This window comes from Macaca thibetana, chromosome 6 (assembly GCF_024542745.1).
Source record: "Macaca thibetana thibetana isolate TM-01 chromosome 6, ASM2454274v1, whole genome shotgun sequence".
NCBI classification, from domain to species: domain Eukaryota; kingdom Metazoa; phylum Chordata; class Mammalia; order Primates; family Cercopithecidae; genus Macaca; species Macaca thibetana.
This window is the reverse complement of record NC_065583.1, coordinates 175,469,055-175,609,094: the sequence shown is the minus strand read 5'-3', so window position 1 is coordinate 175,609,094 and position 140,040 is coordinate 175,469,055. Positions and strand designations below refer to the sequence as shown.

The following is a 140,040-nucleotide window of genomic DNA, read 5'->3' as shown; positions in this document are numbered from 1 at the left end:
CCCTGCTCCTTAGGAGGCATCCTCTTGCTCAGGGCAGAGCTCTGGGAGGGGCCCGTCCTGGGGTGCCTGGGGGTGCCGTGAGGTCTGGGAGGAGCTGGGAGCACAGCAGAAGAAGCTGACCTGGGTCAGAGCCTCCGTGGCCCTCACCACTGCCGCTGAGGGCTGGGTTCCGTTCCCTCTGTCTCGAGATCACGATGGGTGCTTGAATTATTGTTCAGCAAACACCTGGTCCCTTCCCCCTCCACCCCCGAAGGACACAGGCACGCTCTGCTCTGGATCAATAGTGGATCAATAATGGATTTCTAGCAGGCTGGGCTTGGCCTCTGCTGTCACCATAAGAAACACACCCCAGGTAAGGCTGCCGGACCCTGGAGGGTGAGAGACCTGGGGAGAGGTTCCGGGCCCAACCTCACCCCCGAGCGCAGCCCAGAAAGGCCGATAAGCCTAGACCAGCTGGCTCCGACAGTGAGCAGGGATAAGTAACTGCAGCTCGACTTGTTATGCGGTGTTACCGACAACAGCAGACTGATGCACTTCTCCTGCACGCCCTTGCCGAGGTGAATCCTCCCAGGGCCTCAGCCTCTCACTTCGGAAGTTGGGAGAACAATGGTGCCTCCTCCCTAGGACCGGCTCAAGGATGAGATGACTCACTGCAGGGGAATTCTCTGCAGGACGCCCTGTCCTCCGTGAATGCTGCTCTTGTTCCTGACTTCCAGGACCAGGCGAAGGTGGCCCAGCTCCATCCCCGGAGCCTGTTCCATGGCCCACGGTGCAGGGCGTGAGACTGCTCCCTGGCTCTGTGGGCTGGGACCTCCCTCTGGGCAGGCTCTGTGGTGGGAGAGACAACAGACTTGCTTTGTAACTCCGGCTGCCAGGTGCACACCCACTGTGTCCTCCGGCCCAGGCGCTCCCTGAAACGTCCCCTTGGTGCTCTGCACCTTGTTTGCACGGGCGCCACTTCACCTGCTGAAATAAAGTGTCCCATTCAGCTGTCTACTCCCGCGTGGTCTGTTGGTCCACGATTTGCTCCTTGTGAGCAGCTAGCTCAGTGGCATTTCCTGGAGACGAAGGCCCAGGGTTGAGGGTGCCGTGGAGACAGCGCTACTTATGGAAAGCTGCAGCCGCAGGGCACAGCCCCTTGCCGGGGGAGGCCGCCACAGAGCCGGGCATCTGCTGACCTTCAGCCAGGTCTGGGATCACCCTCACCAGGGCCAGGCCAGTGGGGTCCTGCAGGAGGAGGAGCTGCTCCGGGGCCTCAGCTGTTGCCCATCCATGGAGGTCACGTTTAGGCTAAGTTAGGCAGCCCGGCCTTGTGTTGCTGGCCCCTAGCCAAGGGAGGAGTTATGGGAGGGGTTGGGGTGAGGCTGTGGCTAGGATGTGCAGTCCCCAGAGACGGAGGGTGCTGGACATGTGCCTGGCTACTGAAGAGCAGCCAGGAAGCAAGTCACGACAGAAGCCGAGTGGGAGGCTCCTGCATCCCCACTGTCCAGAAGGCGCATCCAGCCGGGGCGCCCTCACTATGCGGACACGGAGGCTCCCAGCTTTCTGTGCACACAAGCCCACGGCAGGAGCTTCCTGAGGTCCGCAGATGACCCAAAGCAGAGTTCATTTTCTTCCAGTACCCTCCCTGCTTTTAGAATCTTCTTCCAGCCCCATTCCAGGTCCACTCTGGCCGAGACCTCTGCCCACTCACTGGGTGGTGGCCAGCTGCCCACCCCACGTCAGCAAAGCCAGCTGTCTGTGGCCCGGGGATGTGGCCTCGCCGTGTTCCTATGGCCAGTCCTCCTGAGGCGGCCTTGGCCCTGAGGGGTCCCATGACGGGACGGGCAGCTGACCCAGCACTGGCTGGGTGGCCACCCACTGGAACCCTCCCCCAGTCACCCCTGCATTTATCGTGTGCCTCCTGCACCTGAGGACGCCCTTCAAGGCCCTGGGGCTGGGGGTGGGCGTGTCCTCTCTCAGACTAAGGAATCTGTGTCTCAGGTGCGGCTGCCCTTGGGATTTTGCAGGGTGGGTGATGTGCACAGGGTTGGGCCTGGGATAGAATTTGGGCTCTAGGGGACGCTGAGCAGAGCGGAAATGAAACATCCAGACCTTCAGGGGCCCGGCTTTTGGGGTGCAGCCTCCGCCTGGCAGCAGGTCTGTTCAGGGACAGGGGCTGAGAGCTGGGCCTGCCTCAGCCTGGTGAGAATGACAATGAAGGCAACTTCTGCTTTTCTTGAGGAAGAAACTTGGCTTTTGACTGGCCAGATTCGATGACTTTTCTTCCCTCCGAAACATCCCCTCCTGTCACCGGACTCTTTCCTTTTTGACGTCTGTTTATTTCTTTCTTTAACAATGAGCTCAGCACAAGGGGCGTGTTCGCTCCCTGCCAGGAGGCAGCTAAGGGCTTATTGTGAGAACCTCTTTCCTTCCCATGGCAGCCCTGCGGGAGGGGCCATGGCTGTCCCCACTTTATAGACGAGCAAACCAAGCCACAGCCTTCGGCCACCTTGCTAGGAAGAAGGGGAGGGGGGTTGGGGCCAGCGAGCCGGTGAGCAGCTGGAGCTGTGAGCTTGGTGCTGGGCTGGGCCCCAGGGAGGCCCTGAGGGCTGGAGGGGCTCTCGGTGGCCTGAGAGCGTCTCTACAACCTCCGACTCCTGTGCTCTGCAGTGAGCTCTGGGGCTCCCCACTGGGAAGGGGCTGCGCTCCCACCCCTTGGGGATTTCCTGGGGTCAGAGGTCTGAGTCATCTCCAGGGCCTGCCCCTGCAGTGCTCAGTTTAGGTGTGATGCAAGGGCCTGACTAGCCAGCTGTGGGGGCCAGTCATGGGGTGAGGGCTGAGGGAGCAGTAACATTCTGGACACGTTTTTCTGTGGAGCAGGCGAGGCAGTCTGGTCAGGGTGGTGTTCTCCCCTGGGCCATGGCAGGGGTATGGGGACACTCAGCCACAGTCGAGGGGTCCACGGCCCAGTTCCAGTAGCCAATCAGGGGCACATGGTCCTGGTTCTTACCTGGGCTCATCGAGCAGCCGTGCCCAGTGCTATGGGGTCAGGGGTGACATCACAGATGGGCCTCCTGGATTTGGGCTGAAAGATCAGTCTTGGGATACCCCCAGGGTCAGGGTGCCCAGAGACCCCCATGGTGGGCCTGGCCTGCCTCCCCGCTCTGCAGCCCTGCCCGATGCCAAAAGATCACTGTGCCAGTCCTTGCCCACGGGCCCCTCCCCACGGTGAGACCTGCCCCACTTGAACCTTGCAAACATGGAAACTTGGCCACCTGACCCATGGCCTGGCCCAGCGCTGTGACCTGATCCTGCAGCCCTGTGGGCCCCGGGTTCCCCATCAAGGTTGGGTTTCCAGGCTGCCTCAGCCTGTTCCAGTGAGAGGTGCTCGGGGGACGCTGGCCTAAGCCCCGCTGAGGTGGCTCCCAAAGAGAAGCCTGTGGCCCTTGGGTGCAGGGGGTTGCAGATGCCCGTGAGCTCTGTCTCCCTTGTGAGTGGCCTGGGCACTGCTGCACGCAGCTGGTGGGGGCTGCGGCCCACCAAGGATTCAGCCCGGTAAGCGGCAGTGGGCGGGAGGGATGGTGTGGGCTCGCTTGAGGGTCATGGGAGCCCAAAAAACTCGGGGACAGACTCAGGCCCAGGGAGGTCACATCCACGGGGACATCAGGTTCCTCCCTAGGGCCACCAGGACCAGCCACATAGCACCCTGGCCTCTCATCTCACAGTGTGGATCTGTGTACACACAAACATAGACACAGACACACACAGACACACACACACAGACACACAGACACGCACAGGCACACACAGAAACACACAGATGGAAACACACAGATATGGAGACACACACAGAAATACACAGACACAGATACACACAAACACAGACACACAGATATGGAGATGCACACACCGACACACACACAGATACACGCAGATACACACAGACACACACACAGATACACGCAGATACACACCGACACACACACAGATACACGCAGATACACACCGACACACACACAGATACACGCAGATACACACCGACACACACACAGATACACGCAGATACACACCGACACACACACAGATACACGCAGATACACACAGACACACACACAGATACACGCAGATACACACAGACACACACACAGATACACGCAGATACACACAGACACACACACAGATACACGCAGACATACACAGACACACAGATATGGAGATGCACACACCGACACACACACATACAGAAATACAGACACGCACACAGATACACACGGATACACACAGACATACACAGACACACAGATATGGAGACACACACACCGACACACATACATACAGAAATACAGACACGCACACAGATACACACGGATACACACAGGTACACACAGACACACACAGAGCCAGCTGCTCCACCTTTGTGACCTCACCACTTCCTCCAGGGGCCCACCCTGATTGACTGAGAAGGTTTTGTTCCTAATTTGCTGAGATGAAGCCACCAGCGCTGTGGGAGGTGTGGCCATGTGTCCCTTGAGCTCCCCGAACTGGCCTCAGAAACCACATGTTCTGGCTGCACGAAGAGCCAGCACTCGGATAAATCCGTCTCCAGAGGGTACTTTTCGTGCAGAGCCAGTTGACTGGGCTCTTCTTCTCCCTGCAGGGCACCCTGTGTCTCTGTGGGAGGAGGGCAGCGATGCGGAGTGGGGAGTCCTCCTCGATCAGATAACATGTGTCTCCCGGATGAGAGGCCCATGAGGGCCAGGGTGGGCACAGGGCTCTCAGAGGGAGTGTCTGGGGCCAATGCCGCAACCTCTGCTTCGTGCCTTTTCCGGACACAAGCACAGACTCTGAGCAAGGAGGGAGGTTGAGACTCTGGGGGCCCGGGGACTGGCGGGAGCTCTTGTCCACCAGCTGAAGCTGCAGAACCAGGGTGGGGACAAGCCGGGCCCATGGTTTCCAGGGCCTCTGTCCTCCATCCACCTGAGAGCTGTGCCTCGAGACAGGAGGCACTGGGGAGCCAGCACAGCTGCACTCTGAACGTCCACACAGAAGCCTCCGCCCAGGCAGCCCCTCCTCCCAGGCTGGCCACACCATCCCTCTGATTAAGAAAAACCAGATTCAGCCCTCTCCTCTCTTGGGACACACAATAAGGGCCCTGGTGCACCAGAGCAATATCATCCCCCTAGGGTGCAAGGAGATGTTTTCGCCCCTAAGGACACAAAGGGCTGAGTGGGAAGACCAGCCCCTCCTAGGGTGGCGCTTAGAGGCTTATGTAAAAGACCCCACCCAGGGCTGGAACAATGCCGGCCCCAGGCCACGTCCTGGAGACCGAGGCTCTGCCTACTGGGAGTCCTGGAGACTGAGGCTCTGCCTACTGGGAGTCCTGGAGACTGAGGCTCTGCCTACTGGGAGTCCTGGAGACTGAGGCTCTGCCTACTGGGAGACCTGGAGCCTTTGCCTTTGCAGGGAGCTCCTGGGTGGCCCCAGTGAGTAACACCCTGAGAGGTTACACCCGTATCTCTCAGGAGTCAGGCTCCTGCCTCTGTGTGGAGCATAGTTCATGGAGACTGGTGCATAGGACACAGGCCACACAGACACAGTAGGGTAGATCCAGCTCCAGAGCATGAAGAACAAATTCACCTACTCATTCATTCACTCATTCTTTCATTCACTCATGAACCCATCCATCCACCCACCCATCCACCCACCATCCATCCATGTACCCACTCATCTATCCATCCATGCATCCATCCACCCTTCTATCCATCCATCCATCTATCCACCAACTCACCCACCCACTCATCTGTCCATCCATCCATCCTTTCACTCACCCTTCTTTCTATCCATCCATCCATCCATCTGCTCACCCACCCATCCATCATTCATCCATCCATCCATTCACCCACCCACTCATCTGTCCATGCACCCATCCATCCATCCATCCATCCATTCACTCACCCTTCTATCTATCCACTTACCCACCCAACTATCCATCCATCCATCCATCCATCCGTCTATCCATCATTCCATTCATCCCTCCATCCATCCACCTATCCACCCACCCACCTATCTATCCATCCACCCATCTATCCATTATTCCATTCACCCATACATCCATCTACCCACCCACCCACTCATCTGTCCATCCATCCATCCATCCATCCATCCATCCATCCATCCATCCATCGATTCACCCACTCTATATAATCACCCATCCATCCATCCACCTACCCACCTATCTACTCATCCATCCACCCATCCATCTACCCCTCTACCCATCTATCCATCTATTCATCCATCCACCCATTCATCCATCTACCCATCCACCAATCCATCCATTCATGGTACAGGGACGTGCAGAGAATGAGATACCTTATGTGGCTGGTGACACAAAGGGAAACCCCCCAAAGTAGCTGTCCTGAGACACCTACCATCAGGAGGGAAGTGAGAGGCACTGAAGGGGTGTGTGGGGAACCCAGGGAAGGTCAGTTGTGGGGTGGGCAGTACAGGGAGAGGAGGCATGGGGGAAACACCTGCCCATCAAGTTGATGCCAGGTGTTCAGAGCAATTAAGAAGAGCCAGAAGGTGTTCAGGCAGGGGGACCCCCAGGGTGCTGGCATCAGGGAATAAATGACACAGATTTGCAGAGAGAGGCTGTGGTCGGTCCTGCCTCCAGCTTCCTGGCCAGCCCTGCCTGCCCAGACATCTGAGTCAAAGTAGCCTCTGTCTTCTGTTGTTATTTTCAGCATTGTGCCTGCCACTTACGGTCCAGAAGGTGATGATGACAAGAACTGAAATAACCTTCTTGATCCAGGTGCTTCCTTCTTTCTCCACAAAGGCCTCCCTCAACCTAGAAGGCTCCATGGCTCCTTATGGCTAAGCAAAACCCTGAGTGGTCGCAGGGCTCTCGGTAGCGCCTGCCTACTCCACACACACACAATCTTAGTCCCATCCTCCCTGCTACAAATTCCTTCAAGTTTCATGCTCAGGAAATGCAGCTGGGGATGGGCACATCTGGGTACCAGGTGCTTTCAGAAGGGCAGGTGTGGTCAGGGAGCAATTTATGACAAAAACAGAACTTTCGGTCAAAAATGTCCTGTGCATGGTGACTGAGCACCACCTTGGGGACAAACTGCCGGTGAGCTGAGCCCTCCAGCATAGACACTGACAGTGGGGGATGCGGGCTCCACATAGACAGCTGGGTCCACCTGCATCAGCACCACCCCAGAAAGCTCCGTCCTGGCCTTGCGGTCGGCCCTCACCCAGGGGTAATGCTGGCCTGGCCGTCTCTGCCCCAGGCATGCTTTGCCTGCTCCAGAACCCCACAGAACAAGGCCCCCACCTTCCTGTCTCCTGGCCCACCGTGGTCCTGATGTTGTTGTGTCCACAGCTCTGTCCACAGCCCCTGCCCCTGGGGCCGAGCAGCACTCCACGGCACAGACGTGCCACAGCTGCCAGTCATGCTCCTGAGCCTGGACACTGTGTCATCTCCAGTTTGGGGCAATTAAAATATTAAAATACAGCGGCTACAAACCTTCCTGTGCCTCCATCTGTGCAGACGTCTGCGTCCATTTCTCTCCGGTAAGCACCTGGGGGGAGTGGCCGGGTCACAGAGCGAAAGGATGTTGCATTTCCTGAAAAAGCGCCACACACTCTTCCAAATGTCTGTGCCATTTCCCACGTGTGGAGCCCCTGCCCGTTTCGTAAGGCAGATCCGCCTTATGCTGCACCGCCCCCTCCGCATTTTTGGCATTCGGTTGCTGAAATAGAATAACAGCCATCTCTGCTCAGCACTGTCCATTCCAGGAACCTGCAGGCATTTCATATGCATGATGCTATTTTTGCAGAATCCTTAAAAACACAAGTATTACTACAATGGACAGATGAGTAAACTGAGGCATAGGGGAAGAGATAACTTGCACGTTTCCCAGCTTGCTGGTGTTGAACTCAGTTGCCCCTAACCCCCATCAGGCTGGCCCTGACACAGAGGCCTTGGTCTCCCTCAAAAACCATGATTCTCAAGGTCATAAAGATCCCAACACATGCCCCATCACAGGACCCCACTGCACAACTTCCTGAAATGACCACCACCCAGCCACAGCCCAAAGGCCCCGTGTGCAGCCCTGACCACCAGGCCGGACCACTTACAACACGCAGGATCTATTTTCTATTTCTAGGGACCCATGGCCTTAGGCTGTTGTGCCAGCCCAGAGATGGTGCGTGGGGAAGCTCCCAGTGCAATGAGAAATTGTGGTCTTGATTTTTATCTAACTGGACAGTTAATATCTGGGACTGTGCCCTGTGGTATGATGGTTGGTGGCAGGAGCTCTGGAGCCTAGTTGGCTTGAGGCCTAACTGCTGCTCTGGCAACAGGTGCCCAATTTTCCCAAAAGTCTGATCGTCCATAACGACAGCACCAAGGTGGCAGCTGTGAGGTTTTGGTGAGAGTCCCAGCACCTAGAGAGCCCAAACACCCAACAATGACTGCGACTCCTGAGGTCTGCAGGTGCCTGGAACAGACGTGAGGGACACGTGGGCCCTGGACAGAGCTGCCCCCTCCTGCCTATCTTGCCTTGCCACCTCCCCGCACACTGCCAACATCCCCAGCTCCAGGGCCCAGGTGGATCCACGGGTTCTCCACGCGGCCAGCTCTCCAGTGTCCTGCAGTCAGTTCAGTGATGTGAGCATCACTCCGATGGGATCTGTCACGGCTGGAATTTCCAGGAGCGAGCGCGAGATTAGAAATGTGGCTGAGGCCTGTGCTTCGTGGATGAGAGCTGTGGGAATCGCACTGGGGTCTGGGGAGGCCAGGGCGGCCCCTCGTCCCCCGACGTCCAGGGGACCCTCTGGTTCCTGGAGGGGAGCCCACCATGCTCCTACATGACTCTGGAGACCAGCCACGCTGGTGCAGGGGCGGTGCAACTCAGGAGGCGAGAGGCTCCCCAGTGAGGAAAATGTCACCCTAACGAGGAAGGGGCCACGTTCCTGGGGAAGGTGGTGTCTGCTGGAGACTGGAAACTGCACCTCCCAGCCCAGGCCTGCCGAGCATGGGGACTCCTGGGGGAAATGGTAGGGCATCGGCCCCAAACGAGGACGGGACAGTCAGGGTCTGAACACTAAAGGCTACAGCAGGGGAGGAGGGAAGGAGGGCCGGGGGCTGGCCATCATGGGTGTGAGACAAGGCCTTGGTGTCTGTCCCCCACCAACAGACAAAGCCGGGTTGCAGAAGGGCCTCCGTTTCAGGAGAGCCGGCTCAGAAGAACAGAGCACAGAGCCCTTGGTGAGCGAGCAGGGCCTGAGCTGAGGCCGGGCCTCCTGTCCTGGACGTCTTGTGTCCCCTCAGCTCATAGCCCTGTCCACTAAAAAAGGAGTCCAGCTTTTAAACAAGCAAAATTCATCTTATTTGGACGTTTTTCTGAGCACTGCAGCCCGGGGGGGGTCTTTCAGAGGCACATGGTCAGGCTGCTGTGGAACAGTCCCAGCTCCTGGCACAGCTCTGGTGATGCAGCTCGAAACGTGCACAGAAGTCACAGCACAGTCAAGTCACACTGAGCTGCATGTGGGTTACAGAACATCGCGATTATAGGCACAGAAGTCACAGGAGAGCCGAATCACACTAAGCTGTGCGTGGGTTACAGAACGTCTGGATTACAGAGAACGTCTGGATTACAGAGAACATCTTGTTATAGAGAAAGCCTGGATTGTACAGAATGTCTGATTACAGAGAATTTCTGGTTATAGAGAATGTCTGGATTAAAACGAACATCTGGGGCTGGGCGCAGTGGCTCACATCTGTCATCTCAGCACTTTGGGAGGCTAAGGTGGGCGAATCACCTGAGGTCGGGAGTTCAAGAGCAGCCTGACCAACATAAAGAAACCCCGTCTCTACTAAAAACACAAAATTAGCTGGGCGTGGTGGCACACGCCTGTAATCTCACCTACTCGGGAGGCCGAGGCAGGAGACTCGCTTGAACCTGGGAGGTGGAGGTTGCAGGGAGCTGAGATGTCACCATTGCACTCCAGCCTGGGCAACAAGAGTGAAACTCTCAAAAAAAAAAAAAAAAAAAAAAAAAAAAGTCTGGATTATAGAGAACATCCGGTTACAGAGAACACCTGGATTATACAGAACGTCTGATCACAGAGAATGTCTGGTTATAGAGAATGTCTAGTTAAGAGAGAACATCTGGTTGCAGAGAATGTCTGGACTATAGATAAGGTTACAGAGGACAACTGCTTATAAAGTCCAATTACAGAGAACTTCTGTTTACAGAGAACATCTGGATTATAGAGAATGGTTACAGAGAATATCTCGTTACAGATCCCAGAGGCATAATTGCCAACCCTGCCAGACGTCATCTCTTGCAGGACACAGCAAGGACCGGGGTCAGGTACCGTCTTCAAGGAATGGAGTGGCTCAGGCAGGAGTCTGGGTGGCACATGCTCATTCATTGTGTCTTCAGAGCATCTTTCCAGCAAGCGGCAGTCATTACAAGACTCGGGCTGTGAAATGATTCTGCAAGTGGCAGTGGGCACACACGGCTTCTCACGCTGCTTCTTTGCCCCACAGCCCCCTTGTTCTTGGTCCTGCAGCATCTTCCTGCATTGTCCACCCTCCACCCTGCTGTCTGTCCCCATCCTTGGTTCAAGTGGACGCCCAGATCCCACGTGGACGCCCAGATCCCACGTGTCTAAATATTCGTTTATAAATCTCAAGACAAACTGTCACACACAGTCAGGTCTGGGCCACCGTCATGGTAACCCACAAAGCCAGGATCCAGGTAGAATCTTGGTTCCCCACATTCAGCATGGGATCTCTGGCCCTGGCCTCAGGGGAACAAGCTGCCCCCTCCACCCAAGCCCAGAGAGCTCCAGGATGCACCCTCAGTCCTCACACTGTCATGGGTGTGTAACCTGCCTCCGCACTGCCCAGCACAGAGAGACCCACCGGGCTTTGTGGGTGGGAAGTGAGAAGGGGGCCTCCTCTGCCCCTGCCCCATCCGCCAGCAGCCCCGGGGAGATCAGGAACCCGGCGCTGCCCACAGAGCAGCCTTCTGGCCACCGTCCCCTTGTGGCGGGCCACATCTGCCCTGTGGGCTCGTGAGCTCCGACTTGACTATGGGTGGCGTGGGGGTGCCCACAGGGCTGTGCATGGAGGCGTGAGCCGCCTGAGTGACCCCAGCACAGGGGCGGAGCCACCTGGGTGACCTCCAGCACAGGGACAGAGCCGCCTGGGTGACCCCAGCACAGGGACGGAGCCACCTGGGTGATCTCCAGCACAGGGATGGAGCCACCTGGGTGACCCAGTAGGGGGACGGAAGCCAGCAGCATGGCTGGGGTGGGAACACTGACTTGTACCCTGGTTCCCCACCTGGATCTGGGAGCTTGGACTCTCTGGGGAGGCTTCCCTGACCAAGCGCCATGGGATCCTGGGATGGAAGGAGCTTCCGGTCCCCCTATGGCCAGCAGGTCCCAGACTCCTCACAAGCCCTCCCCCGATCAAGGCCCCATTCCCCGGTAGGATCCTGCAGACTGTCCAAGACCCAGCAGAGTCAGTCCAGAGTAGAAATGACCATGTGGGCCTGGTGGGGTGGCTCACGCCTGTAATCCTAGCACCTTGGAAGGCTGAGGTCGGTGGATTGCCTGAGCTTAGGAATTCGAAACGAGCCTCGGCAACACGGTGAAACCCCGTCTCTACCAAAATACAAACAAATTATCTGGGCGTGGCAGCGTGCACCTGTAATCCCACTTACTCTAGAGACTGAGGCAGGAGAATTGCTTGAACCCAGTGGGTCCAGAATTGTTTCCTTCTGGTGGGTTCTTGGTCTCGCTGACTTAAAGAATGCAACCGCAGACCCTCCCCATGAGTGTTACAGTTCTTAAAGATAGTGTGTCTGGAGTTTGTTCCTTCAGATGATCAGATGTGTTGAGAGTTTCTCCCTTCTGGTGGGTTCGTAGTCTCGCTGACTTCAAGAGTGAACCCGCAGACCTTGGCAGTGAGTGTTACAGCTCATAAAGCTAGTGCAAACCCAACGTGCAAAAGAACAAACCCCCCGCAGGCGGAAACCCCAGCAGGTCGCCCCGCTGGCGCAGGTGGCCAGCTTTTATTCCCTTATTTGGCCACACCCATGTCCTGCTGATTGGTCCATTTTACAGAGCGCTGATTGGTCCATTTTACAGAGTGCTGATTGGTCCGTTTTTACAGCATGCTGATTGGTGTGTTTACAAACCTTTAGCTAGACACAGAGCTATGATTGGTGCATTTTTACAGAGTACAGATTGGTGTGTTTACAAACCTTTAGCTAGACAGAAAAGTTCTCCAAGTCCCCACTCGACCCAGGAAGTCTGGCTGGCTTCACCTCTCTCTGGGAGGCAGAGCTTGCAGTGAGCCGAGATCGCACTCCAGCCTGGGCGACAGAGCGAGACTCCATCTCAAAAAAAAAAAAAAAAAAAAAGAACCGTGTGGGGTGGATGGTAGTCGTGGTCTGCACTGCAGAGACCCTGGGAGCTCCTGTGCCTGAGGGCAGAGAGCACCCACAATGGTGAAGGGGCCTGCATCTGGCCTGACCAAGGACCAGGCCAGCTGATCGCTGCTCAGTGGACTTCGGTGTGGACAGAGGGCAGGGAGGCTCCACAGGTCCCAGCCGCAGGCACCTCCGGAAAGCATATCCATATCATTTTCCACCGTGAGGCGGGAGGCAGCCAGAACGCAGTCAGCGTCTTGTATAAAACCCAGCGCTGCGCCTGTGTTGCTGCCCCGTGACCCCAGGGGGAAGAAATCGCTGGGTCTGAGTCCTTGAGGGTGCAATTAAGACTGTCAGGAAGGGAGCGCCCCACCCAGCCCGAGGGGCCTCGTCCCACCCGTGATCATGGACACACATGGACGCAGGTGGGGCTGAGCCGCCGCTGGGGTGCCCTGGGCACTGGGGCACTGCTGGTGCCATCTCCCACCTCAGGCCCCTCAGAGGGGTGTCCCTGGGCCGCTTCCCCTCCCTCTGCTGGGGGGCTGCCCTCTCCCTGGAGCACCCCCAGTCCTTCCCCAGGAGCCTGATGATGAGAGTGAGACAAAGGCTGAAAGGCATTTCCAAAAGGTCCTCGGTGACACTGTAACTGGAGTTCAGTGGTTCTGCTTGTTAAAAATTTCAAACCGGGCTTTCCTGTCCCGGCCTGCGTGGCGTGGGCTTGTGGGTCTTTGAGCCCCGAATATTGAGAGCGTTTTCGCACCCCAGGGGCTGCTCCTGGCGGCCCTGCGGCCGTCACCATGCCACAGAACGAATATATTGAATTACACCGTAAACGCTATGGATACCGTTTGGATTACCATGAGAAAAAGAGAAAGAAGGAAAGTCGAGAGGCTCATGAACGTTCAAAGAAGGCAAAGAAAATGATTGGTCTGAAAGCTAAGCTTTACCATAAACAGCGCCATGCTGAAAAAATACAAATGAAAAAGACTATCAAGATGCATGAAAAGAGAAACACCAAACAAAAGAATGATGAAAAGACTCCACAGGGAGCAGTACCTGCCTATCTGCTGGACAGAGAGGGACAATCTCGAGCTAAAGTACTTTCCAATATGATTAAACAGAAACGAAAAGAGAAGGCGGGAAAATGGGAAGTCCCTCTGCCTAAAGTACGTGCCCAGGGAGAAACAGAAGTATTAAAAGTTGTTCGAACAGGAAAGAGAAAGAAGAAAGCATGGAAGAGGATGGTTACTAAAGTGTGCTTTGTTGGAGATGGCTTTACAAGAAAACCACCTAAATATGAAAGATTTATCAGGCCAATGGGCTTGCGTTTCAAGAAAGCCCATGTAACACATCCTGAACTGAAAGCTACCTTTTGCCTACCGATACTTGGCGTAAAGAAGAATCCCTCATCCCCACTGTATACAACTTTGGGTGTTATTACCAAAGGTACTGTCATTGAGGTAAATGTGAGCGAATTGGGCCTTGTGACGCAAGGAGGCAAAGTTATTTGGGGAAAATATGCCCAGGTTACCAACAATCCTGAAAAATGATGGATGTATAAATGCAGTCTTACTGGTTTGACAGCAATTTCATATATAATTATCGAGGACTACACACCAATTGAGAAAACTGCCATTACTGTGATATTTCTGAATACTACCAAACAGCCATATCTGTCTGCAATGAAGAGATTTATTAAATTGTAAACATTAAAATGAAAAAAAAAAAAAAAAAAAAAAAAAAAAAAAAAAATTTCAAACCGGAACGAGACTTTGGAGCTTATTTTGTCCAAACCTTTTATTTTTCAAAGGGGGCAACTGCACTGAGAGTGTTAGATTTCAGGTGCCTGGCACTGACTCAGGCTCCAGCCCCGCCCCCGCTCCATGCCCGGCACGAAGCATCGGTCCCTAGAAAGTGCCCCCAGGTTCGTGGTCCCATCTTCAACCCCAGGGTTTATTGTCTCTATATTCTCTGCCGTGAAGTCTAAGGGCAGCTGAAATTTCATAAATGGAGAAAGAGCCCTATTTGTGGATTCTCGCCTTCCTTTATCTCCAGGGATCCCGAGACAGCAGGGATTTGTGGAATGACTCACTGTAGCGGGTCTTCCGGCGGTGGACCAGCCCCGGTGCACGATTTTCCCTGTGGGTGCGAGTGCCCTCTGCTGGTCCATCCTGACACTGCTGTCAACAAAGTTTCCTGGGGGACGGTCACCTGGCTCAGCTGGGGGAACTGGACTCCCCATTCCATCCCATTCTCTCCCCCACCTAGAACCTTAAGCTAGACCAAAGCTGATTTTTCTCCCACCCTAAGAATACACACAGAAGGGGCCCGGGGCTGGTATAGGGCACCAGGTGTCAGGAATGCAGGCTCTGTGAGTCTCGCCAAGTCACTGAGTTACCATTGCAGCACAGGCTTCCTCCTGATGGCCCAAGATGGCTGCTCAGGCTCCAGCCCTCACATGTGCCTTCCAGGCAACCGGAAGGAGACATGAGGAGGGGAAGGGCCTGTCCCTTCCTTTAAGAAAACTCCTGGAGGTTGTATTCACACTTTTGCTCACCTGTCATTGACCTGAACATTTTCCTGTGGCCACACCTGGCTCCAGGGAAGCTGGGGAGCCAGTGGGTCCAGGAACAGTGAGGGACGCTCATATCAACAAAAAGCGTACCCACCAGTCACAGAACAGCTCCGCCCTGTCCTACACTCACCCTGTATGCAGTGCCATCGCTTCTCTCAGTGCCAGTGGCTCTAGAGTTTCTAGAGCAGCAGCATGCTTGGAAAGAACATGGACTCAAGGAAAGTGGCACCTGGAGCCTGCAGCCACTGGTGAGATGGGCGGAAGCAGCCCTCAGAGGCCGATCCCTCCCTCACACCATCAGGATAGGCTGTTAGCCTCGCTAGGCCCCAGTAGGCCAATTCCTCTCCTACACCACTGGGATAGGCTGTTAGCTTTGCCGGGCCCCAGGAGGCCAATCCCTCCCTCACACCATCAGGATAGGCTGTTAGCCTCGCTAGGCCCCAGTAGGCCAATTCCTCTCCTACACCACTGGGATAGGCTGTTGGCCTCGCCAGGCCCCAGCTTTCTTGTCCATGGAGTGGGGATACTAACAGTTCACACCTAAGAGGCTGGGATTCATAGAGTCTGGGTTTTAGGGGAGGCAGGGATCAGAGAGGCTGGGATCAGGAGGCTGGGAGTTGGGGGGCTGAGATTAGGAGGCTGGGATTGGTGAAGCTGGAATTAGGAGGCTAGGATGGAGGAGGCTGGGATGGAGGAGGCTGGGATTGAGGGCACCTGGGTTCCGTCTGGTCTCTGCCTTCTCCCTGGCTGCCTGGTTGGTCCCAAGGCCACACTCAGATTTGGAAGGTGATCTGTGTCTCATCCAGGCGTCCAATGTGGCTTCATGTTTCTGTGAGTCATATGCACTAGGCTGCATCTCACATTGTTAAGCAGAGATTTTAACATTCACCCCCTGAACAGAGCATGAAATCAGCATGAGGACTAAACTCAGAAAGAACCTTTCCTGAGGCAAAATCGTGTTTCTAGGGGCCATTTGGTGTGATCTACTTAAACTCTCACTGGAATACATGGTAGACACCAAGGAAGGCCCCGGCCCAAACCTGCTGCTGCTGAGGGAGGGGGCGGGGTGAGGCCTGGAAGGGGGGTGGGAAGCACCTCTGAGTTCTGTACCTGGAGCGCCCACCCTGCATCACCCACCTTCATGCACTGTCTTTGTGGCTGTGGAAAGATCCAGCACAATAAGCACCGGGCGACTGAGTCAGGGCCTTAGAAAGGGCGCGGTCTCTGGACTTAGTCGAAGTGAATGTCTCTGCACCGTTGGGTGTCAGACGCCCCAGTGGCTCTCAGTATCGACTGGAGGCTCGACAGAGAAGCGCAATTGTGTCTGCTCTGCTGGTGACGATGAATTACTGAGAAATGACCGTCTACACCGACTCCCACTCTCAACAGGGCTGAACACCTGCGGCCACTCCGTGGTCCTGTGAAGGTGCTTATGGCCACGCTGGGGCCTGGGCGACTCCTCCTGGGCTCCGGCATCACCGAAATAGTGTCAGGGACCTCGATCTCAGGCCTCCAACCTCCAGAACAGTGGGGAAGCAATGTCAGTCACTCACCTCGGCTGTGGCATTTTGTTACAGCGGCCCAAGCTGACCAATGCACCCCCTCGCCTCGCGGGGGGTAGTAACCGGAATCCGTCGTTCCAGCCAGTCGCCTCGTGGCCAGAGGCTGGAGAGGCCGACTGTGGTCAGAGGGACCCTCTGTGTTCTCTTGGCGGGAGAATCAAGCCTTGAAGAAGCTGCGGGGTTGGGGGGCCCTTTGCACGGGGGTCGCTGAGAGTGAGAGCGAGAGCATTGCTCACCACCACCCCCGGGACCTGTGCAGGAGGAAAGGCCCCTGCCCTGGCTCTGGCCCCAGCGTTGACTGAGAACCATCGCCCTGCACCTGAGGCAGGAGAACAGGGAATGGGGGTCACCGAGAGCTAAGGCAGAAGCAGAAGGGCAGCAGGTGTCGCTGGTTCCTGGCTGGATAGGGCGGCACACAGGCCTCAGCCTCCTTCCTGGGATAACAAGACAGGGGTCTCCACCTTAGCTTCTGATTGGCCGCAGGCCAGTCCTTCATAGGGTGCAGCCAATCGGAGACTTTGAAAGGGCACCTAGGAGTGTTACCAAATTCTTTTAGCCCAGTACAAACCCTAATGGGGGCTCTGGAGCACTTGCTGGAGTTGGCATCCCCCCGGGAGTGTATGTTCGCTGCAAAGAATCTGTGCTTTCATTACTCTGTTATTTGTTGTTTTGTGAGTTTTGTTCAGTTCTTTGTTCACCTCCATGCCAGGAACCTGGACTCACAGTCAGGACCTCCCTTCTGGTAGCACACCCAGTAGGGCCTCCTGCCCACCCACAGCGGGGCTCCCGCCACCCCCCAGGTTGCCCACAGCGGGGCTCCCACCGCCCCCCGGGTTGCCCACAGCAGGGCTCCCACCGCCCCCCAGGTTGCCCACGGCAGGTCTCCCACCACCCCCTGGGCCACCCATGGCAGGGTTCCCACTGCCCACCAGCGCCAAGCCCTTCTGCTCAGGTCGCCTACTCCTGAGTGGGGGGGGACACGGCTCTGGGATCCTATGGCCACAGATCTGTTCCTCACCCCTTTGCTGTAAAATGCGTTTCTTGGTCAGGAACATTGTGTGGGAAATTATAACATCTGAATAAGGCATTCGGAAAGACTGTGGGCGACAGTGCTGAAGACAGCCCTGGAGTAACGGATGGTGACAAGTCCCAGACAAGCACCCACCCCAGGGAGAATAGCTCTGCCCTGCCCGCCAAAGAAGAGCCCAGTTTTGGCCAGGCGCAGTGGCTCATGCCTGTAATCCCAGCACTTTGGGAAGGCCTAGGCAGGCGGATCATGAGGTCAGGAGTTCGAGACAGTCTGACCAACATGGTGAAATCCTGTCTCTACTAAAAATACATATATTAGCCAGGAGTGGTGTCAGGGGCCTGTAATCCCAGCTACTCAGGAGGCTGAGGCAGGAGAATCACTTGAACCCAGGAAGCGGAGGTTGCAGTGAGCCAAGATGGCTCCATTGTACTCCAGCCTGGGAGACAGAGTGAGACTCTGTCTCAAAAAAAAAAAAAAAGAAGAGCCCAGTTTCCATCGGCCGCCCCTATGGCTGGGTCCTGCAGTGACGCTGTGACCAGAGCCGCCTCCATGAGATAAAACGCTTGCTTGCTGGGGAGCCCTCGTGTTCTCCCCAACGCCACTGTGGGCACCTGTCCCCAAGCTCTCGCAGGAAGGACGGGGCAGCTGGGAAGGTGGTGTATTGTCTATTCTGACACAGAGAGCCCCAGTGCCCGGGTGGGTCCTCGGTGAGCGTTCACTGGGCGCGGTGTCCTCTGGCCGTGAGCATTGGAGAGGCTGATGTGCGCCTCTAACCCGACAGCCCTGCCATGCCTTTCCAGGGATGCTCCTCCCTCCTTGATGGTCTCGTCAAACAGCCGTCCACGAGTCAGCGTGCAGCCACGCTCCTGTCCGTCTCTCCTCCAGTGCAGGCAAGCAACCCACTTACGGTGGACATCCTGCCTCCCCGGGCATTCCCTTCCCCAGCACCTTCAGGACCACCTGTGCCTGGCATGTGGGCCCTCAAGCTGCTGCAGCCGTACAAAGGCCACCCAGACACCCAGGGGCAAGTAGCACCAGTGTACTGGCAGCCTGCAGCTCACCTGCTGAGCGGGTTAGGATGTGGCACAGGCCATCACCAGAAGGCAGAGGGGCCCTCCAGCCTTGAGCATCCTTCTCGGTAAGAGGTGCAGGGGCAGCCGTTTCTCTTTCACTTCTCACCGTCTCCAGAATAGGAGAAATATCCGGAACTCAGGCCTATGTGTGTTTGTGAGGCCAGAGGTCAGTGAAGCCTTACAAACTCAGGATGTGCTCCTCCTAACCCTCAGGTCTCCTTCTCCTCCTCGCCCGTCCCCTCCTCATTCCTCCCACTGGGATCTCGGAGTCAGAGAGCTGCAGGGGTGGAAGAGATGTGGGGGTCACACGGGCGTCCGCTCGAGCCCTGCCTGGGCGCTGGAGGAGGGCCTGGCCATACTTTCTTTCCTAGAAACTCTCATTCGATTCTCTGAAGGGAGAGAAGGGACAGGAAGGAACAAAAGCCTTGGGTGTTGGCCTAATTGCGTCCCAGGGCAGCCCTCATCTGGCCAGGCTCCCAGCTCCCACTCGCGCCGTGCTTGGCCAATGTTGAACGCACACAACGTGGTGCTCTCTGCTTCATGCCTGGGGACGGATGTCACTCCTATTCCACGTCTTGTCTTTCCACAGGACTCACATACGGACTCACACGGCTCTGTGTGCGAAAGACGACTACACGGTCGTAAACAGGGCAGCCCACCCCAGCTCTCCCTCAGGTGGGGCTCAGTTGAGGGCAGACCAGGCCAGCCAAGCCTGGTCACTGGAGACATCCGGCCCGCTGGAGCCCTATGCAACCCTGACATGCCCAGGACCCCGCTCACCCCACACCCTCGCCCGGGCACCCACACCCCTGCCTAGAGCGGGGACTTTCCTTGGGGCCTCGGGACCACTGGAGGCAGGCGCGGCCTGTGGGGCCGCGTTTCTTCTCTCCAGAATTCCTGAGTCCAGAGCACACAGGCAGAAGGAGCTGCTCCCCACGTTCCCAGGGCTGCTTCTGCAGGGGCTCAGGAGTAGGGGGCTGGGGGGTTCATCAGAGCGAGTCCCCGGGGGCCAGGCCCAGTCATCTCACTCAAGGCAGCCTGGGCCCGAGGCCCTGACCACTTGCCCTGCACGACACAGGGCCCCCTCCACACCTGGACACAGGGGCCCCACGGGCCATGCCCAAGCTGCCCCCAGCATCGGGAACACAACACTACGCTGGGAAGTGCCAGCGCCTCACACGTAGGATTGGTGTTGCTTCTCTCTTCTCAATATCCACCCCGATATTTTCCACATTTTCTATATTAAACTGTATTATTTTGTAGTTAGAAAAATGTTTTATTTCTAAAGATGGCAGCTTCTGTCTCTGTACCCGTGGAGTTAGAATCAGGAAGAGAATGTGGCTCCCCTCGCGTGGCACCTGTGGTCAGGGTGGGGGCACCCAGCTATAAGCCACATCATTCGTGTTCAGTCCCCGTCAGTTTCATGAGAAGTGGCAGCCGAGAGGGCAGCCCCGGAGGTGCCACCTGAGCTGACGGTGACACCACGGTGATGCCTGGCTGAGCTCAGGGCGGCAGCACACCCCTCCTCGGGACCGCCCGTGTGGGTGTCCCCTGTAAGGTGGCATTGCCTGGGCCCCTGCCAGTCCACAGTTTTCCAAGGACTCCAGGGCTTGCCCGCTGCACCCGGCCGCAGAGTCCTGCTGGGAAAAGAGCTGAGGCCACAGGGAAGAAACACGACCCCGCGGGTCCTGCCGGCCTCTCCAAGGCCCCTACCACGGGACGCAGAGGAAACCGGCCTCACATAAGGGTGAGAGGGATGGAGACGGCCATGGGCAGGGCTGCCCCCAGCAGGGCGCACCCAACACTGGACTGTGGGGTCCCCTCCAGAGCCGCCCATCTGGTCCTGAGACTCAGCCCGAGGCTTTGGGTCCACAGCCTGGCTCTAAGGAGAGCCTGTGCCAGGCCTTGGGGAGCCCATTGCTGAGCACTCATGGAAAGCTCCCAGGGTCCCTGAGGCCCATCTCCGTGAAGCCTGGGGTGGTGGGTGGGGGTGGGGAGCAGGGCCCTTCCCGCTGGAGCCTGGAGCCTGTGCCTCTGGGTCCCCTGTGGGGTGGGGACCTCAGAGCCGTGCATCCAGGTGCCCTGGTTCTTCCCACATGGAGCTTGTCATAGGTACAGCTGGTGTGCCAGAGTCTGAGGCCCTCTGTCCCAAGAGCCCTCGTTCTCCTGGCTCTAGGTACCAGACCTCCATCTGTGACTCCCCCAGGCGCCCACACTTTCCTGGCTCTCCCCCGCTCCCAACCCCACCTGCTGGGGCCCTCACAGCCCCTCCACGTCTGTTCCTCCTTCCTCCTCCCCACAGAAGCCCTAGGGATGGTCCTAAAGCCAGACCAGGTGTGAGACACCGTCTCCAGCTCCTGCGTGCTCAGGGTCCCGGGCGGGCTCAGCAGGGTGTCCAGCTGCTGCCTCTCACCCCTTCCCTCCTTCGAAAACACTGCACTGGGTCTGACATCCACCGTACGGGACAGTGGCTGGGCTTCTCTGGCCAGACCGAGGGGCCGCCCCTGCTGGCACTACGGGAGGTCACCCTGCAGCACCCAGGATGCAGGGAGGATGCCACCCAGAGGATCTCCCTTCTTCTTCTGAGGCTTCCCAGGAGCCTGGGGCTCAGCGCAGCCGTAACCCCTTGGAATCCCCCGCTCCTCGGAGCCCGCGCTGCCTCCCCGGGCTTTTCCTGAACACTGTGCCTGCTCATGGTGGGCTCTGGGGCCTTCTGGAAAAGAGGGAGCCCTTGTCTTTTCAGCGCTTCAGAGGCTGTGCTAATTCTTTGCCAACACCCGGGGAGGAGAAGTCGCGTGGCGTCCGAGGGCTGGAGAAGCCGAGCCCCTCCCCGGCCCTGGCCTTGAAGGCGGCTCTGTTCCCGAGCTGGGCACAGAAGCTGTGGTGACTCAGGGTCCACTGTGGGGCCGAGCCTCACCCTGGGCCCAGGTGAGCCATAAGGGACAGCGCTTTGAGGGCTGACCCCACGCAGGTCCTGGGGCCAGGGAGAGGCCACACCTGCACCTGGGTGGGGGAGGGGGAGGGAGGAGCGGCTGCCCCCACTCTGAGCAGACCCTGAAGGAGGATCAGGACAGGCTCTAAGGCACTGTTTCTCCCCCACCCCCATGGCCTTGGGAGAGGGTCCACCCCACTCCCTCCTCTCTCCCGCGACCTCTGACCCTCAGCCCCTCCTTCCTCTGGGCCATGCCGGCTGGTAGGCTCCTCACATACCCACAGCGGCAGCTCCACTCTGCCCCTGGGACTTCCCCAGCAGTGACCCTGACCGCTGGACCTTGGCCACCCATCCCAGGCCACACCCCAACCTGGTCCCTCCGAGTGTCCACCAAACCCTGGAAGGGAAACCCTGCTCGCCTGTGCCCGGGGGGCCAGGGTCTGCCCAGAATGCCTTCTCTTTCTCGCTTCTTTCACTAAATGATGTTTTATTTTATTTATATATTTTATTTATTTATTTGTTTGTTTATTTGAGACGGAGTCTCACTCTGTCGCCAGGCTGGAATGCAGTGGCGCCATCTCAGCTCACTGCGACCTCCACCTCCTGGGTTCAAGTGATTCTCCTGTCTCAGCCTACCAAGTAGTTGGGACTACAGGCGCCCATCACCACGCCTGGCTAATTTTTGTATTTTCAGTAGAGACAGGGTTTCACCATGTTGGCCAGGATGGCCTTGATCTCTTGACCTCATGATCTGCCCGTCTTGGCCTCCCAAAGTGCTAGGATTACAGGTGTGAGTCGCCGCTCCTGGCCTGAATGATTTTTTCAGGACCACTCAGGCTTCCAGCCCCAGGCGCCCACGAGGCTTGCCTGTTTCCCACCCAGGAGCCCCCACCCTGCGTGTCCTCTGACAGCCATGGCGACCTCACCCCAATTGGGCTTCGGCGCTGTGTGCAGAGGTGAGATCTGACCTCAGCCTCCCTCCCGGCCCATCCATCTCAGGTCCCCTCAGCACCCTGGCAGATGTGCCTGAGAACCTTGCTGAAGGGGTGCCAGGGCGGGGGACTCGACTCACGGCCAGACGAGCTCTCCCCGCCCCCCGCTGCCCCGAGGAAGGGTGTCTGAGCCCTGCCTCTCCCTGGTCCACCCCTCAGGGCAGCAGCTCGGAATGGGACGTCCGGGAAGGCGCTGTGCTCTCGATGAGCTTATCAACACCCCCAGTTCACCTTTGCTCCTCTGCCTGCTGGTGGTTGAGGAAAAGCAAGGAGGAGTTACATTTTAACGTTTGTGATAGCGCAGCAAGCAGCTCCTGCAGACAGCTGATGGGGGGAGGGTGACCAGGGAGTCCAGGCTGGCTTGGATAAACCCGGCTCCCGGAGAGCTGTGTCCTGTCGCTAGGCCTGCTCGCCCCAGGGAGGCTGTGGGGCACAGTGAGAAACGTCTCTGGCGTGATTGCTATTGGTGAACTGTGAGTTTCATTCACCTAATAAAAATGTTCCCCGAAACAATGTTTCCTTGGAAGCACTTCCATTTCAAAATACACCTGCAAAGTGCATTGCTTGGCCCATGAAGGTCAATGAGCCTGCAGAAGGGGCAGAGACGAAAGTGTTTTTAATAACGCTCCTTGCTGCCGGCAGCAGCACAGGCTCTGTAAACAAGTCAGGCTTTGTTCCTGGGCGTCCGCTGTCATTACATGGGGCAGCTGCGTAAAGACACCAAGGCCAGCTCCCAGGCCAGGCTGCGGACCCCAGATGCACAGACGCTAGGTGGGGGATGCCCCTCACCTGGATAGGAGGACAAAATCCACAGGAGACCTGGACAGGAGTGAGGCAGGAATGGAGTAAACCACATGCAGCACCCGGCACCCAGCACCCGGCTCCCGGCACCCGGTACCTGGCACCCAGAACCCAGCACCCAGCACTGTGCTCAGTGAGCCCTGGAGGACACCCAGGCTGGCCCCAGGGAAGAAGGGGAGAGCAGGTGGCTCTGTGGTCAGGGCTGGGCAGAGGCAGGAAGGGACAGGGCCAGTGGCCTTTGGGTAACAGCGAAGCTCCTCCTTGCTTGGTTTTCAAGCTCTGAGATCCCTCAGGGGCTGCTTCAGGGGTGAGGGAGGGGCAAAGGGGCATGAGGGGGAAACAGGAGATATAAGGGGAGCTCACTGCTCCCCCAACCCTTTCCAGGGCAGCAGATCCCTTCTGACCAGCTGTGTGTGCTCCACCTCCACCTGAGGCTTCCAGTCTGGGCTATTAAATGGGGAGCCCCTGTCCCCACCCCGGCTGCAGCCCCAGGCTCCCGATAGGCTGGGGAGGCTGGAGAGCCATGGGCAGGCCCACCAAGGGTTCTGCACATCAGGGCGTGGAGATGATGAAGGGCTGGGCGCACGTGGCCCTGGGGTGGGGCAGGAGGAGCACCCAGGGTGCTGAGTGAAGGGGCCTGGATGGGTGGGACACGGGCATCCCAGCCACGGGCAGAAACCTGGAGGCCACAGAGAGAAGACTCACCTGGGGACGAGAGCCGCCTGAGGACCCCGCACGGGCGCAGGTGCCAGGCAGGCAGAGCTCCTGGAATGTTCCACAGAGGTCGACCCCGCTCTGCCCAGGTTCTCTTCACAGATGCTTGGCAGGGTCACAGCTGCTTCTTGGAAAACCACAGGCCACTGAGAAGACACCTCCTCAGTTGATGGTTAGTCACAAACCGTTGCTCAGAAACCATTTTACAAGATTCTAGAGGTGCTTGGAGAAGGAGCGCAGGGACATCCCAGGTGCTGCAGGGTCAGGCTGTGGCCTCGGATGCCCCTTCTTTCCCGTCCACAAACTCAACTTGGCGCCTCCTGGGGCTGGGACTGGCTCCTGAGCCTCCCCTGCACTGGAGGCCCTTGTACACCCTGGGGTCAGGTGGACGGAGCTGAGGACCACCCGTGCCCTGGGGTCAGGTGGACGGAGCTGAGGACCACCCATGCCCTGGGGTCAGGTGGACGGAGCTGAGGACTGCTCATGCTCTGGGGGTCAGGTAGATGGAGGTGAGGACCACTCCCCCTCACCGGGACCCCTGGACGCTGTGCCCACATCCCAGGACCTTTCTTCTGGGCCATGGAGGCCAGGGGTGGCTGAGCTGCTAGTTTGAGGATCTGGGTTCATTTGCTGACCAGGCCCTGGGTGGACGCTTGGGCCCTCAGCTGGAAGATGGGGCAGGTCCTGCCTGGGGAGGCTCCCAGGGAGGCTCCCCTCTCCCCTGGGAGAGGCTGTTGGGAGGGCCTTATCCTGGATGGGGCTGTGAGGTGAGCAGGGCCATGGGGCTGGGCTGGGTTGTGGGAAGGAGACCTGGGTTCTGATGCCCCCTTGGCCTCCAGCCTGAGAGGTCTTTTTGTCCCGTTACCTCATCTGTAGAATGAGGGCTGACCCAGCCCGCCCTTTGTCACCAGGTACCTGGAGTGCCTGGAGGATCTGTGGGAGGGGTTCCGTCCCCAACTCCCATGAGGGAGTATTGGCACATACATGTGATGTGTGTGTGCATATGTACACGTGTCAGGATGGAGTTGGCACGTACATGTAATATGCATGTGCATCTGCACACATGCATCAGGATGGAATTTGCACATATGTGTGATGTGTGTGCATCTGAACACATGTTGGGATGGAATTGGCACATATGTGTGATATGCGTGTGCATCTGCACACATGTCGGGATGGAATTGGCACATACGTGTGATATGCATGTGCACCTGCACACATGTCGGGATGGAATTGGCACATACGTGTGATATCCGTGTGCATCTGCACATGTCGGGATGGAATTGGCACACATGTCGGGATGGAATTGGCACACATGTCGGGATGGAATTGGCACACATGTCGGGATGGAATTGGCACACATGTCGGGATGGAATTGGCACATACGTGTGATATCCGTGTGCATCTGCCGCATGCGTCAGAATGGAAAATGCTGAATTGGCTGTTTCTTGCCCCCACGGATGGTGAAATGAAGACGTTTCTCCTCTCCCTGTGTTTGTTCTGCATCTTCCAAACATGTCACTAAACATGTCACTAAACATGTCACTAAACATGTCACTAAACATGTCACTAAACATGTCACTAAACATGTCACTAAACATGTCACTAAACTGTTACTAAACATGTCACTAAACATGTCACTAAACATGTCACTAAACATGTCACTAAACATGTCACTAAACATGTCACTAAACTGTTACTAAACATGTCACTAAACATGTCACTGTCACTAAACATGTCACTAAACATGTCACTAAACATGTCACTAAACATGTCACTAAACTGTTACTAAACATGTCACTAAACATGTCACTAAACATGTCACTAAACATGTCACTAAACATGTCACTAAACATGTCACTAAACATGTCACTAAACATGTCACTAAACATGTCACTAAACATGTCACTAAACTGTTACTAAACATGTCACTAAACATGTCACTAAACATGTCACTAAACTGTCACTAAACTGTCACTAAACATGTCACTAAACATGTCACTAAACATGTCACTAAACATGTCACTAAACATGTCACTAAACATGTCACTAAACATGTCACTAAACATGTCACTAAACATGTCACTAAACTGTCACTAAACATGTCACTAAACATGTCACTAAACATGTCACTAAACATGTCACTAAACTGTCACTAAACATGTCACTAAACATGTCACTAAACATGTCACAAAACATGTCACTAAACATGTCACTAAACATGTCACTAAACATGTCACTAAACATGTCACTAAACATGTTACTAAACATGTCACTAAACATGTCACTAAACATGTCACTAAACATGTCACTAAACATGTCACTAAACATGTCACTAAACATGTCACTAACTGTTACTAAACATGTCACTAAACATGTCACTAAACATGTCACTAAACATGTCACTAAACATGTCACTAAACTGTTACTAAACATGTCACTAAACATGTCACTAAACATGTCACTAAACATGTCACTAAACATGTCACTAAACATGTCACTAAACTGTCACTAAACATGTCACCAAACATGTCACTAAACATGTCACTAAACATGTCACTAAACTGTCACTAAACATGTCACTAAACATGTCACTAAACATGTCACTAAACTGTTACTAAACATGTCACTAAACATGTCACTAAACATGTCACTAAACATGTCACTAAACATGTCACTAAACATGTCACTAAACATGTCACTAAACATGTCACTAAACATGTCACTAAACATGTCACTAAACTGTTACTAAACATGTCACTAAACATGTCACTAAACATGTCACTAAACATGTCACTAAACTGTTACTAAACATGTCACTAAACATGTCACTAAACATGTCACCAAACATGTCACTAAACATGTCACTAAACATGTCACTAAACTGTCACTAAACATGTCACTAAACATGTCACTAAACATGTCACTAAACATGTCACTAAACATGTCACTAAACTGTTACTAAACATGTCACTAAACATGTCACTAAACATGTCACTAAACATGTCACTAAACTGTTACTAAACATGTCACTAAACATGTCACTAAACATGTCACTAAAACATGTCACTAAACTGTCACTAAACATGTCACTAAACATGTCACTAAACATGTCACTAAACACTAAACATGTCACTAAACATGTCACTAAACATGTCACTAAACATGTCACTAAACATGTCACTAAACATGTCACTAAACATGTCACTAAACATGTCACTAAACATGTCACTAAAACATGTCACTAAACATGTCACTAAACATGTCACTAAACATGTCACTAAACATGTCACTAAACATGTCACTAAACATGTCACTAAACACTAAACATGTCACTAAACTGTTACTAAACATGTCACTAAACATGTCACTAAACATGTCACTAAACATGTCACTAAACTGTTACTAAACATGTCACTAAACATGTCACTAAACATGTCACTAAACATGTCACTAAACATGTCACTAAACTGTTACTAAACATGTCACTAAACATGTCACTAAACATGTCACTAAACATGTCACTAAACATGTCACTAAACTGTTACTAAACATGTCACTAAACATGTCACTAAACATGTCACTAAACATGTCACTAAACATGTCACTAAACTGTTACTAAACATGTCACTAAACATGTCACTAAACATGTCACTAAACATGTCACTAAACTGTTACTAAACATGTCACTAAACATGTCACTAAACATGTCACTAAACATGTCACTAAACATGTCACTAAACTGTTACTAAACATGTCACTAAACATGTCACTAAACATGTCACTAAACTGTTACTAAACATGTCACTAAACATGTCACTAAACATGTCACTAAACATGTCACTAAACATGTCACTAAACTGTTACTAAACATGTCACTAAACATGTCACTAAACATGTCACTAAACATGTCACTAAACTGTTACTAAACATGTCACTAAACATGTCACTAAACATGTCACTAAACATGTCACTAAACATGTCACTAAACTGTTACTAAACATGTCACTAAACATGTCACTAAACATGTCACTAAACATGTCACTAAACATGTCACTAAACTGTTACTAAACATGTCACTAAACATGTCACTAAACATGTCACTAAACATGTCACTAAACATGTCACTAAACTGTGTCACTTTTATAATCACGAAGTTACAAAAACACACATTTACACGACCGTTATTTCCCTGACAATAACTAGGGGTGTCCCTCGCTTTTCCCAGCTGTGCACCGCAGAGCAGAAGGGTTCCACGGATGGGACCGGGGCTTCCAGGCAGGGCTCTGGCTCCCAGGCCTCCAGCCACAAGCTTCAAGCCGGCTGCTTCCAGGCCCAGGGCTTCTGGCCGGGCAGCCTCCCTGGATGTTGTCTCCTCAGGGCAGCCAGGGCCTCATCAGACACACGAGGTCACAGCCCTTCTCTGTGCTTCCGCTGCCACCCGCTGATCTCAGCTGTTATCTTGACACAGAAGAAAGTCAAACTGCAGCCTGTCCCAGCTTATCTCTGGGTTATTTCCGCAAAGATCCACGCTTGGGCAAGCACTGGCTCTCCCGATAACCCAGCAGGAAACACAGCCAGGAATGTGATGCCCGTGGGGGAGGGACAGTGCCGGTGCAAGGCCAGCGTCCCCTGGCAGGCAGGTGCCCAGAGCGCCACACGCACAGGTGTCCTGGGAATTCCCACCCAGGGGCAAGAGGGTCTGGGGCGCGGCCCCTCCTGGGAATGCAGTGGCCCCAGCATGGAGCACCCATGAGTGCCATGGGTGCCAGGGATGGGAGTGTGGGCAGTGGCCCCCTCTCTCCCCTTCTGTCCTCTCTCCTCTCCTCTTCCCTCCTTCTCTGTCTCTCTCTCGCAATCTCTCTCTGCCTCTCTGTCTCTGTTTCTCTCTGTCTCTCCATCTGTCTTCCTGTCTCTCTGTCTCTGTCTTGCTATCTGTTTCCCCTGCCCCGGGCCTGCTGCCCTGGTGGGTGAGCAGTCTGCCTCCGCTTCCCTGGAAAGCAAAGGCAGAGGCAAGGGCACCGGTGAAGGTGACCAGGATGAATGTTGGAGATGGAGCTGACCCTGTGGATTTAGCTCCAGGCCTGGGGGAGGTGGGAGGCCTCAGGGTCTCGTGACATAGGAAGCTGCTGCTCAATAACTTGGGCCTTATAAACTCCGCTCCTCCGTGAAAACAAACCACCCCGTTCAGAACAAAGGTTACTGATCCACGATCACGAGGCTCCCCATGGCCGCCCTCTTGGCTGCTGCCTGACGCCAGGTGCTGAGGGACATGAGAGGCACCACCAATGAGCCATCAGCATCCCTGGCACCTTTCCCTGGCTGGGCGTGGGGGGCGTCCGTGCTTTCAGGAGGTCTCTGCCCTGTCCTGGTGGCTGCCCCAGGACGTGGGCACCCCCACCCCCTCCTGCTTTTCTCTCCTGGGCCCAGCCTAGCCTCACACTCATCTTGCTGCACCTGGAAGTTTCCAGAAGAGTTGGAATCAGGGCTTTGGGCCTCCTCAGGGGAGACCTGTGCTTCTCTGTGATGGCTCCAGCCACAACTCGGGTTTGACCAACATGCTCCAGCTGGCAGCTCCTCCAGGGCAGATGCAGGAGCCCTGTGGCCCCACTGGGGTGACGTGAGCCTTGGGGAGGAGCCTCCACTGATAATTCTCAGGCAGGGACAGGTGGGAGGGCTGTGGAGTCCAGGACGCAGCAGGTCCAGTCCTTGTCGGGGCGCTTGACCCTGTGCTGGGGACAGCAGCCCCGCCTTGGCTGGCTGTGAGCAGACAGTGGGAGCGGCACAGGAGGACCAAGCCTGGCTTCCTGCTGCTTCCATCTCCTGAAAAGGCCCAGAGGCTCTGAAAGGGCAGTGCCTCCGGGGCGGGCCCCCTCTCCGCCTCCCTACCCAATGGGAGGTCATTCTTCTTCCCTGCAGAGGAGCGAGGACCTGAGCAATGATTCCAATGATTCCCATGTGTGTGTCTCTGCTGGGCTTGGTTCCTGTGAGATGCCCCGGGGCTCCGAAAAGCCAAGGCCAGGGCACGCTGGGACCCCTGTGGGCCTGGTGGCTTCCAGATGCTGCCCCTCAGTGAGGGCCTGGCTGAGCAGCCAGGTCATTACCAGGCTGCTGTGCCTGATGAGTCCTCTGCAGACCTGAGGGTCCACCCACCACTCTGGGCTGAAGGCACAGCCGGAGGCCTCTGTTGCTCAGCACTGAGAGGTCCTGGCTGGGAGCTGAGGCCTCTGCCAGCAGGCTGAGTGGGAGCTGGGGGTGGCACAGTGGTGGGAGGAGGTGCCCGTCCCCCAGGAGAGGAAGAAGCCAGAGAGTGTGTCCCAATGCAGTGCTGGGCCGGTGTGGGGCTGGGGGGGCTGTGACCCATCCTTGGTGTGCCTGGCCCCTGGCTGTCCATCCTGGCCATGTGGGTGCCTCTGACCATGCCTTCAGGCTCTCCTCCTCCAGCCTTGAGGGTGCTGTGCCTCCTTGTCCCCTTGAAGGAGCAGGTGCTTGGATGCTGGAATGGCTTTGGCCAGCACACTGTGGGCAGGGATGGTCCATACCGGGTCCCCAGCTCTCCCCTGCCAGCCTCAGCAGCTGTGGACTCTGCAGGTGCTCTGGAGGTGCAGCTGCCTGGAGGGTCTCCGGCCCGTAGGACATTATCTTGGTCAGTTTGGGGATGTTTGTTCCTGCAGCATAGCCTCTCTTGTACTGGCTAAAATGTTGTCTCTTCCAGATGACTTGAAAGATGGAGCATCTTATGTGGGAAACAACTAACACTGACAGGGTGCCCCATTTCAATACAATCCGGGAAGGGTGCCCCATTTCAATACAATCCAGGAAGGGTGCCCCATTTCAGTACAATCCGGGAAGGGTGCCCCATGTCAATACAATCCAGGAAGGGTGCCCCATTTCAATACAATCTGAGAGGCACAAACACTACATTGATTAAGGGTCAAATCCCCTTTACAAAGGATTCCAGAAGCTCTTTGGTATATTTCAGCTGTATGTTGTTAAGCTTATGAAATTAGTGAAGGTTTTAAATAAATAATATTACCTACCGCGAGTGAAAGTTCAGTGAATAGAAGATCCCTAATTCCTGCTGGCGGGAGCGTAACTCAGTTTTTTATAGAGAATTCTGTGACGTACGTGTCTACCCTGAAGATAAGGGCAGCCTGTGACCTCATAATTCCCGTCGCAGCAATCAACCCCAAGGACACTGTCGGAAATGTGGATTAAGTCTTATGGTCAAGGAACATAGATTATAAAACCCCAAGTTTATTTGTGGTGAACTGAAGCCAGTGTTGTAAAAATTATGCACGATGGACAAGTTCGGATTATTCCAGGATGGTAAAATTGGTTTAATATTTAACAAACAGTGTGCGGTGGCTTGTGCCTGTAATCCCAGCCCTTTGGGAGACCAAGACGGTGGGTCACCTGAATTCAGGATTTCGAGACCAGCCTGACCAACATGGTGAAACCCTGTCTCTACTAACAATACAAAATTAGCCGGGTGTGGCGGTGGGCGCCCATGATCCCAGCTACTCAGGAGGCTGAGACAGGAGAATCACTTGAACCCAGGAGGTGGAGGTTAGAGTGAGCCAAGATCGCGCCACTGGACCCCAGCCTGGGCAACAGAGGGAGACTCCATCTCAAAAAACCAACCAACCAACAAATAAAAAATCTGTGTAATCACCTCATGAAGATAATGAAGAATGAAGAAGAACAATGTTCAGTTACCTCAAAAATGTCAGAAAGGATTTTATGAAGTTTATCACCATTCATGATAAAAAGCGGAACATCAAGGAGGGTTGAGGGCAATGGGAATTTCTTTTTCAGTGATGAACACATTCCAGGGTTGATCACAGTGACAGTCGCAGGACGACTGAGTTCCCTGAGAGCCCCTGCATCATGGGCTTGAAGTGAGTAGATTCTACGGTGTGAGAATCAATAAAGCTTGTGAAGAAATTAAAAGAAACTCTTAGTAAACTGAGAACAGAAGGAGGAGACTTGAATCTAAAACGAGCTTGTATGACAGTCTCCCCGGAGGTGGCTCCAGGGGTGACCTGCTGACGGCTTCCCACAGACAGGGGCGAGGCCAGGAGGCTGCCGCGGGGACCCCACCCAGCACTGTGCTGGAAACAAGGTGGCAAGACAAGAAAAACAGAAAAAGCAAAGATGACAGAGTGGGAGAGAAGAAATAAAGCTGGCACCTGCAGTTGGCATAATTTTGTATTAAGATATCTTTAAAGGGCTGGGCACGGTGGCTCACGCCTGTAATCCCAGCACTTTGGGAGGCCGAGGTGGGCAGATCATGAGGTCAGGAGATCGAGACCATCCTGGCTAACATAGTGAAATCCCGTCTTTACTAAAAATACAAAAAATTAGCCAGGCGTGGTGGCGGCGCCTGTAGTCCCAGCTACTCGGGAGGCTGCGGCAGGAGAATCGCTTGAATCCGGGAGGCGGAGGTTGCAGTGAGCCGAGATCGTGCCACTGCACTCCAGCCTGGGCGACAGAGTGAGACTCCGTCTCAAAAAAAAAAAAAAAAAAAAGAGGCCGGGCGTGGTGGCTCAAGTCTGTAATCCCAGCACTTTGGGAGGCGGAGATGGGCGGATCACGAGGTCAGGAGATCGAGACCATCCTGGCTAACATGGTGAAACCCCGTCTCTACTAAAAAATACAAAAAACTAGCCGGGCGAGGTGGCGGCGACTGTAGTCCCAGCTACTCGGGAGGCTGAGGCAGGAGAATGGCGTGAACCCGGGAGGCGGAGCTTGCAGTGAGCTGAGATCCGGCCACTGCACTCCAGCCTGGGTGACAGAGAGAGACTCCGTCTCAGAAAAAAAAAGAAAAGAAAGAAACGATTTGCTTGGGAACAGGCGTTGTGAGGGGAGTAGGCAGACGCGGTTGGGGGGCTTTAAAGGGAAAATGAGGAGGGTCGCACATGTTGTCGTGGAACAATTCTCCTTGGCGACAGCATCAGCAATGAGGGTGGCATCAGTCCAAGGTTGGACAGGCAGTAAGCGGGCCGATGTCCGCAAAGAAGCATTTTGTGCAAGGTTGTGGGTTTCGCAGTCTTTTCTGTGATTCCTGTTGTCAGGCATTCGGGCGGGAGACCCCTCCCTTCACGGCCTTCTCAGGCTCCGGTTTCAGTGGGTTCAATCCACAGGACCGTGTTTCAAATCTGAGAGCTCTCACATGACGTCCACCAGCCAGGCAGGTTAGGAGACGGACATTTTAAAACAACACTGTTCACAACAGCGTCAAAAGATAAACAACTGGGAATAGATCTAATGAAAGATCTTCAGGACTTCCACACAAAAACTATGAAACATTACCAAAGAAAGAAAGCCTAAATTAATGGAGACATAGACGGTGTTCCTGGTTTGAAAACCTTAGCACTGTAAAGATTTCCACTTACATTGATTTATAGATCTACAGATTCAATTAAATGCATTTCCATTAAAATCCCAGGAGGCTTTTCTCTTTGGAAAGTTACAAGATTGTTACAAAATGTCTGTTCCTGAGAAAAATAAAGTGGAAGGACTTGACCACCAGACACCAAGGCTTATTGGAAGACTACAGGGAATAGGACGGTGTGTTATTGGTGCAAAGTAGACAAGAAGATCAATGAACAAAATAGGAAGTGGAAAAGCCGATGGAACAGGCCTGGACATGGGTGGGAGGCAGGGGCAGCCTGCAGAGGCAGGGGGTGGAAGAGGAAGCTCCAGGACCTGAAGGCGGGCAGAGGTGCTCATGAAGAGCAGATGATTGGTCCTGCTTATACTTGACAGCTTCTGTTCATCAAAAGGGAGGAAAGGCTGAGGAGTGGGGGAGATGTCATGGGGGGAGGAAAGGCTGAGGAGTGGGGGATATGTCATGGGGGAGGAAAGGCTGTGGGGTTGGGGGAGATGTCATGGGGGGAGGAAAGGCTGAGGAGTGGGGGAGAGGTCATGGGGGGAGGAAAGGCTGAGGAGTGGGGGGAGATGTCATGGGGGGAGGAAAGGCTGAGGAGTGGGGGGAGATGTCATGGGAGGAGGAAAGGCTGAGGAGTGGGGGAGACGTCATGGGGGGAGGAAAGGCTGAGGAGTGGGGGGAGATGTCATGGGAGGAGGAAAGGCTGAGGAGTGGGGGAGACGTCATGAGGGGAGGAAAGGCTGAGGAGTGGGGGGAGACGTCATGGGGGGGGAGGAAAGGCTGAGGAGTGGGGGGAGATGTCATGGGAGGAGGAAAGGCTGAGGAGTGGGGGAGACGTCATGGGGGGAGGAAAGGCTGAGGAGTGGGGGGAGATGTCATGGGAGGAGGAAAGGCTGAGGAGTGGGGGAGACGTCATGAGGGGAGGAAAGGCTGAGGAGTGGGGGGAGACGTCATGGGGGGGAGGAAAGGCTGAGGAGTGGGGGGAGATGTCATGGGGGGAGGAAAGGCTGAGGAGTGGGGGGAGATGTCATGGGAGGAGGAAAGGCTGAGGAGTGGGGGAGACGTCATGGGGGGAGGAAAGGCTGAGGAGTGGGGGGAGATGTCATGGGGGGAGGAAAGGCTGAGGAGTGGGGGGAGATGTCATGGAAGGAGGAAAGGCTGAGGAGTGGGGGAGACGTCATGAGGGGAGGAAAGGCTGAGGAGTGGGGGGAGACGTCATGGGGGGGAGGAAAGGCTGAGGAGTGGGGGGAGATGTCATGGGGGGAGGAAAGGCTGAGGAGTGGGGGATATGTCATGGGGGAGGAAAGGCTGAGGAGTCGGGGGAGATGTCATGGGGGGAGGAAAGGCTGTGGGGTTGGGGGAGATGTCATGGGGGGAGGAAAGGCTGAGGAGTGGGGGGAGATGTCATGGGGGAGGGAAAGGCTGAGGAGTGGGGGGAGATGTCATGGGAGGAGGAAAGGCTGAGGAGTGGGGGGAGATGTCATGGGGGGAGGAAAGGCTGAGGAGTGGGGGATATGTCATGGGGGGAGGAAAGGCTGAGGAGTGGGGGATATGTCATGGGGGAGGAAAGGCTGAGGAGTGGGGGAGACATCATGAGGGGAGGAAAGGCTGAGGAGTGGGGGGAGATGTCATGGGAGGAGAAAGGCTGAGGAGTGGGGGAGACGTCATGGGGGAGGAAAGGCTGAGGAGTGGGGGGAGACGTCATGGGAGGAGGAAAGGCTGAGGAGTGGGGGAGACGTCATGGGAGGAGGAAAGGCTGAGGAGTGGGGGAGACGTCATGGGAGGAGGAAAGGCTGAGGAGTGGGGGAGACGTCATGGGAGGAGGAAAGGCTGAGGAGTGGGTGAGACGTCATGAGGGGAGGAAAGGCTGAGGAGTGGGGGGAGACGTCATGGGGGGGAGGAAAGGCTGAGGAGTGGGGGAGACGTCATGAGGGGAGGAAAGGCTGAGGAGTGGGGGAGACGTCATGAGGGGAGGAAAGGCTGAGGAGTGGGGGGAGATGTCATGGGGGAGGAAAGGCTGAGGAGTCGGGGGAGATGTCATGGGGGGAGGAAAGGCTGTGGGGTTGGGGGAGATGTCATGGGGGGAGGAAAGGCTGTGGGGTTGGGGGAGATGTCATGGGGGGAGGAAAGGCTGTGGGGTTGGGGGAGATGTCATGGGGGGAGGAAAGGCTGTGGGGTTGGGGGAGATGTCATGGGGGGAGGAAAGGCTGAGGAGTGGGGGATATGTCATGGGGGAGGAAAGGCTGTGGAGTTGGGGGAGATGTCATGGGGGGAGGAAAGGCTGTGGGGTTGGGGGAGATGTCATGGGGGGAGGAAAGGCTGTGGGGTTGGGGGAGATGTCATGGGGGGAGGAAAGGCTGAGGAGTGGGGCATATGTCATGGGGGAGGAAAGGCTGTGGGGTTGGGGGAGATGTCATGGGGGGAGGAAAGGCTGTGGGGTTGGGGGAGATGTCATGGGGGGAGGAAAGGCTGTGGGGTTGGGGGAGATGTCATGGGGGGAGGAAAGGCTGAGGAGTGGGCCTGTGCTGACCAAGCCAACACCCTGGGAAGCAGCTCCCAGCCGGCAGCAGGTCAGGCCAGGCCTGCGGGAGGACCCTGCAGGGTCAGAGGCCACGCGCAGGGCAGGTAGGGCGCTGCTGGCCCTCAGGGATCATGGCCTTTGCTCTAATGAACACTGAAGGGTTCTGAGCAAGAGGGACTTGGCCACCGCCTGGGGAGTGCAGAGGCCCTGAGAGCTGCTTCCCTGGCCCCTGCCCCACCCTGGAGCCCAGAAGAGGACAGTCCGTCTTTCCCTGCCTCTGAGGAATGAAGATCACGGACAGTCACCTCCCACCTCCTGGGCACGCAGTCGACGGCCTCTGAGACCACACCGGCGTCACGGAGGCCCCGTGCGGGTGACCCAGTCTCGGACTCTGCGCAGGAAGCGAGGTCCATGGTCCTTGGCTTGCCTGGTCCCTCCTCTCAGCCGGCAATGGGCAGGGCAGGCCAGCGCTGTGGGGGCTTCGGGAAGCTCAGGCGGTGGTGGTGCCGAGCCCCTCCCAAGGGCTCCCCGTTCCTCAGAGGCAGGGACAGATGAGATGCTCTTCGGCGGGAAGAAAGCTCCCGTGCAGGATCAGAACCAAAGCGGCCCCCCAGGCCCTGTGGTGGGAGCCGCTGCAGGCATCAGGCACTGGTCTTCCATCAGTCATAGCTGTTTCTAGATATTTTCTCAGGGAACAAGCATGGAGTACTTACCTAGGTACAAGGCAGTTGGGTACCGTGGGGGTTGAGTACTGTGGCAGTTAGGTACGTTGGGAGATAGATAGGTACTTTGGGAGCTGGGTACTGTGAGAGTTGAGTACTATGGGAGTTAGGTACAAGGGAGTTAGGCATTGTGAGGGTTAAGCATTGTGTGAGTCGGGTACTGTGGGGGTTTGGTACTATTGTAGTTGGGTACTGTGGGAGTTGGGTGCTGTGGGGGTTGGGTACCATTGTATTTGGGTACTGCGGGATTTGGGTACTGTGGGATTTGAGTACTGTAGTAGTTTGGTATCGAAGGAGTTGTGTACTGTGGGAGTTGGGTATTGTGGGAGCTGGGTACTGTGGAAGTTGGGTACTGCAGGAGTTGGGTACTGTGCAAGTTGGGTACTGAGGCAATTGGGTACTATGGGAGTTGGGTACTGCAGGAGCTGGGTACTGTGGGAGCTGGGTACTGTGGGAGTTGGGTACTACAGGAGTTGGTTACTGCAGGAGTTGGGTACTGTGGGGGTTGGGTACTACAGGAGTTGGTTACTGCAGGAGTTGGGTACTGTAGGGGTTGGGTACTATTGTAGTTGGGTCCTGTGGGGGTTGGGTTCTGTGGGAGTTGGATACTATTGTAGTTGAGTACTGTGGGGGTTGGGTACTGTAGGGGTTGGGTACTATTGTAGTTGGGTCCTGTGGGAGTTGGGTACTGTGGGAGTTGGATACTATTGTAGTTGAGTACTGTGGCAGTTAGGTACTGTGGGAGTTGGATACTATTGTAGTTGAGTACTGTGGCAGTTAGGTACTGTGGGAGTTGGATACTATTGTAGTTGAGTACTGTGGCAGTTAGGTCCTGTGGGAGTTGCATAATGTGGGCGTTTGGTTCTGTGGCAGTTGTGTAGTTGGGATTTGGGTTCTGTAGCATTTGTATACTGTGGGAGTTGGGTACTGTGGGGGTAGGGTACTGTGGAGGTTGTATACTGTGGGGGTAGGGTTCTGTGGCATTTGTATACTGTGGGAGTTGGGTACCGTGGGGGTAGGGTACTGTGGAGGTTGTATACTGTGGGAGTTGGGTACTGTGGAGGTTGTATACTGTGGGAGTTGGGTACTGTGGGAGTTGGGTACTGTGGAGGTTGTATACTGTGGGAGTTGGGTACTGTGGGGGTAGGGTACTGTGGAGGTTGTATACTGTGGGAGTTGGGTTCTGTGGAGGTTGTATACTGTGGGAGTTGGGTACTGTGGGGGGTTTGTGGAGGGTTCTGTGGAGGTTGTATACTGTGGGAGTTGGGTACTGTGGGGGTAGGGTACTGTGGAGGTTGTATACTGTGGGAGTTGGTTTCTGTGGAGGTTGTATACTGTGGGAGTTGGGTACTGTGGGGGTAGGGTACTGTGGAGGTTGTATACTGTGGGAGTTGGGTACTGTGGGGGTAGGGTACTGTGGAGGTTGTATACTGTGGGAGTTGGGTTCTGTGGAGGTTGTATACTGTGGGAGTTGGGTACTGTGGGGGTAGGGTACTGTGGAGGTTGTATACTGTGGGAGTTGGGTACTGTGGGGGTAGGGTACTGTGGAGGTTGTATACTGTGGGAGTTGGGTACTGTGGGGGTAGGGGTACTGTGGAGGTTGTATACTGTGGGAGTTGGGTTCTGTGGAGGTTGTATACTGTGGGAGTTGGGTACTGTGGGGGTAGGGTACTGTGGAGGTTGTATACTGTGGGAGTTGGGTACTGTGGGGGTAGGGTACTGTGGAGGTTGTATACTGTGGGAGTTGGGTTCTGTGGAGGTTGTATACTGTGGGAGTTGGGTACTGTGGGGGTAGGGTACTGTGGAGGTTGTATACTGTGGGAGTTTGGTACTGTGGGGGTAGGGTTCTGTGGAGGTTGTATACTGTGGGAGTCGGGTACTGTGGGGGTAGGGTACTGTGGAGGTTGTATACTGTGGGGTTTGGTACTGTGGGGGTAGGGTTCTGTGGAGGTTGTATACTGTGGGAGTGGTACTGTGGGGGTAGGGTACTGTGGAGGTTGTATACTGTGGGAGTTTGGTACTGTGGGGGTAGGGTTCTGTGGAGGTTGTATACTGTGGGAGTTGGGTACTGTGGGGGTAGGGTACTGTGGAGGTTGTATACTGTGGGAGTTGGGTACTGTGGGCGTAGGGTACTGTGGGGGTAGGGTACTGTGGGAGTTGGGTACTGTGGGGGTAGGGTACTGTGGAGGTTGTATACTGTGGGAGTTGGGTTCTGTGGGAGTTGTATACTGTGGGAGTTGGGTTCTGTGAAGGTTGTATACTCTGGGAGTTGGGTTCTGTGGAGGTTGTATACTGTGGGAGTTGGGTTCTGTGGGGGTAGGGTACTGTGGAGGTTGTATACTGTGGGAGTTGGGTTCTGTGGAGGTTGTATACTGTGGGAGTTGGGTACTGTGGGGGTAGGGTACTGTGGAGGTTGTATACTGTGGGAGTTGGGTACTGTGGGGGTAGGGTACTGTGGAGGTTGTATACTGTGGGAGTTGGGTACTGTGGGGGTAGGGTACTGTGGAGGTTGTATACTGTGGGAGTTGGGTTCTGTGGAGGTTGTATACTGTGGGAGTTGGGTACTGTGGGGGTAGGGTACTGTGGAGGTTGTATACTGTGGGAGTTGGGTACTGTGGGGGTAGGGTACTGTGGAGGTTGTATACTGTGGGAGTTGGGTTCTGTGGAGGTTGTATACTGTGGGAGTTGGGTACTGTGGGGTGTAGGGTACTGTGGAGGTTGTATACTGTGGGAGTTTGGTACTGTGGGGGTAGGGTTCTGTGGAGGTTGTATACTGTGGGAGTCGGGTACTGGTACTGTGGGGGTAGGGTACTGTGGAGGTTGTATACTGTGGGAGTTTGGTACTGTGGGGGTAGGGTTCTGTGGAGGTTGTATACTGTGGGAGTCGGGTACTGTGGGGGTAGGGTACTGTGGAGGTTGTATACTGTGGGAGTTTGGTACTGTGGGGGTAGGGTTCTGTGGAGGTTGTATACTGTGGGAGTCGGGTACTGTGGGGGTAGGGTACTGTGGAGGTTGTATACTGTGGGAGTTTGGTACTGTGGGGGTAGGGTTTCTGTGGAGGTTGTATACTGTGGGAGTTGGGTACTGTGGGGGTAGGGTACTGTGGAGGTTGTATACTGTGGGAGTTGGGTACTGTGGGGGTAGGGTACTGTGGGGGTAGGGTACTGTGGGAGTTGGGTACTGTGGGGGTAGGGTACTGTGGAGGTTGTATACTGTGGGAGTTGGGTTCTGTGGGAGTTGTATACTGTGGGAGTTGGGTTCTGTGAAGGTTGTATACTCTGGGAGTTGGGTTCTGTGGAGGTTGTATACTGTGGGAGTTGGGTTCTGTGGGGGTAGGGTACTGTGGAGGTTGTATACTGTGGGAGTTGGGTTCTGTGGAGGTTGTATACTGTGGGAGTTGGGTACTGTGGGGGTAGGGTACTGTGGAGGTTGTATACTGTGGGAGTTGGATTCTGTGGAGGTTGTATACTGTGGGAGTTGGGTTCTGTGGGAGTTGTGTACTGTGGGAGTTGGGTGCTCTGAGAACTGGGTACTATGCCTTGTTTTACATATCCGAATGCTGGGCCTGAGGGCACCAAGAATGGTGGGACCAGTGACCCAGCAAATGTGGGTCCAAGTTGGTTTTGGTTGCTACCTAGCAACCTGGTTGCCTCTGCAGAAGTTTCTAGAGGCACTGGGGAGAGGTGGAAGCCCCAAGGCCACTGGCTCCAGGCACCCTTTAAGTTGGGCCCCAAGGCCCCTGGTGAAACTCAGGTGTGTCCGGTGGGGCCCTCCACACACATCTGGGCTCATGCCTCCAATCATCTGTGGTGTGGAGTCTCCCACAAAGCTCGTTCAGAAGACCTGCCCTCAGCCATCCCATGCTCATTCTCCCTTGCTGGTCCTTGGGGTCCAGGAAACACGTCCTCCCCATCTGCAGGCTGTTCTGTCCCCTTCGCCATTCCTGAGTCCCCACTCCAGGCCTGGGCCAGCCACTGACTGTCTCTCTCTGTTTCTGTCTCTGTCTCTTTGTGTCACTGTGTCTCTGTCTTCCCCTCTCTCTCTGTCTCTGTGTGTGTGTTTCTCTCTGTGTGTCTCTGTGTGTGTGTTTCTCTCTGTGTGTCTCTGTGTGTGTGTTTCTCTCTGTGTGTCTCTCTGTGTCTCTGTTTCTCTCTGTGTGTCTCTCTGTGTCTCTGTTTCTCTCTGTGTGTCTCTGTGTGTGTGTTTCTCTCTGTGTGTCTCTGTGTGTGTGTTTCTCTCTGTGTGTCTCTGTGTGTGTGTTTCTCTCTGTGTGTCTCTGTGTGTGTGTTTCTCTCTGTGTGTCTCTGTGTGTGTGTTTCTCTCTGTGTGTCTCTCTGTGTCTCTGTTTCTCTCTGTGTGTCTCTGTGTGTGTGTTTCTCTCTGTGTGTCTCTGTGTGTGTGTGTTCTCTCTGTGTGTCTCTGTGTGTGTGTGTTTCTCTCTGTGTGTCTCTGTGTGTGTGTTTCTCTCTGTGTGTCTCTCTGTGTGTGTTTCTCTCTGTGTGTCTCTCTGTGTGTGTTTCTCTCTCTGTGTCTTTCTCTCTCCCTGTGTCTCTGTTTCTCTCTGTGTGTCTCTGTGTCTCTCTCTGTTTCTCTCTCTGTGTCTCTCTGTGTGTGTGTTCTCTCTCTGTGTCTCTCTCTGTCTGTCTCGCTCTGTCTGTGTCTTTCTCTCTCCCTGTCTTTCTCTGGTTTTCTCTCTGTCTCTCCCTGTCTCTCTCTCTGTCTGTTCCTCTCTATCTCTGTCTCTCTGTCTGTCTCTTTCTTCCTCTCTGTCTCTCCCTATCTCTTTTTCTCTGTCTCTGTCTCTCCCTGTCTCTCTTTCTCTGTGTCTTTCTCTCTCTTTTTGTCTGTCTCTGTCTCTTTCTCTATCTCTGTCTCTCTCTGTCTCTCTGTCTTTCTCTGTGTGTCTCTCTGACTCTATCTCTATGTCTCTCTGTCTCTGTCTCTCCCTGTCTCTGTCTCTCCCTGTGTCTCTTTCTCTGTGTCTGTCTTTCTCTTTTTCTGTCTCTGTCTCTCCGTTCTGTCTCTCCCTATCTCTCTCTCTGTCTCTCCCTGTCTCTCTCTCTCTGTCTCTCTGTCTCTCTCTCTCTGTCTCTCCCTGTCTCCCTCTCTCTGTCTCTCCCTGTCTCTCTCTGTGTCTTTCTCTCTCTCTTTTTTCGCTGTCTCTCCCCGTCTCTCTTTCTCTGTCTTTCCCTCTCTCTGTCTCTGTTCCTGTCTCGCTTTCTCTGTCTCTGTCTCTCCTTGTCTCTCCCTGTCTCTCTCTCTCTGTCTCTCCCTGTCTCCCTCTCTCTGTCTCTCCCTGTCTCTCTCTCTCTGTCTCTCCCTGTCTCTCTCTCTCTGTCTCTCCCTGTCTCTCTCTCTCTGTCTTTGTCCCTGTCTCTCTCTCTCTGTCTCTCCCTGTCTCTCTCTCTCTGTCTCTCCCTGTCTCTCTCTCTCTCTGTCTCTCCCTGTCTCTCTCTCTCTGTCTCTCCCTGTCTCTCTCTCTCTGTCTCTCCCTGTCTCTCTCTCTCTGTCTCTCCCTGTCTCTCTCTCTCTGTCTCTCCCTGTCTCTCTTTCTCTGTCTCTCTGTCCCTGTCTCTCTCTCTCTCTGTCTCTCCCTGTCTCTCTCTCTCTGTCTCTCCCTGTCTCTCTCTCTCTGTCTCTCCCTGTCTCTCTCTCTCTGTCTCTCCCTGTCTCCCTCTCTCTGTCTCTCCCTGTCTCTCTCTCTCTGTCTCTCCCTGTCTCTCTCTCTCTGTCTCTCCCTGTCTCTCTCTCTCTGTCTCTCCCTGTCTCTCTCTCTCTGTCTCTCCCTGTCTCTCTCTCTCTGTCTCTCCCTGTCTCTCTCTCTCTGTCTCTCCCTGTCTCTCTCTCTCTCTCCCTGTCTCTCTCTCTGTCTCTCCCTGTCTCTCTCTCTCTGTCTCTCCCTGTCTCTCTCTCTCTGTCTCTCCCTGTCTCTCTCTCTCTGTCTCTCCCTGTCTCTCTCTCTCTGTCTCTCCCTCTCTCTCTCTCTCTGTCTCTCCCTGTCTCTCTCTCTCTGTCTCTCCCTGTCTCTCTCTCTCTGTCTCTCCCTGTCTCTCTCTCTCTGTCTCTCCCTGTCTCTCTCTCTCTGTCTCTCCCTGTCTCTCTCTCTCTGTCTCTCCCTGTCTCTCTCTCTCTGTCTCTCCCTGTCTCTCTCTCTCTGTCTTTGTCCCTGTCTCTCTCTCTCTGTCTCTCCCTGTCTCTCTCTCTCTGTCTCTCCCTGTCTCTCTCTCTCTGTCTCTCCCTGTCTCTCTCTCTCTGTCTCTCTGTCCCTGTCTCTCTCTCTCTGTCTCTCCCTGTCTCTCTCTCTCTGTCTCTCCCTGTCTCTCTTTCTCTGTCTCTGTCTTTCTCTCTCTCTTCCCAGGTCCCCACCCTTCCCTCCAACCTGCACTGTGCTCGGAAGCCAGACGTCCTTAAATGCAAGCGTGATCTCTTCCTTCTGGCCTCCTGCGTCCTAGGGGCAAAGGTCAGGCGCCTAAACGTGCTCATCTCTGAGTGACGGCCCAGCGCCTTCATCTCCATTACTCAGCGAATGTCCAGTGTCGGTGAGCCCGTGGGGGGCGGGGGTGGGGGCGGCCCTGGGCCCTTATCGCCCAGCAGTGCGACTGAGATAAAGGAACCAGGAGGCTAGTGAGAGGGTCCCGTGCCCACCTGCCTGCCGGGAAGGCCCCGGCTGTGGAGGGAGCCGTGTGGGCAGTGGGGGCAGAGGGCCAGCGAGGGCCCCAGGGAGCTGACCCCAGAGGCTGAACGGAGGCGACAGGAGGAAGGCCTGGGGAGGGCAGGGTGTGGCCCCGTCCCTGGCCCCAGGAAGGCCAGTCGGTCGGGGGATTCCAGAGCTTGAGGTCTCCTGGATGGGAGAGACTCGAGGGGAGGCCAAGCTGGGACCCAAATGGGCAGCGCCTGACACAGGAGGGGTCCCCCGACTCCCTGTGTGGAAAACCAGGAGAGAACCCCGCTCTGGCTTTGGAGACACAACCCCCGGGGTAGGAGCCTCTCCTGAACTCCCCGCAACGTTCCTCCAGCCTCTCCTGGACCCCGTGGTCAGCCCTGTGGCTTCCCTGCATGACCTCTCTGCTGGGGGGCAGGGATGCCATCTCCCCTCACTGTCCCGTGCCTGGCACAGGACTGCCCCCCACGAAGTGCTCCACAGAAGGACAGAAACCCTGCAGTCCCCGAGAAGGCGGGGATCTGGGGTGGCTGCAGTTTCCATGACGCGGGACACTGCGTCCCCGGTGACTCCAGAGGGCCCATGGGGACGAGGCTGCCCCAGAGGGTGGCTCTGGGTCCTGAACCTATGGCTGGGAGCTGGACTTCTCCTGCTCGATGTTCTCCAGCTCAGCCAGGTATGGGATCCGGGCGTCCAGGCTGGGGTTGGGCAGCGTAAGCTATTCATGACGAAGTTCATTACGAACCCCAGAATGAAACTGTGGCCCCGGAGACACAGCCATGGGAACCCCACTCTCAGGTTGATTCAGGCCACAGCCCAAGCAGCCGTGGTTCTGTGGGTACCGGTGAGAAACCAGGCCCCGTTTAGTGCCCAGAGCCCCGAGGGGCCCAGGGTCTCACTGCCTGGTGTGAGCAGACCAAGTGCTGCCCCGGGGCCCCTGCTCCTGCCGAGTTCCCTGGACTGGGGTGGGGGCCGGGGATGCCTGTGCTCCAGGGAGCGGTGGAGAGGCCCACCTGGCTTCGTGCAGGTGGGGGTGTGCGGCAGCCAGGGGGTCTGACACTGTGGGGCAGAGCCAGCGTCCTGTGTCCTGTTTGTTTGCCTCAGTTCTTCCTCCCTGGGGGCACCGGCTCACCTGTGTGCGTTTGTGCAGGGGGAGGGGTGGCCAGCGCCACGGAGCAGCCTCCGGTTGCCCGACGGCAGTGGGTGGCTCTGCTGGCCCCAGGGCTGGGCGTCTCTGCAGATAAGGCATTAACAGTCCCTCCGCGGACGCACCCTGCAGATCTGCTGACGACTGGCTCCGTTCTGCCCAGGTGCGTGGGGCGAGGTGCCAAAGGTTCTCTATAAAGTGCCCGGCTCCCAGCCCACGGCCACTTGCCCTCCAGCTTCTGCCCTGCCTGCTGTGTGCAGAGCCGTCCAGCGACCACCATGGTGAGGCTCACGCTGCCCAACCCCGGCCTGGACGCCCGGATCCCGTCCCTGGCTGAGCTGGAGACCATCGAGCAGGAGGAGTCCAGCTCCCGGCCCAAGTGGGACAACAAGGCACAGTACATGCTCACCTGCGTGGGCTTCTGCGTGGGCCTGGGCAACGTGTGGCGCTTCCCCTACCTGTGCCAGAGCCACGGAGGAGGTAGGCTGGCCGGGCGGGGCTGTGGGCCAGGCCGTGGCCAGGGAAACTCAGACACACGCAGAGACCCTGGGCGGACGTCCTCCCCAGACCCTTGGCTCCCCAAGCACAGAGGCGAGAGGAGAAGCCGCAGGGCGTGGGGGAGCTGGGGCCCCCACCTGCCCTTGTGCCCAGTTCCTAGGCTGCTGGTGAGGAGATGGGCCTGGCCGGCACGGCCCCAGGGCTTCGTGTGAGGCTCCAAGGAGGACCCCGAGTTCCAGACTGGCAGTCCTGGAAGGTTCTGGCCCGAGGGTGGGGCCGGGGAAAGGTTGCTTCTCCCGGTACAGCCCCTCCTCGGAGGACGCAGGGCCGAGCCCTCCTGGGCATCACCTCTCGTCCCAGCCCCACAGGCGGGCACCTGCCAGTGCAGGGGGCAGAGGAGGTAGCTGGGTTGGGGGCAGGTGACCCTACAGCAGCAGACTGGTGGCCAGAGCCTGTGGACTTGGGCCTGGAGGCCAGGGAGCCGCTGTGCCCCTCCGACACACAAGCCTGGTGCTCCTCGTTCCTCTGGCTCCTGGGGCCGAGGTGTGCATGGCCGCTGCTAGCATGGAGGTGACATTTGTGCTCCTGCTCAGTGGCCCTGAGCATCTGAGAAGTGGCTCCCAGGCCCGGCAGGGGGCTGCACGTAAGACCCCACACTTGGGCTCGGCCTTGGGCTTGGCGAACCCCGAAGCTGCTGCCCCCATAAACCTGCTGCTTTCTCGGTGGAAGGTCCAGAAGGGCCGGGCTCCCTCAGGAAACAGGCTTCCTGCTGCCCTGGGGCCGTTTGTGGTGGGCCGTGGGGGTCTCAGCCTCCGTTCAGAGCCCGGCCTCGGCGCGCCCTGTTTTTTCTCACCGTGGAGAGCGTGGGGGTCTCAGCCTCCGTTCAGAGCCCGGCCTCGGCGCGCCCTGTTTTTTCTCACCGTGGAGAGCTGCTGTCTCTCACACGGGCTTTGTGATGGGAAGGTTTTTAAAGAAAAACAGAGACAGGCTTTTCCTGAATCCGTTTTGCCTCCAGCGTTGTCGAGGAGTTGATCATGGCCTTGGGGGGCGGGCGCTTCACGAGCCTCCGGTCCAGCCGGCACTTCCCACTGGAGGCAGGGCGGGGTCCTCGGCCACTGCAATGCTATAGTCCCTGACAGTCCCCAAGTCTCAGCTCACCAAAGCCTCAGGGACTTCCTGGCCACTGTCCTCACTCCCTCCCCCAGGGCCCTGTCCTGTGGGGAGGATCCGTGCTCTGACCCACACCCCAAGTTTGTTTAGCTTGGAGGAGAAACTGAGCCACAGGCACTGGGGACGGAGGAGCAGACGTATGCCTCCTGGGAAGGGGAGGGGGTGGGACTGCCCGAGCCTGCCTGGGAAGTTACTTGTCTTTGCACAGACGGGCAAGTTCTAAGATGTAGGTTTGGGTGGGAATCTGATGGGGCTCCCAGCACCTCAGATAGTCCCCACTCTGACACTGAGAGACCAGCCGCTGTGCACGGTGGAGCCTGGGAGTGAGCAGCTTTCAAGCAGCGGATGCTGGCGCCACACCCTGGGCCAAGCTGGGGTGGGCAGGTGCGGGCAGCAGGCAGCGGGCTCCAGGCAGGCAGGCCCAGGTGAGGAGGGCCGAGCTGCTGGGGTGGGCAGGTGTGGGCAGCGGGCTCCAGGCAGGCAGGCCCAGGTGAGGAGGGCCGAGCCGGGCTCTGGGATGTGCTGGGTCTCAGACGGTCCTGTTCCTGGGGTGGACACCAGCAGGCCCTTCTCCCCAGACCCCAGACAAGCTGCCACTGACTTGGCCTTTCTGCTGGGCCACCAAGTCACCTGCTAGACTCTGAGGGCCACTGTCATCTGGGCCCCCATCAGCTGCAACATCACAGGTGGCTCCACAGGGTTCTGGCAGTGCCCCCGGCCTGGAGGAACCCTGTGCCTTTTGGTCACGCTGTGGGGGCCGACCAGGACCCCACACACCAGACCACCGGCCTAAAAGAGCTGAAGCCTGCGTTGCAGCCGGAGGGACTCAGGCCAGCAGGGCAGGGCCCTGAGAATGGGAGACGGCTCTGCAGGCCACTGGGTTTCCCACCAGGGCACTCGTCTCCTGGTGAATCTAATCGGGGCTGCAGCTCGGCCGCCAGGAAGCTTTCAGGGAGGCAGCTGACAGGACCCGGGGACACAGGGTCCCTGCCTCCGGCTCCGGGGGCCTCGTGGGCGCCAAAACAGTGGAGCAGGCAGCATCCCTGGGAGGCCGCATCCACAGACAGCGCGCCCTCTCTCTGTGCATCTCAGTGAGGGCTCCAGCATGCACGCCGTGTCAGACACCAGATTTCCTAATTTATGCGGGTCATCGAGACCAAATCGAGGGGAAGCAGGCAGCCAGGTCCTCCTGGCTTCCCTCCTGGAAGCCTCCTGAGTGTTTGGGATTGTCCTTCGAGGTTGAAAACCATTACGCCTCCGAGTCTCCTGTGTCTTAACAGATTTTGCCGTCCTTGGAGAGCCTGTGCCAGTTGGGCAGGCTCAAGGGACCCTTTCCCGAGGAAGGGCATTTCCAAACGCAGCCACCACTCACCTGAGCCAGCTCAAGGGCACGCTGTGCCTGGGCGTTCTCACCTGGGAAACGGGTGTGATGGCAGAGCCCCCCTAGGGCGGTGTTCAGGTGGGGGGCGGGTGTGCAGGAACAGCAACCGAAAGCCGTGAGACGTGGTCAGCCAGGGCTCACCCCACTCACCCCCACCTGGGAGCACCACGTCCCCACGGTGGGGCCCCACAGTGCCAGCGGCCCAGGCGGAGATGCATTCACGCCCCCCTGAGTCTGTCCAGGCCTCGGCTGCCCCGTGTGTCCCCGTCAGTGGCTGCTGACAGAGCCCACCCCACAGCTGGGGTGGACAGCCCTCAGGGGCTGCCCCCCAGCTCTTCCACACACGGCAGTGACCAGTGACGATGCCCGTGAGAGAGGCGGGAGCCTGAGGAGCCGCCCCTTCCAGGACCGTGTGGCCCCAGCACAGCTGTTTCCGGCTGTTTCTTCTTTGCTGCTCAGCACCTGGCCCCGGGGTCAGCTTTTCCCTGAGTCGGTCTACAGCTATTTCTTAGCAAAAATCCAGGCAGCATTTACTTGGTGCCACAAACACCACCTGCTGGAGAGAGAAAAAAGGGGAAGCTTAGTGCCTGCGTGAGAACTGCAGCTCGCTCCTCCCCGCTCCTCCCTCTCCTGGTTTCCCACTCAGGACAGACAGGAGGAACTGTGTGTCTGTCTGTGCTCAGTGTCTCTTTCCCTCTGGCTGCTTTCCATCTGGCCACGTCCCCCTTCCCCACCCCATTCTCTCCATTACCTGCTTCCACCTGAGTGAGCCAACGTCTGCAGCGCAGCAGACAGGCCTGGTTTCCAGGGACCTTTGCAACCACATCCAGGAGCCCTGCACTGCCCCATGAGGTGAAGCCACACGGTGTTGTCTGGGCGCCAGCAGCCCTCTCTCCTTCGCTCCTTCCTCTGCGCCTCACCCCACACTAGGAAGAAGTCGCTGGGTTTAAAAGACAAATGTTCATATTCTGGTGGCTTTAATTGTCGAGAATGCTTGGCTTTCCTTCAGTTTCTTGGGGCAGGACGGCCCCCTTCATTGGGAGCAAGGGAGGCCCTGGCTGCCTCCGGGCTGCGTTTGGGGTAGAGTGGGTGTGTGCCCCCCAGTCCTCTCTGTTCACTGCTCCATGCTGAGCCTGAACCCCAGGGGTCGGGGGTTTGAGGGTCTCCTGCCCCAAGGAACTTTCAGAAAGGAGAGCCACCAGGAGCAAGGGCAACAACTGAGACTCTCAGAAGAGGGGACACCCTGGTGGGGTTTTCAAGGCTGAGTAGGAGTTTTCTCAATGGAGATGGAGTGGTAGGAAGACCCAAGCATTTAGGGTTAGGGCATAGTGGAGGGAAGGGAGGAGATGGAGGACGTTTGGGATCATGCACTTGCTTTTTCCCTGGTAATTTTGTCTGGAAGAGTTTCAAATCAAGCTCTTGGGAAAAAAAATTGGAGGAGCGAATCTTTTCTTATTTTAACCCAATGAGCAGGCCCTGCTGAGGTCTTGGGTGTCCCTGCAGGTGAGCCTGCAGCCCCCACCCCCTCCCATAGAGAACCCGCTGGTGGGCATCTCCTACACCTGGCTACCATTCCCCTCTGCCTTTCATCTCACGATGAATCCAGCATCCCGGCAGCCCACCCTACACACCTGGCTCTCCTGGAATTCCCCACCTACAGCTCCTGCTTCTGAAGGAACCTGTCCCTGGAGCCCCAGCTCAGAGAGAGGGACCTGTGCACAGGCCAGGACCTGTGTGGGGATAGAGGCCTCAGGCTCCAGAGGGCCCTGTTCCACCCAACGGGCAGGCACCAGGTGGACAGAGGGAGGAGGAGAGAGAAGAGGCTTGTGTTAAACTGGGAGAGGGAGGAGTGAGAAAGGCTGGCAGGGGGCAAGTAGGGAAGTCACGGCTGCCAGTACCTGGCTCCTCCCTCCCGCCTCTACCCACCCCTCCCTTCTCTACCCACCCCTCCCTCCTCTCTCTCTCTCTGTCTCTCCATCGCCCTGTCTCTATTTCTCTCCTTCTCTGTCTCTTTCTGTTTCTGTCTGTGTGTGTGTCTCTCTGTCTCTTTCTCCGTGTCTCTGTCTTCCTCTCTGTGACTCTGTGTCTGTATGTCTGTGTGTGTCTCTGCCTCTCTCCCTGCTTCCCTCTCTGTCTCTGTCTCTCTGTGTCTCTGTCTGTGCGTGTGTCTCTGTCTGTGCGTGTGTCTCTGTGCGTGTGTCTCTGTGCGTGTGTCTCTCTGTCTCTGTGCGTGTCTCTGTCTGTGCGTGTGTCTCTGTGTGCGTGTGTCTCTGTCTGTGTCTGTGTCTGTGTGTGTCTCTGTGCGTGTGTCTCTGTCTGTGCGTGTGTCTCTGTCTGTGCATGTGTCTCTGTGCGTGTGTCTCTGTCTGTGTGCGTGTGTCTCTGTCTGTGCGTGTGTCTCTGTGCGTGTGTCTCTGTCTGTGCGTGTGTCTCTGTCTGTGCGTGTGTCTCTGTGCGTGTGTCTCTGTCTGTGCGTGTGTCTCTGTGCGTGTGTCTCTGTGCGTGTGTCTCTGTCTGTGCGTGTGTCTCTGTCTGTGCGTGTGTCTCTGTGCGTGTGTCTCTGTCTGTGCGTGTGTCTCTGTGCGTGTGTCTCTGTCTGTGCGTGTGTCTCTGTCTGTGCGTGTGTCTCTGTCTGTGCGTGTGTCTCTGTCTGTGCGTGTGTCTCTGTGCGTGTGTCTCTGTGCGTGTGTCTCTGTCTGTGCGTGTGTCTCTGTGTGCGTGTGTCTCTGTCTGTGCGTGTGTGTCTCTGTCTGTGCGTGTGTCTCTGTGCGTGTGTCTCTGTGCGTGTGTCTCTGTGCGTGTGTCTCTGTCTGTGCGTGTGTCTCTGTCTGTGCGTGTGTCTCTGTCTGTGCGTGTGTCTCTGTCTGTGCATGTGTCTCTGTGTGTGTGTCTCTGTCTGTGCGTGTGTCTCTGTCTGTGCGTGTGTCTCTGTGCGTGTGTCTCTGTCTGTGCGTGTGTCTCTGTCTGTGCGTGTGTCTCTGTGCTGTGCGTGTGTCTCTGTCTGTGCGTGTGTCTCTGTGCGTGTGTCTCTGTCTGTGCGTGTGTCTCTGTCTGTGCGTGTGTCTCTGTCTGTGCGTGTGTCTCTGTGTGCGTGTGTCTCTGTGCGTGTGTCTCTGTGCGTGTGTCTCTGTGCGTGTGTCTCTGTGTGTGTCTGTCTCTGTGCGTGTGTCTCTGTCTGTGCGTGTGTCTCTGTGCGTGTGTCTCTGTCTGTGCGTGTGTCTCTGTCTGTGCGTGTGTCTCTGTGCGTGTGTCTCTGTCTGTGCGTGTGTCTCTGTCTGTGCGTGTGTCTCTGTGCGTGTGTCTCTGTCTGTGCGTGTGTCTCTGTGCGTGTGTCTCTGTCTGTGCGTGTGTCTCTGTCTGTGCGTGTGTCTCTGTGCGTGTGTCTCTGTCTGTGCGTGTGTCTCTGTGCGTGTGTCTCTGTCTGTGCGTGTGTCTCTGTGCGTGTGTCTCTGTCTGTGCGTGTGTCTCTGTGCGTGTGTCTCTGTCTGTGCGTGTGTCTCTGTGCGTGTGTCTCTGTCTGTGCGTGTGTCTCTGTCTGTGCGTGTGTCTCTGTGCGTGTGTCTCTGTCTGTGCGTGTGTCTCTGTGCGTGTGTCTCTGTGCGTGTGTCTCTGTCTGTGCGTGTGTCTCTGTGCGTGTGTCTCTGTCTGTGCGTGTGTCTCTGTGCGTGTGTCTCTGTCTGTGCGTGTGTCTCTGTCTGTGCGTGTGTCTCTGTGCGTGTGTCTCTGTCTGTGCGTGTGTCTCTGTGCGTGTGTCTCTGTGCGTGTGTCTCTGTCTGTGCGTGTGTCTCTGTCTGTGCGTGTGTCTCTGTCTCTCACACACGTGCAGTGCCATCCCCTGAGGATGGTAGTTTGGGGTCTGACATGGCCCTGCTGGCTGGGGAGACAGTGGCTGAGTCGGGGAAGGGAGGCAATGGGGAGGGAATGGGGGGAGCTCAGGGTTTAAGAGATTTGGTGGGAGAAGAACAAATGGAACACGTGTGTGGGGAAGGAGAGTGAGGGAGCCCGGCCTGGGGACGGGAGGCTGATGGGGGCTTGGTTCTGCTGGTGGGGCGGGTGCAGGCGGGCGGGTCACACATCCCGTCTGAGAGGCCCCAGGGACACGCAGCGTGAGGAGGGGCTGTTGCTGGGACCCCAGTGTCATGTGAGCAGCCCCACAGCCCTCCCTCTCAGGGTCAGTCACCACGGGACGGAAAGGTGGCCCAGGAGACAGGACCCAGGTTGGGATCAGGCTCATGGGGGTTTAGGACCTGCACACCCCCAGGCCCTTCAGCCACAGCTGTGTTTGGAATTCTTGCGCTGTTGCAGCTGCTGACCCAGGTCCCAAAGGCTGTCGGCTTCGCTGTGCTCACCCCGGCTGCAGCGCGGGCCTTCCGTCCAGCCTGGGGCAGGTGCGACGGGAGCTGCTTCCGCGTCCCCATAGCAGGGTGCTCGGGTTCAGGTAGGAGACGCACTGCGTGGTGTCAGGCCAGCCTCGGAAGTCGGGCCCCGTGGCCTGCACTCCTCTCTCCTGTTCCCTGACCCTCGTCCTTTTCCACCTTTGGGCGAAGGACCCACCGGTGTCCACGCTGCCCTGGCTGGATGGGAGTCCTGCCAAGGTCGTGTCTCTCCTCGCCCTCTGCCAAGCACCTTGGGCACTGTCACGACGCCCAGGAGTGGCTGCAGCTCATCCTGTGTGTGTAGCCTTGGGGCCTTGTGGCTGAGCTGGGAGGCTGTGCGTCCACCCACAGAGGGAGCGGTCAGGGCCGCCTGCTTGGCCGGGCGAGTGGAATTCGTGGGCACGGCCAGGCCCCTTCTCCGGGTGCTGAGCTCTGAGAGGAAGCCAACCTATGCTTTTCAGCTTTGGTTTTTCAAAAGAGACAGAATTTAAAGACATGAGGAAACGTGAGTGTGAAATCCTTCTAAGCATCTGCGATTTTTCCTGAATCTCTTCTCCCGGTCCCAGGCTGACTCTGAGCCTCTGCATCTGCGATTTTTCCTGAATCTCTTCTCCCAGTCCCAGGCTGACTCTGAGCCTCTACGCCTGATGACCGCAGGAGCCACGTGGCTTCCTCTCAGGATCAGCACATCCCTATCTTTTATCCAGTTCAAACCAATGTTCAAACAAACAACTCTCCAGCCAGTTGAAACACTAAAAGTGGCCCTCGGTTTAGACCATGAGTGATCGCTCTCAGTGCCTGGACAGTCCCACTTTCCTGCTACAGTTCTAGCCCAGACTGAATGGCTACAATTTCACAAAGATTAAATAGCATCATATGTCAAAGGTGGTTTTTCACTGTTCCAAATTAGAGAATTAGCCCCAGAATGATGGCTGAAGCTGTCCTTTTAGGGCAAAGAGGCAGCAGAGCGGAGGTGGGTAGATCCACCATAAGACAAAACTGTTGTCACAGCAGAAGCAGAAATGTCTCAATGTAGTTCTTTTTGCAATTTTTTATTGTTACTGAATACATATATGTAAAATTTGCCATTTTAATCATTTGTACACGTACAGTTCAGTGGTATTAAAGACACTCACAATGCCATGTAACTAGCACCTGGACCCAGGTCCATCTTTAGAACTCTGTCTTAAGACCCAGAACGGTCCCCACTAAACCCTAACACCCCACTGAGGCCACACATGGTTGCCAGAAAACAGTCCCTCCCCACAGGCATGCCAAATCCACAGAACGTTCATTAAGCCAAAGAAGGACGTGGCAGGTGCAGCCGGCACAGGTGGGGCAGGGGCGGGCACGCTGCTGTTGGAAGCCCGTGGCTGGACAGGCAAAAGCAGCTCCTCCGTGGGACTCCTGGACTGCCAGGGGGTGGGCAGGGAGGTCGACTCACAGGCAGTAGCTGTGGTTGCAGGTTGGTCAGTGCACATGGGGGCATGGACCACACCTCGCTTAACGACCACAACGTCCCGAGGTCCCACAGGTGGCCTCAGCCTGTGTGATGGTCAGGAAAGGCCAGCTGCCCAGCAGTGCTTCCAGAATGTGGAGTCAGCTCTGGCCCTGATCCCATGGACTGGCTGCTCCATCTCAGCTCTGTTACCCCCGGTGGGCCAGCCACAGGGGCTGCAGGGTGCTGTGAATGGCTGCTCCTGAGGGAGGCCTTCCTGCTGCCTGGGGCCAGCTCTCAGGCATGGCGGACTTCTCCCGTTGCAGGAGCCTTCATGATCCCGTTCCTCATCCTGTTGGTCCTGGAGGGCATCCCCCTGCTGCACCTGGAGTTCGCCATCGGGCAACGGCTGCGGCGGGGCAGCCTGGGCGTGTGGAGCTCCATCCACCCCGCCCTGAAGGGCGTAGGTGAGTGCCTCGGAGCCGCTCCACCCGGGCCCAGGGGTCCCCTCTGCCGTGGAGCCATTCCACCTGGGCCCAGGGTTCGCCTTGCCGGTCTTAGCGCCCCTGCTCCGCCTTCCCTGTCTGTGTCTGGTGAAACAAAGGTCCCAGGTTCATCTCCTCTTGGAGGCCTTTGGAAACTCCAGGCCACTCCTGGTCACCAGGAACCAGACAGGCCAGCAGAGGCTGCCCGAGTCCCTGGGAGCCCAGGGCCCAGGAGGGTCCAGACTCTGGACAGCAGAGTGACCCCTCAAGCCCTGCCCAGGGTGGCGCTCAGTGAGAGCCCAGGGCCCAGGAGGGGGCGCCAGCCACTGCCCTCCCAGCCTCCTGTGTCCACTCCCCCACATCTAGTGAGGAGGTCCCCAGCACCGACACCCCCAGACATAGTCATTCATTTATAAGCTCTGGGGCCCAGGAGCAGACCCAGTGCAGCCTCACCAAGAGGTCACGGCTCATTAAGGCCTCAGAATATGGGCAGGCGGTGAAAGACGGAGGAGGAAAGGGCAGGGTCCACTCCAGAAAGGGGTTTGAGTCCAGGAAGCACCTGCCCTTCAGAAGCCTGCAGGCCTGAAGCAGAGCCCACACCCTCATGCCGGCCTCTCCCTCAGTCTCCAAGGCCTCCCTCCAGGCCCAGGGCAGTGCCCACGCCCTCTCCTGAGTCTCCAGGACCTCCCTCCTCTCTCTCTCTTCCTCTCTCTCTGTCTCTGTCGCTCTCTCTTTCCCCTCCTATTCTCTCTCTTCCCCCCGCTTCCTCCCCCCACTCTCTCTCCCGCTCTCATTCCCCTCTCTGTCTTTTTTTCTTCCCCCCTCCTATTCTCTCTGTCTCTTCCCTGCTGTGTCTCTCTCTCTTCCCCATCTGTGTCTCTCCCTCCGTCTCTCTTACCCATCTCACACTCACATATTCTCAACACACACTTGGTTTTGAGTTTGAAACTTCGATAAAGCCTGTAGTACACAGCACACTCTCCATCCTGCCTAGTTGTCCCCAAATAATTGAGAAGATTCCCCTCTGCAGTTCCTGCTGTCTCCCCTCTCAGGAGTCCTCCACAGGGAAGGTTTTCTTGAAGCCCACCCACCTGTCCTGGGCACGGGGGCTTCCTGGTTTGGGGCAGGGCCAAGTGGGCAGTCCCCTCAGCCTGTAGGCAGCAACCAGGCTACTGGTACATCAAAAGTTCTCTGCCAAGGCCGTGGCCTGGAGGCACCTGCTGGAGGCTGCACTGGGCAGGTGAGACCCATGCTTGGGGCCAGCCAAGCAGGCATGTGCCAGGAAGGTGTGAGCCGGGAAGGCGTGTACGGGCTGCACCACGGCATCAGCTGCACAATCCCGGCCCGCACTGGGTCTGCCCCTCAGATTCTGGGGCAGCCCATCCCGGCCGCACCCTGTGCCAGCCCTGGGACCTCCTGCTCAGAGTGGGGACGGGTGGCCAGAGGAGGGCGTGCCTCGGCCCCAAGCCTCAGCAGTAGCCTCCCTGCAGGCCTGGCCTCCATGCTCGTGTCCTTCATGGTGGGCCTGTACTACAACACCATCATCTCGTGGATCATGTGGTACTTCTTCAACTCCTTCCAGGAGCCTCTGCCCTGGAGCGAGTGCCCGCTCAACGAGAACCAGACAGGTGAGCCCCTGCAAGCAGCCCTGTCCGCCTCACCTGTGGGCTGCCATGCCTCTCCTCGCAGGCACATGACCTCACGAAACTCAGGTCAGGCGTGGCAGAAACCAGAGCCCCAAGGCAACAGGGCATCAGAAAATGGCAGCGTGAGAGAAAAGGCCTTCAAAGTGGTGGCTCTTTTGTCGGGGGTGTGGTGGAGGCTGAGGCCCTTGGAGGAAAGTGTGGGAGCCCAGCGGGGGCTGTGCCCACTCTGAGGGCCCGTGGTCACCAGCCTGGAGTCCGGGGCTGCTGGGAGGCTGCTCCCTATTCTCCAGGAAGGGACGTGGTGTCAGGACTGCCGCCTCCCGCCCCATGCATCCCTGCGTTGCTCTGCACAGGTGGGTCTGTCCTGCCCATGTGGGCCCTGCACTGCCCTCTCACCCCGGCCCTTCCAGAACCCTCTTGCCCAGGGAGGGAGCGTAGGGGACAGACCCTCTACGTGTGACATGCAGTCAGCTCACGGCGATTCACAAGTGGCCCCGGGGCCTGAATGGCTTGGTCAGCACCGGCTTCTGGTCTGACCAGCACCCCGGGGCCAGCGGGACTTCCCTGCATGCTGCTGTTCTGTTGAGGCCAGCAAGACGGCCCCTCAGGTCGGAATAAGACAAGTCCTCTCACGTGCAACCCTCACTGCACTCCGGGACTGTCGGGGCCCTTTCCTGCCTCTGGGGGTGTGGGGTCCTCTGGAATTAGACCACTTCCTCCTTAGAAGGGTCTCAGGGTGGTTCCACAAGCCCAGAGAGGCCCACGGTGGTGACAGTGTGTGGAGTGGGCAGTTGCAGGCGAGGGCCCCAGCCCAGGAGCACACACGCTCTGAGGCCGCCAGACTTGCACAGAGAAGAGGGAGCAGCGTGAGGCCCAGGGTGCACCTGAACGTTGGGCCTGGAGCCTTCTAACCAGTGCACCTGTGTAGGCATGTGTGCTCGTGTGCTCACAAAGGCGTGTGCGTACGTGGGGTGTGCAGGTGTGTGTAGATGAGTATGCAAGGGTGCAGCTGTGCATGTGTGCTGTGTGTGCACATATGCCTGTGTGTGCAATGTGTGTGCACACATGTGTGTGCACATGAGCATGTGTGCTGTGTGCATGTGCATGTGTGGGGTATAGAGGTACATGTACCGGATGTGCACGTGAGGATAGTCACGCTTGTGTGCTGTATGTGTACATGCATGTGTATGCATTGAGCAAGTGTGCCTGTGTGCATGTGTGTGCTGTGTGCATGTGTGTGCTTTGTGTGTCCATGCATGTGCGTGCATGTGAGCACGTGTGTCTGTGTGCACGTGCATGTGTGGGGTGTGGAGGTACATGTACCAGATGTGCACGCGAGGGGGCAGCTGTGCGTGTGTGCTGTGTGCGTGTGTGCTTGTGCATGCACGTGAGCATGTGTGCCTGTGTTCATGTGCACATGTGGGTGTGTCACTGGTGTCAAGGCCTCTGGAGCAGCTGGCATTTCTTCCAGCTCAGGGCCTTCCATTCTTCTCCCTTGGGGGACCTGCACCCTGAGGTATATGAATGGCCCTCTCCCCAGGGTACGTGGACGAGTGTGCCAGGAGCTCCCCTGTGGACTACTTCTGGTATCGAGTGACGCTCAACATCTCCACGTCCATCAGCGACTCGGGCTCCATCCAGTGGTGGACACTGCTGTGCCTGGCCAGTGCATGGAGTGTCCTGTACATGTGCACCATCCGCGGCATCGAGACCACCGGGAAGGTACTGCGTGGGCCCGGCGAGGCTGCAGGTGCTCCAGAGGGCAGGTGTGGGCAGCCCTGCATCCGGCTGGCTGCACTCTAAAACCCAGCTCTGGGGGTCCCGGGCTCCGCCTTTCCCCAGACCCCACCAAGAGAGCTGCCTTTGCCCTTTGGCTCACTGGCCTGCGCGGGAGGGGCCCTGCCTGCCCTGGGTTTCCCGAAATGACCAGACTTGGGGCCCCAGCAACTTGGCGTTGGCCCACACGACACTTAGCGTTGTGTAGGAGTAATACAAACTACTGGAAAGAGACGACGACGACAATGATGATGATAAAGTAGGAAGGTGGAAATGGAAGAGTGAGGCTCCATCTTCCCTACATGGGAATCTTTGGTGCGAGGTCCAGAGCAGCCAGCCCGTTCTCCTGGTGGGCCAGCAGCCTGTGAGGCCCTGACCCCCTCCCAGCTCATCCCATATGCCCCGCCCCCTCAGGCCCGGACCGCTCCCTCCCCAACCCCCATCCCACATGCCCACGGCCTGCAGGCCCTGCCCCCCATCCCCACCCATTCCACATACCCGGCTCCCCGCAGGCCCTGCCCACCAACCCCCACCGGTCCCTCATGCCCCACCCCCCACAGTCCTGGGCCCCCTTCCCCACATGCCTCAACCCCCACAGGCCCGGCCCCCCTAGCACCATTCCACATACCGGACTCTGCAGGCCAGGACCCCATCCCCACCCATTCCACATCCTCGGCCCCCTACAGGCCCTGCCCCCCACAGCCCCTGCCCCCATCCCCACCTGTCCCACATGCCCTGCCCCCCCACAGGCCTGGCCCCCTCCCCACCCTTCCCACATGCCCCGCCCACCATCCACCTGGCCCCCTTCCCCACATGCCCCGCTCCCCCATGCCCGGCCCCCTCCCTGCCCATCCCACATGCCCCGCCCCCCCGCAGGCCGTGTACATCACCTCCACGCTGCCCTATGTCGTCCTGACCATCTTCCTCATCCGAGGCCTGACGCTGAAGGGCGCTACCAATGGCATCGTCTTCCTCTTCACCCCCAACGTGAGTCTGCAAGGCTGCCTTGGGCCCAGACCCCCGGAGAGGCCTGGCTGCCCTGTGCCCCCGCCAGCCTCAATACCAGCTCTCTCACCCATGGGGACAGGCAGGCTGCTGCCCGACCAGTCCCAGGCCTGAGGAGGTCCACAGGGCCAGCGAGGGCAAGGCCTGTCCCTGGGGCCCAGGGCAGCTCCTGGGGGCGTGGCTTTGGCCCTGTGAGCTGACGGAGTCCCCACAGGGAAGGAACTAGCTGCCACCCCAGGGGGACCGTGGCCTGTCCTGACCACCCCGATAGCCTTGACCCTCCCCAGCCTCCCTGGGACCACACCCTCCCAGGTCCCCATGGCCCCACCCACACCGCGAGTGGCTGAGGGTCTCCATGTGGTGCAGGTCACGGAGCTGGCCAACCCGGTCACCTGGCTGGACGCGGGTGCACAGGTCTTCTACTCCTTCTCCCTGGCCTTCGGGGGCCTCATCTCCTTCTCCAGCTACAACTCCGTGCAGTGAGTGCGGGCATGGCGGGCCTCAGTTTCCCTCTCAGTCCTGGGAGGATCTTGCTGGGAGGATAAAAGACAAGGTGGAAAGTGCTCTGTGGCTGTGTGGCCGGGGCCTCCGAGCCCCGATGGGCCCGTTCCCTCATGCTTAGGGACCATGTGAGCTGAGTCTAGAGTACAGCGTGTGGAGGAGGGGCAGGTCTCCTTTCGAGGATGGCCAGGAACCCGCGGCCTGCAGCTTTCCCCACACCCGTCCCTCCGCAAGCCTGGTGCGGGCCTCTCCTATGCTCTCCCCAGTTCCCTCCTTCATGCCCATATCGCTCCCAGCCCACCCCTGAGCATCCCAGGCCTCCAGACATGTGGCGCCCCCAACGACCTCCACGTCCCTGACCGGTCTGATCTTCCACTGCCCCTTCCCCACATAGCCACTGTGCATACCCTGGAGTCCCCAGCAGCGTCTGGGAGGAGCACAGCTGGTGTCAGTTCATTTCCACTTGCATTTATGAAGCACCTACTGTGTGCCCAACCGGGTGCATCAGGGCCCGCCCTCAGTGACCTGCGGCTCTGCAGGTTGACAAGCAAGCGCAGAAATTGTCCTGTGTGCAGTGACCAGAATTTCAGAGCAGAAGGGGCTGGGGGTGAGGGAAGGACTCCTAGGGGTCAGGGTGGCCCTCCAGGCTGGGAAGGTGCGATTGGAGTCAGACACAGGGGACACTCAGTGCAAGGGGGCAGGGCCTGGGCGGGGGGGTGGGGCCTGGGTGTGAGGGGCGGGGCTGGGCAGGGAGGGCATAGCTGGAGCGTGGCTGGGGCTTGGCAGGTGTAGAGCCCAGGCAGGGAGGGCTGGGGTGCAGAGAGAGGTGCACTTGGAGGCACGTGCAGGATGGGGTTGGGGGCAGAGAGGATGTTGGAGGGACAGGAAGGACCCTGGAGTCATTGTGCGAGCACTGGGTGGAGCGGCTGAGGTGGAACTGAGGGTTTTTTGTGGAGTGGCTGAGGTGGAACTGAGGGTGAATTATTTTTATAACAGCTTTATTCAGAAAACTTGTATACCACACAATTCCCCCATCTGGAGTGCCCAGTTCAATGGTCTTAAGTACATTCACAGAGCTGTGAAGCCAGTCATCACCACTGTCCAGTTCTAGAACATTCCAATCAGCAAAAGCCCCACATATGTGAGCAGCTGCTCCCCAGTGCCCTGTCCTCCTGCCCTGGGTGAGCACTGATGCGCTGTCTGCCTCTGTGGCTGTGCCTGGTCTGGACATTTCCTGCGAATGGCGTGGCCACATTGCCACAGCCTTATGTCTGATCCTTGCATGGGGCACGACATCCTCAAGGCTCGTCCCATCACAGTTGGCGTCAGAGCGCCATTATTGTTTAGGGCTCAGCAATATTTCATGGTGTGCGTGGACTACGGTTTGTGCGTCATCCATCTGTGGACATTTTCCACATTTTGGCTATCGTGAGTGATGCTGCTATGAGCCCGTGTACGCATTTTTGTGGATGCACTTTCATTCTCCTGGGTGTGCACCTAGGAGTGTAGTTGCCGCGTCATATGGGCCTCTGTGTGCAGTCCTTGGAGGAGCTGTCAGGCTGTTTTCCACAGTGGCTGCTCCACTCACATTCCCACCAGTGTGTAGGAAGCTCCAGTTTCCCTATATCTTCACCAACACTTGTTATCATCTGACTTTTGTTTCTGGCCATCCCAGCAGGGATGTGGTGAGGTCTCACTGCAGTTTGATTGGCATTTCCCTGAGGCTAACACATTCAGCTTTTGATGGAAGCATCTGGAAGGATGGTGTCAGCATCAGCCAAAACAGGAAGGGTGGAGTGAACTGGCTGGGTTGGGTCAGAGAGGTTGGGGCTTGAGTTCAGCACACACTGAGCACAGGGTGCCTTTAGGAAATGGTGAGGTCTCAGCGGCCGAGCAACTGGACAGGACGCCTAGGGTGGGGGCTGGGGAGAGCGGGTGTGATGTCTTTGGCCTGGAGCTGTCCCTAGAGGCCTGATGGAAGTTACCGCAGGCATGAGACGGGGAGGGAAGAGACCTGAGCTCTATAACCAGAGTGGTTTGGGGAGTCAGGAGCAGTCAGAGCCCCGGGCAGCCCCTAAGCTGAGACCAGGTCAGCAGGACCAGGCACTGCCCTGGGGCCACCTCTGCATCCCCCGAGCCTGCTCAGAGTGGAGCAGGGGCTCCAGCTGCCTTCCTGTGTCACTCAGTGGCTCAGCCTCTCGCTCCTGGGGCTGGCGCTCTGGGCGGGACGCGGGTGCTGCCCTGTGCTGTGTCCTGACCCGGGGCCTCATCGCCAGCCGCCATGACACTGGTCTTGTCTGCAGCAACAACTGCGAGAGGGACTCGGTGATCGTGTCCATCATCAACGGCTTCACGTCGGTGTATGCGGCCATTGTGGTCTACTCCATCATCGGGTTCCGCGCCACACAGCGCTATGACGACTGCTTCAGCACGTGAGTGGCCGTCCCACCACCCAGGTGCCTTGGGATGCGCCTCCAGGAAGCCTCCCGGCCTCCCTGGCCCCAGCAGGCCATCAGCCTCGATCTGACCCACAGGAACATCCTGACCCTCATCAACGGGTTCGACCTGCCTGAAGGCAACGTGACCCAGGAGAACTTTGCGGAGATGCAACGGCAGTGCAACGCCTCCAACCCCGCAGCCTACGCGCAGCTGGCGTTCCAGACCTGCGACATCAACTCCTTCCTCTCGGAGGTAGGCCCGTTCCGGAGCTCGAGGCAGGGAGGGGACACCCCTCGCTGGCACCTCAGAGTCCGGCCACCCCTGGGCCCCTGGCCTGTGGAGGACACAGATGCTGGGAGGCCCAGCTCCCACTGTCTGTTCTGCCTGGTGTCCAGGGCTCTTCCGTCTGGGGTGCTGGTGTCTGCCAGGCCATGAGATTTCACTTCTGAGGCTCCTGTTACACTCAGAGGCAGAGGCTCAGAGGCAGGAGCCAGGGAACACCATGGGCTGCCCCTGCATTCTTTCCCATCAAACACACAAAACACTCCCTGGGACCATCTGTAATGTAACAACTTCTATCAACACTGAAAGAGTTTGTGTAGCTGTTTTTGAACTTGTGAGGCCACCAGGACAGGTTTTATTTTGGACCGGCTGGCACGTCTCAGTCACGCTGATACTGAGGATACTCCATGTGACGAGTGCTTTCGAATAATCTTTCCATAGTTAATGAAGTTTAGATGCTGCTACAATTAAAGGTCGACATTTGCTGATTTTAATTATGCAGTTTTCTTTTGGGGAGCCACCCCATATTTTGCGGGCATTAGGCACTTCAGGACCCAGCGCTGCTACTCCAGTGGCCGTGGGGAGAAAGCTGGGCAGAGCGAGCCATTTCCGTGCCAGCTGGAGCCAGGCAGAGGGCTCCGCGGCCTCTCTCAACCCTGTTTCACCAACTGCAGGAGGCCTCCAAGTGCAGGATGTGCAGGCAGGAGGGACCCAGCAGGGCCGTCCTGGTCTAAATGTCTTTTTTAAAAGCAACTTTAACGAGGTATAATTACGCACCATGAAATTCACCCATTTGCAGTGCCTTGCACAGCCATGTGCAGCACCCCGTCCGTGCCCGCAAGGTTTCCGTTTGCTGTTGCTCCCCACTCCTGGCAGCCCCAGGCACCCCCTCTGCTGCTCTGCCCACCTGCCTTTTCTAGAAACGCCACAGAAAGAAACCCCGTGGTGCACGATCTTCTGGCAGGGCTGCCCTCGGCAGTGCCATTCTGAGAAGCACCAGAGTTGCTACAGGTCGGCGCCTCCATCCTGGCACCTCCTCCCACCTCCTCCCACCTCCCACCCTGCACTGAAGAGCAGCGTGCCTTGTATGCACGTGCTGCCGCCTGCTTCTGACAATTTCCTTTAAACTCTTCAGAGCCCTCCACAAGCCATGTCCTGCTGTGTAAGGGGTTACTCTTGTCCCTGGAGCTCACATAGATGTGTTAAGCGGCCATGAAGGACCCTGTCTTCGGGTGGGTCCTTGAGTCCTCCCACCTCCAATCCCTGAGCCAGTACCCTGCAGGGCGCCCCACTGAGCTGGGCAGGTCTCTCAGCCTCATGGGTGGAGGTTTGCCTCCCGAGATTCCACAGCCAGGACCGCTGATCACCAGGACCGTGATGGGCCGGGGCCTGGTTCTCGGTGATGGTCTGGGACCAGACACAGGAGCAGAAGGTCAGCCATGGGGCCTCCGGGTGGCTGCACCTTGGTGGTTCTTATCCAAGAGCCTGTCTGTGGTCACAGCCTGCTCTAACTCGGCCGTCGGCCACTTGACTTCCAAGCACGTCCAGGGCATGCATTTATTAACAGGCGACTCATGTAACACCTCGTGTACACGGCTCAGCCGCGCTGGATCAGGGCTGTGTGGGCTGTGAGGTCTCAGAAGCTCCCTGTGTTGGGAGAGCCCGTCTGTGGGCGGAACGGGGCTCTGAGTGCCGCTTGGTGATGGGATCCACTTGCTGGTCGTGATGCATAGTTCAGCTTTTGAAAATACACTTTGGGCCTGAAAGATAAGATCTAGCTATTTCATGACAACTCAGACCTGCCCGCCCCGTGCTGCGTGGCTTGGCGATGCACAAAACCTCGGGCAGGGAGGAGAGGGAGTCCATGGGGGGCAGAGGCCCTGGTGACTGTGTGTCATCCGTGCAGGGTGTGGAGGGCACAGGCCTGGCCTTCATCGTCTTCACCGAGGCCATCACCAAGATGCCAGTGTCCCCACTGTGGTCCGTGCTCTTCTTCACTATGCTCTTCTGCCTGGGGCTGTCATCTATGTTTGGGAACATGGAGGGCGTCATTGTGCCCCTGCAGGACCTCAGAGTCATCCCCCCGAAGTGGCCCAAGGAGGTGCTCACAGGTGCGTGTGCAGTCGGGTGGGGTCCCCATGGCAATGGTGCCACCTGTGGGGTGGCAGCCCCTGGGGTGTGAACAGCTCTGTCCCCTGGCCGTGTGTGCAGCCCCTGGGTATGTGGGCAGCTCAGTCCCCTGGCCGTGTGTGCAGCCCCTGGGTGTGTGGGCAGCTCTGTTCCCCGGCCGTGTGTGCAGCCCTGGGGGTGTGGGCAGCTCTGTTCCCGGCTGTGTGTGCAGACCCCAGGTGTGTGGGCAGCTCTGTCCCCTGGCCGTGTGTGCAGCCCTGGGGGTGTCAGCATCTCTGTCCACCCGGCCTGCAGGCATCATCTGCCTGGGAACATTCCTCATTGGCTTCATCTTCACACTGAACTCCGGCCAGTACTGGCTCTCCCTGCTGGACAGCTACGCCGGCTCCATTCCCCTGCTCACCATTGCCTTCTGCGAGATGTTCGCTGTGGTCTACGTGTACGGTGTGGACAGGTAGGGGCCACAGTGGGGACCGGTGCCTCTAATGCAGAAAAGCCAGGTCACAGGGCATTCCTGTGAGGAGGACCCGGGCCGTGTTCAGGGTACAGAGGGAGAGTCTATGACCTGGGGCCTCGGCTGGCCACAGAGGCTGGTGTACACCTCTCCTGGCGGGAGCAGAGGGCATCAGCAGGGCCCTGGCCCGCCGATAATGGGAGCTCCGTGTTGCTGGAAGCCAGGAAGCCCGGTGGAGCCCAGACCTTGGCGGTGCCCATGCAGAGAGCCAGAGCTGCATGCTCAAGGCCGCTGCAGGGCCCATGGCCAGAGATGCTCCTTGTGTGTGCTGGGGGGTGGGGAGTGCCTTATGTCCCCGGCGCTCCAGGCCTTTCTAGGGACACAGAGGCTCCAGTAGTGTGGTAGAGCCTCAGACAGGGACTCTTGGTCGGAGCCACCACAACTTTAGAAATAATCGGACAAGGCCGGGCACGGTGGCTCACGCCTGTCATCCCAGCATTTTGGGAGGCCAAGGTGGGCAAATCACTTGAGGTCAGCAGTTTGAGACGAGCCTGGCCAACACAGTGAAACCCCATCTCTACCAATAATACAAAAATTAGCCAGGCATGGTGATGCATGCCTGTAATCCCAGCTACTCGGGGGACTGAGGCAGGAGAATGGCTTGAATCCAGGAGGTGTTGAGGGGAGATCCCACCACTGCACTCCAGCCTGGGTGACAAAGTGAGGCTCCATCTCAAAAAAAATAAATAAAAGGAGAAGGAGAAGAAGAAGGAGAAGGAGGAGGAGGAGGAGGAGGAGAAGAAGAACAAGAGGAAGAAGAAGAGGAAGAAGAAGAAGAAGATGAAGAAGAAGAAGAAGAAGAAGAAGAAGAAGAAGAAGAAGAAGAAGAAGAAGGAGGAGGAAGAAGAAGAGGAATAACAAGAGGAAGAAGAAGAAGAGGAAGAAGAAGAAGGAAGAAGAAGAAAAAGAAGAAGGAGGAGGAGGAGGAAGAGGAGGAGGAGGAGAAGAAGAGGAAGAAGAAATAATTGGACAGACTCAGTTAACATTGATCAGGCACAGCCCTGCAGGCTCCTGGCTTGGGAAACCTGTCCTGCGTCCCTGGCAGTGGGGTTTGCAGGACACAAGGGCAGTAAGCTCTTCAGCACTGGATGAGTGAGGACAGAGCTCGCACCAGCCCCGGGGAGCCATGGAGAAGGCTGAGGGACACGGCACGCTGGCCATGCTATTCTAACATCACACAGGTATTGTCAAAGAATGTTTAGGCCTGACGTGTGGGTTAGCTGCAGGCTGGTGCTGCCGGGTGTGAGGTGCATAACCGTCTAAATGTGGGACATGTGGGACCAGCTACTCCTCACATGCTTCTACAGGGACCAAGGGTACTCACCTCCACACTGCAGGCCTGGGACCAGCTTCGGTGTAACCTCCCGCCTGCTCCATCCTGATTTCTGCAGACAATAAACTCCTTTGTGCAGAAGAGGGTTCAGCAGAGGATGAGAATTGAGCCGTAGGGTGGGGAAGGTGTGGGGTTTTCCAACTTCAGGGTGCTGCTAAGGAAGGCGAGGCTGCGGGTGTCTGGCGGCACTCCCTCCTCCAACCCCCCATTCTGCACCGGTGACCACCTCAGGCGTGGGTGTGGGCGGGGCACCTCTGACCGTGGGCTTGCCATCGAGCACTGGCTGGTGATGTCATAGGACAAAGACAGCTGCTGGCCGTGCCCACAGACGGCTCTGCTTGAGGAGGCACCCATGGGCAGGAGTGAGGGATGGGGCCCTGGCGAGGGGAGGCTGGGCACCTCGCAGCACGATGCCATCTGTTCAGGTAGCAGAATGCACAGAAAGCTTGGCGAGTTGAAGCCCAGCTGGTAGCAGCAGCGACAGCTGTCTCTGACCTTGGCAGGTTCAATAAGGACATCGAGTTCATGATTGGCCACAAGCCCAACATATTCTGGCAAGTCACGTGGCGCGTGATCAGCCCCCTACTCATGCTGACCATCTTCCTCTTCTTCTTTGTGGTCAAAGTCAGTGAGGAACTGACCTACAGCATCTGGGATCCTGGCTACGTAAGTGCCCAGGCCATCGCCTGGGGTGGGGAGAGGAACGGGAAAGGGGAAAGGAGGACACACATCCACACACATGGCACATGCACACAACACACAGCCACATACATGGGCACACACGCTCACACTCAGGTGCAGTCCAGCCACCACTCCATCGACTTGCTCGTTCCCCCTCCCTGACACCAGCGTGTCATGCCATCCCAGGAGGGAGGTGGGTGGGCTGGGAGTTGGAAGGCAGGGGAAAGAGAAAGCTGGAGGAGCCCCAGGCCAACCTGCCCACCCCACAGGACAGGAGGTAAGAGTCATGGGGCGAGGGGCGAGGGCCCTTTGCCCCAAAGTGAACCCCGCTGGCTCCTGAGGTGCCTACTCACCCATGGGACTCTCTCCCCAGGAGGAATTTCCCAAATCCCAGAAGATCTCCTACCCAAACTGGGTGTACGCGGTGGTGGTGATTGTGGCTGGAGTGCCCTGCCTCACCATCCCCAGCTATGCCATCTACAAGCTCATCAGGAACCGCTGCCAGAAGCCAGGGGATCGTCAGGGGCTGGTGAGCACACTGAGCACAGCCTCCATGAACGGGGACCTGAAGTACTGAGAAGGCTGAGCCCACGGCATGCCACACACTGGTGTCAGGGAAGGAGGAAACGGCAAGACCTGTGGGGTGGGGGCTGGGCTGCACCTGCATGTGTGTGAGCATGCATGTATCCTCACATGTGTGTGTTTGTATTTTATACACATGTGCCATGTGTGCAGATATGTGTCATGTGTGCATCTACATGTATGGACACTGAGTGTGCACATGTGTGTATGCATATACATACGTGCGAGTGTGTTGTACATGTATGTGCCATGTGTGTGGATGTATGTCATGTGTGCATGTACATGTATGGTCACGGTGTGAATGTGCACGTGTGTATTCATATACATGTGTGCACGTGTGTACATGTATATTTACTGCCCATGTGTGTGCATGCATGTATATATGGACTACATGCCTGTGTTGTGTGTGGTGTGCATATGTGTGAACACATGTGTATACATGCACACACATGTGCTTGTATAATGGGTGTCCACATGCATGTGTGCATGTATACCTGTGAGTGTATATACATGCATGCAGTTGTGTGTACGTGTGTTCTGCGTGTGTGTGCATGCATGTACATATGCACATGTGTATATGTGCATGCATGCCTGTGTGATGTGTATATGTGAGCATGTGTACATGGGTGTGTGTTTGTGTATACATGTGTGTTGTGTATAAGTGTATGACGCATGCTCATGTGTGTGCATATGCAGGCATGTGTGTATCTGTGCATGCCTGTATGTATGTACACATACAGACACGTGTGGATATGTGTGCGTACACATCGATGGGACACATGCCTGCCACTCAGGGCCCAGCCGTCCTCTGTGTCCGTCCTTGCCACAGACACAGGATGCATGTGCAGAGGCCTGGGGAGCAGACCACTGGGGATGTGCTGCACCCTGCACATGCCCAGGGGAAGCGGAAGCTGCAGCCGGGGTGGGGGACACCTCCGTGCTTCCTCTCTGTGGATGGCAGGAGACGAAAGCACAGGTTACTGTCTGGGCTCCTGGGAGCGACTTTTGCTGCCCACCCCCACCCATCCCCTTCCCCTTGGTGTTGACCTTTGACCCGGGGGTTCCCAGGGCCCCGTAGCCCTCGATCGGGAGCAGCCTCTCAGAAGCCAGAGCGGGCAGTTGCTGGCGATTCTGAGAAAACTTGGCTGCATCGTCCGGAGCCATGCCTCCAGTCGGCCTCTGCCAAGTCTCTGCATCCTGGCCATTTCCTGGCTTAATGAATGCCAGCCATTTAATCATTGCTCCTACCACCACAAATAGATGAGCAGTTAAATAAAACTCAACTTGGCATAATTCAAGGCAAATACCACTCTGTGCATTTTCTTCAGAGGACATGAGCTGTGTGAATTTTTAGCCAGCCTTTGGAAAAGATGGGTTACAGGGTAACTCGACCCTGGCACCATCCTTGGGCACTCTATGTGTCCAGGGCACCTTCAAGGACCATGCAGTCCCCAGAAGCCTCCAGCCCCTGCGCCACTCAGTGAAGCCCAGCCTGGCACCTGCTCTGCCCCCATCACGGGATGGGCCCCCGTTGGGGTTCGACGTTTCATCTCAGCCACAGGCAGTTGGCACTTGGGACATCTGCTTCAACGGACAGGTCACCTCTGCTTTCCATGGAAGAATCTGGATGCTTACATTAAACTGATGTTCTGAGAATTCCTATGGGCAGGACTGAAAGCCTGGTGTGTCCTGGTGTGATGTTCCACTCACAGAAACCTGGTCACACTCGTCCCTTCCAGCACCCCATCCAGCGGTGACTGCACACACTGACAGCACCCAGTCCAGCGGTGACTGCACACACTGAATCCTCCTACCAGCCTCTTCCACCCCTGCTGACTGTCACTGGGCCTTGGGATGGGCAAGACTCCACAGCAGCAGAGGTGTGGGGAGGAAACATCACGGCCTCTGCCCCCAGCTGTGATGCCACTGAGGGGCTCGCCTGCTGATGACTTCAACAGGGTCTCACTTCATCTTTTCCTGCTCTTTGGCCCTCAGTCAAGAACATTCCCATCAGTGCCCCATTAATATGCTGCCCTGTGGCACCTGCCTAGGAGGCCCAGCCAGGCGTGCACAGGTGTGCATTGGTGTGCCCTGGTGTGCACAGGTGTGCCCTGGTGTGACCTGGCGTCCACTGGTGTACCCTGGTGTGCCTGCCATAAGACCCTGGGTGGGAGCTCCCATCTCTTCTACATCTCCTGATTCATGCGTTGTTTCGTAGGTTTCAATGTCTCTGTAAATGTGGTAGAAATGCAGGTTTTGTGGGCATAAAGTATACGTTTCTAAATAAATCCCTTCTATTTAATATTCTCACCCTAAAAGTTACTGTTGTCCAGACGTAGAGGGATGAGTGAGCCAGTGACCTCAGAGGGGATGGTGGGGACGGCAGGTCCAGCTCCTGCCTCCTGGGGGTCTGGCTTTGGAGGCTGGCTCTGAGGAGGCCATGGCTCAGGCCCGTGCCTTCGCGGCGGAGGCCAGTCAGCTCTTCTCATCTTCTTTCCTCACACTTCCTCTCACTCAAATAAGAACCTTCCAGAAATGTGTCCACCTGGGCCCCTGCCCTGGGACTCATGGATTTGGAGTTGTGGCTACACGGTTGAAGGGCGCAGTGTCCAGTGGAACTGGGAAATTGCGGGCCTGGGAGCCCTTGGCCTGTCCCTGGCAGGAGCATCTGCAGGGGGGAGCTCCAGAGTCCAGGGAGCACTGTGGGGAGCTCCTTAGAGCTGAACTCACCCGGTGTCAACTCATCAACCCTCCTCCCACGGGCGGGGGTGCCCCGAGCACAGCAGAGGACTCACCCCTCAGCCCCCTGCCCCCACACACAGTGGGTACCTGTCACCCCGTCCTGCCCAGTGGCCCGAGGGCAGCAGTGGGTGTGAGGGCAGCCCCCGGCCTCCCAAGAGCGGCCGAGAGGATCCCTGTGTGAATCCGGGCTTTGGGTGCGTGCAATCTGATCTGAGCTGTTTCTGACAGTGACGGAGTGAAAATCTACAAGTATCTCAAGATCAAAAGGTTAAATAAAACATAAGAAGAAATGTAAAACAATTAAAATATGCCTCAGTCTTGGGAGTCCTGGTGTCCACAACAAAAATCATGAGGCTGTCCTTGCAAATGGTCCTCATGGTGCTGGGGGTGGTGCCAGGCCTGGCATTTGCCTGGAACACAGAGCATGAGAGAAGGAGCAGAGGATGTGGGTGCCAGGGAAGGAGCCCAACGTCGGAGCCAGGGCCTGGGCCCAAGTTACCCATTAACGACGCACCACTGGTTTTCCTTTAAAGAAATGAAAAAAGAAAACTGCAGGGGGGCTGCTTGTGGCTTCCAAACGCCGGCAGAGGCTGGAGACGGCTCTCTGGTGCTGGGTGTGGAGTGAGGCACCACCCTTGCCCTGCAGCCTGGGGCATTCAGTGGCCATGGCTCATGCCCCAGAACCAGACCTGGCCGCCAGCGACCTCGGGGAGGAGAGGCCCAAGTGGGACAACAAGGCCCAGTACTTCCTGAGCTGCATCGGGTTTGCTGTGGGGCTGGGGAACATTTGGCGGTTCCCATACCTGTGCCAGACCTATGGAGGAGGTAAGCACCAGCCTGCGTCCTGGGGCAGACCCCTTAGCAGGGGAGGCCGTCTCCACCCTGACCCGCCAGGCGCCTGCCACGCATCCCCAGTGCTTGGGCAGAGTCGCTCCTCCTGGAAACCAGGGTGCACCACTGCCCACGGCAGAGTCAGTCCCCTCAGGGTCCACTGTGGTCTTCCGGGACCTCAGGGCAGCTTCACCAGTGCCCACAGCAGGGAGGGTCCACTGTGGTCTTCCGGGACCTCAGGGCAGCTTCCTGCCAGGCGTCAGGTTGAGTGGGCCCCCCGCCCGAAACACACTCCAAGCAGTGAATGTCGTCGGTTCTGTTAAGAACACACATCCGCTCTGGGTTTCCTCGCCACAGCCTTGGTGTGTCCAGACAGGTGCTCAGGAGTTCTTCCCCGAGGTTCTTTGCGGGAAGTTGGGGGCCCACCCCTCGCCTCCCTGGCTTTGGTTCTCTGGGAGAGCCCTGCAGGGAGTACCGGGATGTTCGGAACTGTCTGGGTGACTTTACTGACCCTTGGACTCACCACCCCTAGAAGTGCGTTTTTGACTGAAATGGGCTCCCGCATGCCCCGAGCCTCCCCTCACCCTGTGCCTGCTTCTCTTCATGCAGGGGTCACACTTTGCTCTCCATGTGGGGACACAGGAGGTAGGGACAGGCATGAACCACCCCTCTCAGGGAGCCAATGTACAACATCACCCATGGACACCAGAGTCGTCCCCAGGTGCCATGGGCAGGGGCTTCCCAGGCCGCAGAGTCCTCCTCAGGCCAGGCCAGGCTGCTTGGTCAGCCTGTTCCCGGGGCCTCAGCTCCTTTCCTGAGAGCCCTGCACAATTACCCCTTGTTATAAGGTTACTCCTTTAAAGGGTTTTTCCTCCTGGTTAAGACAAGATTCTCAACCTTCAGAAAATGCTGGAAATGCGGACAAACAAAAAACAAAAAGAAACACCCGTCACTGCTGCCCTCGGGGCATTGGGGTCTCAGAGGCTGGACAGTGCATGTTGGGCCTTGGATATTCTCATCATGAAAGAGTCCCCTTGAAGGCATTTCTGAAAGCACCAAAGCCCTAAAGTAGAGGACAGAGGCGTCCCTGGCTCCCGGGGCCCTCACTGCCTGGGCTGCGGCTCAGTCTGCTAAGAGTCACTGGAGCTTGCAAGGTTGTGCGGGCAGCAGGCTTCACACAGAGCTGGAAATGCCGGCCAGCGATTTACCCGCCGACGCCTTGTTCGCCAGCGCCTTGCCCGCCAATGCCTTGCCCGCCGACGCCTTGTTTGCCAGCGCCTTGCCCGCCGATGCCTTGCCCGCCGACGCCTTGCCCACCGAAACCCAGTTACCATTGCTAAGCACCTGCAGTGTGTCAAAGTGTCTGGCACTAGCCTCCCTTAAACTCAGCTGCTCCACGCTGGGGCAAAGCTGGGGAGGCCCCCACCTGGGGTGCTGCTGAGGAGGGAGAACAGCCCTGCCCGCCAGCTGCGTGGGGACCTCAGGGCTGCTCCACTCACGAACGACTGTACCATCACCTTCCCGATGCAAGCCACCGGGTCGCACGTCATGGAACATCCAAGTTTATTTAACTTGCACGTTTCCTAAGGGCTGTGCGGTCAGCATTCTCACCCTGTGTGTGAACGTGCCCTTCACTTTGTCTCACTGTGAGGATCACTCATTGATGATTTTGAAAATAAGATATAATTAAGAAGCAGGTACTGTGCAGCTTTTAAAATTTGCATATACTCATGACTACCAAAGGCGAATATTATTTGCTCTCCCATTCATAAGTATTTAACTACATAAATGTTCTCTTCAAAGCTAAGACTTGTAAAGCAACATTGTAACAGAATGTAGCAAAACATTGCGGTAAAGATTTACAGTGATTTTATCACATCTATGACACTTCATGGCACCTGCTTTATTACATATTCGGCGCCTTTAAATCAAAGGAGCGTAGACCCATAAATGCCAAGCAATGGGCTCAGGCCAGCTGCCTGGGACACTCTAACGCTTGTTGTGGTTTAAGGCTTTAGCCCAGGAAGTTTGATGACTAAGCTGGTGGCTCTGGGCTGGCTGTGTGTCCACACAAGTGAGTTCACTCATCAAGCACGGCCTCCTCCGCACTACCTCCATGTTCAGCCAGCTTCCGTATCCGGTAGGTGCTGTTGAGATCTGTGGATTCTTGCACCAAAAAACGACACTATATTAATTACCATGGCTTTTTCGTAAGTCTCGATGCCTAGTAGTAGAGCAAGGCCTTCTTTTCTATTCTTTGAAATTTTGCCAGCTGCTACTTTTCCTCTGAGCTTTACACCAGGTTTTCAATTTCCAGAAGAGATTCTTCGGCACTGCCTCAGCCCTGCGCTGCTTTCCACACTGCCTGGGGGCAGTTTCCTCCTTGACAGTTTCACCCCGAGGCAGGGCCCAGGCAGTGGGGGCCGGCACGGGAGCACCGTCTCGGTTTCCTTTCTGCCTTCCTGTGGGTCTCTCCACCATGACCCTGGGCATGTCTCTGGTCCATTCTCAGCAATCCCTGGCCTTTGCCGCTGCTCTGAGCAGAGCCTGCTTCTCCTCTGCATTTACTCAGTGGCTGGACTGCGGCCTCTGCCTCTCGCAGCCTCGGTGCGGTGGGGTGCACATTTCTCCCGATCCTGCGTGGACGACTGGAACAGCAGCCACCTGTTCACAGCCACCTTTCCCATCTTCAGCAGACACCACTGCGTCCTCCATGCTCATGAACGACTGCGCTAAACTTCACGTAATTGTTAAAACTAGGAGCTGCAGCCTGGGCAACATGGCGAAACCCCGTCTCCATAAAAAAAATATAAAAATTAGCCAGGCGTGCTGGCATCTACTTGTAGCCCTGGCTACCCAGGAGGCTGAGATGGGAGGATGGCTTGAGCTTAGGAGGTCGAGGCTGCAGGGAGCCATGCCTGTGCCGCTGTACTCCAGCCTGGGTGACAGAGCGAGATGCTGTCTCAAAGCAAACACTCAAAAAGGAGTCGTGTAGACACTTACCATGGGGAATCAACCCTTCTTCTTTCTTCAAATTCGGAAAAAAAGCATGGACTCACTGTCTCTTCCTGCACGTTCAACGTAAAGGCTGCCCGGTGAGAGCTGGGTCCACGCAGGCCATGTAAAGGCTGCCCAGTGAGAGCTGGACCCAGGCAGGCCAGGGAAAGTGCCCACCATGCTGGGCTTGGGTTGGCCAACAGAGCCACCACCCCCAGCCGCAACACTCTAGTTGGTTTTTAATTTACATTTATGCCCACGTGGCAGTCTAAATACGGCTTTAAATGCATCTGATGTGCCACAGAGTCGATGTTCCTGTTTCATGAAGATCCTAGCTGTGGCCTCAATCTCATATTCACAGAAAACCCCTCCCACCTCTTCTCCCCTAAACACAGCAGATTCAACTTCCCCAAACCAGTAACAGAGAGAAGCTCACTTCTCCCCAAATCTTTCCCTTTGATGATCTCATCAGGGTGGTCTCTGCCAAACTGACCTCAGCCTGGTCACCTGAGGCCCCAGCCCAGGCTCGATGGCCCTCTCCACAGAGCAGGGTCACTGGGACCCGGGGCACCTGCCGGCCTGGAGTCTGCAGTGCTCCCTGGACAGTGGATCCCACATCTGGAACCCGGAGCCCCAACCACTGTGATGCGGTGCCTACACCACCCACGTCTGTCCTCCACCCTGCCACTATGCGCCTGTGGCTGTGAAGCCCCTCCTCCGGGATGGGTGGCTGGTCACACACTGGCTGCGAGACCTCAGGTGCAGGCTGGAGGTCAGGGAGGGGAGAGGGGCTCCACGGTGCAGGTTGGGGGTGGGGAGTAGTGATGTTTTCACAGTGCAGGCTGAAGAGGGGAAAGGTAAGAGGGGCTCTCATGGTTCAGGCTGGAGATGGGGGAGGGAAGCGGGGCTCTCACAGCCCAGGCTAAAGGGAAGGGAAGAAGGGCTCTCGAGGTGCAGGCTGGAGGTGGGGGAAGAGGGACTGGCTTGGGTGTGTCCCCCATTCACACGGGAACCTGGCCTAAGAAAAGCAGGTGTGGGGACTCCCTGCCATGAGCTCCCTGGGGTGCCTGGGTTTTGTTCCCCTTTGCTCCAGGCCCTGGCCACGGCTGTCCCCACTCTCCCGGGAGGCATCTCCGGGTGTCAGGTGCCTCCACCTGAGGCTGAGTCCGTAGACCTCAGCTTCCCCTCTTCAATGCTTGTCTTTCTGCCCCTGTGTAAATGACATGGACAAGAGCCGTCCCGCCCCCACATGCTGGCCCTGGAGTCCTGTGCAGAAACCAACGGGGGTGAAGGCTCCCCTCCCGCTCTCGGGCTTCCCTGTTCCCGTGGCAATCACAGAACTTTCTCATGGTGACACAAGCCCAGAGCAAGGTTGTGCTGATGACCTGGAAACGAGCTTGTAGAAGCCGGACCCTGCCTGGCAAAGTGGAGCTGACAGGAGATGCCAGGCGTGGAGGAGCACGGCGTGGAGGAGCAGGGTGGGGAGGAGCGCGGCGTGGAGGAGCGTGGCGTGGAGGAGCATGGCGTGGAGGAGCAGAGCGGGGAGGAGCGCGGCGGGGAGGAGCGGGGTGGGGAGGAGCGCAGCGTGGAGGAGCGTGGCGTGGAGGAGCATGGCGTGGAGGAGCAGAGCGGGGAGGAGCGCGGCGGGGAGGAGCAGGGTGTGAAGGAGCGCAGCGGGGAGGAGCCCGGGGTGGAGGAGAGCGGCGGAGAGGAGCGTGGCGGGGAGGAGGGGATGAGCACGGAGGGGAGGAGCGTGGTGGGGAGGAGCGTGGCAGGGAGGAGCGTGGCAGGGAAGAGCATGGGCAGCCGGCACCCATGTAGGTCAGTCTTAGGGCAGAAGGCCTGAGGTCAGTGCCACCCTGGAGCCTGTCCCAGCACCTGTGCATACGCAGTTGGGGAGGAGTCAGCAGCCCTGGGCATGGAAGTGGAGCTGCACAGAGATCCGAACTCGTGCACAGAAGGCGATTCGCTTTGGGAACAGTGCAGCTGCCAGCCCGGTGAGGCCACCAGGAGGACCGAGACGCAGCATGCAGACACAGGGGCCTCCTCAGCAGCGTAGGGACGCCCACAGAACCGGAGCCCGGGAGAACCAGCATCCTCCCAGCAGGTCTTGTAGGCAACAGCTGCACTTAGAGGTCAAATTGCAGGAATCGATCATGCCCAGCTCTTTCACTGGGGCCAGGAGGGTCTGTGGACTCCACAGGAAGCCAGCCCTGCTCGAATCCTCAGCACCAGGCCCTGGCACCTTGTCTGCCCCTTCCACTGCGGGTGCCCCAGGCAGAAGGCACAGCCACTCGTCTCTACTGACTCCAGGAAGTAGAGCCGGCCTGTTCCCCCTGCCCTGGGGGGCCCATGAGGCCTTCATCCTGCTGTGCCTGTGGGCGACCCCATCGTGGCGCTGGATGGAGATACAGAGGCCTGAGGTGCCAGGAAGTGGGGGGACAGGTCCAGCCCTGATGCAGTTCTCAGGGCCTTGGTTGGAGACAGCACTCTTCTGCGGCATCCCCATGAGTAAAGATGGTTCCAGTTCCCAGGAGAGCCGGCCAGCCGCCCCGGGATCCCCGCAGGAACAGAGCAGCCCTCCGCCCTGGGGTCCCTGTGGGAACAGAGCAGCTGGCGCCATCTGCGGCATGAAGCTCCAACAAGAGCAGCGTGAAGCCTGGGAGCCAACAGGCGGCCTCACACAAAAGCAGCCAGACCTCCTCCAGTGACGGGGGTGTTTAAAAAACATGCTCAGTCAGCACTTTATTTCTGCAAACTCATGAATTTTCTGAAAATCACGTTAATGAAAGGAGCTGTTTTCCCATGGGGAGGCTGATGGCAGAGGTTTTGAGTGTGATTCTGCCAGGCCCCTGCATGCCTCCTTCCCACAGAGACTGAGTCCCCACTGCCAGCCACAGCAGCCCCCAGGAAAATGCGGGTGCCTCTAATAATGCTGGTCCCTCAGTAAATGCAACACAGGGGTCACATTTAGACCCCAAGTCCTCGTCCAGGGCCGGCTGCCTCCTTTTGGGCCCCCTGCTCCCCTCCAGGGCCCTACCCTCTTGATCAGAGGTCTCAGCAACTGAGCCGAAATCAGAGACAGGGTCTGCAACCCGACAGTGCCCCAAGGGTGTCTCCGCCACCCAAGTGGTGCCCCCAACATTCAGGTTCCGTCTGTCCCTTGAAGACCACAGGTGGCTCCCCCTGGCCTATGCCACAGTCCCTCCCTGCCCTCCAGCCTGGGCAGATACTGAGCACCCCCTCCTCACAGGGGCCTTCCTCATCCCCTACCTCATTGCACTGGTCTTTGAGGGGATCCCCATCTTCCACGTCGAGCTCGCCATCGGCCAGCGACTGCGGAAGGGCAGCGTCGGCGTGTGGACGGCCATCTCCCCGTACCTCAGTGGAGTAGGTAGGCTGCCGTCCTCCCGTGTCCTGACTGTGGCTGCCTGGGACGGGGCGGTGGGGTGGGGGCGGGTCCGTGCCTGTGGTACGCAAGTGGCCAGGCGAAGCTGGCGGGCGGGGTGGCAGGGAGCCCTTGGGTGTGTGTGAGAAGCAGCGGTGACTTGGGGAGAATCAGAAATGGAGACGGTGTGTGCCGGGACATCCCGGAAGGACCTGGAAGCAGCTGGTGTTGCCATTCACGTGTAAGGTGTGAGGGAGGCCTGGCTTTCAGTCGTGCCCCTCAGCATGTGTTATGTTTTTTGTTTTATTCTCACTGCTTCTGGGCAGAGGGAGCTGGGAGGAGCCCCGGGGCCGCCTGACATGGTCCCTGTCTGCAGGGCTGGGCTGTGTCACGCTGTCCTTGCTGATCAGCCTGTACTACAATGCCATCGTGGCGTGGGTGCTGTGGTACCTCCTCAACTCCTTCCAGCACCCGCTGCCCTGGAGCTCCTGCCCACCGGATCTCAACAGAACAGGTGAGCTGGGCACCGCCTGCTGTGTGGGTCTGGGCACGGCCGAGAGAGGCATGGGCTGCAGCGTGCCCAGCATCAGGGCAGCTGTGGGCGGTGGATGCTCACTGGGGAGGGCTGGGGAACCAGTCGCTCTGTGTACACACACACACGCCTTGATCTCCCCAGAGGCACACGTGCAGTCCAGTTCTCATGACCTCCACGCTGCCTTCTGCTTTCCTCCCAGGCCTGGACCACCGAGGTCCCCTTACAGCCGTGTGCATGGCATGGTCATGCAATGGCACTGCTGTTGTTAAATTTAAGACTTTAGGCTGGGCGCAGTGGCTCATGCCTGTTGACCCAGCACTTTGGGAGGCCGAGGTGGGCAGATCACTTGAGGTCAGGAGTTCAAGACCAGCCTGACCGATATGGTGAAAGCCCATCTCTACTCAAAATACAAAAATTAGCCAGGCATGGTGGCGGGCACCTGTAATCCCAGCTAGTCAGGAAGCTGAGACAGAACTGCTTGAACCCGGGAAATAGAGGTTGCAGATAGCCAAGATCACTCCACTGCACTCCAGACCGGGTGACAGAATGAGACTCTGCCTCAGAAAAGAAAAAAAAAAAAACAGACTTCGGGTCCAGACTTCAGCCAGGAGCTCCCTCTGGGGAGATCCTCGAGACATGAATGACAGTTATAGTTTCTTTTTTTTTTTTTTCTTTTCTGGGACAGGGTCTCCCTCTATCGCCCAGGCTGGAGTGCAGTGGTGTGATCACAGCTCACTGCAACCTCCAACTCCTGGCTCAAGTGATTCTCCTACCTCCACTTCCCCAGTAGCTAGGACCACAAGCAAGTGCCTCCATACCCAGCTGATTTTATTTATGTTTTGTAGAGACGGGGTCTCAATATGTTGCCCAGGATGGTCTTGAACCCTTGGGCTCAAGTGATCCTCCTGCTTCAGCCTCCCCAAGTGCTAGGATGACAGGCGTGAGTCACTGCACTCAATTGACAGTTGTATCTTTCAATGACTTGCTCAGAAGCAACTCTGACTTTCTTTCCTTCCTCTCTCTTGCTGACTAAAACTCATGCTGGGCTGGTACTGGATGAAACCAGCCTTGGGGACCAACACTGAGTCTGCACCTGGATGCCCTGGGCCAGAGCTGGGCACTCTGGGGAGGCCAAGAGCCCTGACAGTGACATCAGCCTCCTGGCGCCTCTCTGAGGGTGGGTGGTCCTGCCAGGGTTCCTCCCAGCCACACTCCGGAAGTGGCCTCAGGACAGGCTCTCTGCAGCCCGAGTTCCAGGATGATGGTTTGTGGGTTCCAAATTCCTTCTACCTTGTCCAAGGGTTTCCTTTTGGGGTCACTTAGGCCAGCTCTTCGATTTTCAGGCAGGCCTGGAGGGGTTAAGTCCTCTCTCAATGCACACGGCAGGGCCCTATAATTGCCCTTCCCACATCTGCCCCACGCTCCCCTGAAGGAAAGTTTCCCCAGAAAAGGGCCCGGAGGGGTCAGCTCTGCCCACGCCCTTCTCTCAGTCAAGTGTGGGGCAGGCAGTGCCCACTCAGAGCTGGGCTGTGACAGTGCTCGGGTCAATGACTGGCAGGGCCTTAGAAGGGGACTTGGGGCCAAAGGACAGTGTGAAGGGAGGAGCCTTGTGACATGGGCAGTGGCCTGGTTGGGATACTGGTAATCCTCAGACTTTTCCATGAGTGCCCCCCAACATTTCCCCAGTCAAGTGTCCCAGGAATGGGCTGCAGTGGGTCCTGAGAGATGTCGTGGGAGCCTGCTGCTGTCAGACACTGTCTCTGGCTCCCTGCATCGGCTTGTGGCCCTGTCAAGGAGGAAGTGGGAGTCACAGGACAATCTGCCTGCCTGGCCACAGCCTCACTTTCTCCCCAGGCACCAGTCAGCCACACACTTGACACATGCAGCCACTGTCCGTCCAGTGCCTCTGTGCCATCCTTGGGGGTCTGGGACGGTGGGTGGCAGGAGAAAATGAGGGGACCAGCTTTACACCATGACAGTGATGTCCAAGGGGCTGCAGGCTACCCGGGCTCAGCAGGGCTCATAAACCTTCTCAAAGTGGAGCTTCCTTTTGAGGTTCACTCAGCCTGTTCATTTTCATAGCCACGTCTGTTTCTCCATCTCAGCCCTGGGCCCAGAAAGAAGTGAAAGGGCACCTCAGCCCAAAAGGGCCATGTTGAGAACAGCCCAGGGAAATTGAGCTCAAGAGCCACATGGTGAGTGTGCCTATGCCCCATAGCCAGCCTGTGACAGGCTCCCTGGTTGCAGGGTTCGTGGAGGAGTGCCAGGGCAGCAGCGCCGTGAGCTACTTCTGGTATCGGCAGACACTGAACATCGCAGCCGACATCAACGACAGTGGCTCCATCCAGTGGTGGCTGCTTCTCTGCTTGGCAGCCTCCTGGGCAGTCGTGTACATGTGTATCATCAGAGGCATTGAGACTACAGGGAAGGTGAGAGCTGGCAGGGCCTGACCCCCTCTCTTGCTTCCTCTGGCCCAGAGGACCCCTCCCCATCAACCTGTGTTTGCTTTGTGTCTACAAGCTCTTATGAGGGGCATAAACATTTAGGATTGCAATGTCTTCTTAGGGTATTGATCCCATTATCGCTGTGAAGCAGCCTTTTTTATCCTGGTGATATTCTTGGCTCTGAAATTGACTTTGTTTTAAAACAGCCACTCCAGATTTCTTTGGGCTATGTTAACAGAGTGTACTTTTTTCATCCTTTTTCTTTTAACCTTTTTGTGTCTTTATGTTGAAAGTGTTTTTCTTATAGACAGCATACAATTGGATCTGGCTTTTTTAACCAATGTGAAAATCTCTGCCTTTTATTTGGGGTGTTTAGAGCATTTACATTTAATGTGATTATTGATATGGTTGGGTTTAGCTCTAACTTCAGATGTATTTCCATTTACCACATCTGTTTTTTATATTCTTGTTCCTCTCTTTCTCTAGGTATTTTTCAGGATCCCGCTCTATCTCCTTGGTTGGTTTAGCTTTAACTGTCTCTTGTTATCCTAGTAACTGCTTTAGAGGTTACAGTCCATGTCTCTAGCCTGTCATGGTCGATCACTAAGTGATCTTGGGGTATTCTATGGTCATTTAAGAATGTCATTGCATTTTATCCCATTTTTCCCTCCCAGGCTTTGCGCTATTGTTGTCATACATTTTACTTATAACATGTTATAAACAACAAATGCATTATTGTCAGTTTTGTTTTAAACAAGCAATTATCTTTCAAAGAGGCTTAAATAATGAGAAAAACTGTATGGATGTTCACCCATGTGGTTTCCATTGGAGGCAGCAGAAAGGACCAATAGAACCTGAGCCTCCTGCTTGCCTGGGCCCCTCAAGCCAGAAGAGTTCTCGTCCTGTATTCTCTGGTGTGTGCTATCATCTCTAGTCTGGTATCACACATGTGTGAATTCTTTTCAAATGATGGCACCCAGTCCACGCACCCTAGACCATGCCTCCTGACCCACGGGCCTCAGACCCAGGACCCCAGTGCCCCATGCCCTGGGCAGTGTCTCAGTGTACTGAGGTTGTCATTCCTCTTATGTGGAGGGTAGGGGTCTTCATGCTTGAGAGGACTGGAATTACTAAATTAGACAAAGCAGACAGCCAGAAATTCCAAATAATCCTATTATAAAGGTCCTTAAAAATGCATCCCAAGCTGGGCACAGTGGCTCACACCTGTAATCCCAGCACTTTGGGAGGCTAAGGTAGGCAGATCACATGAGGTCAGGAGTTCAAGACCAGCCTCGCCAACATAGTGACACCCCATGTCTACTAAAAATAAAAAAAAAATTAGCCAGCCGTGGTGTTGGGAGCCTGTAATCCCAGCTACTTTGGAGGCTGAGGCAGAAGAATCGCCTGAACCCAGACAGCACAGGTTGCAGTGAGCCGAGACTGGGCCACTGCACTCCAGCCTGGGCAAGAGAGCGAGACTCTGTCTCAAAAAAAAAAAAAAAAAAAAAAAAAATGCACCCCAGATAATTCTGCAGTCAGTCTGTGTTGGGGGAGCTGAGAAGGAGAGTGAGACAGGAGTCTCCACTTGTAGATGCTTTTCCATGTGGACACCTCGTGTGCAGACCCTTGTCCACAGCTGATGGGAGCTGGGAAATAGCTCTATGTGGGCAGAAGGGTCACAGGGTAGGTGCAGCCAGGCGAGGGCATCAGGGTGGGAGGAAGAGGACTCCAGCCACACAGTAGGGCTGAGAGCTTGAGAGAGAACAGGAGGGAGGCCGGAGAGGGGACCAAAGCAGGGAAAGGACACAGTCGGAAACGAGGGTGACCAGGAGAGAGGCAAGTGGTGGCTGGAGGCTTGGGAGAGGGAGGCCAGGGAGGGGCCACGGCTCAGACCCCTCTTCAGGGCCCAGCCCCTGTGCTCAAAGGAGGCCTGACTCTCCAGATATCCAGTGCTCGATCGGGCACAAACGTGTAAACGAATGTGCATGTGACTGTTTCTGGTGAGCCCCAAACCCTCCGAGCTTAGCCTGAGCCTGCACCCCACAATCCCCCAAGGTGCCCCCCAATCCATCCTGGTCGATCCCACGCCAGAAGCGGCTACTGTGACCACCAGAGAGGTGTCTGGAGGCTGCCTGCTTCTCTAAGGCTTGTGGACGGACCAGAGGCCATTTCAAGTCTCACCAACTCCCACCTTTTGTTTCAAGGTGATTTACTTCACAGCCTTGTTCCCTTACCTGGTCCTGACCATCTTTGTCATCAGAGGGCTGACCCTGCCGGGGGCCACACAAGGACTAATCTACTTGTTCACTCCCAAAGTAAGTGGGTCTTGGATCAAAGTTCAGGGCTTCCAGCACACACATTTCAGGGCGGTGGCCAGCAGCTCCCTTCCTTACCTGGAGGCGTGAGAGGCCAGGAGCCACACATCCAGCAGCTGTGCTGTCTGGTGGCCAGGGGTGAGGCTGGCCCAGGATGGCGCGGGGGGAGGGGGGCCTTAGGAAAGAGGTCAGGTTTGGAGTGAGCCTGGAGGAGGACCTCGATCTGGGGCAGGTGGACTTTGGCACCTGTGGGACACCAAGTGGACATGGATGTGAGGGGCCAGGGGAGGAGGGACAGGGTTCAGGGAGAGGCTGACTGGGGACCAGATGTCCCTGCTCTGGGCCTGACACCACCAAGGGCCTTGTCCAGCTGCACACACCCCCCCGGGAGCCACAGGAGCCAGTGCCCGCTCCAGGAGCCTGCACGGCTTCTAGAGCATTCTGTACTATCCAAGATCGTGGCATTGCCTGCCCATTGTCCTGAGGCAGCTTCCGGGGGTTGGTGTGGGAATGGGCACCTGGGTATGGGCATGGCTGCCTGGAGTCCTAGCAGAAGACAGAGGACACCTTCCCAGGTCCCGCAGAAACAGGAAAGCCAGGCTCCGTGCATGGGATCCTTGCCCTCGGGCCTTCAAATCGCCCAGAACTGCCAGGTTAGAGAGGGCACAGTAAACATGCCCACGCAGGAGCTGCTCAAACCCATCTCCAGCCCCGAAAACCCTGCCAGCTACACTCTCAAGTGGGTCTGACAGCCACCGGCTCATTTGGCCACATCCCGGACAGGGGCCTGGCATCTGCCATGTCCAGAGCTGCCACTCCACACCTGCACACCTGCGTGGTTCTACCCTGTTCCTGGCGTCTGTACAGGTCCCACTTGCTCATGAGTGTCCCCAAAGCCGCCTTGGGAACGTTCTGGAACAGTCAGGGCCACCGGCTGGTGTGGTTTGCCTGCTGAGTGAGACGCTCTCCCTACTCGTTCCAGATGCACATTCTCCAGAACCCCCAGGTGTGGCTGGACGCAGCCACCCAGATATTCTTCTCTCTGTCCCTGGCCTTTGGAGGACACATCGCTTTCGCAAGTTACAACTCGCCCAGGTAGGCAGTCGGGCTCAGGTGTCCAGCCCGAGAAGCTTTGGGGAGATGCCCCAAGCACTTCCTGATCTCAGGATCACACTGTGGATCCCAGGGTGGCCTTGTGTGAACCTGAGATAAGAACCTCATGCCACGGCCTGGGCCCTCGCGGCAGCTCCCAGCACGTCCGGAGCCGGCTGCAGGAAGACGGCCTGGATAATCACACCCAGGAACCAGGGTGTAACTGGGCATGACACCAATCAAAATGCACATGACACATGGGGCCGTAAAAGCCTCGACGGTCACCTGAAATAGACTCAAGGCCCCTTGGTGCCGACGTGAGCGGGTGCTGCTTTTATGATGTCATAATATGCACAGAACCCAACAAAGTGCAATTCCACAGATCATAAAATGCATAGCCCAGTGCACTGTGATGAACCTGAAACAAACCTTATTTCCTGTGGCTGCCAGGATTTCTGCCCCCTTCAGAGGCAGGCAGTTTGCATGAGATGGGAGGGGCAGGTTGGTCCCTGGGCAGTGCTGCCCGCTGGTGGCCTTTAGGGAAGGAAGTGCCAGCTGGGATGCCACTGAAGTTTTAAATGTTTGTGATTGACACCTTACTTCCTTGACCTCACACTGGAGCTGAGCTTGTGTGTGTTTCTCCTTTGGAGATGATTTTCCAAAACGTCTACATTTCAGACCCTCCATGAATGCCCTGCCTCTCAGCGCCCCGTGGGCCCAAAGGCCTTGGTGGGGGTGCAATGAGCTGGGGCTGCTGGAGGAGACTGTAGGGAGGGGTCCGAGGCCATCCTGAGACTCCAGGACTGGCAGCAGCAGCCCCTGGGTCAGAGAAGGGGCATCCCAGGCGGAAGGGAGGGCCAAGGAGGGAAGCCCCCTCCTCACTTCGTCCCCTGGGTGAGGCCCAGTTACCGCCTGCAAAGCCCGTGACAAGCGTGCATTTGTGCCCAGGAATGACTGCCAGAAGGATGCGGTGGTCATCGCCCTGGTCAACAGCATGACCTCCCTGTACGCGTCCATCGCTGTCTTCTCCGTCCTGGGGTTCAAGGCAACCAATGACCATGAGCACTGCCTGGACAGGTGAGCGCAGGGGCCACGCCAGGCTCTGTGGGGCATAGCCGCCAGGCAGGTGCCTGCCGCACTGAGACTCCCACGGCATGAGGAAGGGTGGCGTGGGCACTTTTCATTTCTCTAGGGGTGTGGAGTGAATGGTGTCCCCAGAAGGTCACTTCCACCCAAACCTTCAGAATGTGACCTGGTTGGAAAAGAGTCTTTGCGGATGTAATTAAGTAATTAAGTAGGATCGGTCCCCCTGGAGTAGGGTAGGCACTAAATCCAATAACCAGTGTCCTTATAAGAAGAGGAGACAGACACAGAGGAGGCGGCCACGTGAAGACAGAGGCAGAGGTCGCAGCGCTGTGGCCACGGCCCAGGGACACCTGAAGGTGCAGAAGCTGGAAGAGGCGGGAGGAGTCTCCTGTGCAGGCTTGGGAGGGGCCACACGGGGATTTCAGACACCACAGTTCTCCAGAACGGGAGAGGATGAATTCCTGTGGTTTAAGGCACCGTTGCTGGTCGTTTGCTGTGGTCCCAGGTCGCTCATGCAGTTAGGGTGTCCCCTGCACAGGCAGCGGCCTCATCAGACTCATGGCCTTCTCAGGGCACCTGTCTTGCTTGTGAACTACCTTCAGGTGGGTCCTTGAGAACCCACTGGCCAGACAGCATGTCCCTACAACATGGGGTGACTCTGACACCACCAGGGGACGTCTGGCAGCATATGGAGACAGTTTTGGTTGGCCACACTTGTGTGAGGGGTGTGCCTGGCACCCAGTGGGTGGAGGCCGAGGATGCTGCACAGCACCCTACAGTGTCCAGGACGGCCCCACCCAGACAGTGACTGGCCCTGAGTGTCCACAGTGCTGCTGCAACTCCGTGTTCCACCCCAGCCTCCTGCGGTCGGGAGCACGGCAGCACGTCAGCACTGCACCCGACGGCGCTTTTCAACAGGGACGCCACCAAGAAAAGGCACATAGAAGTGGAAAACATGGCACTTGCAGGCCACGGAAAGGACGGTGATTTACAGGATGACCCGGGTCAAGAAGGCAGAGCTGGGCTTTGTTCAGCCCCAGCCGGGGAGGTGCAAGCGACGACTCTGATTTCTGTTCACTCTTTGAATGTTGCAAATAACCACAAACGTGCACAAATATTGACTTGGGGTTACAAGCACATCTTAGTGAGCAGGCGGATAAGGACCAGCTGTGTGCACGACAGCCTGCGCCGCACAGCCCAAGCCAGCCTCGCATGCCACATGCGGCTGGAATGAGGGGAGGGAGGCCTCTATCGTCAGGATTGTTCTAGGAACAGCTGGAGCCCCAAAAAGGTGTTTGCTGGTATAGACGTGCCCTGCCGTTGGGTGACTGTGTTTGAACCTTAAGTCCTGAGGACAGAATGAGCCTTTGGCAGTGGAGACAGAAGGGCAGGCGGGTGGGCTGAAGTCACTGCCGCAAACCGTCAGAAACCCAGGTCCCTGCCTGCAGGGCGGCCCCTCAGGGCGAATCAGGACCACCCTTGAGGTGAGGAAGCTGCCACCACCTCCACCCGCTTTGCACCCATGGGGGAGTGCTCCCCGTCCAAGCCCAGGGGCTTAGAGAACAGCTTCTCCCCCAACCAGCAGTGTGCATGGAGTAAACTGTGCCCCCACCAGTGCCGCCCTGTCATAGCACAGGCGTCCACATGATCCCAACAGGGGCCGGAGGCGTCCACATGATCCCAACCGGGACTGGAGGCATCCACACGATCCCAACAGGGGCAGGAGGGGCCCAGCCCTCCCAGAGACACTGTTCTTCCCAGCACCGACCAAGGGTTTCTCTGGATGTGTTTGGGAACCGGGGCCGTCCCCTCTGTCCCCGCAGAAACATCCTCAGCCTCATCAACGAGTTTGACTTCCCAGAGCAGAGCATCTCCAGGGACGACTACCTGGCTGTCCTCATGCACCTGAACGCCACCTGGCCCAAGAGGGTGGCCCAGCTCCCCCTAAAGGTCTGCCGCCTGGAAGACTTTCTGGACAAGGTACCTGCACACCCACTGGGGTAGCCAGGCGGGGCCGTCCACAGGAGCGCCAGGGCCGTACTGGCTGTGCCTCACTGCCAAAGGCTGCAGACAGTTCCCACAGACCGAGGGCCAGGGCCTGTGAACCGAGGACCCCAGTCTGTCTTTGTCTCGGGTTGCCAGGCCTCCTGGAAAGCCCGAAACCCCGGAGGCAGCTGTGTCCTGCAGACACTATACCCAGCAGTCCTGGGGGTTGGGCTGACCCGAAAGAGTGGGCACTGCTGGTGCCCAGACCCCAGGAAAGGGGGTGACCAGCATGAGGGTCACAGTGCCAGGGCATGGCTGGAGTCCAGCCACACTCAGGGCCAGTGGATGCCTGGACCTGGGGGCACCAGGCAGGGGTGCACAGCCAGGAGGCAGGTGCGGGATGCATCTCAGGGTGCCTGACCCAAGGCATAAAAGGCCCTACGTTCCAGGCCCAGCTGCCTGCTGTAGGTGTGGGTTATTAAAGGGGAAGGACCCTCCCCTGCAGAGATCACTGGCAGCCTGGTCTCCCAGAAGGCAGGGCCAGCCCTGAGCCACCTCAGCCCGACACGAGGAGGGGCGATGTGCACTCGTGCCCTCAGCCTGGGAGAGAGTGTGTGCGTTCTGCAGGCAGGCGTGTGTGTGTGGTGGAGTGCGTGTGTGCGTGGTCCGAAGCCTGGGGCTCCATGTGTTGCAGAGTGCCTCGGGCCCGGGCCTGGCCTTCATCGTCTTCACGGAGGCCGTCCTCCACATGCCGGGGGCCCCTGCGTGGGCTGTGCTCTTCTTCGGGATGCTGTTCACCTTGGGGCTATCGACCATGTTCGGGGGCATGGAGGCAGTCATCACACCCATGCTGGACATGGGGGTCCTGCCCAGATGGGTCCCCAAGGAGGCCCTGACTGGTGAGTGCACAGCTCGGCCGCCCTGGAGGACCCGTCCCCAGCATCCGGCCATCCACTCTCACCTGCTGTCCAGACGCCCCTCCTGGATGGAGAGCACAAGGGGCCAAGCCTGAGTTCAGGAGAAGTCTGAGCCAGGCTGCTCCTCGCTGACAGCCATCACCAGAGAGCCGAGGGTCGAGGGAGGTTCAGGGCTGCCCCTCCCCCACAGCCCCAGAGGCCAAATCCCCCATCCAGAGCAGGAAAGCAGGTCCTTCCGGCTCGTTGAGCACAGCACAGGAAAGAGACAGGCGAGGGCAGGGATGGAGGGTGGGAAGCCAAGAGAAGTCTCCAGCCCGGGTGCCCTGGCCCTCCCCGCTGTCTGTCCCAGGGCAGTTCTGCCTGACTGGCTTCCTCCTGACCCTCCCCACACTTCCGCCCCCCATCCCCTTACCCCCCACACCCCTCTGCCGCTGCCCCAGGGCTGGTCTGCCTGGCCTGCTTCCTCTTTGCCACCTGCTTCACGCTGCAGTCTGGGAACTACTGGTTGGAGATTTTCGACAATGTTGCCGCTTCCCTGAACCTGCTCATCTTGGCCTTCCTCGAGGTCGTGGGTGTCGCTTATGTTTACGGAATGAAACAGTGAGCTGCTGCCCCACGAGTGCTCCTCTGGGACCCACCAGGGTGGGAAGGGGAATGGGTGCCGGGCACAGGCACGACCCGCAACTGCCCAGACCGGTGAGAACGTTCTGCCCCAGGGAGCTGCCGAGGCACCAGAGGGTGCAGGCTGGATGCCAGTTAGGGTCTGGTCCTTAGCTTGGAGTGTGTGGACCTTCCACGGGCCATATGGAGCCTGAGCCCAGCATCTGGTGCAGGTTCTGCGATGACATTGCATGGATGACCGGGAGGCGGCCCAGCCCCTACTGGCGGCTGACCTGGAGGGTGGTCAGTCCCCTGCTGCTGCTGACCATCTTCGTGGCTTACATCACCCTCCTGTCCCAGAAGCCACTGAGCTACAGGGCTTGGAACCCCAAATACGTAGGTCCTTCCGGCGGGAACCTGGGGAGTCCTGGGACCCCTCGGGCTCGGTGTGGCCCCCATGGTGCCATCCAGTGCCCGACAACCCATGCGGTGCACATTCACGCCCCAGTGACAAGGTGGCACGGTCACTTCTGCCTGGCAAACCGGGGATGTGAACAGGACGGGCTTTGTGTGGCATCCCTGAGTGCCCGCTGGGATCAGAAATGGGATCAGGGTGACTATGGGCAAGCGCCTGGTCAGTGGAGTGAGGACCTGAGCAGTGCCCAGAGCCCAGGGACCCCACAGGGCCCTGGAGCTCCTTCTTGGGGATGTGGCTTCACCCTCCCTGCCTGTGTCCTGCCCATGTGGCGTGGGGACGGGCAGCTGGACAACCGCCCATTCCTCGTCTGTGACAAGAAAGGTCCTGCACAGACCCCTACTGCCACCCAGTGGGTCAGTTTGGCTGAGGCCATTTCCACACAAGAGCCTCCTAAGGAGGGATCGGAGTGCCAGACACACTGTGAAAATGCCTCAGGGGCTCTGAGCAGTGCCAGCCCCTGACATACCCTGAGTCCCCACTGGTGGCCGCTCGAAACCTCTCCATGCCACCCCTTCTCGGGAATGTGGACGCCACTCCTCTCCGAACGTGTCTCGGGAATGTGGACGCCACTCCCCTCCAAACGTGTCTCGGAAGTGTGGACGCCACTCCCCTCCGAACGTGTCTCGGGAATGTGGACGCCACTCCCCTCCGAACGTGTCTCGGGAGTGTGGACGCCACTCCCCTCCGAACGTGTCTCGGGAGTGTGGACGCCACTCCTCTCCGAACGTGTCTCGGAAAGTCCCTCCCTAGCAGAACACCAAGGGCAGGTGAAGGAGGAGTGACCATGTATTTTTGAAGAATTTCCATGGTACCTGCAGCCAGGTGGGTGGTGCCACCAGTGTATAGGAGAGAAAACTGGGGACATGGCCTCCAACGATGCCCAGTGGGTTGAGGCCATGTAGCCCCTCTGGTTCCAGAACATGATACCTAGGCTTACCTTGGGGAGTCCCCAGCCCCAAGAGAAGCTCAGCCCAGGTTCCCAAACTCCTGGCCCAGGGGAACCGTGGTGAGCGGCCACAAGTCCTGGCCACTGCTCTGGCCGCACCTTTTCCATTCCCATCCAAGTCCGGGTGGGCAGGTGGCTCTTGCCCCTTGGATTGAGGAGCGAGGGGTCAGCCTCAGGGCCCAGGGTGGCCGGCGTCACCTAACGAGGCTGTGGTCCCGCAGGAGCTGTTCCCTGCGCGCCAGGAGAAGCTCTACCCAGGCTGGGTGCTCACCACCTGCGTGCTGCTGTCCTTGCTGCCCTTGCTGTGGGTCCCGGGGGTTGCGCTCGCTCAGCTGCTCACCCGGCGGAGAATGTGGAGGGACAGGGACGCGCGCCCGGACACCAACACGAGCTGAAGCCGCCAGGAGTGGGACGGGGCCGGGGCCTGCATGGGCAGGTCTGGTGGTGGGCGGGGCCCCGCCCACAGGGCCCACCCCAATACACCAGCGACGCCGCCCAATACACCTTGATACCGCTGTGTCTGCGTGGTTACTGCTTTCCCGACGCCCGGGCAGGGCTGCAGACCTAGCCCCCAGCGCTGCTGCTTGGGGCCCGCCCTGAGGAAGGTCTTGCAGGGCCCCAGCATCCCTGGTGAGCCCGCGGCCTGGGCGTCCTGCAGCAGTTGGGGGCCCTGCACTTGGCTGGGCTGGCTCGGGGATCTTCGCAGGTGCGGGGCTCCCAGTCTCACAGCCTCTGAACCTAGCCTGACTGGTCTCTGGGGAGCAGTGGCTGCCCGGGTGGCTCAGGAGGCCGCCTGCAGCCCGGCTCCAGGTCCTGGGCAGACTGTCCCCCTATGGCTCGCAGGCAGCAGGGTACCCAGGACAGATGTTCCCTCCAGCCTGGAAGTGGGGGTCTGGGGTCTGGAGTCTGCGGTCTAGTTGACTCTTCCTAACATTTCTGAGAAACACTGTAGGTTGCCACTTTTATTTTTCCAAACTGTTGAATTGTATTAAGGAGGTACCAAAAGGCTACTGCTGTCCCGGGGCAGAGGGGCGACAGGCAGGAGCTCGAACACGTGGGGCAGTCATCTGTGCCGCAGGCGCCAAGCGCACTGTGCAGCCCCCGTCCAGCCCGCCCTGCTCCGGAGTACCCCGGCTCCACGCGCTATGGGCCTGCTTCCCTCTTCCCTCTCCCTCTGTTCCCTCCTCCCTCCTGCCCCCTTTCCTCCCCATCCTTTTTCCTCCCCTCCTTCCCCCGCAAAAGCACCACGGAGCCAGGGATCAGGTCTCTGACTCGCCACACGGAGGGAGGCCCTGCAGGTCCTGGCTTCCTGCCGCCTGGAGAGGCCCTGTGAAGACCCAAGGCACCTGCTCCCGCCTTTGAAGAGAGCTCCTGGCCAGGCAGCACTGTCCGTGGTGCTGAAAAATCCCGGCAACAAGGCGCGGCCGTGGTTCCCAGCGTCCATTACACGCATTCTTGTTGGGAACCCGTCCTTGCCCACGGCCAGCCCAGGTCCAGAGTAAACAAAAGCATGTGCACCGCTACCCACCTGCAGATAAACTGAGTGCTAAACATGCAATTAACGCCAGTGCACCCCACCTAAGCACCTAAGCACGTCCTGAGCCCATGGGGCTGGGGGGAGCTGCCCACCCAAGCACGTCCTGAGCCCATGTCAGGGGAAGCTGCCCACCTAAGCGTGTCCCGAGCCCACGGCAGGGGGAGCTGCACTGCGTCCCTCTGTCCTGCAGTTGTGATGCTCCCCACACCCGTGGTGAGGCCGGGGTGCTTGAGGACGAACGTGTCACAAAGGGAGTCAGTCCGCTGTGAGATGGGGCTGTTGCAGAGGACAGTCTGACATCCCCCAGTTCAACCTCACAATCTTGCCGCAACTCCATGCTTGGGTCTACCAGTCAGCCTTTTCCGTTGTAACTGACATAAACAAACTCAAACCGAATGTCCTTCACCAGCTCTCAGAACTGGCCAAGTCCAGGGTGGGCTTCAGGACTCCAGGAGTTCACAGGATCCACGGGACTCTCTGCCCACACTGTTCAGCTTTTTTAAGTAGGGCGTCTCCGTGACCATTCCAAAATCCTTTTGGTTCATGATCTGGGCGAGATGCTCCCCCTTCGGGGTCTAGACATCAAATTGCAGGGAAGAGTGATCGCAGAGCCTGGAGGGTGGGGTGGAGAGGGGGTGGTTCCCCAAAGGAAAGCCCCCAGAAGCCAAAGCAACAGCTGTGTTCCATGGTGTCAACAACTCACACATGCAGAAGGTGGAGTAACCTGCTTAGAAGCCAACACTGCCAAGGGGCATGTGTCCCCAAAGGCAGCTTTTGGGACACCTTCCCCCACTCACCATAGAGCCTGCAAGTCCTTCATTGACCCGGACAAGAAAAACAGGCAGCGGTTGGCAGCAGGGGTGCTGAGAAGCCACTCAGATTTACCCGAGCTCACATTTTCATCAATACCATACTTAGAAAATAACTAGGATGTGAGCAGGTGCTCCCTGCTCCCATCCTGGATCAGACTTTTGGGTGTAGCACATCCTAACGAGGGCTGGGGCTCTGCCCAGCACTCTGTATAGGGGGAGCTGGAAGCAGCAGCATCCCCTGCCGTGGGCTCAGGGCACACTTAGGTGGGCAGCTCCCCCCGACGTGGGCTCAGGACATGCTTGGGTGGGCAGCTCCCCCCCGCCCCACCTTGTGGACTCAGGACACGCTTAGGTGGGTAGTTCCCTCCTGCCCTGCCCCACCCCATGGGCTCAGGACATGCTTAGGTGGGTAGGTATCCCTGCTGTGGGCTCAGGACATGCTTGGGTGGGCAGCTCCCCCTGCCCCGTGGGTGAGTTCAGGACACGCTTAGGTGGGCAGGTCCCTCAGCTGTGGGGTTGGGACATGCTTAGGTGGGCAGCCAGAAAATGCCACTCCACCCATGTGCCTGATGCAGCCATGGATAAAAATGGGTAGAAAGGAGGAGGGACAGAGGTGGCCCAATAGGTGATGATGGGTGGACAGATGGATGCCCCAAAGGGTGGCAGAGGTGCGTCTGTCCCATCACATTGCCAGGGTTGTTCAGGGCCAGGGGTTGAGGCCTCATGGGCTGCAGAGGTACCCGAGCACCATCCAGGGAGCGGGCACAAGGGCCAGGCTGTGAGAGCAGAACTGGACGGGCTGACCCTGCGTGGCCACACCCCACACTCAGCTCCTTCAACTTGTCCTCCACCCTTTTGAGAAAAACATTCCAGGGGCGGGTCTCTCAGACTGGCTAGTGTCGGGACAGGAACAAAATGCTCATATCACCTGATTGGAAGTGGTTGGAATACAGGATCTGTAGCTCCACAGGGGCTGTCCCCTTCCAGGGGCAGCCATGTTGAACTGGAAATAAAGCCAGCTGCAGATGAGGCTAGCTGACCCCAGAGATGGACACAGCTACCATGACTGTGGTGGTCACATGAGAACAGGCTGTCCCGTGAGCTGGTTCCTGGCAGAGGGTGAACCCAGGGCTGCTTTGCCAGGCACGGAGAAGTCAGAGAGCACCTGACGGGAAAACAAGATTCAGGGTCCAGTTTTCAAAAGCCTGATGGGGCTCATCCGCAGGGTAGAGTCTGAGGTCACTAAGAACCAGGGGAGGATGCGTGAAGGACTAACAGCAGGAGAAGTGAGGCGGGAGGTCATGGAGGGTGCAGCCAGCAGTGGAGCTGCCCCAGGACTCACCCACCCGGCTCCAAGGGAAGCAGCCCCTTCCACCAGGGGTGGGACTGGGACCTGACAGAGAGGACCCCACTGCCATGGCCAGGGAGCATGAGTCTCCCGTCCACACAGGGGCTGGGGAGACACAACTCCAGGTGGCGAGCCCAGGGCTTTGTGCGGTGTCAGAGAGGAGAAAGCCCGCCAGTCCCCCTCCTGCAAGACTCGGTTCTTTCATTCCTGCATGAGGCTGAGGTGAGGCCCAGGCCTGTCGTGATGCTCGTTCTCCGGGGCCGCAGAAATGGGACCATGGAACCTTTGCCTCCGGATGGCACCTTGGAGACCTGTCCAACCCTCCTGCAGGCCACAGTGGAATGCCCAGCACCAGGCTCCACAAACCTGGGGGACCTGCACTCGCCAGGGGCCGTGGTCAAAGCTGGATCCAGGGTGAAGAGGCTCCATCCCTGCCCGTCAGTGCGAGGACCCGCCAGCAGCCTTGGCCATTGGAGCTGGACGGGCACAAGAGCTCTGCTGTCCCAGCATGCACATTTCATGACTCCAGGTGACCAGTACGCAGGGAGGCTAGAAGCCCCACTCTGTTTCTCTCTCCCGCTCGGCAGCAAGGCCACCTGAGCTGTCCCACACGATCCCCAGGGGTGGGCCGGGAGTCTCATTCTGAGACGGCCCCTGTGTTCATTTCCCTGCACTGGTATTCCATGTGCTGCTGTAACACATCACTGCAGCTTAGTGGCTTCACACAAACAAATTATCTTACAGCTCTGGAGGCCAGAAAGCTGAAATGGGTCCCGCTGGCCTGAAATCGAGGCGTGGGCAGGGCTGCGTGCCCTCAGGATGGGGGAGGATTCCTTGCTTTTCCAGCATGGAGCAGCTGCCCCCATTCCTTAGCTGGGGGCCCCTTCCTCCATCTCAAAGCCAGCAGTGGTCAGTGGTCTTTCTCACGTCCCCTCTCTGACTCTTCCCTGCCTCCCTCTCTCACTTCTAGGGACCCTTGTGGTCACATCAGGCCCACCAGATAATCCAGGATGACCTTAAGATTGGCTGACTGGCAGCCGTGGCTCCACCTGCAGCCTCCACCAGCCTCTGCCATGCAGGTGACACATTCACAGGTCCTAGGAGAAGGACGTGGGCAGCTTTGGGGAGGGACTGTAATTCTGCCTACCACAAATGCCTGGGGCCTCTGAAACCCACCAAGGATTGGCAAGCACCCTTCCCAGGTGAGCACCTGGCACCAATCCACATCGAGGGTTACAGCAGGTGCAGGACCGGCAGGAGCGTGGCGCTGATGCAGGAAAATAACCACTCCCTTTCAGGGGTCCTGGCTGGCATCCCCCACAGCCTCCATCCTTGCCTGCTTCTCCTCCCTTTCTGCTTGGAACTCACTTGCTCCATACATGCTTGTCTGTGGACGGAAGCTGCTTGAGATGAAGTTCAGGCCTAAGGAAGTCCAAAGAGCTGGGGTTTTCCTTTCCTTTTAAAACTTCATTATTTTCATTTTGCCTTGAGGTTTGACAGTCTACCCAGCACCTCGAAGGCCTTCTTCTCCTTTTCTTTCTTCCTCCTCCTCCTCCTCCTCTCCTTCTTCCTTTTCTCCTTCTTCCTTCTCTCCTTCTTCCTTCTTTTTCTTCCTCTTCTTCTCCTTCATCTTTTTTTTTGAGACAGGGTCTCACTCTGTTGCCCAGGCTGGAGTGCAATGGTACAATCACAGCTCACTGCAGCCACGACCTTCCAGGCTCTAGCGATCCTCCCACTCGGCCTCCCGAGCAGCGGGGACTACAGATGCTGGACACCACACCTGGCTTTTTTTTTTTTTTTTTTGAGACAGAGTCTGGCTCTGTCACCCAGGCTGGAGTGCAGTGGCGCGATCTCGGCTCACTGCAAGCTCCGCCTCCCGGGTTTACGCCATTCTCCTGCCTCAGCCTCCCGAGTAGCTGGGACTACAGGCGCCCGCCACCTCGCCCGGCTAGTTTTTTGTATTTTTTAGTAGAGACGGGGTTTCACCGTGTTAGCCAGGATGGTCTCGATCTCCTGACCTCGTGATCCGCCCGTCTCGGCCTCCCAAAGTGCTGGGATTACAGGCTTGAGCCACCGCGCCCGGCCCTGGCTAACTTTTTGTATTTGTTGTAGAGATGGGGTCTCTCTATGTTATCCATGCTGGTCTCAAACTCCTGGCCTCAGACAATCCTGCCTCAGCTTCCCAAACTACTGGGATGACAAGTGTGAGCCACCATGCCTGACCTTACATAGTGGTTTTTAAAAGTGCCAGGCAGGGGCAGTGGCTCACACCTGTAATCCCAGCACTTTGGGAAGCTGAGGCGGGAGGATCACTTGAGCCTGGGGGTGTGTGGCTACAGCGAGCCATGATTGTGCCACTGCACTACAACCTGGGTGACAAAGTAGACTCCATCTCTAATAATAATAATTAATAAGTAAAAAGAGACAAATCAAAAAGTAGGTGCTTAGTGAGTTAAGCCATATCAAAGCAAATACCTTTTTCAAGGGTCTAATACTTTAGCAAAAAATGTAAGTAATTCTGAGTAAAATTTCAACAAAAAGCACCTGGAGAAACAGGATTCTGGAGCTTTGTAGAAAATGGATAACTGAACAATGGCCTGACCTGTTGGTCTGTGATTCAAACCCAGGTATGCCTGAGCAGCGGCCTCTGCTCCCAGGAGTCCCCACCGTGTTCTGTCCAACCTCCCACTGAGGTCGTCTGCCCACGGCACCCGGGGCCACTCCCTTCCGGGTTGCAGGGCAAAGGCGCCCCCAGGCTGCCAAGGGCCCCTCCTTGTCACAGTTCCTATACGGGAGCTCCAGGCATCAGTGTGCATTTATGACACGGTCTGTGGACTTGGGCCCACCATAAACACATTAGGCTCTCGCCGAAGCAGCAGCAATAAATGAGGCCATATCCAGCAGCCATAAGCCCCCACCTCGGCACCAGGCACGTCTGGGCTGCACTCACACCAGAAGCCCTGTCCAAGGCACACTCAGCAGGACCTGGCCGTACCATAAGGCCCCACCAGGGACCTGCTGGAAGGCTCCGGAGTCGCTCACGCCGGGCCCTCGGTGTCATGTGGCCCAAGCCAACTTCCGAGGAGGGGCTGTTTCTTCACCCCAAGATTGTGTCCCTCTGAGCTGCCCCTCCCGTTCTCTGCAATCCTTCCAGTTCCTTCTGTCTGCTGAAGGACGGGTGTCCAGCTCTACTGCGTGCCTGGCGCCCGCCCTGGGATGAGACTGGGAGATAAGAGGATAAGAGGATGAGAGACAAGATAAGAGGATGAGAGACGAGATTGGGAGATAAGATAAGAGGATGGGCCACCATCACCAGCCCCACCTTGAAGACTCCTGTGTCCACACCCTCCACTGCCCCACCCTACCCACCCTTCAGAGATCAGAATCGCCTGGTCCACTCTGAAGAGAATAGCCAGAGGGGGAACGTGACTTTCAACCTGAGTTGGGGGGCTCAGAAGGAGGAATCCTGGATTTTATACAGGATGGTGTCATGCTCCTGCCCCCCACTTCCATGAATGCTGATGGCCCAGAGGATGTGCACCAGGGAAGCACGTCCAGATCCACAGCTGCAGGTGGGAGGCAGGGGAGGAGGGGGCCCAGCCAGGTTTCCCCATCATCCCCGCCACCCAAGCTGGGTCCCTATCATCCCCGCCACCCCAACTGGGCCCTCCGTTATCCCCTCTGCCCAAGCCAGGCCGCCCCATCATCGCCACCCAAGCTGGGTCCCCATCATCCCTGCCGTCCTTTGGGCCTGGACTTACTGTTCCCTCTTCCAGGGTGGGGGCTCCCACCATCTACCCCCGACCCTCCTTCCCCTCCTGCCTCACAGCATCAGAAACCTCCCAGGCCCAGCCAGGCCACGGGCCTGCACTGATCACCATGCCATTCACTCATACGCTTCCATAATCGCATACAGTGGAGTCTACGCAGTGCACATTAGGATTCAAACATGAGGCTTTTTTTCAAAACTGAAAAACGCGTATATTGAGTATTTTACTCCCACAGCCCCCCAGTGTGGCCCACGGGGACCCCCATCCAGGTGCAGAGTTCTCGCCTGTGAACAGGGCACACCTTTGGTCACTCCAAATTCCCAGAGCTCCCAGGCTCCTTCTCAGGGTCTCCACTGGCACGGTGGGGGCGGAGGGCAAAGGAGGTCAGGGTGAGGGGTGGAGAACGGCAAGTAGGGGACGGACTAAACCTGTGAGGGGAGTGGAAGCCAGGCTCATGGCGAGGAGGAGCTGGCCCTCGGGTGGAGCCGAGTGCCAGCCTGCGGGGAAGTGAGGACGGCAGGTGTGCTGGACACTCAGCCTTCAGCCGGACACTTAGCCTTCAGCCGGACATGTAGGCCTCAGCCAGACACTCACTCAGGCCTCAGACTCCCAGCAGTGCGGGCCTGGGTGTGGGCCGCCCCTCCCTCCCTGGGATGTAGAGCCCAGCGTGACACGGCTGCTGGTGTCCACTCTCGGCCCGGCTGTGGGCGGGTGGCCATCAGTCCAGGATGGTCTTGAAGTCTGAGGGCAGTGCCGGGTTGGCTGCGGCCTCCAGGGCAGCCAGCGTCGTCCCCGGGAGCTTCCGACTCAGCTGCGTCTGGGCTGCGGGGCCAAAATCAGACTCTGTTCAGGAAGAGGCCAGAGCGGGCATCCTCCAGCCCTCCTGGGACGTGTGGGCGGCCGGGCAGGCAGGGCCTGCACCTCGTGGCCTTGGGCGGTGGGAACCTCAGTGAAGGGACAGACACCCCTCCACCAGGGTGATGCTGGAGCGCCAGGGCGGGAGAGAACTTAAAGAAAGACCCAGGAGCTCAGGACCCCATGGGGGTATCAGGGCAGCAGCCAGGGCAGAGGCTGTGAGAGGACACAGGTCAGGGGTCAGAAGGTTCCCACGGGTGGGGATCTGCCCTGAGATGGGAGGCAGGGGTTCAGGAAGTCGTGGACCCTGCCAGGCTCCATGGCCTGGGGACACAGGCATTTAATCACACAGGGCCGCCAGCATGGCTCCAGCCCCAAGGCCAGGCCCGGGGCATCTGCATTGCAGCAGCATCTGAGGCTGCTCACCCTGCAAAGGGCGTTCGAGGATGGTGTCTGGGCAGGTGGGCCCGCACTGGCCGCCACCCACACTTGCCTGTCCTGAGTGACCCCAGGAGTGGCACGTAGGTGACGCGGTGTTGAGTCAGCTTGAGCAGGAAGGCTTGGTGGCACAGCCACTGCACGGCCTCGGAGGGCAGAGGGCCGGCGGCGCCCTTGGCCCCCAGCGACATCCCTGGGGGACAAACAGAGGCTGAGGAGTCCACAGGCCCAGCACAGCTCCCCTCCCGGGAGACACCGGAGAGCTGCGCACACCCGACGGTCTGCGGGGCGGCTCCATCTCCAGCTGCCCCGACCCAAGCACCGCAGGAGTCACTACTGAAATGTTTCCTTCAGCTTCTCCAAGTGAAATTTCCACAACACAGAAATAACAGAAAGTAGAAGCTCTTAAGCTCAGGACGGCAGGTTCGACGTGGCTTGAATTTCAGACGGATCAGAAACCTCCCTGAGGCTGGACAAAGTGTCCAGAGGCAGAGGATGGTGACCGGGGAGCAGAGGACAGCCCGGGGCTCTGCGGTGGGGACGCACGGCCTCTGCTCCTGAGAGGGGTGGGGTAGCCTGGGCCCAGCCTCCTCCTAAGCCCTTGGCCTAGGTTTGCACAGGGGCCCTAAGTGCCATGGACAGGAGACAGCCCAATCCCACCACAGGGCAAACGGGAGAGGCCAGGCCCCCCGAATCCCACCATGGGGCAAGCAGGAGAGACCAGCCCTCCCGGCACTTCCCCAGGCAGAGCAAAGTGGGAAGGACGGCAGTTCCCAGGCAGCTCCTGTCCCTTCCATCGGGTGCTCTGCTCACCCCACGAGAGGGCAGGCAGACGGGCCTGCCGGTGGTCGGGTTAAACTACTTCCCGATGCGAAAAGGGGTGAGAATGTCCTAAGCCCGGATTCACTCAGTCTCCTGACACACTAACACCAGCAGGCAGGCACTGCTGCCACTGAGGCCAGGCACCTGTGCGTACCTGCGTTCTTGGCTTTCAGGATGGAGTAGCAGAGGGAGGCCGTGTCAGAGATGACACGCAGGAAAAACGCGGGGTTCTTCCAGACTTGCTGATGAAATGGGAGCTGCAGCACACACGCGTGGAACCTGAGGGGATGGCGGACATCGTCAGAGGAACGGCCTCCTAATTAGACGGTGCTCACGGGTGTGGGCACGGGCCCGCCGGTGCGTGTGTGCAGGCATGAAGGCATGTGCATGGGTTTCCTCGTGGGCACAGGTGCACACACACGGATGCATGCGTGCATGTCTGTGTGTGTGTGCTTGTGTGTGCAAGTACCTGCGTGTCTGTGGGCGTGCACAGGTACTCTGTGCGTTTCTGTGCACCGTCTGTATGAACGCACACACATGTGGAGGCTGAAGCAGCTCCATCCTGGATGCTAACCTGCCATGCTGGCTTCTGATTAGCTCCTGTTCTGGGAAGGCCTCTAAGGTTTCCAGCTTATCCATTGTTCCTTGTGAACCAGAAGGTACTTACCGTAAATCCTGCCCTTCGTCAAACAACCTTCACGTCATCGTGTATCAACGTCCTGCGCATCCCTTCTGAGCCACCCCACCCCTGTGGTGCGTAAACCCTGTGTCTGAGGCGATGGTGCGGGGACCCATCGTCTCATCTCACTGCCACCGAGACACCGACTTGGCTTCTGTGTGTAGGTTAAGTCCCTACTAAATGTTTCTTTCCAAGAAACTGCATTTGCCAGTCTTTTCTGTTGCTGAGATGGGGTCTCGCTCTGTCACCCAGGCTGCAGTACAGTGGGGTGATCTCAGCTCACTGCAACCTCCACCTCCTGGGCTCAAGCCATCCTCCCACTTCAGCCTCCCAAGTACTGGAACTACAGGCGCACTCCACCACACTCAGCTAATTTTTGTTTTTATTTTTCATAGAGATGGGGTCCTACTATGTTGCCCAGGTTCGCCTTAAACTCCTGGGCTCAAGCGATCCTCTCACCTCGGCCTCCCAAAGTGCTGGGACTACAGGTGTGAGCCACCGCACCAGCCCTGTCAGCCTCCTTCTTTGGCTTCTCAGCTTCCTGGGACTTTGGGGCAGGTGTGCATGGACCTGGCCACCATGAAACAGCACATGTGCACATGTGCCCACGTGTGTGTGATCACGACACCTGTGTACCTGGTCTCACCGACTGCCGAAGCCCCTTCTGGAATGACCTGAGATCCCACCAGTTAGGCCAGCACTCGGGTTTCAGCCTCTGAATAACTCTGCTGAGGTGGGATGTCTTCTCCCCACTTAGCAACAAGGGAAGCCAGGCCCAGAATGTGTTTTAAACAAACAAATGTGCCTAAGGTACCAGGGTTGCCACAGGGTCACACTCCTGACCCAGGAGGGAAATACCTAGCATGGGTGAAGGGCTCTCTTCCAAAGGGAGAAAAAGCCACCTGCTAGAGGTCAGGGCATCCGCCCCCCGCCCGTGTGGAGGCGTGGCCAGCAGGGGCCGGGAAGGCTGAGCCCCAGCGGATTGGAGTCAGGTCCCACCCCCAGTGCCACACAGACCACCATAGCCTCGCCTGCTACAGCCTGGCTGCTGTGAAATCGGGGCCCAGCTCTCCGTTCTCCCACTCCTGCCTCGAGGGAAGGGGGTTCCTGGGCCTTCCAGGTGCCTGGCTCCGTGTCTGGAAATGGCCCGTGGCTCATCGCACCTCTGCCTCCTCAGGGCTACCCAATCAAGCGACTACCCAAGCGCCCCCACATGGGTGGGAAAACTCAGCCACCTTGCCCGAGCCCAGGCCCTCTACGGGAGCTCCTCGGAGCCAGGGACCCTGGTGGGGAAATGACGACAAGGCTGAGCTGAATACGGGAGAAGCAGGTGGCAGGTTACATGGCCCATGCCTGGGAAAACTCTTCTGACCTCATCGTGGCCCAAGGAGGCCCCAAGCACGCCAGCTGGACCCTGGGGTCGACCACGGTGTCAGACACCTCCCGTCCTCAGCGGCTCCTGTCTCCAGCACACTCCACGGGTTTCCAGAAGGATTTAAGCGGCTTGCATGAGGGCCCAGGCTCACGTCAGGGAGACGCAAACGAGGGAAGACTCGAGGCAGAGAGAGAAGACAGAGGAGGGCGGCCTGAGCCGGACGCACCCTGGAACAGAGAGCCTGGTCCCGAGTCTCTGGAGCCAGCGCAAAGGCGGTAACACGCAGCTGCGGCTCTGCTCTCCCTGCCAGAGCACGAAGGCACAAGCACTCGGGTTAAAAACCACCTTCGTGGGGTGACCTTGTAACGGAAAATCTCTCCCGTGAGCCCTTGCTGGGTTCCCACGATAGACGACCTCGTTTCACATCAAGTGTGCACGGCCTCAGCCCTGGCCCTGGCCCTGGGTAACACAAATTCTCACACTCATTCTCAGCCCTCATGGGGCGAGGGCTTCGGACTCCTGGCACTCGGCTCCCAGTGGCTCGGGAGGCCTGTTCAGGTGGAGGCCCGGGCCTGTGGTGCCCGACTACCATTTGGTACAGCCCAGAGGTTTGTGCCACCACCTGCCCTGACGCCAGGCAGAAGCTGGCCTTGTGGCCTCCACAGATTGGCCCTTTCTTTTGTGATAAAGTTGTTGATTCTTGACAGGGGGGCCCCCTCACCAGCCATGACAGGGAATGTTCCAGGAGCACAGCCATGCCCGGAGCACAGGTGCCGGCCGGGCTGTGTGGCGAGCCACAGCTCTGCTGCACCTTCCCGGGGGTGGGGACAGCAACCCTCATCTGCACCCACCTCGGCCCTCTTTGCTCTCTGAGACCCCAAATCCTCCCGGTGTCTGATCTCCCACCTACTGTTCAGACACCTTCCCGGCCTCCTCTGCTAAGACTCCCCACAAACATCTCTTTACTCCATGCCCCTCCTGCCCTGGGTTGGCCTCCATGAGGTCCCACAGTCAGTGCACAGGCACAGCGGGGACACCTGGGGCCACGTCGGTTCCTAGCACTACCCAGAGACGGAGAACAGGCACTTTGCACAGAGCCACGCGAACACAGAACAGGGCAGAGGCAGCAGCACCGCTGAAAACATAAGACACTCCCTGCCCCTAAAACCCAGGTGTAGCCCCCAGTCAGAGGCGAGCAGAGCGCGGCGGGTCCCTGGAGGCTGGGCCTGCGCCCCCTTGGTGGCGGCTCACCTGTAGGCCTGCAGCAGGAGGATCTTGTAGACGTTGGTGCACACTGTCTGGAGGCTGTTCACCTAGAATCGCCAGGAAAGAGAGAAACGGCAGAAACCTCTCTGGGATTTTAAGTTTTTACTTTATCATCCATTCAGATGGCACAAGAAAGAGGAACATTTTGACAAGAAACCATCCCTCTCCCCAGTGAAATCCGGCCTGACCCTCACCCGGCAGCTGTCAACCACCCTGGGGGAGTCAGGACTCCCTGTCGTCTGCCTGCCTCCGAGGCTTGGCCAAAAAGGGAAGGCACCAGGAGAGGGAGTGAACGCAGATGCCCACAGGAGAGGGGAGTGGACACAGATGCCCACAGGAGAGGGGAGTGGACGCAGATGCCCACAGGAGAGGGGAGTGGACGCCCACAGGAGAGGGGAAGTGGATGTGGACCCTCACAGGAGAGGGGGAGTGAAGGCATGGCAGTGTGTACACAGGTGTGCAAGGGCACAAGTATGAATGTGCACACGCAAATGTATACCTGACATGCATGTGTTCGTGTGCAGTCATGCGGCATTCACGTGAGGTGCATGCATGTAGGTGTGCAGTGTGAGTAGCATGTGTGCACATAACCTGTATCGAGGGCCCCTCATGTTCACCCTGATAGGTCCTCAGCACCAGCACCCCTCCTTACAGGGTGAGACAGGGTCCCAGGCCCCAGTGGGCTGTGGCTCTGAAGTTGCAGTCCTGAGAGCATTGTCCCGTCTGGACATCTGTGTCCACTCCCTCTCCTGTGGGTGTTCACTCCCCTCTCCTGTGGGCGTCCACTCCCCCTCTCCTGTGGGCATTTGCATCCACTCCCCTCTCCTGTGGGCGTCCACTCCCCCTCTCCTGTGGGCGTCCACGTCCACTCCCCCTCTCCTGTGGGCGTCCACTCCCCCTCTCCTGTGGGCGTCCGTGTTCACTCCCCTCTCCTGTGGGCGTCCGTGTCCACTCCCCTCTCCTGTGGGCGTCCACGTCCACTCCCCCTCTCCTGTGGGCGTCCACGTCCACTCCCCCTCTCCTGTGGGCGTCCACTCCCCTCTCCTGTGGGCGTCCGTGTTCACTCCCCTCTCCTGTGGGCGTCCGTGTCCACTCCCCTCTCCTGTGGGCGTCCGTGTCCACTCCCCCTCTCCTGTGGGCGTCCGTGTCCACTCCCCTCTCCTGTGGGCGTCCGTGTCCACTCCCCTCTCCTGTGGGCGTCCGTGTCCACTCCCCTCTCCTGTGGGCGTCCGTGTCCACTCCCCTCTCCTGTGGGCGTCCGTGTCCACTCCCCTCTCCTGTGGGCGTCCGTGTCCACTCCCCTCTCCTGTGGGCGTCCACTCCCCCTCTCCTGTGGGCGTCCGTGTCCACTCCCCTCTCCTGTGGGCGTCCGTGTCCACTCCCCTCTCCTGTGGGCATCCGTGTCCACTTCCCCTCTCCTGTGGGCGTCCACTCCCCCTCTCCTGTGGGGATCCACCCCATCTCACCCTGTAAGGAGGGGCGCTGGTGCTGAGGACCTAGCAGGGTGAACATGAGGGGGCCCTTGATACAGGTTATGTGCACACATGCTACTCACACCACACACCCACACGCATGCACCTCACATGAATCCCACACGAATGCACATGAACACACATGCACGTCAGGTATGCATTTGCATGTGCACATTCATACTTGTGCCCTTGCACACCTGTGCACACACTGCCATGCCTTCATGTACACACACACGTATGGCTCGCGTGCATCTGCGCACATGTGCACTCTTATGTGCAGCCAGTCACCGTCAGCCTTGCAGGCACGCACACACACACGTACACATGCGTGCACACAGTAACACACATGCCTCTCGAACTCTGAACTCTGTGCTGACCGTCAGCCTGCTCACCTGCAAATCCAGAAACAGGCTGTGACACTTCAGCCGCAAGACCCCAAAGAGTTTGCGACGCATGTTCCTCCCGGCCTTGAAGCCGCGGTTGAAGGTGAGACTGGCTCTGATGGAGGTCCGGGCGTAGCTGAGACACAGGGGGGACGTCAGACACGGGTGCCTGCCCCACACCCAGCCCCCTCCTGCAAAGCTTGCTCCAAAGAGCCTCCTGCCTTCCTCCTGCTTCCTTTTCCTGCCTGGGGCACGCGCTGTAGCCTGAGGGAGTTGGGTGCTCTCTCCGTGGACTCAAAACGCTACACGCCATCCGGACCCTGCATGGCCAGACTCCACCAGGACGTGGCTAGTGATGTTGAGTGTATCCAAGCCTTGCACGGCCGTGTGTGTGCACTCATCATCTGCCCTGATGAGATCTGCACATAACTCGGCCAAAAATACATAATAAACTATGGAGCCCTGACTCCCAGGCGTCCCTCGAGCGGACACGGGTGTGACTCAGCTTCTCTGTGGGAGAACACTGAGTCGGGCATGGGGAATCTCACTGTGTTTGAATCTCATGGATGGAAGAGCCAGGTGGCGCCAGCTAAAGAGGGCTCCAGTGAGTGCACGTGGCACACACAGGGTATCTCCAGAGGGGCAGGATGGAGGCATCCCACCGACGTCCTCCAGGGCCCTGCCACCACTCACTGCCCGTGTACATCCGTGTCCAAAGACGAACACACGTGACATCCACAGCGGGCTCCCTGGGCTGCGTTCTTTTACATCCAGCTTTGAACACTGCTACATTGAAATAAACGTTTTGTGCCATTAAACATTCTTCAAAAATTCTTTGAAAACATGTCTAACGGCAGAGTAAGTTTTGTGATACATAGTATCTGCTTAGCCCTGGATTTGGGCGGGTTGGCGACTTGCTGTGGCAATCCCCCCCTCCCCCATACCTGGAGCACTGGAAATGGGAAATAAGACCCGTGATAATGTCTGGTCACTTCAGAAGTGGAATTACTGGGAAAACACAGGACATTGTAAGGACTTCCATGCAAACAAGCTGCTTTCCAGAAAAGTCTTTCCAACTTGCCTCACCCTGATGCTGGCTCTTGGGAAGCCCAGAAAAGGAGCCAGCACAAAGGACGGGTCTCGCTGTCAGTTTCACACGCATTTCTTTGATGCTGCTGGTAGAACCTTCCCAAGTGTGCATCAGATGTCCACTTCTTCCTTCACAGTTGTCACCAACACAACCTTGGGCTCCGGCTCGCCCCGAGCCTGTGGGTCTGACCTGTGTGGGGTCCTCAGGCGAAGCAAGGGCCCCAGAGCAGCAGGCCAGGCTGCAATCACACACGCCCCTTGCCAGCTGGGTGCTATCCTGGAGGCTTTCTTCATCTACCTCTCAGGTGGTTAGGAGAACAAAGTGAGAGGATGAATGTGCAGGACCTCACAGAGTGCCTTAAATAAATCATGTGCACAAATGCTCCAGGGAACAGCCATTTTCACTGCGGCTCAGGCAAGCTGAGTTCCTCTGCGTGAAAGCAATAGCTGTTGCCTCACTGGTTTCATCTACCTCCCTCCGTGTCCTTCCCCAACACCAAATCAGGGAACGTTCACCTCCCTTCCCTTTGAGTCTTCCGTTTTGTTTCTGTTGCTGCTGTTGTTTGCACGTCATTCCTCTTCTACCTAGAATCTGCTCTGGTACATGTTGTAAAGACACAACTTATTTGCTTCCAGTCAGTTTTCTCAGAAAACAAAATTAAACACACACTCTCTTTTCCGTCAGCTGTGCCACATGCCACATTTAACACACGTTTCTGAGAGGTAGGGCTTCCGTTTTGTTCTATTGTACTGTCCATCACTTCTCACCACATTCTGCCATCTGAGCTGTGGTTTGGGAGACTAAAATCTGGACAAGAAGCCGGGCACGGTGGCTCAAGCCTGTAATCCCAGCACTTTGGGAGGCTGAGACAGGCGGATCACAAGGTCAGGAGATCGAGACCATCCTGGCTAACACGGTGAAACCCCGTCTCTACTAAAAAAATACAAAAAACTAGCCGGGCGAGGTGGCGGGCGCCTGTGGTCCCAGCTACTCCGGAGGCTGAGGCAGGAGAATGGCGTAAACCCGGGAGGCGGAGCTTGCAGTGAGCTGAGATCCGGCCACTGCACTCCAGCCTGGGCGACAGAGCCAGACTCAGTCTCAAAAAAAAAAAAAAAAAAAAATCTGGACAAGAAAATTCCCATCTTAACACTCTTCCTTTTTCACTTTTCTTAATCATCTTGCCTGTTTTCTTCTCCCAGATGCCCTTCAAGCCTTTGTATGCTTCAGACAGAGGACGTGTGTTCACCCCGAGTGCGGCGAACCACTGCCTCTACTGCTGAGCTTTTACAACCACCTCTGCAAGCAGGCACTCTGACCAAGTGGCCTTTGGGAGCACAGAATATTCTGGCATTGAACCCACATCTGATGACCTGATGCCCACCCATCCTGCACTAGCCTTTGTGGCTTTGCAATGTGTTCAGAGAGAACCCATTTTCCTGATTCGTTTGTCTGTCTGCTTTGTCCTTCAGTAACATTCACTGATGCTGTGCCATAGGCCGGAACCAGGGGTGCCTGTCCTAAAAAATACATTTCATGGGGAGCAAAATAAGCAGTGGACAGTTCACGGCTGATGGTATGGCCAGTGCTGCAGAGGTGCCTAGGGAGAGGCAAGGAGGTGCCGGGAGCCCAGGAAATCTGCAAATCACCCAGACAAAGCCAGCAGAGGCCAGGATCAGGTGAGGCTGGGAGGGGGAAACAGGGACTGTGGGGAGCACAGGGGACCGGTGTCCTGGTGGGGAGGGAGCTGCAGCAGGGATGTGCTGGGCACCATGCACGAGGGCATCTACACCTGCCACTCCCCCAACATGAGGGTGTCCGCACCTGCTGCTTCCCCGTTAAGCAAACCCCAGGGAGCATTCTGGAAAGAGGCAAAGTCCAGATCTGGACTGTTAACTCAGAATGACAGGACCCCAGTTTAAACCACTGGTTTAACAATCATCCAGTAAGGGATTTAAAAATCCCTTATTTCTCTTCCCATGAAGCCGTGCCTTTTAGAGGAAGGCACCCCCAGTTCCGGCCTCTAGCACAGCACCAGTGGATATTATTGAAGGACAGAATAAAAAGCACCTGTCCACCATGGTTTTGGAATGCTGATACTTTTTGCCTTTTTTTAAGATGAAGTCTCGCTCTGTTGCCCAGGCTGGAGTACAGTGGTGTGATCTCAGCTCACTGCAACCTCTCCTGATTCTCAATGATTCTCAACCTCTCCTGAGCCTCAGTGATTCTCCTGCCTCAGCCTCCCGCATAGCTGAGACTACAGGCGTGCGCCACCATGCCAGGCTAATTTTTGTACTTTTTAAGTAGAAACGGAGTTTCACTATGTTGGCTAGGTTGGTCTCAAACTCCTGGCCTCAAGTGATCCACCCATCTCGGCCTCCCAAAATGCTGGGATTACAGGTGTGAGCCACCGCGCCTGGCCTGGAATGGTGAGAAACAGCACAGATTTCTGCATCTGTGTCCATCTTCAATCCATCTGTGTCTGAGCCTGAGGTGGGGCCATGAGCTCTCAGGCTCGGGAGAAATGAGACCCCAGATTTTTGTAGAGACCCCCACACACCACAGCCCTGTCCCCTGATGCGTCACACGTGATCATGAACTCATGGCATCATGTAGACTGTGGATGAGCCTCGGAGTGTGGGCCTCACAGTGGAGAGACTCACGTCCAGCAGGGCCCCAGTGTCTCAGGTTCGCAGAGACTCAAGCCCAGCAGGGCCCCAGTGTCTCGGGTTTGGAGAGACTCACACCCAGCAGGGCCTGGGCGTCTCGGGTTCAGATTCAGATTGCTCTCTGAGGACACCTCAGTGTTCCCAGGTCTGGTGCACAATTTCCTTTTACAAAAATAGCACAGAAAACCTCTCCCCTTGTGACACCCTCACTCCCACAGAAAGACGCATTTCTGCTCAGCCCTGGATGGGACGAGGGGCACCCTGTGGCCTCCGACCCTTTGGGATTGGCAGTCGCCTGCCCCACACGGAAGCAGGGGTGGACGGGACGTCCCTGCAGCACCATCTGTCCCTGCCGGGCACAGGCTCCGCTTCCGGCCAGGTGTGCTCACCTGGAGTAGTCGCTCTGCACCTCCAGGGTCCGGGTGTCCAGCAGCAGTCCGCACCAGGGGAACAGGCCATGCGCCGGCAGCTGGACAAAAGCTGCGCCACCCAGGGCCTCGTCTTCCACAGGGAAGTTCACCACTGTCTTCCGCAAGTTCACCACGCAGCCGTACTCAGGGACACCTCGGACCAGGGTCCTAAGGCAGAGGCGCGACGTCAGCCCCCCGATGCGGGGCCGTCACCCAGGAGATGCCCTGACGCCCTTGTTAAATGCTTTGGAAAACCCCAGAGAAGTGGTGATCTGGAGAGGGGTGCTGGGCCTGGCAGCAGCTCTGAAGGGCCTGGACTCAGCCCTGCTCCAGACTTCACGGTGCTTGCCCTGTCTCCTGGGCAGGACAGGTAGGTGAGCGCGCAGGAACCTGGCCGGGACCTGGGACAGCCAGGACTCAGACGGGAGGTGCAGCCCCAGTGGCCTCTGTGATGGTCCATCTCATGTGTCCCCATGGCAAGACCACGATCCTGTTACAAAGACTCATCTGTGATCTGGGGCAGACTAAAATCTGGACAAGAAATTCTCACCACACCACTCTTCTTTTAAGACATTGCTCAATGACTTTGCCTGTTTTCTCCTAGAGGCCCTGAAGGCATCTGCTGTGCTTCAGACGCAGGGGAGGGTTCTGACTTCACGCTCAGGAGTGGGACCCGGCTGGGCTCTGAGCTGGGCAACACCAACCATCAGCTTCACATCAAGGAGGTTCCCTCACCGGACGTCAAGGAGGTTCCCCCACCGGACGTCAAGGAGGTTCCCTCAGCAGGTCATGATCCTGTCCACCCAGCTCAGGGAGACCCCCTGTGCCCAGCAGCCTCTGCTCTGGCCCCGGGCGTCCCCCTGCCCTTCCTGCAGCCTCTGCTCTGGCCCCAGGCGTCCCCCTGCCCTTCCTGAGGCCTCTGCTCTGGCCCCGGGCATCCCCCTGCCCTTCCTGCAGCCTGGCCCTGGGACCTCGGCCGGCTGCTCAGCTCCCCTGGTGCATTCCCAGCTCCCCACGGCCACCCCTTCCTGTGATGTGGCTGCCGACTCATCTCCTGAGAGAGTTCTGTCCCCGGGGGAACCCAGCGTACACTCTGAGCCACCTCCCGGGCCAGCACCCTCAGGAACTTGCCACACAGAAGCAGCGTTCCCCATCGGCTCCATCCCCTCAGCAGCCTCAGGACTCCTGAGCCCTCAGTTGCCTGGGACCTGGGTTGGTCCTGAGTGAATCTGAGTGGATTTAAATGTGCGCGGCCTGCTGTGATTTAAATGTGCGCGGCCTGCTGTGCTACAGGCTGCAGCACTAACGGGAACGCGGGGCATGCCCCCAGCCCGGGCGGCCCTGGAGGGTGAACTTGGAGGGCGGTTCGAACGGGTTTTCACAAACACAGCCCAGCAAAGCACCCACAACCACCCCCGGCGGCCACATTTTCTGAGGGTTCCGTTTACAGCTTTCAAGGTTTCTCATCCCTTGTCAAATCGCACTTTAAAGCAAGCTCTGTGGGGCGCCCTTGAGGGGGACCACCTTGGACAACCCCCTGTGCTGAAACCAGGTTCCCTGTGCCTGATTTTAGTTGGAGCCACAAAAATCAACTCTGAGACCCACTCCTCGCCATCTCCGTGGTTCAAGACAGCACGACTCGGCGAATCCAAATTCTCCCGCCAATCCCAAACCACCCCACGCGGGAACGTGACTGCAGCGAACGCTGTGGGCCAGCTCACTTGGCAGCTCCTGCTCTCCGCAGGCTCGGGCGCACCCTGGGGAGGAGGCTGCCGTCTGGGTCCGCAGGCCCTGTGCACAGCTCCGGGGGGTCTCACTGGGGCCGCAGGAGCCGCCACGCTTGAAGACTTTCCAGAGAGTGGCAGGAGCCAGGATACCGCCTGCACTCACCATGTGCGTAACCTGGGTGCATCTCCGCGGGACCCACTCTCTCCCGAAGGTGCCCCTGTGCCCCCAGGCCGGGGTGCACGACCAGGCACCTTTGCTCTTGCGGATCCAGCACCGGCAGAGAGACAGGACCCAGCAGAGACAACGCTGCGGTGCCAGGGGCAGGACACGGAGGGCTCAACTCTGCAAAGCCCACAGGCCGTGGAGGTCGCCACAGACACACGGCACGGGCCTCACCTGAGGAAGGCTTTCGCGTGGGTGAGGTGAGGTGTCACCAACAAGAAATCATCCACCAAACGCAGGAGCAGCCTGAAATAAAGTAAAATACACGGGCAAGGTTAACTTTACACTTTTTACGTAGTATCTGTCTACGAGGGACTGAATGTCAAACAATTTACAGAGGCAAAAATAAAGTAACATTCTCCAAAGCGGTTAAATCAAAAACTTAAATTTCTTTCCAACAGACGTGCTCTCTGCAGTTCACTGACAGAGCAATTCCTCATTCATTACAAGCACTCGGTGCTCAGCACCGGCTTGTGCAATTCCGCACCAGCTGGAGGTAAACAAAGGCCGCCAGGTGCGGCCCCAATTCTCAGACTCTTAGGGAAAAATAACTGAAGATGGTAAGAATGTTGGGCCGGGAACCTCACCCCTTCTGAGCCACGTGGTGCCCTTTACCAGCAGGGCAACTGTGGTTCTCAGCATCATCCGAGACCCAGATCCTGCCCCCAAGAAGCGGGGCACGGTGCACTGTGCAACCCTCAGGCCCAAGCCCGGCGCCCCGTGACCATGTACCAGAGGCGTCCCATCCCAGAGGGCTGACCAGGGTGCCGCCAGCTCAAGGACACTTCCCTCCAAGTCCCAGAGCAAGCTGTGTATACAAGAAATTTTTGTTTCTGTTACATAAACGTATTTCAATCTATAACTTGAACCTTAATGAAGAAGAACCTTGATCCGCTATACATGCTATAATAGGAGCTAGAGTTTCAAAAGAAGCACAGGAAAAATCCGGAGACTTCGAGAGAAATGGCCGTATGGCCTGCAGGCTTCCTGACGCATCCTTCACTAACTGCTTGTTCAATGATACTATTTTCATAAAAAAAGTAACTGCTGTCCACATCCTCTCCAGCACCAGAACACTTCTACAGTGTAAAGTAGTTCAACCGTTGTGGAAGACAGTGTGGTAATTCCTCAGGGATCTAGAACTAGAAATACCATTTGACCCAGCCATCCCATTACTGGATATATACCCAAAGGGTTATAAATCATGCTGCTATAAAGACACATGCACATGTATGTTTATTGTGGCACTATTCACAATAGCAAAGACTTGGAACCAACCCAAATGTCCATCAGTGACAGACGGGATTAAGAAAATGTGGCACATATACACCATGGAATACTATGCAGCCATAAAAAAGGATGAGCTCATGTCCTTTGCAGGGACATGGATGAAGCTGGAAACCATCATTCTCAGCAAACTATTCCAAGGAAAGAAAACCAAACACTGCATGTTCTCACTCATAGGTGGAAATTGAACAATGAGAACACTTGGACACAGGGTGGGAAACATCACACACCGGGGCCTGTCGCGGGGTGGGAGGAGGGTTGAGGAATAGCATTAGGAGAAATACCTAATGTAAATGACGAGTTAACGGGTGCAGCACACCAACATGGCACATGTGTACATATGTAACAAACCTGCACGTTGTGCACATGTATCCTAGAACTTAAAAGTATTAAAAAAAAGAAAAAGTAATTGCTGTCAACAAAAGCCAGCTGAGTTGAACCACATTAGGTTGGCACAATATTTAGGCGTGTGACGTCCTTGGGTGTAGACCCCATGCAAGTGGGATGGGCAATGGGCTGAAGGGGCGCCCAGTCCAGGCCACCTGTTGAGGGCCTGCCGGGAGATGCGGAGCCTCAGGCTGCACCAGCCTGTGTCCCCGAGGACCCTAAAGGAACCCAGGTGGATGTGATAGAAGCTGGTGTGCTTCCTCGGTGTTGAATTCACACGTGCGTCATGCAGGGCAGTGGCCCTCCTGCCTGCTGAGCCCCGAGGCCTCTGGACACGGCCGCTGGACAGAGTCCGCATGGAGCCCGCAGTCCTCGGGCTGTGCAACCCCTCCTGTGTGGCTTCACACCAAGGAGGGGCTGCAACCTTGTCTGGTTCCTCAAGACAGAGCAGTCATGATATCCAGAGCACCAGGAATATTTTTTTTTTTTTTTTTTTTTTTTTGAGACGGAGTCTCGCTCTGTCGCCCAGGCTGGGGTGCAGTGGCCGCATCTCAGCTCACTGCAAGCTCCGCCTCCCGGGTCTACGCCATTCTCCTGCCTCAGCCTCCCGAGTAGCTGAGACTACAGGCGCCCGCCACCTCACCCGGCTAGTTTTTTGTATTTTTTAGTAGAGACGGGGTTTCACCGTATTAGCCAGGCTGGTCTCGATCTCCTGACCTTGTGATCCGCCCGTCTCGGCCTCCCAAAGTGCTGGGATTACAGGCTTGAGCCACCGCGCCCAGCCAGCACCAGGAATATTAATACTGAACACGTTAAAAGCAAATCGTCCCCCACCCAAGACCCCTGGGGAAGAGGAGGCCTCACCCGTCCCGCCGCATCCCTGCAAACAGCTTGTTCTCCATGTCGCCATAGCACAGGCTGCAGAGCAGCGTGGACAGGATGGAGCCCTGCGGGATCCCCTGGCACTGGACGTAGGACCTGGGGCGGGAAGACGCAGGTAAGCGATGGGTGGGGCATGTGTGGACATGTGTACACTCACACAGAACCACACACAGACCCTCATACACATCACCTCCACACACAACAACACGTCTACCATTCAGCCGGCAAACACCTCACAAACACACCAGACGAGACCTCTGAACACAATCTCCGCGCCCACTCTCACTGCGAACTGGGGCGGCTTAGCGCAGATCCAGCCACAGCTGTGACCACATCCTTGTTCTCAACCATCAAGGCTTTCTTCCATTAAGGTTTCTTAAATCTTCGAGTTTATTCACAGAACCAGACACTTGACCTGGAAGGAATGCTTAACTGGACTCCTTTCTTTTCAAGGAATTTATCCACGGTGAAAGTTCACAGCCCTACATGTAGCAGCTGTGTGCCAACCCATACAGCCTTGCCCCTGGTTTCACCACAACCAACGAGACGCAGACACTCTCCAAACAAACAAGGACGCCAAGGGTGCGTTTTCAGACAAACAGTGAGAGCAGAATAGCCCCTTGGAACCTGAAGGTGCACATAGAAGGCATGGCTGCCACGTGACCCTCAGCCATCCCCAGAGCCCATAGGATGCCCACTCCTGTTGCTAAGAGACACTTGCAGCCTATTGCAAAAACAAGACCTGTTATTTTCGGGAAGTGCTGTAGGCGGTCACCTTAAAAAGAGGCTTTCCGGCCAGGCGTGGTGGCTCACGCCTGTAATCCCAGCACTTTGGGAGGCCAAGGTGGGTGGATCACCTGAGGTCAGGAGTTTGAGCTATCCCAGGCCACCTGCCCCATGGCCAGCACAGAGCCCCCGAGAGGAGCAAACTACACGGTCAACCCCCCACTTTCCAGATGGGAAATCTAGCCACAGAGAGAAGAGCCCGTGCCCTTGCGGGGGTCACGCGACAGGGACGGGAATGAGAATCAGATAAAATCCTCTTGTATATGGAGAGAGAGATACAGCGTGTGACAGCGGGGTGTCCAGCATCAGTAGTAACTTGGAGCTGACAAGCTGCAGGCTCAAACGCTCAGCCGCACCCCCAACCCAGACACACCCCACACCCCTCGTCCTCCGCACAGGAGCAAGTCCACGCCCCGCTTGCCATTTCCAGGCCTCACGTAGCATCTGCTCTGCTCCAGCAGCTGCAAGCTGGGCCATGTTCCCGGGGCCTTGGGCACCTGCAGCCCAGGAGCCGGAGGGGTGGGGGGCCAGAAAAGGAGACCCTGGTGGCCCCGGGAGAAGGGCAGTGGGGAAGGGGAAGGGCAGGGCAGAGGTGAGCAGAAGCCCTGCCAGTCTGCCCACCCACCCGCTGGGCAATGGCACCCGGCCACCCGACTCACTTGCCCCCGATGCGCACGGCGTGGTGGCACACGAAGCGTAGGAAGACATCGAAGAGGCCACTGCTGGTCTCGTTCAGGGAGGAACTCTGGGAAAGCAGAAGACAGACACACGAGAGTGAGCCGGTGGGTACCGAGATAGGCAGGACCACGTGGCCAAGACCCTCCATCCCTTCTGGGGTCGGTGTTCGTGATGAAGCGTGGGCTGGGCTGGAATGCAGGGCCATCGTGGGCTGGCTGGGCCGAGTCTGCAGACACACAGGGGCTTAGGCAGAGTGTGTGACACAGAACATCCCCTCTGAGCCACCTGTGTGTCCAGCTGGGCTCAGACCCACACAGCCCACCGTGGCCCAGATGGCACACGTGATCCATAAGTTGCTGCCCGGCTGCCGGGCACTGGGTCTGGGTCCCAGGAGCCCACGCCACCCCCACCCCCACTCTGGGAGCCAAGGAAGTTTGCCCAGAGGTCTCTGAGCCTCACTCAGTGGACACGACTGTCCCTTAAAGTGGAACAAGCGTTAAACGGGCATCTGCAAAGAGCCACAGGGTCACGTGAACAGACCCAGCACTGAGGGGCCAGCTCAGCGGAACGCGGCTCAAACACGGCCTGTCCTTCTAAGAAGGGGCACACATTTCCCTTGGCCTCGCACCCAGCACTGAGGGGCCAGCTCAGTGGGATGCGGCTCAAACATGGCCTGCCCTCCTAAAGGAGGGGGACACCTTTCCTTTGGCCTCAAGATCAAAACTGCCAGAGAAGACGTTTAGCAAATCATGAATAAAGTCACTGCGGGGCTGGAGAGAGGCCAAGTGGTCAAACGTGAGCAGGTGCCTGAATGCAGCAGCTGTCACAGCCTGGCCCAGCTTAGATTCCGCCAAGGCACACAGCTCCTCATGCCCCCACCACAGCTCATTCCCCCGACCGCCCCCCAGGGCCAACAGTCTGCCTGGTGATGAGCCCAGTGATGCCCCAGGTGAGGACCCACTGCTGGGGTCCATGCCCAACCCTGGGGGCAGTGCTCAGACCTGCTCAATGACGACGGCATCTCTCAGCGGGCTGGTCTCCTGCAGGTGAGCCACGAACTGTCGCATGTACGGCTGGAGGTCCGTCAAGGTAGAGACCTGCCGGCAGAGGAGAGGGCATGAGCCACAAATGTGGCCCACCCTGGCCAGAGCTGGGCACTTGTTTCTTCCAACCAGGACACGTGGACCTGAAGCCAAGCCCGATGGCAGGAGGAAGCCCAGGGAGCCCCCGGGGAGCTTGGGAAAGGGGAGCTGAGGGGCCGGGGACACAAAGCAGCTACAGACACACCTGGGACTCCACCTGCAGCCACCACACATCAGACCCCCGTGACCGACCGCCATCCACAATCACCACATGTCAGACCCCCACGACCGTCCCACGACCGTCCACCACCCACAGTCACCACACATCAGACCCCACGACCGACCGCCATCCACAGTCACCACACATCAGACCCCCATGACCGACCGCCATCCACAGTCACCACACATCAGACCCCCATGACCGACTGCCATCCACAATCACCACATGTCAGACCCCCACAACCGTCCCACGACCGTCCACCACCCACAGTCACCACACATCAGACCCCACGACCGTCCCACGACCGTCCACCACCCACAGCCACCACACATCAGACCCCTGTGACCGACCGCCATCCACAATCACGTCAGACCCCCACGACCGACCGCCATCCACAGTCACCACACATCAGACCCCCGTGACCGACCGCCATCCACAATCACCACATGTCAGACCCCCACGACCGACCGCCATCCACAATCACCACATGTCAGACCCCCACGACCGACCGCCATCCACAATCACCACATGTCAGACCCCCACGACCGACCGCCATCCACAATCACCACATGTCAGACCCCCACGACCGTCCCACGACCGTCCACCACCCACAGTCACCACACATCAGACCCCCGTGACCGACCGCCATCCACAGTCACCACACATCAGACCCCACGACCGACCACCATCCACAGTCACCACACATCAGACCCCCATGACCGACCGCCATCCACAATCACCACATGTCAGACCCCCACGACCGACCGCCATCCACAATCACCACGTCAGACCCCCACGACCGACCGTCATCCACAGTCACCACACATCAGACCCCACGACCGACCACAACCGACCGCCATCCACAGTCACCACACATCAGACCCCACGACCGACCACGACCCACCGCCATCCACAGCCACCACACATCAGACCCCACGACCGACCACAACCGACCGCCATCCACAGCCACCACACATCAGACCCCCGTGACCGACCGCCATCCACAATCACCACATGTCAGACCCCCACGACCATCCCACGACCGTCCACCACCCAAAGTCACCACACATCAGACCCCACGACCGACTGCCATCCACAGTCACCACACATCAGACCCCACGACTGACCACCATCCACAGTCACCACACATAAGACCCCACGACTGACCACGACCGACTGCCATCCACAGTCACCACACATCAGACTCCACGACTGACCACCATCCAGTCACCACACATCAGACCCCACGACCGACCACCATCCACAGTCACCACACATCAGACCCCACGACCGACCGCCATCCAGTCACCACACATCAGACCCCACCCACGACCGACCGCCATCCACAGTCACCACACATCAGACCCCACGACGACCGCCATCCACAGTCACACAATCAGACCCCACGACCGACCGCCATCCACAGTCACCACACATCAGACCCCACGACCGACCCCCATCCAGTCATCACACATCAGACCCCACGACCGACCACCATCCAGTCACCACACATCAGACCCCACGACCGACCGCCATCCACAGTCACCACACATCAGACCCCACGACCGACCGCCATCCACAGTCACCACACATCAGACCCCACGACCGACCGCCATCCACAGTCACCACACATCAGACGCCACGACCGACCGCCATCCACAGTCACCACACATCAGACCCCACGACCGACCGCCATCCACAGTCACCACACATCAGACCCCACGACCGACCGCCATCCACAGTCACCACACATCAGACCCCACGACCGACCGCCATCCACAGTCACCACACATCAGACCCCACGACCGACCGCCATCCACAGTCACCACACATCAGACCCCACGACCGACCGCCATCCACAGTCACCACACATCAGACCCCACGACCGACCGCCATCCACAGTCACCACACATCAGACCCCACGACCGACCGCCATCCACAGTCACCACACATCAGACCCCACGACCGACCGCCATCCACAGTCACCACACATCAGACCCCACGACCGACCCCCATCCAGTCACCACACATCAGACCCCACGACCGACCACCATCCAGTCACCACACATCAGACCCCACGACCGACCGCCATCCACAGTCACCACACATCAGACCCCACGACCGACCGCCATCCACAGTCACCACACATCAGACCCCACGACCGACCGCCATCCACAGTCACCACACATCAGACCCCACGACCGACCACAACCGACCGCCATCCACAGTCACCACACATCAGACCCCACGACCGACCACGACCAACCGCCATCCACAGCCACCACACATCAGACCCCACGACCGACCACAACCGACCGCCATCCACAGCCACCACACATCAGACCCCCGTGACCGACCGCCATCCACAATCACCACATGTCAGACCCCCACGACCATCCCACGACCGTCCACCACCCAAAGTCACCACACATCAGACCCCACGACCGACTGCCATCCACAGTCACCACACATCAGACCCCACGACTGACCACCATCCACAGTCACCACACATAAGACCCCACGACTGACCACGACCGACTGCCATCCACAGTCACCACACATCAGACCCCACGACCGACCGCCATCCAGTCACCACACATCAGACCCCACGACCCCCACCATCCACAGTCACCACACATCTGACCCCACGACCGACCGCCATCCAGTCACCACACATCAGACCCCACGACCGACCGCCATCCACAGTCACCACACATCAGACCCCACGACCGACCGCCATCCACAGTCACCACACACATCAGACCCCACGACCGACCGCCATCCACAGTCACCACACATCAGACCCCACGACCGACCCCCATCCAGTCACCACACATCAGACCCCACGACCGACCACCATCCAGTCACCACACATCAGACCCCACGACCGACCGACCGCCATCCACAGTCACCACACATCAGACCCCACGACCGACCGACCGCCATCCACAGTCACCACACATCAGACCCCACGACCGACCGACCGCCATCCACAGTCACAGTCACCACACATCAGACCCCACGACCGACCGCCATCCACAGTCACCACACATCAGACCCCACGACCGACCGCCATCCACAGTCACCACACATCAGACCCCACGACCGACCGCCATCCACAGTCACCACACATCAGACCCCACGACCGACCGCCATCCACAGTCACCACACATCAGACCCCACGACCGACCGCCATCCACAGTCACCACACATCAGACCCCACGACCGACCGCCATCCACAGTCACCACACATCAGACCCCACGACCGACCGCCATCCACAGTCACCACACATCAGACCCCACGACCGACTGCCATCCACAGTCACCACACATCAGACCCCACGACTGACCGCCATCCACAGTCACCACACATAAGACCCCACGACTGACCACGACCGACTGCCATCCACAGTCACCACACATCAGACCCCACGACTGACCACCATCCAGTCACCACACATCAGACCCCACGACCGACCACCATCCACAGTCACCACACATCAGACCCCACGACCGACCGCCATCCAGTCACCACACATCAGACCCCACGACCGACCGCCATCCACAGTCACCACACATCAGACCCCACGACCGACCGCCATCCACAGTCACCACACATCAGACCCCACGACCGACCCGCCATCCACAGTCACCACACATCAGACCCCACGACCGACCGCCATCCACAGTCACCACACATCAGACCCCACGACCGACTGCCATCCACAGTCACCACACATCAGACCCCACGACTGACCACCATCCACAGTCACCACACATAAGACCCCACGACTGACCACGACCGACTGCCATCCACAGTCACCACACATCAGACCCCACGACTGACCACCATCCAGTCACCACACATCAGACCCCACGACCGACCACCATCCACAGTCACCACACATCAGACCCCACGACCGACCGCCATCCAGTCACCACACATCAGACCCCACGACCGACCGCCATCCACAGTCACCACACATCAGACCCCACGACCGACCGCCATCCACAGTCACCACACATCAGACCCCACGACCGACCGCCATCCACAGTCACCACACATCAGACCCCACGACCGACCGCCATCCACAGTCACCACACATCAGACCCCACGACCGACCCCCATCCAGTCACCACACATCAGACCCCACGACCGACCACCATCCAGTCACCACACATCAGACCCCACGACCGACCGCCATCCACAGTCACCACACATCAGACCCCACGACCGACCGCCATCCACAGTCACCACACATCAGACCCCACGACCGACCGCCATCCACAGTCACCACACATCAGACCCCACGACCGACCGCCATCCACAGTCACCACACATCAGACCCCACGACCGACCGCCATCCACAGTCACCACACATCAGACCCCACGACCGACCGCCATCCACAGTCACCACACATCAGACCCCACGACCGACCGCCATCCACAGTCACCACACATCAGACCCCACGACCGACCGCCATCCACAGTCACCACACATCAGACCCCACGACCGACCGCCATCCACAGTCACCACACATCAGACCCCACGACCGACCGCCATCCACAGTCACCACACATCAGACCCCACGACCGACCGCCATCCACAGTCACCACACATCAGACCCCACGACCGACCGCCATCCACAGTCACCACACATCAGACCCCACGACCGACCGCCATCCACAGTCACCACACATCAGACGCCACGACCGACCGCCATCCACAGTCACCACACATCAGACCCCACGACCGACCGCCATCCACAGTCACCACACATCAGACCCCACGACCGACCGCCATCCACAGTCACGTGGCACAAGTGGCACTCAAGCTCCTGGGCCTCTGCAGCCCAGCGCTGAAGGGATTGCAGGGAGGCAGGTGCAGCCACAGCACAGGCAGGAGAAGAGTCTGGAGACGTGGGAGAGAGACCGGCACCCCACCTCCTGTTCTGCAGAATCCCCCAGGATGCTTGCCATTTACCACAGGACCCACCAAGCCCCTGCGTCCCCAAGATAGGATGTGAGAAGGTATGCAGCTCACGCTAACACAGACACAGGAGACCTTGAACTTGTGAGGCATAAAAGAGGCACACGGATGGGCGGGCGCGGTGGCTCAAGCCTGTAATCCCAGCATTTTGGGAGGCCGAGGCGGGCGGATCACAAGGTCAGGAGATCGAGACCACAGTGAAACCCCGTCTCTACTAAAAATACAAAAAATTAGCCGGGCACGGTGGCGGGCGCCTGTAGTCCCAGCTACTCAGGAGGCTGAGGCAGGAGAATGGCGGGAACTTGGGAGGCGGAGCTTGCAGTGAGCCGAGATCGCGCCACTGCACTCCAGCCTGGGCAACAGCGTGAGACTCCGTCTCAAAAAAAAAAAAAAAAAAAAAAAAAAGAGAGGCACACGGCGACTTTGTGCTTTGGCATGTTCCCCGGCCCCCAGGAGCTGGCAGCAGGGCCATGGGCTAAAACCACATCGAGTACAATTCAACCCTGAGAACCGACCTGGAAGGCAGTAACAGGAAGGTACACGGGGGCCCTGCACCCTTCCCAACCCCAGAGCAGGTAACAGGAAGGTACACGGGGGCCCTGCACCCTTCCCAACCCCAGAGCAGGTAACAGGAAGGTACACGGGGGCCCTGCACCCTTCCCAACCCCAGAGCAGGTAACAGGAAGGTACACGGGGGCCCTGCACCCTTCCCAACCCCGGAGCAGGTAACAAGAAGGTACACGGGGGCCCTGCACCGTTCCCAACCCCGGAGCAGGTAACACTCCCACAAATAGCCCATGGGTCTGAGGTCAGCGGAAATCATCCCAGAAATCTGTAATTATGGCCGGGCGCGGTGGCTCAAGCCTGTAATCCCAGCACTTTGGGAGGCCGAGACGGGCGGATTACAAGGTCAGGAGATCGAGACCATCCTGGCTAACACGGTGAAACCCCGTCTCTACTAAAAAATACAAAAAACTAGCCGGGCGAGGTGGCGGGCGCCTGTAGTCCCAGCTACTCGGGAGGCTGAGGCAGGAGAATGGTCTAAACCCGGGAGGCGGAGCTTGCAGTGAGCTGAGATCCGGCCACTGCACCCCAGCCTGGGCGACAGAGCAAGACTCTGTCTCAAAAAAAAAAAAAAAAAGAAATCTGTAATTATTTTGGACTCAATACAGAAAAGCCAATATATCAAAACTGGCAAGATGCTGCTGAAGCAGGTCTCCAGTGCAGGGTCCCCAGCCACTGTGGTACCAGGGAATGGTTTCATGAAAGACGGTTTTTCCACAGGACAGCAGTGGGGAAGGGGATGGTTTCAGGAGGAAACGGTTCCACCTCGGATCATCAGGCATTAGATTCTCATAAGGAGCACACAACCTAGACCCCTGTCTCGCACAGTTCACAGTAGGGTGTGCACACCTCTGAGCGCCGCGTGCCCCTGCTGATCTGACAGGAGGTGGCCTCAGGCGGGAACGCTGGCTCACCACACCCCACCAGCCTCCTGCTGTGCGCCCGGTTCCTCTCAGGCCCCGGACCGGTGCCAGTCCATGGCCAGGGACCTGGGGACCCTTGCTTTAGAGGGAAAATTACAACTTCAGATGCTTCTTTAGAAAAGAAAGTTCAAATGTCCATAATCAAAGCTTTTCCCTCAAGGAGCCGGAAAAAGAACAATAAACAAAGCCTAAAGGAAATGGAATGAGGCCATTGATAAATAGCAGACACCAATTACGCAGGAAACAGCCGGGAAATCAGCACATGTGAAACTCTTCTGTGAAGAGAGTCATGAAACTGAAAGACTCCTAGCGAGACCTGGAGAAGGAAACGGAGACCGTCAGCACCAAGGCTGGAGGCAGCTACCGCTGCAGATCTCACGGAACCTGCAGGAAGCGAGTCTCGGCCGGGCGCGGTGGCTCACACCTGTCATCCCAGCACTGTGGGAGGCCGAGACGGGCGGATCACCTGAGGTCAGAAATTCGAGACCAGCCTGGCCAACATGGAGAAACCTTGTCTCTACTAAAATTACAGAAATTAGTTGGCATGGTGGTGGGCGCCTATAATCCCAGCTACCTGGGAGGCTGAGGCAAGATAACTGCCTGAACTCAGGAATTGGAGGCTGCAGTGAGCTGAGATCGCGCCAATGCACTCCGGCCTGGGCAACAGAGCGAGACTCCGTTACAAAAAAAGAAAAAAGAAAGAAAGCGAGTCTCCAACTCGCAGAGGAATTCCAAGGACGGAGCCCAGCCAGGGCCACATCCAGGCCAATGAGCACAGGGAGGCCTGGAAGTCCTGCCCACCGGCCACACACTATTGCAGGTACCTCATGACCCAGGAGTGGAAGGAACAGAATGGGGAGCCCGGGGGAGGCCCCCACACCCTGACTTACTATAAATACGCTGAAGGAGTGGTCTCCTCAACAAAGCTGTCAGAGCAACTGCAGACCCACTCCAGGAAGAAAGCTCGCCTTCAACTCTGTGTTACCCCACGCATGAAAACCAGTCCCACAGATCCCCACGCATGAAAACCAGTTCCACAGAGCCCCACAGATCCCCACGCATGAAAACCAGTTCCACAGATCCCCACACATGAAAACCAGTCCCACAGATCCCCACGCATGAAAACCAGTTCCACAGATCCCCACGCATGAAAACCAGTTCCACAGAGCCCCACAGATCCCCACGCATGAAAACCAGTTCCACAGAGCCCCACAGATCCCCACGCATGAAAACCAGTTCCACAGAGCCCCACAGATCCCCACGCATGAAAACCAGTCCCACAGAGCCCCACAGATCCCCACGCATGAAAACCAATCCCACAGATCCCCACCTACCCCATGCATGAAAACCAGTCCCACAGATCCCCACAGATCCCCACGCATGAAAACCAGTTCCACAGATCCCCACAGAGCCCCACGCATGATAACCAGTCCCACAGATCCCCACCTACCCCACACATGAAAACCAGTCCCACAGATCCCCACAGAGCCCCACCTACCCCACGCATGAAAACCAGTCCCACAGATCACCACAGATCCCCACACATGAAAACCAGTCCCACAGATCCCCATGCATGAAAACTAGTCCCACAGATCCCCACGCATGAAAACCAGTCCCACAGATCACCACAGATCCCACGCATGAAAACCAGTCCCACAGATCCCCACAGATCCCCACGCATGAAAACCAGTCCCACAGATCCCCACAGATCCCCGCAGATCCCCACCTACGTTTGAAAGCTGACACAGTAAAGGCTGTTCTAAAAGGAGACGCAGAAGCAATGTCACCACAACCTCAAGGTAAACAGAGTTCCTGAAGGGAACACAAACAGATTTAGCCACAAACAGCTGCTAAAGTGGACTGCGTTAGTGGACTGCGTTAGTGGACTGTGTTAGATGTACAGATTTCCAGTCCTCAAAAGGCTTGACTTAAGAGCACAAAAGCAAGACACACATGGCACAGACATTCACAGTGCACACATCTGATGCCAGACTTGCACCAGAACACACAAAGAGCTCCTGCAAGCCGATGATGGCAGGCAGGTGCCCCGCACAGAGCAGGGCAGGATGGATGGGCACCTCCCGCAAGAGCCCCGGGGCGGCCAGCACGGGAACAGTGTGGACACATGGGCATCAAGAGAGCCCCCTGCACAATCCCACGAGGCGGCTGCGACACCATCAGGCCGGCGGCCACCGGAGGCACCACCCTCGCAAGCAGCCAGCCACCCCCCTGGAAACTCCCACAATATCCATAAAGCACGTCAGCGACCCAGCAACCCCACTCCTGGAATTCACCCAGAGGTGAGGGCCTCTGACCCCTGGGACGCCCCCAGAACCCAGAACACTCACAGCTGTGCAGTCCGCACCCAGGAGCCTCCACAGCAGCAGGAAGGATACATCCACGTGGCGTGTTCCACAGCAGATGCCATACGTGGACAGAACACGGCAGATGCCATACGTGGACAGAACACGGCAGATGCCATACGTGGACAGAACACGCAGCTGAGGCATTCAGCACAGCTGAGACTTGGACCCCCAAACCCACCTCCTGCCTGATCTCACTTGTGGAGACCAGAAGAGGGAGACCATGGAGGTCGGCACCAGGGTCACGGTGGGGGCGGCACCTTCCGCTGCGGTGGGGGATTCTCCTGGGCTCTGGTGACTTTCTGCACCTGGGCACAGGTGGGTGGCGGGGAGGGGGGTCTCCTGGGCTCTGGTGACTTTCTACACCTGGGCACAGGTGGGTGGCGGGGAGGGGGGTCTCCTGGGCTCTGGTGACTTTCTACACCTGGGCACAGGTGGGTGGTGAGGAAGGGGGTCTCCTGGGCTCTGGTGACTTTCTGTACCTGGGCATGGGTGGGTGGTGGGGAGGGGGTTCTCCTGGGCTCTGGTGACTTTCTGTACCTGGGCATGGGTGGGTGGTGGGGAGGGGGTTCTCCTGGGCTCTGGTGACTTTCTGTACCTGGGCATGGGTGGGTGGTGGGGAGGGGGTTCTCCTGGGCTCTGGTGACTTTCTACACCTGGGCATGGGTGGGTGGTGGGGAGGGGGTTCTCCTGGGCTCTGGTGACTTTCTGTACCTGGGCATGGGTGGGTGGTGGGGAGGGGGTTCTCCTGGGCTCTGGTGACTTTCTACACCTGGGCACAGGTGGGTGGTGGGGAGGGGGTTCTCCTGGGCTCTGGTGACTTTCTGTACCTGGGCACAGGTGGGTGGTGGGGAGGGGGTTCTCCTGGGCTCTGGTGACTTTCTGTACCTGGGCACAGGTGGGTGGTGGGGAGGGGGTTCTCCTGGGCTCTGGTGACTTTCTACACCTGGGCACGGGTGGGTGGTGGGGAGGAGGGTCTCCTGGGCTCTGGTGACTTTCTGTACCTGGGCATGGGTGGGTGGTGGGGAGGGGGTTCTCCTGGGCTCTGGTGACTTTCTGTACCTGGGCATGGGTGGGTGGTGGGGAGGGGGTTCTCCTGGGCTCTGGTGACTTTCTACACCTGGGCACGGGTGGGTGGTGGGGAGGAGGGTCTCCTGGGCTCTGGTGACTTTCTGTACCTGGGCATGGGTGGGTGGTGGGGAGGGGGTTCTCCTGGGCTCTGGTGACTTTCTGTACCTGGGCATGGGTGGGTGGTGGGGAGGGGCGTCTCCTGGGCTCTGGCGACTTTCTACACCTGGACGCAGGTGGTAGCCATCAGGTTTCCACGAGTGTAAAATTCTGCTGAGTCATACATGAGATTTGCAAATAGCTGCAGTAGCCTCAAGAAGTCAGAGAAAGAGGTCCTTGCAGGTCTCCACATGCGCCTTTCCCCAAACTGAAGCTCCAGGGACACTTCACCTCTGCACCCTGGCCTGGCACTACTCTGGGGGCTTACCACTCCAGCGTGCTCATGACCATTGGGTGGGAACCCAAGCCCAGGGCCCCTTTCACCCCTGCTGAGCCCCAAGGCCTCCGGCCGCTCTGGGAGGAGTGTGTCCCGGGGAGCGAGGCCTGAATCAGCCTTCCTGTCTCTCATAGAGCCGGCACGGGCCAGGCTGGGGTCCTGGGGGTGCCGGGGGTCCAGGAAGGTACCACCCAGCGTTCCTACTCTCCTCTCAAACCCGGCTTGGAGTCTCCAAGGCCCAGCCCCGTGACAGGACAGGGGCACCTGTGCTGGAAGGGAGGACCCTGAATGTGGAGTTCACCAAACCAGCACCCAAGAGCGTGAGGACAATGGTACGGACCATGCCCGGAAGAGGAAGGAGGAAGGCCAAGGGGCCACACACACCCACGCCACAGACACAGTGTGGACATGCATGTGTCACGGACACATGCGCACACACACACCACAAATATGCACGTCACAGACACGCAGCACAGACACACGCTCATGCATACCACAGGCACACACACCAGAGACACACCACGCACACACACGTGCCACAGATACACACACATACATCACAAATATGCTCATCACAGACACATGCACCACGGACACGCCCGTGCCACACACGTGCCACACACGTGCCACATGCGCATATCACAGATACACACACATATCACTGACGTGTAAATCATGGAAGTACCTCCATCACAGAAACACATCACAGACATGACTGCATCCTAGACACATCCATATCCCAGGGACACACATCCTGGACACAACTGTATCACACGTGAGCCTTACGTGGCTCTTGAAGGTCTTGCGGACGTGCCCGTGGGCGGCCTTCCGGACCACAGCATACCGGCGCACGCAATATGTGTTCTGGGGCTTGATGATGCTGGCGATGACCTCCGTGAGCCTGTCCTGGGGGATGGTGTCGTATGCGCCCATCACATCCACCTGCGTGAGTGAAGGCAAGGAGGCTGACAATGGCCACCCAGCAACTCAGACGTCACCTCTGCCCTCAGGGCCTGGCCGCAGCCGTGTCCCCCCATCTCTCTCTGAGCCCCACCTCTCCAGACCCCAAGGGCAGGGCGGGCTGTATGCCCTCTCTGAGCCTCAGGACAGGAGGGCCCTGGCTCAGGACTGGGGTGCGAGGCACCGGGGCCTGGTGGCTGAGCTGGTGCGGTTCCTTCTCTGACGGGAACTGGAATCCAGTGGGACCCTCCCTGGGAGGAGCCCGGGGCAGTTGGGGTGCAGAGTCGGGGCCCATGTGCTGCAGGAAAGGCTGAAGGCCTCCCTGCCAGGTGCCGGGTGTGTCCCCAACAGTGACCGGGTCACCTGCACTCCCTGTGGCCCACCCAGCATGAGGTGTCAATCAGGCAGCCACCCCCAAGGTCCAGCAGGGCTGCTGACGGGGTCCCAGCGCCCACCTTGACGAAGTATAGCTTGGGTGGCGGGTCCTGGGCCCGCACACGCAGCACAAAGTTGCGCCAGGCCCTGTGGATATCATCCAGGCCCAGCACAGAGGCACCCAGGAGGCCGGGGCGCCGTGCCCGCTCGTAGTTGAGCACACTGAACAGTGCCTTCACCCTCGAGGCGAGACGCTCGGCCTGGCGGGGACGGCACGGGAGATGGTCAGGACAGTGGACCTGGCCAGGTGCCCCGCCCCACCAGAGGGACCCAGGGGAGAAGCAGCCCCACCCCAGTGTCCCCAGCCGCCCAGACCTAGGTCCTTGAACCCCTCCCAGCTTCCCCAGACCCTGTTTGAAACGTGGTCCCGGCTGCATGTGTGTTGCACATGGGATGCTCATGCCATACCTCTGTCCACCTCACCCCACACTCCCCTCAAATGACGGGGTCACTACAGCCACAGCAGCCACAGGGGTGGGGTGCAGGAGCCGTGGGGTGAGGGCCCAGGGTCCTCAGAGCCCGGTGGGGTCCTGGCAGCCATGGCCTGGTCCCTGGGCCCACATACGGAAGCACCCGGTGCCCGAGCACCACGGCAGGACACGAACCTGGGACCTCGCACTCTGCTGCGTCCAGGCCCCAGCCCAGCCGCTGCTTGTGGTCCTCAGAGCCTGTCCCTGCCCCAGGACCTCCCCCAACACCCCCACACTGCTTTTCTGGAGGCACCAGCACCTCGGCCACCTCACCACGCCCACAAATGGGTGTAAGCCGTGCCGTGGGCCGGGCTGGGTCCCGTGGCCCCTCCTCCGGGCCCTGCATCTAAGCTGATACCAAATGTGGGGCTCAAACACACTTCTGTTTAAAAAGGACACTAAACCAAAGCACAGTCACCCTCTTTTCTCTGCGGAACGTTCTGGCTCCCACGACGTAGTCCATGTTCACGATCGGCCGGAGCCCGTCAGGCTTGGGGAGGAAGCGGAGTCTGGACGCCAGCAGGGTGGGCCTGGCTTCCCGATGCTGCCTGGCCTCTGCTTCCGACAGCTCCCGCAGCTGCACCCTCTTCAAGTGCTGTCTGCAACAGAGAGCCCCTCAGGACACGCTCAGCCAGGCGCCAGACTAGGGGGAAGCTCACGGGAAGCCACAAGCCTCCATCGACTCAGTGAGGGCTCAGGACACCCACGGCAGCACACACTGAAGGCCATGCCCGGGGCCACGTCCTCCCACGCCAGCCAGACGCCTCCGAGAGCTCTCTACTTGCAGGGCACCTGGACACCTGGTCCTACAGTCAACCCCAGGAACGCACAGTCCAGTGGTCAACCCCCAGGGTGACTGTCCCACCATCAGCACCAGGGAACCTGGTCCCATGATCAACCCCCAGCCTGCCTGTCCAGTGGCCGCCACCCAGGATGGGGTGCAAGGCTGCATCTGGGGCCACATGAACTCATGCTCCCTCCACACAGGATGCCTGTCCCTCTGGTACAGCCACTGGGTAGCCCAGGTCTGGCCCCAGGCAGGACCCTCAGGCAGAAAGAGCCGCATCCCTTCCAATGGAGAGGGCAGGGGAGGCTGCTCAGGGCAGCTCAGCCAAGGAGCAGAACCAGCTCCCGTGAGCCCACCAGCTCCCTGACACCTCTGCCCTTTGGCATTTTCTCCCAAAACCACCCATGGGGGAGTGGGGGGCTGGAGTGGCCACACCTGGACCTGGGCATCTGCGGCTGACAGCCTAGTGCTCTATGGTCGCTGGGCCCGAGGGTGCTCCGGGGCTGGTACCCTGACCCCAGGCCGCAGGCCCAGCCGAGCACAGAAGAGGCACAGTACCCTGTCCAGGGAGGAGGGGCCTCCGAGGCCCCTCAGGCAGAACATCAGCTCCAGCCGTGACAAGGAGCGACTAGGGGACCACCACGTCTGTCTGCTCCTTCCTGTCACCCCAATTAAATTCTTCCCAAAACACTGGTCAAATGACCACGTTGGGTCACACACCATTCACTATGTGCAATGTCTAAGTAGGGCACATTGTGTATTAACTCGTTCCCACAAGGAAAGCCCTGACTCTCCCCCAGATACAGGAGGAAACGGCCCCAGCCCCACGTGGGGGTCCCCAGCCCAGAGGCCGTGTTACCTCTGATGAGGTCTGCTGCCAGCTTCCTCTGCAGACATCCTGATTTGGGGCATGGGGTGTGAGAAGCCCCCCAGGGACTCGAGTGTGCAGAGGAGCCGGGGAAGCCCTGACCTTGTGACTAAAGAGTCCTCACCGAGCCCTCCAGTCAGCCTGGGTGGGACACAGAGAAGCTAATATCATGGCCTGGGCTCAGCCAGGCTGATGTCTCCCAGCCCAGCACTCCAGTCCCTCACTGACGCAAATCCAGCTTGAATCTGCCACAATCCCTCACACTCTTTATCAGCTGAACACTGCAGACAAAATCTCGCAGCCATTCAAACGCAGCCACCTAGAAGTTAGCTCATGATGGACGTCTCCTACCCCGGGTGCTCCCCACACAGGTGCTCCCCACAGTGAGTCACCAAGAGGGTGGGATTTTATCCTCTCGTGACCTAAATCCAGCAGATTAAAGATTCATGCAGACCAGCATGAATTAAAAGACAATCGGGGGCCAGGCACAGTGGCTCAGCCTATAAACCAAGCATTCTGGGAGGCCAAGGTGGGTGGATCACCTGAGGTCAGGAGTTCGAGACCAGCCTGGCCAACAGGGCAAAAGCCCATCTCTACTAAAAATACAAAAATTAGCCAGGCGTGGTGGCAGGTGCCTGTAATCCCAGCTACTTAGGAGGCTGAGGCTGGAGAATCACTTAAACCCGGGAGGTGGAAGTTGCAGTGAGTGAAGATTATGGCACTGCACTCTAGCCTGGGCAACAGAGCAAGTCTCCATCTCAAAAAACAAAAAAAAAAAAAAAGAGAAAGAGAGAATCGGATCCACATCCCGAGGAGGGACAAGGAGGCTGGTGGTAGTGTTTCCATCCAATATAAACCGCTTCTGCTTTACAGACCCCAGAGACCACTTGGCATAAACTCCTGATTTCACAAGTAACAGAAAGTGAGCTCCGGGCAATCAGAGCCCAGCACAGAATCCACTCGGGCCAGGCCTGTGACGGGGGCCCTGGCTCCCAGCCCAGAGCCGCACAGCCAGGGAAGCACCGGCACCGGGACGACAGGCGCACGCTGAGGCCGGGGCTGGTGCTGCAGGACTTCGAGAAGCAGGGGACCAGCGTGGGGGTACACTACCTGATTCCAATGCTTTGCAACTTGCTCCAGACACTCTTCCGGTAGAAAAAGAGCCTGTTCTTCTGAAACGTGGTCTCCGTGACATAAAAAAAAGACCTGAGCAGCTCGACCACATACACACTCATCAGCCAGTGCAGGAACTTGGCCAGGATCTCCTCCCGCAGGCGGTGCTCCGCGGCCGGCACACAGCCCACCCCTGAAATGAGAAGGACACCGCACATCCAGCTCACCGCAGGGCTGGCGACCTCATCGCAGACCTGCACCATCTGGTACGACAGCCATGGCCACGGGGAGCCCAGCAGGTCCAGGCTGAGATGGCCGCACACGGGACCCACACACGGGATCCCGCAGATCAAGCACAAAAAATGTCACATGTCCTGTGAGTGACGCTCCCACCAATGACACCCTAAATGATGAGCTGTGGACGTGCTGGGCTTCAGTAAAATTATTATTACGTTAATTTCACCTTTTCTTTTTTACTTTTTTAATGTGGCTGCTAGAATTTTTTTTTTCTTTTTCTCTATTTTTTTTTTTTTTTTTTTTTTTTGAGACAGTCTCCCTCTGTTGCCAGGCTGGAGTGCAGTGGCGCAATGTCAGCTCACTGCAACTTCCAACTCCCTGGTTCAAGCGATTCTCCTACCTCAGCCTCCCAGGTGGCTGGGATTACAGGCACCCACCACCATGCCCGGCTAATTTTTGTGTTTTTAGTAGAGATGGGGTTTCACCATGTTGGCCAGGTTGGTCTCGATCTCCTGACCTTGTGATCCATCCGCCTGGGCCTTCCAAAGTGCTGGGATTACAGGCGTGAGCCACCGCGCCCAGCCTAGACATTTAAAAATGATCCACGTGGCTCACGTCATGCTCCTGTTGGATGACAATGGCTCGGAGCCTCATCCTTTGTCCTGGTCCCTAAGCAGAAGGGAGGAGGCAGACACTTCCCCGCCAGGCAGCACATCGGGGCTGGCACCAGACCGTAGGTTTGTGTGATTTCAAACTCGTCACCACGGAGCCCAGATCCCAACATGCCTGGGGTTTTCCAGGCTGAACCCAGGCCGAGCGGACGCTGCTGTCACCCACTGGCTAAGGAACGCCGGCCACGTGGTGCTCCAGACACTCAAGGGCCAAGATGACCGCCCTTCTCGTGAGTCTCCACATCTTCATCTGTGCATAAGCAGAGGTCCCCGGACGTCACTAGAAGCCATGGAGGCCACAGTGCAGGTAAAGCTGGGGTTTACCAGCAATAACAAGACAGAAGAACCAGGCAAAGGACAAGGAAGGGGACCCCAGAAGGCAGGCCTGAGACAAAAGACAGACGGGGAACAGAGGAGGAAAAGCAGGGCAGGGACAAAGCTAAAGAAACACTGAACACGGAAAACAATATTAATAATGGTTACCTTGTGGGTGTGTCAAGATACCCAAGATAGAACTAAGTCAGCAGGGAAAATAGCACATAGGCTGGGGGTGGTGACCAGAGTTAAAATATACTTAAGGCTCTTACTGCTCAGGACAAGGGTAGCAATGTTTCAGACTTCATTTTAAAAGATCAGGGTAGGCCGGGCGCGGTGGCTCACGCCTGTAATCCCAGCACTGTGGGAGGCCGAGGCGGGCAGATCACTTGAGTCAGGAGTTTGAGACAAGCCTGGCCAACATGGTGAAACCTCATCTCTACTAAAAATACAAAAATTAGCCAGGTGTGGTGGCGGGCACCTGTAATCCCAGCTACTCATGAGGTTGAGGAATGAGAACTGCTTGAACCCAGGAGGCAGAGGTTGCAGTGAGCCGAGGTTGCGCCATTGCACTCCAGCCTGGGTGACAGAGTGAGACTCTGTCTCAAAAAACAAAAGCAAACAATGACAATGAAAAGATCAGGGGGTAACACTAAGCAAAGGGAAATAAAAGCAAATGCCCAGTGAACAGGAGGCAACGACAGGATCCACACACACTTGGCAGGAAATGCACACAGCAACCCAAGAGGTAGTGAGAAACAAGGGAACGAGGACACGCAAAAGGCAAATGGAGAATCACAGCGCACCAGACGGGTCTCTAGTGACAGAAAAATGAAAACAAATCAAGTTATCCAGTTAAACAACAACTGTCAGACTGGACTGGAAATTCACCTACATGCTGTTAACAAGACATACCTACACGGTAAGAACAAAAAAGTGTTGAAAATTAGGCCAGGCACAGAGGCTCATGCCTGTAATTCAGCACTTTGGGAAGCCGAGGTAGGTGGATCCCTTGAGTCCAAGAGTTTGAGACCAGCCTGGGCAACACAGCAAGACCCTGTCTCTAGAAAACATTTTAAAATTAGCCAGGTGTAGTGGTGCGTGTCTGTAGTCCTAGCTGTTCAGGAGGCTGAGGTGAGAGAATGGCTCACACTGGGAGGTAAAGGTTACAGTGACCTGTGATCATGCCACTTCACTCATCCTGGGCAACAGAGCAAGACTCTGTCTCAACAACAAAAATACATATATATATATATAAGGCAGAAAACAGATACAGCAAGAAAATACTAATCAAATGAAGCCCAGTGTGGCAGTACTAAGGGCAATTTAAAAAAAGAATCACTAGATGACTAGAGACATAGAAGTCTACAAAAGATTCACTCATCAGGAAGATAAAAATTCTACCACGTGCATACACCTAATAATGCCCCATATAAATGCCACCAAACAAGAAGAAATGAACAGACCCATCCCCCATGTGATGGACTGTGGCCTCCTTCTTGGAATTTCATGCATCTAGAAGGAGACAGAAGCTTTGCACAGGACTTAATAAGCTGGATATAGTGAACATGCCCTCTATTGGCAGGACGTCAAATTTACAATGGCTGATTCTGGAAACCATCCACACACTAGATCACAAAGCAAAGATCCACAATTGGTATTATACAGACCACCATACAACTGAGTTTGAAATCAATAACAAAATGATAACTTAAAATACTCTACAAATCTGGAAAATAAACCATGTTCAAATAACTCACTGCTCAAAGAAATCACAGAATAAGTTAAAGAATACTTAAAAGTGACTGATATCAAAATGACTTCACATCAAAACAGGGTGCGCAAAGAAAAAAATCACAGTGTAAGAATATTTAAAAGAAGTATTAACACGTATGAACACTTTTAAGTATTTTAAGAACACTTAAAAGTGGCTGATGTCGAAATTCACATCAAAACACAGGGTGCAGCTAAGGCAGCACTTAGAGGGAAAGGCATAACTAAACTAAGAAGTTAGAAAAGAAATGAAAGAATAAACCAAAAGAAAGCATATAATGGAAAGATAGAAATATTAGAGGTAAGTCAGTGAAATTCAAAACCAAGACCCAAGAGAGAAGTCTGACGAAGGCCGGCGGAGACACCAGCCCTCCACGTAGGTCTCAGAGCAGGAGACAGACGGAGACACTCCAACCTGTGGCTGGATGTCAATCCACATGAGGGGGCGACTGGAGGCAGAGCCCAGCCTAAGCAATGACCGGCAGGTGCCCAGAATAAGGTGACAAGGGTTGCCACCCACCCAAGGGAGCCAAGCTGAGGGGCAGCTTGGGAGAAAATAGGACAAGTGAGGGGGTTGGGGTGCCTTGTTTTCCTTCAGGCCACAGAGAATCCTTTCTGGGATGTCTCCAGCAACACTTGGCAGCAGACACAGGCAGCCCAGAGTCCAGCCTCAGCATGACAGGGACACCCGGGGACCGCACCTCACTCACCCTGAATGACAGGGACACCCCGGGACCGCACCTCACTCACCCTGCATGTGACAGGGACACCCGGGGACCGCGCCTCACTCACCCTGCACGTGACAGGGACACCCGCGGACCGCACCTCACTCACCCTGCATGACAGGGACACAGGGGACCACGCCTCACTCACCCTGCATGTGACAGGGACACCCGCGGACCGCGCCTCACTCACCCTGCATGACAGGGACACAGGGGACCACGCCTCACTCACCCTGCATGTGACAGGGACACCAGGGGACCGCACCTCACTCACCCTGCACGTGACAGGGACACTTGGGGATCCGCGCCTCACTCACCCTGCACGTGACAGGGACACCCGGGGACCGCGCCTCACTCACCCTGCACGTGACAGGGACACCCGGGGACCGCGCCTCACTCACCCTGCATGTGACAGGGACACCCGGGGACCACGCCTCACTCACCCTGCACGTGACAGGGACACCCGGGGACCGTGCCTCACTCACCCTGCACGTGACAGGGACACCCGGGGACCGCGCCTCACTCACCCTGCACGTGACAGGGACACAGGGGACCGCGCCTCACTCACTTGCACGTGACAGGGACACCCGGGGACCGTGCCTCACTCACCCTGCACGTGACAGGGACACCCGGGGACCGCGCCTCACTCACCCTGCACGTGACAGGGACACAGGGGACCACGCCTCACTCACTTGCACGTGACAGGGACACCCGGGGACCGCGCCTCACTCACCCTGCACGTGACAGGGACACCCGGGGACCGCGCCTCACTCACCCTGCATGACAGGGACACAGGGGACCACGCCTCACTCACTTGCACGTGACAGGGACACCCGGGGACCGCGCCTCACTCACCCTGCACATGACAGGGACACCCGGGAACCGCGCCTCACTCACCCTGCATGACAGGGACACAGGGGACCACGCCTCACTCACCCTGCATGTGACAGGGACACCCGGGGACCACACCTCACTCACCCTGCACGTGACAGGGACACTTGGGGATCCGCGCCTCACTCACCCTGCACGTGACAGGGACACCCGGGGACCGCGCCTCACTCACCCTGCACGTGACAGGGACACCCGGGGACCACGCCTCACTCACCCTGCACGTGACAGGGACACCCGGGGACCACGCCTCACTCACCCTGCACGTGACAGGGACACCCGGGGACCGTGCCTCACTCACCCTGCACGTGACAGGGACACAGGGGACCACGCCTCACTCACTTGCACGTGACAGGGACACCCGGGGACCGCGCCTCACTCACCCTGCACGTGACAGGGACACCCGGGGACCACGCCTCACTCACCCTGCCTCACTCACCCCTGCACGTGACAGGGACACAGGGGACCACGCCTCACTCACCCTGCATGTGACAGGGACACCCGGGGACCGTGCCTCACTCACCCTGCATGTGACAGGGACACCCGGGGACCGCGCCTCACTCACCCTGCACGTGACAGGGACACCCGGGGACCGCGCCTCACTCACCCTGCACGTGACAGGGACACAGGGACACGCCTCACTCACTTGCACGTGACAGGGACACCCGGGGACCGCGCCTCACTCACCCTGCACGTGACAGGGACACCCGGGGACTGCGCCTCACTCACCCTGCACGTGACAGGGACACAGGGGACCACGCCTCACTCACTTGCACGTGACAGGGACACCCGGGGACCGCGCCTCACTCACCCTGCACGTGACAGGGACACCCCGGGGACCACGCCTCACTCACCCTGCACGTGACAGGGACACCCGGGGACCGTGCCTCACTCACCCTGCATGTGACAGGGACACCCGGGGACCACGCCTCACTCACCCTGCACGTGACAGGGACACCCGCGGACCGCGCCTCACCCTGCACGTGACAGGGACACCCGGGGACCACGCCTCACTCACTTGCACGTGACAGGGACACCCGGGGACTGCGCCTCACTCACCCTGCATGTGACAGGGACACCCGGGGACCGCGCCTCACTCACCCTGCACGTGACAGGGGCACATTGTGACCTCATCTGAAATCAGAGAATAGCAGTGATGACAGGCAGAGTCCTGATCAGAGAACTCAAACTCTCCTCCACGAAGGAAGCTGGAGCGCAAAAAAGCAAAAATGGGTTGCATGACGATTATCTGACTCGGCGTGGTCCACCTGAGCTGCAGCAGGTGTCAGGCAGCTGCTGTTCGATGGGTAGGGACTTCCAGTCACGCAAGACACAGCAGTTCAAGCAAACTGCTGTAAACACTAGGGCGACTTAGCCATTCTGCACTGTACACAGAAAACCGTGTTAGGAGAGCCAATCTCATGTTATATGACTTTTGCCACCATTAAAAGAAAAAAAAAAAAGAGCCCAGGAAGGTCACCCTCCTTGTCTGCATGGCCAGAAGTCTTAAATGTCTCGAGAGTTTGTGGGGAGGGGGTGAAATCGGGACTTCTTCTGGCTGCCACTGTAGGGCCTGGGAGCACTGGGAGCCAAAAGGAGGCTGGAACGGAGGTGCCTCAACATCAAATCCAGAAAAACAGAGTGGGGACACGGCAGGGCTCAGCAGCACCATCCCCTGAACACCTACAAGCACTGTCCCTTCCCTGAGCAGGTGGAGACATTTGCTGTCCTCTGCTCCCACGTGGCCCTCTTCATACCTAAAGACGGGACCAGGATCTGTGCTGGAGGACAGTCTCATCTCCCTCCTTCTACCCTGTCCTGGCATAGTCAACAAACAATTTTTTTTTTTTTAAGACAGAGTTTCACTCTCATCACCCAGGCTGGAATGCAAGGGCACAATCTCAGCTCACTGCAACCTCCACCTCCTGGGTTCAAGTGATTCTCCTGCCTCAGCCTCCCAAGTAGCTGGGACTACAGGCACACACCACCATGCCCAGCTACTTTTTGTAATTTTAGTAGAGACGGGGTTTCACCATGTTGGTCAGGCTGGTCCTGAACTTCTGACCTCAGGTGATCCACCTGCCTCAGCCTCCTAAAGTGCTGGGATTAAGGCGTGAGCCACAGTACCTGGCCTTCAACACACAATTAAATCTTAAACACAAACCTAATATTGGCTGACCACGTACACCTGCAACACCCTTACCTCCCACCCCCAGGAAGAGGGGGTTCTCCTCCCCACCACTCATTCCCATCCTTGAAATTTCGAAGGGGATTACAGGTAATCCGCAGGGACCCTCGCCAGAGCGTCTGTGCTTCCAGACGCTTCTCCCCATTGCCGGCAATCCGGCTCCACTGCCGTGCCCAGCCTCCTCTGTTTACTGCTCTGGCCTCAGTGCCTGGAAACTGTGTGTCCATCAAAACGTGAAGGTGAACCGCGTAAGTTTATGCAAACTGGACAGGAGGGAGAGCAGAGGCAGAGATCACCTTGTCCACTCGACGTTCAGAGCGAGAAGCCACATATGCCCACTTGACGATGGAGACTGGGGGACCAGGGCTCTGCCTGCCCCCTTTTCTGAGCCCCCTACTGCATTCAGCTCTGGGGCCTGGGCCCTCGACGGCCACCACCTCCTCACCTGGGCTCCTGCGCAGCCAAGCACAGTCCCGCACGCTCATCTTCCACGTCAGCTCCCGCAGGGAGAGCTTGGCGTGCTTCCCCAGAGAGATGAACTTCTTGGTGTTCCTGAGGAAGCGGCGTTGGTTGTGCCTGGAGCCCCAGAGGCCGGGGGGCACCAGCCGGCGCAGGCAGGCCCGCACGAAGCCGTACACCTGCCAGGGGCTGCTGTGCTGGCGAAGCAGCTGCACCAGGCGACGGCGGTCTGTGTCCTCCTCCTCGGGGGCCGCCACTGAGCCCTGGGGCTTCTCCCGGGCACAGACACCGGCTGCTGGGGTGACCGCAGCCCGCAGCGGGCAGTGCGTCTTGAGGAGCGCCCCGTAGGGGCACTGCGCGTGGTTCCCAAGCAGCTCCAGAAACAGGGGCCGCATTTGCCAGTAGCGCTGGGGCAGGCGGGGCGGCCTGCGGGGAGTCCCTGGCATCCAGGGCCTGGAACCCAGAAAGATGGTCTCCACGAGCCTCCGGGCGCCAGTCAGGCTGGGCCGCAGGGAGTTGAGTAGGAAGGAGGGCCGCAGCTGCTCCTTGTCGCCTGAGGAGTAGAGGAAGTGCTTGGTCTCGGCGTACACCAGGGGACAACGCGTGTCCCAGGGACTTGGTGGCCGCGACGTGGATGGGGGGCCCGCGTGGTGCTGGCGGCCCACGGATGGGTGGGAGTGGCGTGTGCCAGACAGCGCACCCTCCAAAGAGGTGGCTTCTTCGGCAGGTCTGGCAGGTGACACCACACAGAAACCACGGTCACTCGGTCCACGCGTCCTGTCCGGGTGGGCCCAGGACCCCTGCCCAACGGGCGTCCGCTCCGGCTCAGGGGCAGCCCCACGCCTGGGCCTCTTGGGCAACGGCAGACTTCGGTTGGCACTACCCCGGCGCCTCCTCGCACCCGGGGCTGGCAGGCCCATGGGGACCCCGGCCTCCCTGACGCTACGGTTCCAGGCCAGTTCGCAGCCCAGACCCCTTCGGGTTCCACTCGCGTGTGGCGCGGGCCGGCCCTGAGTGGCAGCGCCGAGCTCGTACAGCGGCGGCCCGCACACCTGGTAGGCGCAGCTGGGAGCCACCAGCACAAAGAGCGCGCAGCGTGCCAGCAGGTGAACCAGCACGTCGTCGCCCACGCGGCGCAGCAGCAGCCCCCACGCCCCGCTCCCGCGCAGTGCGTCGGTCACCGTGTTGGGCAGGTAGCTGCGCACGCTGGTGGTGAAGGCCTCCGGGGGACCGCCGCGGGCCCCGTCCAGCAGCGCAAAGCCGAAGGCCAGCACGTTCCTCGCGCCGCGCTCGCACAGCCTCTGCAGCACCCGGGCTACCAGCTCCTTTAGGCAGGACACCTGCGGGGGAAGCGCTCTGAGTCGCCTGCGCTGCTCTCCGCATGTCGCCGGTTCCCCCCGGCCGCCCTCAACCCCCGCCGGACACGGACCCTGGGGAGGCCCACCTGGCGGAAGGAGGGGGCGCCGGGGGGCGGCCGTGCGTCCCAGGGCACGCACACCAGGCACTGGGCCACCAGCGCGCGGAAAGCCGCCGGGTCCCCGCGCTGCACCAGTCGCCAGCCCTCGGGCCCCAGGCGCTGCACGAACGTGGCCAGCGGCAGCACCTCGCGGTAGCGGCTGCGCAGCAGGGAGCGCACGGCTCGGCAGCGGGGAGCGCGCGGCATCGCAGGGGTGGCCAGAGCCGGGGCCTCCCACGTGCGCAGCAGGACTCGGCTCTGCCTCCAACCCGCGCCGCGAGGAGAGGGCGGGGCCGCGGAAAGGAAGGGGAGGGGCTGGGAGAGCCTGGAGGGGGCTGGGCCGGGGACCCGGGAGGGGTCGGGAGGGGGGCGGGGTCCGCGCGGAGGAGGCGGAGCTGGAAGGTGCAGTGGCGGGACGGGCAGCGCGGTCCCGGGCGTCTGCGCCCGCGAATCCACTGGGAGCCCCGGCCTGGCCCCTACCGCGGCTCCGGGCGGACCCCAGGGTCTGGGCCGCGCTTCCCCGCCCGCGCGCCGCCCTGGCTCCCAGGGTGCAGGGACCCCAGCGAGGGCCCCAGCGGAGAGGGGTCGAATCGGCCTAGGCTGTGGGGTAACCCGAGGGAGGGGCCGTGATGTGGGGGCCCTGGGAACAGGTGCGAGCGGCGACCCCTTCGCCGCTTTCTCAGCTGGGCCTGATCCCAAGACCCAGGGCTGCCCCCAGGTCCGGACGCGGGGCGTCAGGCTCCGGGCACCGCGAATGCCAGGCGTGAAGGGGAGGACGGCGGCACGTAGACGCGGCTGGAGACTAACCTGAGGACACAACAGCGCTCCCTGGACGGGCAGGCGGGGGCTCCCGGAGCGCCTCCCTGCAACACTTTCCCGAGACTAGGGCTCCTTGACACAGGCCCGTCATTTCTCTTTGCAGGTTCTTAGGCGGCGAGGGGTCCCCACCATGAGCAAAGCACCCCAAATCTGTTAATCACCCACCGGGGCGGTCCCGTCG

At 57.7% G+C, this 140,040-nt stretch overlaps 4 protein-coding genes across 8 annotated transcripts; 3 read left to right on the top strand and 1 right to left on the bottom strand.

Moving 5' to 3' along the window:
- The first annotated feature begins 13,129 nt into the window (after window positions 1–13,129).
- On the top strand, window positions 13,130–14,175 carry LOC126957422 (ribosome biogenesis protein NSA2 homolog). Its single transcript, XM_050795274.1, has one exon. The coding sequence runs from the start codon at window positions 13,238–13,240 to the stop codon at window positions 13,988–13,990; it is 753 nt and encodes a 250-aa protein (XP_050651231.1). The 5' UTR covers window positions 13,130–13,237; the 3' UTR covers window positions 13,991–14,175.
- A 30,523-nt stretch (window positions 14,176–44,698) lies between these two features.
- SLC6A19 (solute carrier family 6 member 19) lies at window positions 44,699–69,847 on the top strand. Of its 3 annotated transcripts, XR_007726742.1 has the most exons (13): window positions 44,742–45,044; window positions 53,754–53,894; window positions 55,403–55,540; window positions 57,099–57,280; window positions 58,211–58,321; window positions 58,706–58,818; window positions 61,144–61,272; window positions 61,375–61,531; window positions 63,468–63,672; window positions 63,986–64,145; window positions 66,042–66,204; window positions 66,593–68,875; window positions 68,906–69,847. XR_007726742.1 is itself a non-coding variant. In XM_050795179.1 (12 exons), the coding sequence occupies exons 1-12, from the start codon at window positions 44,843–44,845 to the stop codon at window positions 66,794–66,796; spliced, it is 1,905 nt and encodes a 634-aa protein (XP_050651136.1). In that variant the 5' UTR covers window positions 44,699–44,842; the 3' UTR covers window positions 66,797–69,847. The 3 variants fall into 3 exon arrangements, 2 of the variants coding, with proteins under 2 accessions (XP_050651136.1, XP_050651138.1); XM_050795179.1 differs by having other exon boundaries at window positions 44,699–45,044; window positions 66,593–69,847; XM_050795181.1 differs by lacking the exon at window positions 44,742–45,044 and adding an exon at window positions 51,575–52,051 and having other exon boundaries at window positions 66,593–69,847.
- Window positions 69,848–70,091: 244 nt separating this feature from the next.
- On the top strand, window positions 70,092–89,575 carry SLC6A18 (solute carrier family 6 member 18). Of its 2 annotated transcripts, XM_050795191.1 has the most exons (12): window positions 70,092–70,368; window positions 76,625–76,765; window positions 77,136–77,273; window positions 79,542–79,723; window positions 81,943–82,053; window positions 83,036–83,148; window positions 84,094–84,222; window positions 86,055–86,211; window positions 86,912–87,116; window positions 87,575–87,734; window positions 87,968–88,130; window positions 89,380–89,575. In XM_050795191.1, the coding sequence occupies exons 1-12, from the start codon at window positions 70,209–70,211 to the stop codon at window positions 89,551–89,553; spliced, it is 1,833 nt and encodes a 610-aa protein (XP_050651148.1). In that variant the 5' UTR covers window positions 70,092–70,208; the 3' UTR covers window positions 89,554–89,575. The 2 variants fall into 2 exon arrangements, with proteins under 2 accessions (XP_050651148.1, XP_050651149.1); XM_050795192.1 differs by lacking the exon at window positions 77,136–77,273 and having other exon boundaries at window positions 70,113–70,368.
- Window positions 89,576–96,811: 7,236 nt separating this feature from the next.
- On the bottom strand, window positions 96,812–139,326 carry TERT (telomerase reverse transcriptase). Of its 2 annotated transcripts, XM_050795173.1 has the most exons (16): window positions 139,029–139,326; window positions 137,571–138,924; window positions 130,329–130,524; window positions 127,982–128,162; window positions 127,114–127,293; window positions 126,485–126,640; window positions 115,053–115,148; window positions 114,033–114,118; window positions 112,570–112,683; window positions 110,206–110,277; window positions 108,061–108,249; window positions 103,925–104,051; window positions 102,046–102,107; window positions 98,895–99,019; window positions 97,974–98,111; window positions 96,812–97,447 (listed from the first exon to the last, which is right to left on the bottom strand). In XM_050795173.1, the coding sequence occupies exons 1-16, from the start codon at window positions 139,245–139,247 to the stop codon at window positions 97,344–97,346; spliced, it is 3,399 nt and encodes a 1,132-aa protein (XP_050651130.1). In that variant the 5' UTR covers window positions 139,248–139,326; the 3' UTR covers window positions 96,812–97,343. The 2 variants fall into 2 exon arrangements, with proteins under 2 accessions (XP_050651130.1, XP_050651131.1); XM_050795174.1 differs by lacking the exon at window positions 108,061–108,249.
- Between the last annotated feature and the right edge of the window lie 714 nt (window positions 139,327–140,040).

Coding starts and splice junctions, on each gene's coding strand:
- LOC126957422 (XM_050795274.1), top strand. CDS start 13,238: ATGCCACAGAACGAATATATTGAATTACACCGTAAACGCTATGGATAC.
- SLC6A19 (XM_050795179.1), top strand. CDS start 44,843: ATGGTGAGGCTCACGCTGCCCAACCCCGGCCTGGACGCCCGGATCCCG. Junction 55,541..57,098: donor GCTCAACGAGAACCAGACAG/GTGAGCCCCTGC, acceptor CCCTCTCCCCAG/GGTACGTGGACGAGTGTGCC. Junction 57,281..58,210: donor GCATCGAGACCACCGGGAAG/GTACTGCGTGGG, acceptor GCCCCCCCGCAG/GCCGTGTACATCACCTCCAC.
- TERT (XM_050795173.1), bottom strand. CDS start 139,247: ATGCCGCGCGCTCCCCGCTGCCGAGCCGTGCGCTCCCTGCTGCGCAGC. Junction 138,925..139,028: donor GCGCCCCCTCCTTCCGCCAG/GTGGGCCTCCCC, acceptor CTTCCCCCGCAG/GTGTCCTGCCTAAAGGAGCT. Junction 130,525..137,570: donor TTGGCTGCGCAGGAGCCCAG/GTGAGGAGGTGG, acceptor TTCTCATTTCAG/GGGTGGGCTGTGTGCCGGCC.
- SLC6A18 (XM_050795191.1), top strand. CDS start 70,209: ATGGCTCATGCCCCAGAACCAGACCTGGCCGCCAGCGACCTCGGGGAG. Junction 76,766..77,135: donor CCCGTACCTCAGTGGAGTAG/GTAGGCTGCCGT, acceptor CCCTGTCTGCAG/GGCTGGGCTGTGTCACGCTG. Junction 77,274..79,541: donor ACCGGATCTCAACAGAACAG/GTGAGCTGGGCA, acceptor CCCTGGTTGCAG/GGTTCGTGGAGGAGTGCCAG.